This window comes from Pieris brassicae, chromosome 3 (assembly GCF_905147105.1).
Source record: "Pieris brassicae chromosome 3, ilPieBrab1.1, whole genome shotgun sequence".
NCBI lineage: Eukaryota > Metazoa > Arthropoda > Insecta > Lepidoptera > Pieridae > Pieris > Pieris brassicae.
Genome location: NC_059667.1, coordinates 17,493,256 through 17,637,434, shown reverse-complemented (window position 1 = coordinate 17,637,434; position 144,179 = coordinate 17,493,256). Strand labels below are relative to the sequence as shown.

General features: G+C 33.7%; 3 protein-coding genes across 5 annotated transcripts; 2 read left to right on the top strand and 1 right to left on the bottom strand.

Moving 5' to 3' along the window:
• Positions 1-18,837: 18,837 nt before the first annotated feature.
• Positions 18,838-20,376, bottom strand: LOC123707099. The gene is made up of 2 exons (XM_045656892.1): positions 20,075-20,376; positions 18,838-19,393 (listed from the first exon to the last, which is right to left on the bottom strand). Exons 1-2 carry the CDS (start codon positions 20,276-20,278, stop codon positions 19,253-19,255), a joined length of 345 nt encoding a protein of 114 aa, XP_045512848.1. The 5' UTR covers positions 20,279-20,376; the 3' UTR covers positions 18,838-19,252.
• Positions 20,377-27,582: 7,206 nt separating this feature from the next.
• LOC123706778 (TP53-binding protein 1-like) lies at positions 27,583-37,860 on the top strand. 2 transcript variants are annotated; one of them, XM_045656217.1, is made up of 12 exons: positions 27,583-27,859; positions 29,097-29,212; positions 29,634-29,670; positions 29,758-31,864; positions 31,970-32,123; positions 32,589-32,682; positions 33,667-33,831; positions 34,129-34,343; positions 35,107-35,261; positions 35,729-35,948; positions 36,468-36,665; positions 37,092-37,860. In XM_045656217.1, exons 1-12 carry the CDS (start codon positions 27,835-27,837, stop codon positions 37,224-37,226), a joined length of 3,621 nt encoding a protein of 1,206 aa, XP_045512173.1. In that variant the 5' UTR covers positions 27,583-27,834; the 3' UTR covers positions 37,227-37,860. The 2 variants fall into 2 exon arrangements, with proteins under 2 accessions (XP_045512173.1, XP_045512172.1); XM_045656216.1 differs by lacking the exon at positions 27,583-27,859 and adding an exon at positions 28,290-28,363.
• A 45,090-nt stretch (positions 37,861-82,950) lies between these two features.
• Positions 82,951-143,809, top strand: LOC123707231 (steroid receptor seven-up, isoforms B/C). Of its 2 annotated transcripts, none has more exons than XM_045657108.1 (4): positions 82,951-83,381; positions 93,110-93,259; positions 109,538-110,080; positions 141,985-143,809. In XM_045657108.1, the coding sequence occupies exons 1-4, from the start codon at positions 83,006-83,008 to the stop codon at positions 142,257-142,259; spliced, it is 1,344 nt and encodes a 447-aa protein (XP_045513064.1). In that variant the 5' UTR covers positions 82,951-83,005; the 3' UTR covers positions 142,260-143,809. The 2 variants fall into 2 exon arrangements, with proteins under 2 accessions (XP_045513064.1, XP_045513065.1); XM_045657109.1 differs by lacking the exon at positions 82,951-83,381 and adding an exon at positions 83,419-83,437.
• The last annotated feature ends 370 nt before the right edge of the window (positions 143,810-144,179 follow it).

Below are 144,179 nucleotides of genomic sequence, written 5' to 3'. Positions count from 1 at the left end.
ACTTTGAAAATTGAGGGTTTGTAAATAACTCATGTTTCTTCATCAGTTTATATTTATTAGTTAATAGGTTATGAGTCAGCGTCAGAATAAACTTTAAGGTTTATACATTGTACTGTTTAATGTATGCTTCGATCGACCATACGTTATAGTTCGATGTATCTAAATAACCTTAGAACCGATAATTTAAAATTAATTTAAGATAATTATAAAGCACATTTTCTCATTAAGAAAATAAGAATATAACTCCGAAAATCACTTCACGTGTTTCAGGTTACCCCCTAAGCCAAATCAGAACCTACAAAAATCGAATGTAACATCATCAAAAGCAGAACAATGCGCGTTGTGCCTGGCATGGGCAATCAATTTTGTGAATCACCTCACGTCCTGGCATTGTCCTGGCACGCCACTACAATGAGTCCTACTGCTTCACATTTACTGGAAAATAGTTCGAATAAACATTGTGTATGTACAATACTCTTTTGTCTATGCTGGTTTTTATTCGGAATAAACAAAAAGTGGAAACGTTTGGTTTTGTTTTAAATTCGACGTTTAAATCTGTAGAATAGGTGATTAATTTTTGTAAATAATGTTTTGGTTATAGACGTTATATATGTATAAAATACAAAGTACATTTATACCTATATAGATACTTTACGATACTCTATATTAGTTATGTGTTAGGAAATCACCTTTAAATAACTTGACAATTGCGAAACGGCTGAGCGTTATCTAAGGTAGTTTTTGCCGTACACCACCACTATGTCGACCAGCTGCCCACTGAAGTATTTCGGAACCAATTCGACTTAGGGTCCTTCAAGAAAAGAGCGTACTATTTCTTCAAAGGCCGGCAACGCACTTGCGAGCCTTTTGGCAATGTGAATGTCCATGGGCGGCGGTATTACTTAACATCAGGTGAGCCTCTTGCCCGTTTGCCTCCTATTACAAAAAAGAAAGTGTTTGTGTTGTGGTAGTGCAACGGCCTAGTTACTAATATACCCTAATTATATATTTTTAACTTAGATTGTTAACAGATATGTCAAATATATAAAACTATTACGCTTTTAATGTATTATTAGTGCTTCAACCAACCTATTAAACAAATATTCAAATCAATTATGAAGTGGAAAGCGTGGAAACAAATAAAAATATACTTACTTAATTTTAAAATAAATATGTTTAGCCCCATTTTAAATAGATTGTAAGAAATGGTAATTGCGCGTCCCTTATTTAAAGTTCCCGCCAAGAAAGTCAGATATCAGAAAAAGAGAACTCTTCCCGGCAACGCAGTTTTAAACTACTAAGTGACAGTTCAGGCGGCGACCAGTAAGATCACTTCTCCGCTACTCTGACAGATTGACAGCTATTTCACAAAACCAACGCGCTATAGATAGTTTACTCTATATTCTTTACACAGTATTTTGAAAGTGAAAAAAAAATCGACTCGAAAATTGTCTGTCATTATAGTGTTGATATTTATTTAATTAAATCGTGTTAATTAATTCAATTTGAAGGTGTCACTATTTTCTTAAAGAAAATTAATTACTAAATTATCAACGACGGTAAGATATATTTTCTGATGATCCTTAATTTTGGTGACTGATTACCAACGTTTGCAGTTTAGAAAATTAGATGCTCAGTAAATCCGACGCGACCTTTTTAATTTTTCAAAAGGTCCGAATTATGGCGCTAACTTTTGTTTTCATCTAACGAAGCCAATTTTCGCAGTAACTAAGTTTGTTCAGATTTATGGACTCCACGGTAATTATATTAACAGATAAAATGTTATTACTAGTTTTCGAATAAACAGAAGCCAAATATAAATAATATTGTACAGATTTGGTAATTGTTTATTTTTTTATTTTCTCGGTGTAAACTATTTTTTTTAAATTAAAATGTGTAACCTATAAAAAATATTCTTGTAATGGAATGGTTCTTAAAAAATAACGTTATATAAAATGTGAATATCTTTATGTCGCGTTAATAGCTACTGGTTCATAGAAAACTTGCATACAGAAATATGGTACAATTAAAATAATTAAATAACAAGGAAGCCAACTGGTTTTTGAGCGATCTCTTCCAGGCAACCATTGTGAGAAAAACATATTATATAAGGTCGCTCACCTTATATTATATATATATATATATATATATATATATATTTTAAGAAGTGTTAAACTACATCAGACATAAAATTATTTAGAGAAAACTAATGGAATAAAGCAAAGCAATTAAAATGTAAACAGTTAAAAGAACAATACAAAAAAGGTCACATGAATCACTATAAATGAATCACAAGTAATGCAGCGCTCAATTTACGAAGAACTCCTTTTGAGAATTCATAATTTATTTCGCACCTTAGCCTAAAATATTTTCTTTAAAAATTCAGCAACTTCGAAGTTGTCGCTTGTGCGTGAATTTAAGATGATGCATTACTTTTATAGCTGTTAAAAAGTACTTTAAACCTTTTAAATGCATAAAATAGACTATAAACAAAGTTATTGAGTCTAGACAAAAGAAATGTTGAAAATTATAGAACATCTCTTGATTAGATCAAATAAAATATATTTTATTGTTTGTGTCTGTTTCGCGGTTTTATTAATAGATAAAAATCTTCACAGACAAATTGAACTCAGATAATTCACAGCACCTCCTTAGAATTTCGGTCGGTCGCGCGTTCTAAGGCCGGTTTTAGTTAATTAAATTAAATTGTTTCGTATGCGTTAGACATTTACTCACAGTGTACACACAGTGAATGGAGCAGAAGAAGATCGTCGGAACATTTCAGGATTAAATAGCTCAGATTAGTTTAATTTAACACTTTTGATGGGCGTCCTTAGACGCATACATTTTTACGCAACAAGGGGCAAACGGACAGGAGGCTCACCTGATGTTAAGTGATACCGCTGCCCATAGACACTCACATTGTCAGAAGGCCTCCAAGTGCGTTGCCGGCCTTTTATTCGTTGAGCGAGGAAACCACCAGCTCTGGGTCACCGGTACTATCTACCAGGCGTTAACATAAATCTTTAAGAAACATGTATATATGCACTTGAACCCTACGGCCAAGAGTCTCTACTCCAAAGGGGTCAAAATCAAAGTCGGAGGAGAGAGCCGTTTATTGTTTTATAGGCAGACATATTCATTCATTTCATTTTATTAAAGATTAAATAAATAAGAATTTACAATTAGGTATGTAGGCTCCGTAGAATGTGTAGGCGAGCCTAAGTGCCGTATTGTAGAAATAGCAGAGATGGTTTGGGTATTGGTTACTCAGCTTTCTTTTTTTTTTTTTTTTTGAGAATGGAATCTCGCTGTTGGCCTTAAGGGCCTTTACAGCTCAGCTCGGGCTGTTTTGGCGAGCGTAGCTCGGCCAGAATGGCGTTTTATCCCGCGGCTAGCGCAAGGGCGTCTCCTGTGAGACTCGAACCTCGGCTTGGGCCGTCGCGGGGCGGTCAATCGCCTGAAGGGCAGGACGGAAGCTCACTGTAGTGAGCGAAGTGCAAAGTAAAGGTCCTCGCCTTCCCCGGTGAAGGCGGTTTTTTACCCTAATCTTTGATTGGCTATTTTTATTATTGGCCGCGCGGGCGGCATTTAATTTATTGTTTGCTACAGTAATTGGATCGTCCGGATCCGTTAGTATGTGTCGGGGCCTCCTACGAGCCTTTTTTGTCGGGAAGGGGTAATAGTCGATGCTATTACGCACCAGCGGATTGGGATGGTGTTTAGCCTTGTCAAAGTGGCGTGTGGACGCCAACTTCATCCATTGGGCTATGGTAGGGAGCTCCAGGTCGTGGTGGAGATCGACGTTTCTCACATAGAAGGGCGCACCGGTCGCGATTCTCATGAATCGCGACTGAAGCACCTGTAGCCGGTGTATATAGGAGGGGGCACAATGCGCAAAGACTACGCTAGCGTATGTCATGCACGGTCGGATGCAGGCCTTGTACAGGGTGACCTTGTGTCTGAGAGACATTTGACTCCTTTTATTTAGGAGGAAATGAAGGCGAGAGAGGACAAAATGGGCCTTCTTGCGAACGGCGGCTATGTGCTTTCGGAAAGACATGCCGCTATCGAGCGTGACTCCTAGATATTTAACGGACTTTTGCCATGGAATGGCTTGCCCGTATAGGGTTACCTCTGTCTTGAGGTGAAATTTATCCCTAGCGATAGCACCGGGGTTGCCCCTGGCAAAGAGAACTGCTACGCTTTTCTCGGGATTTATTTGGAAGCCCCATTTCCGAAACCATTCGCCTAACGACGTGGTAGCGGTCTGGAGTCTGTCCACAATGACACCTCTATCTTTATGGGTGGTATAGAGAGCGGTGTCATCGGCATAGAGGGCTAGCTCCACATTGGGAGCCCTAGGGATGTCGCCGGTATACAACGTGAACAGAAGGGGCGAGAGGACCGAGCCCTGAGGGACTCCGGCCATGATGGGGCGAGGAGACGATAACGTTCCTTCTACGCGATAGCGCATTGAGCGGTCGGACAAGAAGTCGTGTACGATACGCACGAGTCTTAGTGGCACATTAAGGTGGTAGAGCTTGTAAACCAAGCCGTTGTGCCAGACCTTGTCGAAAGCTTTCGCTATGTCGAAGAAGAGCGCACCCGTGGCTCTCGGTTTCAGGGAGCTATTCATCCCGGAAAGGATGTGCTCCGTGATTCGATGGACTTGATGAACGCACGAGTGGGCCGGCCTGAAGCCAAACTGCTCATCGGGAATGAGCCCCTTATCTAGGGCAAAGTACCTTCTCGTAAAGCTTGCTAAGCGTATTGAGAAGGCTGATAGGGCGGTAACTGGTGGGGTTGTTACGGGGTTTGCCTGGTTTGTGAATACCAATGACAATGGCCTCTTTCCACTGCGCCGGGAAGGTGCAGTTTTCAAGGAGGCAATTGAAAATGGACACTAGTAGGCATATCAGATGGGGCGGGAGGCACCGGAGGACCTTGTTCGAGATGGCGTCGAGACCTGGAGATTTACGAGGCAGTGAACTCTTTATTAGAGTTTTGACCTCGGCGATCGACGTAGGAGGGAGCGGCTCGGGAGGGAGGGGCAGTGCTACGATGCGTTCGACCTCGCGGTTCACGTGTTCGACGTGCGCCGGGTCGCTATGATCGAGATACGGGGTGCACTGCTCCACTAGGCTGACGGCTAAGCACTCGGCTTTTTCGTCGTCGTCGAATGCGTCAGGCAGATTTGGACGCTTGAGAGGGGGCATGGACGCCACCGTGTCGGTTTTAAGGGAACGCGCGAGAGACCAATAGGCCGTGTGCGAAGGTGACAATTCGCTGGTAAGACGGTCCCAGCGTTCGTTTCTAATTTCCCGCATGCGCTCTTTGACTCGGCGCTGCGAGGCGCGGAGTGCTCTGCGGTTTTCGTCGGTCGGTGCTCTGGCGAAGGCGCGAGTCGCCGCGTTCTTCTCGGTCAATAGACGCCTCGCGTCCGGGGGAAGCTCCCAGCGTTGAGCGAACTCATCTGGGACCTTCCGGGACGACTCGGCGACCTTGGTCTGAATGTGATTAGTGACCGAGGAGATCGCGTCTAACGCGTGAGCGGACGAGACTAAATTGTCGGGGACATTTGGGAGGGCAGAGGTGTCGGCGGGCTTGAGGGCCTCGTCTAACTTCTGCCAGTCGACAATGGACTTGAACCTCTTCTCTCGAGTGTTAGGAGGGCCGAATTCAAAGTGAACCGGGAAGTGGTCCGAGTCTAACTCGTGTAACGTCTCTACGCTTCGCGGCTGTAGTGCCACGTTACGTAAAACCGCTACGTCTATGACGTCCGTTGAGAGAAGGCCGTTGCCTGTTATGCCACGGCGAGTCGGTTGTATGGGGGCAATGACGTTGAAATTGAGCACGTCTATAAGCCTATTGAGGGCTAACCCATTAGGGTTTTGTTTTGAACTATTCCAGTCCCCGTGTTTGCTATTGAGATCCCCGACTAATAAGACCGAGGGGCCCATCGCAAACAGGGTTCTGAGATCGCTCTCTAGTATGTCCTTGGCGGGAGGGAGGTACACCGACGCGATAATAATCGGCTGATGGCCGGTCATGGCTACGCGCAACACAGAGCACTCTATGTTGGTAAGGGAGGGCGGGTCTAACGGCGAGCAGTGAAGCGCTCGTCTATAATAAATGAGCGTACCGCCTTTCGCCGTAGGTCGGTCGTTTCGCACTACGTTGTAATTTGCGAATCTGGGAGCGCGAACGCTGGGCTTGAGGAAAGATTCCTGTACTAGGAAAATATCTATTTGGTGGCGAACGAGGAAATCTCGAACCAAATCTGCCTGCGGCTTGAAACCGTTTGCATTGAAAGTCACCACGGACAGTGATCGAGCCTTGATCCTAGACGTGGTCGTAGCTATTGCGGTGTGGTGGAGTCTGCAAATTGTCGCACGGACTTAAGGAGCTGGACGTGCTCGATTACAAGTTGCTTCTTGTCTTCCGCGTTGTTGGCGGATTTGAAAGCCTCGGAGAAGGCGACAAGAGCGTCTATGTCTAGCGCGTCTACGATACTAAACGCGAGATTTAAGGCGTCGCGGACCTTTTCTGATTCCGCGGCGGCCTCCGCCGAGTGGCTGAGGGCTTTAGCCGGAGGGCTCACCTTGCGTGTGGGCCTCTCCGTTATGACGGGGGTCGGCGCCGGCGCCTGGGAAGGCTTTACGGCTGCCGATTTTGTTGGCAGAGGCGGGAAGGCCTCTGACGTGAGCTGGGGAGGGCCCTCCGTAACGGGGGGCTTGGTCCAGGCACTATTCCTAGGAGGTGGGGCCGGCGCGTACGTGGGCTTTGCTCCCGCGCCGCGACGGACCGCATCGCGCCCTGCCGTGCGCCCAGACGCCGGCTTATGCGCCTTGGGGGCACGAGGGCACCCGCGATAATTCGCTGGGTGGCCCTGTTGCCCGCAAAGCACGCACGCCGGTGGCTCAGCGCACGGAAGCGTTCTTTTGCAGTCCGCCGTGCCGTGGTCGCCTAGGCACTTTACGCACCGTGCCCTAGCGAAACAGTTACGGGCCGCATGCCCGTAGAGTTGACAGCGGTGACACTGTCGTGTGAAGGAGTGTTTGAGGGGGGTTTCAACCCTCAGCCCCGAGAGCTTGCAACACTCTCTCAGGCTAAATATCTTTTTCCCACTCGGGGTGGGATCGAGGACAACGAGTACCATGTCGTACTCTTCTTTGGTTGTTCTCTTGAGCATGCGGAATACATCCCTTACGGGGTATCCCTGCTCAGTGAGGTCCGATTGGACTATCCCGGAGTCTATCTCCTTTGGGATGCCCTTAATGACTACCCTTAGGACGCGCTCCTCGGGTAGGGGGAAGGTGTGGCCACCGATACCTTCAGAGCGAAGGTATGAAGTTAGAAAGCGGTGGTGATCAGATGAAAAGACCTGAACGCAAAGGTTATCCCTTAGCGTTCGGGCCTTGTAATTTATCGACTTTGTGTCGAGAATTTTTGATAGGGCCGGCCAGGCGCCCTTGTCCCTAACGTATACGGGCGGGGGGGTTTTAATGCGGTCCGCGGGGGCGGGGGGCGCAGGTTTTCCCGATAAGAGGGAACTAAGATCCCTCTTCGGAGGGTTGGCGGCTTGAGTGGGCCTTTTGGCGGGGGGACCGCCGTTGGCCGAACGCTTTTTCTTCCGGCCGACGGTTTGAAAGCCGTCGCTCTCGGAAGATGAATTTTGTGCGGCTTCGTCGGCCGCTAACGCCGGAGTGGATTGGGTCGACATGACCGATGACGGGCGTGAATTTAAACCCGTCTCCTCATCGCTGGCGCTTCCCACTTCAGGGAGTGGTGAGCGCGAGCGCGAGCGAGGGCGGGTAACGAGTTTTGATGCCTTCGCGGAGGCATTTTTCTTCGCCTTACGCGGCGACGGCGATGGGGAACGCGGCGAATCCGCGGTTTCGGACTCGTTAAAAAGCGTCGGGGAAGCGCTCTTGGAGAAAGAGCAGTATTTTTCTCAAGTCAGGGGGTGGATCCCCGGACACCATTCTGTTGGCGGGAAGCCAACAGTTTGACGGCGGGTGTGTACCTAGATGCCTAAGTGTGGTGAGTACCTAAGCTAATGGTTTGCCCTAATATGTGGTGTGTCTCCGCTGGTGATAGCGGAGGTGAGGTTTGTCACCGACCTAACCAGCCCGTAGGAGATTGGGTATAAGAGCCCCTACGGATGTGACAGGACCCGTCCAACAGTGGACCTGTGTTTAGCCGGTTGCTAGAGAGTAGTTGGCGTACCTACTCCCCAATACGTGCCTACTAGGAGGCCCGGCCGTGCACAGGACTTGGAGGAAGCGGAGGGGCTGTTACGCGCCTTGAAAAAGGCACGGTGTATGCACCCCGGACAAAAACACTCCCGCACAAGGCGTTAACCCACAGATAACCGTTTGGCACCGTTAGGTGGCTATCTGAGGGCCGCAGGTAAACCCGCGTTCATAAAATGCAGCCTTCAACCCGATGTCCAAACACCGAAGACGCGAAGCGACCAATGAGAGGGCGGCAGGCAGCAAGGCAGCGATCGGGCTGACCAATGAGAGGGCAGCAGGCAGCAAGCAGCAAGGCAGCGGTCGGACAGCGCGTGCGCACTGTACAGCGGCAAGCGGCGATGACTCACACGGAGCGAGCGAGATGGCACTACAGCACTGATGACTCACACGGAGAGAGCACTGGAGCAGACGTCTGCACGGGTCGGCGGTCGGAAGCGAAGTGACTCAGCTTTCTAAGAAGTAGGTGTACCTTTAAATGATCATCCCACTACTAGGACACGCTGTTCAGGGCGCTAGACAAGCGCGGGTTGGGCTTATTACGACATACCAGTTCCTACGCAACTTCGTACAAACAGGTTGCAAGAATTCAGCATGTGTTCATTAATGAAAAAAAACGTGTACAGTTGTTATTCTAACTCAAAAAGTCAGTGTTTAGAAGCTCTTATGCTTAAATTATATTTATTAATAATAATAACAATCGAATATACAGTATTTACAATTTACCTATATAGTAATAATTAAAATAATTAAAAAGAATATTAAAACGAATTTAAAAAGGTTGGTCCCTGTGGCAGTGTTCATCTAAAAGCTTTTATTGGTATTATTTTTTATAGACCTACTTTACTTTCCCAATAGCTACTATACTATAAAAACTATTACTTATTTCTGACGTCGTTTTGTGTCAAATAGATTTCATTAAAATTGTTTTTGTTAGTGTGAAAATTCATTTCAACATTTCTAACTTTTCTCCCATACGGTAAATGTAAAGCTTAGCCCGCATTAATATACATAAATATGTCACACAGGAATTTCATATTTGACAATTGTGTAAATATAAATATATCTTGGGAGCGATTCGATGAAATATGTATAAAGTCGAGTCGCTCTGGGAAGGATCAATGTTCAATACCTTTGTGGAATACACAATTTCTTACGGAGTTTTGCAATGACAATACAAAACTAAAACTGAATTGTTAATTTTGGTTAGTCCTTTTTATAACAATAATGGGTTAAGAAGAAACCACCTATATGTTTAAAAAAATCTGTGGTGTGATCAGCGAAACAGCTGTTCCGTGCAGTACAAATACTATAAGATAATACATGATCAGCTCATCCATCAGCGCTACAACCATTTTCGAGTCCTCTTCCACTTGTCAAAAGTGTTTATATTTAATAATTTTAATTGTTCAGATTTCATTTGAACATTGACCAACTGCTGTCACGCCTCACGTGTGTTCCAATTATTATTATTTGGAGAGTAATTTTGAATTTATTTTATTCCAATATTGATCAATTGCTGACACGACTCACGTGGGTTCCAAAATGTTAATAGCTGAAGGTGCGCAATACACCAACAGCTCAGTTAAATAATATTATGTATGTGTGAATAGGTGTAAGTAGTATTTAAGATATTATCTTTAAACAATAAATCAGATTTGTATATTGCTCTGTCGTATTCATTTCTCACTTCCCCTCAAAGTGGCGAAGACTACTTCAAGCCCTTAATTATAGTGGTGAGCCTGCTCGATAGCTTTGAGATAATCCCACCACCTGGAACCTTTGATCCTACCCGTAGGGCTCCGTCTGTTACCTTAGGTCTCATGGTGCAGACATCCCGTACTTATTTATATATTCACTATTTATGTGTTAAGGTACATCTGTAGGGATTAGGAATCCTTAGGGTTGTTAGGTTCTTACATCTCACCCTCTCTCATATTTAGTTATCTAGTGCAGCTTGCTCATAGATACATTACATATACAATACAGATACTCCTGACATTCAATATATATAAAGTTTAAACACACATTTCACAGTCCACTGGCTAGCAAGCTGTACATTAATTATAATGTGTAAAATTATGGGTAGATGGCCTCGTAATGTACGTGGACGAGTGTTTCGACTGCGGAGGTGTTGCTCCATCTGGCACAAGCCAATACACACTTCACGAGACTGACAGACTGACTGATTTAGCGTCTCAACAATAATGGAGAGTCACCCAGAAAAGAAGAATGTAATAAACTAACCTGCTACTCCCACTGTCAGGGACATAGATAGCAATCCTTTATATTTTATTATTCTAGTAAGATGGTTTAAGTTACAAAATTGTTCCCAAATTAACTAATATGACATGAAATTTCCCGTTACAGGAAGAATGTAGCCTACACTTTCCGTTATGTTAACCTGATTACGTTTGCTACGGAACTTTTCTCTTCCGATTAGAACTTATTACATTAATCCAGGAGGATTTGAAGATAATGTAGAAAATGCTTTTGTAAATGGGAAATCTATTTCATACAAGTCAAACTCATAATAATTTCATCTAAACAAAACTAGTGGCGCTACAAATTCTTAGGCTTCATTCTGTATCTGCTTCTGTGCCTGACACACGCCGTCTTCGAGCAAGTTAATGCGCACAAAGACAGAAAGCCCAGTAGTGCACAGTCGGAAATCAAAATGTCGTACCTCAGGGATGAGAGTCGCACGCCAAACTCACTAAACCGACTCTGCTCAACACACATGATATTAAACAAAGACGAAACAATTTCTTTAAATTGTTATTCGTCAAAAAGAATCATTAGACGCGCCGCGAGGAAATGAACTAGGTACTTGATCACTTATAGGTCTAGGTTCAAAAGTTACATATTATTCATTTAAAATGAAAAATTCACCCGTAGACTATATAGTTTCAAGCACAATATATTTTGATTGATAGACTTTTTAATATAAAAATATATTTGGCAGTGGTAGTATATATTTCAACTTTACCAAGCAATATACTATATCCGTTAAAGGCTTAGCACTTATTTACAATGTTACTACGCTAAGAAAAATGTTTACATTTTCTCCAAGTCTTACTAACTTATAAATAATAACAGGCTCTTTTAATGTAAACAAGAAAATTGATCCGCTTAGCTCATACTTTGGCTATTAAGTTGCCACAGGAATAAATTGTTAAAGGAATTTCCATCAAGAAACAATCAACATGGAAAAGTTTGAGTTATCTGGTATTAACAGACGTTCTAAAGCGTTCCGAAGTTAATCCAATCCAGTAAGTTGGCGAGTTGGCAACTAACACAATAGAAAGATTAGGGGGAACTCTTCAGAACCGGCAAATACATTGTCCAACTCAACAATTTTCAAAGTAGAAAAGTCAACTCTACGGATTATTACGGCAGATTTGCTTGTTTAGTCTATAATTTTGAGCTCTGTGGCCGATATTTTGATTTGTCAAATATGTATTTTCTTCTCCTTGTGTAGCCTTTTCGTGGACATGCTGCCTTCACACCGCTCTATCCTCAGCTTGTCCCAGGGCATTAGGGCAGGGCATCTTGAGACCCATAATTGCCTTAATTTTGGAGGTAATCGACCCCGGCTTCTCCTGCCTACTCCCTACTATTACCAGTTTGTCGAGACTTGTTCTTTCCTCGCGATAAGGCCAAAGAAGCTAAAAACATATAGTTTAGCATTTCGAAAAGTGACAAAGATGTTACACGGGTCTTAGACCTGTTGATATTTCACAAATATACTAGTTCGTTGTGGTACTGAACCAAGAGTAGAGCGTTTTCCCTCAAAAAAGCAATACACCGCCGCGTTACAGGTGTCTGTAAAGGCCGATTACGGGCACTTTATACAAATGCCGCCTGTTCGTTTGCCTCGTATCCTCTAAATTTTCGTTAAAAAATTAGATAATACCGAAAATAATTAAATTGTATTTGATAATATACATCTGTCATCACGGCTAGATAACAGAACATTTGCATTTGCTCGAATTTCGTACAAGAACATAACATATTCCTTGAGTAACATAACAGATATCCAAAATCTATGAAGAATGCTTTTTTAATTACACTACACGATTTATACCTAGGGTGCACTGACAATCTCTCAAATATATTTTATCTATCCATAAAAGGCCGGCGACGCACTCGCGAGTATCACTTAACAGCAGGCGAGCCTCCTGCTCGCGTTCCCGTTTCGTTGTTCTATAAAAATATCTTGAAATACTTACTACCAATTCTACATAAATGACATTACAACTTATTGTACAAATTAAAAATGACCGCAACATTTTAAGTGCGCAATAAATATCTCGAAGCAGACTTACGTTGCAGCAAATCTACAAGCCATTACTAGAAATTAAGTTAAAAGGGTGCAAGAAATTTGGCACGTTTCGCCTGATAGCCATCTAATGCGCTCTTGCGATGCACTGTAATTGTTTTTGTTAATGGCTTTGCGGTTTTTGCTTTTATATGAACTTTAATGCTTTTAATTAAATTGAGCCACAAATGTCCATCAAGTTTATTTTTTCGTAATTAATCTATTAATTATATTGTTTGTGTGTGTATTAATGTTTGTTTTTGTTTTTTTTTCTTGCAGGGCGTAGCATCTGTCATAAGTGTCCGGCAATGTATACCGAGATTTCTAATATCCTTAATAAAATGTAAAAAAAAGTAAGATTTGTATTCAACTGTATGTAACTGTATTATTTGTATTCATGTCTATGAAAATAAAAGCCTTTTGTTAAACTTTATCTTATTTAGCTTTATTTAACCAATTTCTGTAAAGTTGCATATAGTCGATCATTTTTCGAAATAAGGTCATAAAAAATTTCACTTCTTACGTGTACACTACTAGTAACCGCATGTTATTTTTTTTAATTATCATAATTAGGTTTCATTGTGAAGTGGAAATTGAAGCTTAGATTTTTAATATACTTTATAATAATAAATAATATATTCCTTGTTCCCACTTACCCTATGTTAAACAAACTGTATGAGCGAGAAGCAATTAGTGCCAATATCAGAGCGGTGTTTGTCTTGTATGAAACTTAGTACAAGTTAGCTTTAACTTGGCAATACGAGTTCAAAATCATATTCAATTTCACGTAACAATTATAAATATTGATATTACTCCGAGTAAATATTATTAATTTGTGAGGTGTTTTTTATTTAACATTCGCTCGAACGGTAAAGGTAAACGTCTTATTCTAAAAAAATCGACGTCGTTGATATTATTATTATCAGTGGCGCTACAATCTCTTTAGGTCTAGGCCTCAGATTTCTGTATCTGTTACATGATCATTTGTCAATCTGATAGGTAAGTAGGTGATCAGCGTTCTGTGCCTGACACACGCCGTCGACTTTCTGGGGCTAAAACATGTTCGTTTCCTCAGGATGTTTTCCTTCACCGTTCGAGCGAATATTAAATGCACACATAGAAAGATAGTCTATTGGTGCTCAGCCGCGAATAAAACCTACGTCCTCAGGGTTGAAAGTCGCACGCTGAAACCACTAGGACAACACAGCTCTATTCTTAGATTGTGAGGGGATATATATTCAAGATTACAACCAGCTTATTGTACAACATGGGACCCGTATAACACTGGAATTTTGAATATAACTTGTTTTAGTTTGTATAGTGGGACATACTCTATGTGTTCGTCCATTTGCAATGGCATCATCATAAATTAATTTTTGGGGTTGATGGATTATATTTTTACGAGCTAGGGGATCTAGAAACTCTAGAAACATTGCAGTCGACCCGTCTTCGTAACAATATTATAGGTGGTAGGTATATATAGGTGGGCCGCTATATTGATTATATACTGTAAGGTATTCTGAGTCGTCCATTATTATTGACATGACGTTTCAAAGTATTAATTTAATGTCTGATAAGTTAACGACGGATTAATATAAGTGTGGAGAACTTAATTGAGTCTAAAGTAAAATGTGTTAATAAAAGGTGATTTTTCTAAATTAATTTCTTAAATTCTTCGCTAAGTTGCTTAAATAATCATTATGTATTCCTTAAAGCGTACGGCAGTACCGTACTATATAATATAAACTACAATAAACTTGTATATTTCGTATAGAAAATGATAATGACATTGACAATTTCCATTTTAAAATGTAGTTAAGGTAGTTATGTAACCCAACTTTTGTTACTAATAAGAAGCGTAAACAAAAAGTTTACAAACATCACACTTGAAGCCAATATGAGCTCTTTAGTTTTTACCAAACTTATAAATTGTAATTTAATATTTTCGTTTCTGATAATGGTCCAATAACATAAATGTCATTTAGATTTATGAACCCTTAGATAAGCCAAGTTTTCGCTAGCGTCGCAACAAGCGCATTCAACTACTCCGCCAGCAGGGGCTCTGCCCGAACTGGCCGATGTCCGCCCTTGAAAGGAGCGGATAAACAAATGGAATGAATATTAAAATCAGTTGTAACCCAGCTCCAAACAAAGAGTTTTATTTAAAAACATCTCCATACAAAACTGAACTTAATTCGGTTAAGTAATAAAAACTAGTGGCGTCAAATTTTGGCCTCCGATTTCTGTACCAGTTTCGTGACCATTTGCTTTCACTAATAGGCAAGTATTTTGGACACTCACATTGCCAGAAGGCTCGTGAGTGCGTTGCCGGCCTTTCAACAATTGGTACGCTCTTTTCTTGAAGGACCATCAGTCGAATTGGTTCGGAAATACTTCAGTGGGCAGCTGGTTCCACATAGTGGTGGTGAGTTGCAAAAACTGCCTTAGAAAACGTTCAGCTGTGTGACGACGTCGGTACGGATGGTATTTTGTATTATGCCTTGACGTACGATAGTGAAACTCAGTTGCGGGTATTAGACCGAACAACTCTTCTGAACACTCCCCATGGTAAATGCGGTAGAAGATGCAGAGAGATCCAACATCTCTACTTAACGCCACGGAAAGTGATTGGGCGTCGACGATTCGAACGCCTCTTCGTTGATGTAGATGAATATTCCTTCTGTACGTAACATACACCGTTGACTTTTGCGTCTAAGTTCTGTTTCCTCACAATGTTTTCCTTCACCATACGATCGATTGTTAGATGCGTACACAGACAGTACATTGATGCAAAGCCGGGCTTCTAATATACGTCCTCTGAGATGAGATACCCCGGCCAGACGAAAATATTTAATTTAATATATTTTTCATACAAAACATATACGTAACAATTACTTTCTTTGATAATAAACAATATTTATAGGACAATTAAAACTGATAACATACTACGTGCGTGGTAAATCCGAAACAATGCTATGTAACGTAAGTACAGAACAATAACAATTCCTATTGAATGTATAAATAAGGTATGAGGTAACTATTTCTATAATATTAAAATGCACGGCTTGACTTACTAAAACTACTTCATCCAGCGCCGCTACAACCCATGATACGAATGTACTTAGATCATATTTATAGATAGTAGGTGATCAAGTCTCTGTTTTAAGTAATATATTTTAGGGTTTTTGCGACATGCGAGTTTCCTTACGATTCCTAAACCATGTGATCGATTAAATTTAAAAAAATGTGCTACAGCTTTTAAAGATATCTATATGTTTCGTGATCGTTTGTTTTTTCTAGTAGGCAAGTAGCTGTCTAAATAGCCTCTGTGCCTAACATGTACTCCATAGAACGCTTTGTCGTCATAGACAAGGTGAAGACTAGACCGCGCGGAATGTTACCTACGTGTTGGACTGAACAGGTCAAGTCTACTCACTAAGAGATTCACTCAATGTGTGCAGCAGAATGACCTCTAGGCAACGATTGCGAAACGTCGGGAAGCTTATCACGTCTGCCCCTTCTAATACTACTACTAATTATTATATCTATCGCTTTATACTACTATTACTGTAAAGCTAATATGTATGTATTTATCATTTTTAGCTGCTAAGTTCGTGACTACTTGCCCTGGAGATTCCTTGGGCTTTAGTTATCCTAAAGATTTAATATTAAGTGAAAGTTTATTAGACTATTATTAGTCATAGCGATCTGATAGATACATATACCTGTACCGTGTGGCTAAAGAACTGAACTCAATTTAAAGTTTGGGAGTTAATTTATGTTAGTTGCGATAGCGTTCACATGGTTTATATATGAACAAACATATTTTAGAAGTTTATATGCTATTGTAAATTTACCCCTATTGTAATTTAATAAGGGACTAAATTGCTTCAATATTTGCTAGCTCAGAGTATAAAGGATTGATTTCACGTTTCCAGATTTGAATGTTATTTCGAAATTGCATTCGTAAGATAATTTACACTGTGAAATACTACATATTGTGAAATCTTTCTTTAAAAAATGTTATACATTTTCGACTAACGGAAGTCATAACAAAGGGTAACTCGGAAACATGACTAATTCTTTATTATGGAGCGTTAAACTTAAATCTAGTTTAAAGAGGTGTTGTATGTTTTCTGTGAAGTTTGACATATTTCACAGTGTTTGTACAGTGTTCGTGTACAAAATGAAATTGTTATTTTTTAATTAATAAGAATTTGGCCTTTGCGATCACTTGACTCCCGTTATAAATGTCTGGTTTCTAAATACTACTTTCAGTCTCAACACTGAATCTCTACAGAAAATGCGCGGGAAATTCACTTATTTTTCTGTATGTTAATATCAAATAATATATATCAAAGACAATATATTTTTATTGCTTTGTTCCATAAGTTTTGTCTGAATAACTGACTTATGTAGTTCTTCACTTTCTGCGCTCATCTTATCTAATTCTTTTTTAAATAGTAATAAATAAATATACGGCATTAATATATAATAATCTATTCCTGAGTCAATTTATATGAACACGCAACTTAATTAAGCAAAATAAATCTCTATAACTTTATTCTCCATTACGAACTCCTGTGATATAATTATTTGTCTTGCAAAAACTAATTTAACCTATGACACAGAATTGCAGAGCAGCTTGCATTTTGATTAACGTTGGCCGCAGAATGTGAAATATTCTAAAAACCAACTTTTGGCTGGATTCTATTTCGGAAGCTCCTGCGGCGACGCAGCGTTCGCCTGCAAAATGACATGTTGGCTGCACTTACACCGAACATCCTCCAGAGACAATTAAATAAATAAATCAGTGGCGTGACGACCTTTTTAGATCTGGGCCTCAGATTTCTGTATCTGTTGCATGAACATTTTTCAATCTAATAAGAAAGTTATCAGCCAATGTGCCGGACACATGTTACGACTTTTTGGGTCTAAGGCAAACCGGTTTCCTCACGATTTTATTTTAGATTTTTACAATTGTTCTTTAATAGCCTAATAAGTGTTTATGGATCATTTTGTCGAATTGCACGAAGGAATCAAATTTAATTTTATCCGATTTTGAGAAGTGCACGCCTGACTACTAACCAAAGTTGCGACTATGTTGGAAAACATAACAATATTGCGATTTCGTGATGTCTGTTAGTCATAAACTAGGTATGTCAGTCTTTATGGCAACACTGTTTTGTTTTAAAAAATAATGAGCATTATAAGTTGTCTAGTTGTCACGCTTCTATCTTATCAGAGACAAAACATGTTTACCATTAATGCTTAGCTTGTTTTTACAATAAATTTTGTGGTGTACAAGGATAAATAATTTTGACGCTGTCAAGCCATAGCACTAGGTTTACTCCGATCTGTGGATAACCTGCAGAAAAAGAAACATTATATTGCGATAATCAAGTACAAAGGAAATAACATAATCGAATTGCCAGTCGAGTGGCCAGCGTAAAGAATGAACTAGGAAGAAAATATGGAATAACCTACAGGAAAAACGACCTGGAATTATTATTCACACCGTTGCTTGCAAACTATTGTCTATGGATAGTCGTTTTTAGTCGAATAATTATAAAATGGCATATACTTATCGTTTCAGTCTACTGTGTAACTAATTTTTTGAATATATTTCCTATTTAGGGTTTACCATTACAGCTTTTACATATACGCTACAATAAGCACGAGCACCTGGAGGATTAAGCTCACTCCAGGTATACTCACTGCTACTCAGCAGATGTGCACTAAAACCACCGTGGGTGTATACCGTACTGCCGCACTCAGAGGCTCTTGGGTTAGCTTTAGCATTCACCGGCCTGCATCTATATCTAGGATTGATAGCCTAGCAAGAGCGCATCTTCTTCGTCGCAATTCCCTTCTATCTCTCTATCTCTTTCTCTTTCGCACCGTACGAAGCTACGTTCTGAAGGGATTCACAGTAAAAGTAATTTTATCCTATACTAATGAATTGCTACGGTTCATTTTAAGAAATATTCTAATACAAATACGGTGTAAATTCGGAACGTTACGTCTGTCAGTCTGTCACATGCTATCTACGAAGTTGGTTTTTTGCTATTTGTTTATTGTAAGGATGGAGTTAGGAAAATATCAGACGTTTTTGTTCATCTACATATAGATTTACTATTTTTATACAAGAACTGAACTATTTATATACTTTAGTATATTTCGGACTAGGATGGCTACTATTTTAGGGACTAGGTTTAATTTCCGGCGAACGAGTGACTATAAAGAAAACAGCAAATAATTATTTTGATGAATGGTAAAATTTATATAAACATAATATTGACATTAATACACTTTATGGTATCTTTTGTATATATGTATCCTAATAACAAACAAAGATAAGAAATGATTACAAGGTTTAAGGACACACTATACGTTGGTAGATAAATAAAGCAGTACTGAGAATATAGAAAAAAACCTTCTCGGTCTGGGTCTCAAACTTCTGTATCTGTTTCGGGATCATTTGTTTTTAAAATAGGTTTTCAGCCTTCTTCGCGTAAATATCCTTTTAAGATAAATATTTAAAAACAAAAGATTCGACAAGATTTATTATTTTTCTAACTTTATACACTTAGGTAAATAAGTTTTTAATTTTGGATAAGAAATTGTGACTTGATTACAACCAGACATATATTTATAGTTTTTTATATTTACTTTAACCATAGATATAAATGTCATAATTAATTTCTCGGTTTTTATCACTCTTCATTCGCAGCGTCACATATTGAAACCCGATCCCGCCGTAAGTGACGTTTGCAGTTGCGCTGGTGTTGGTCAAATCATACGCCAATATCCCCTGAAAATTTAAGTATATCAAACAGTGAAGTATTTGAAATGTTTTAGCCTTTAGCATTTAAAAAAAACTAAAGCGATAATCTGTCATATGACGCAAATTTAAATTGTGTTGTTGTTATTTCTTGTATGTATTAAATAATCATAGATTTGCCGTTTTATAGAAAAAAAATAAGTTTAATTCTTAAAAATATGCCTTTTTTATATTAGAAGTTAGATTATTTAGTGTAACATTTTATTTTAATATTATAAAAAGGTTCTATAAATTTAAAACTAAAAGAAGTGTTCAGGGGACAAATGAGTCATCTTGCTGCCCGCATGTGCTTCAAGGTTTTATAAGAAATTAACAAATTTTTAGCAAAAGGAAATAACGATTTAATTAAAAAATATTATCGTTCACTGTTCATTATAAGTATTTGTTCAAATGTTTCGTTTTGTACCAATTGTATATTTGTCGTGTTATACGACTTTAGTTAGTTGTTTGTTGTATTATACGACTAAAAGTTGTTAAAATTATTGCAATAATTTTTTTTTGTAATCACAGCCGTAATAATTTTAAAAATCTGCTACTTTAAACAATAAAATTTTACCAATATTGGCCGAGCCTGAAAGGATCAGTTTATAAGTATGTATCTTCGTATTTTTATTTCTTTAAATAACAAAGTCAATTTAAAAATAAACTTACCTGGATGGTGGGTCTATAGTACGGGTATGAGCTAGAAGGTATTGTGTAAGTGAAATTTTCCACGCGTTTTCTCCACAAGTTCGAGGAATACCGAACATTCCGATGAAATAACAGAGGTCGAAACACATTCGAGCCCATAAATGTATGGTTACATTCCACAAACACAAAAACTGCAATTACAAATAAATACACTAAGACCTTCATGCTATAACAATTAAAAAACAATAAATTTAAATTTAGAATATGCAACTAAAACAGTCGCAATATGCCAGCACGATGAACGTCAATTAACTTTTTTAAATAGAAAACGACTTTATATAGTCTGTCGTTAGTTATAAAGGCGGGAAATTAGATATTTTTTTCACCAAGACGATGAAGTTGGTAATTAAATACTTTTTAATTGAACAAAGAATTTGTCTTCCGATAATAAGAAAAAGTACCGTAATACAAACTTGAAAATTAATTAAAATATTATCTTATCTTTATCAAAGTATTTTAATAGCTATGTAATTGCTACAATTAGGTTAAATGTATATGATCTTGATTACATACTACGTACACCAAATTTTCTTTAACTGCTACAAGATTATTAATTAATACATGATACCACTTTTAAGTCGAACTCAAAATTATTTAAAAAACATTCTGTAATTTATTCGCCACGCCTACTTGCTTAAATTGCTAAACCAATTTTAATAAACAGTGACAATCCAACAACATCGTAGAATAATTTGTGGGTACAAGTTAATATGACAAAAACCCACATTTTAAACGCAAATTTGTATAGAACTGTCCGCAATTTTCGTATCCTTAATATTCAAAAGGGACAATCGTTTTATTGCATTGAAAAATGTATTCTGTCCGTGTCAAAAAGGTTTTCATGTTTGCTAAAAAGCCAAGGGTGATTTTTCTTGCTTTTTTAGCAAAGAGGCATGTCTGGAGGGGTGTTTTTAACAAAAGGAAAGGTTTGACCGTTTCGTGTCTGTTGTAAGTAGTAGCTTAGCTAAGAATATTAAATAAACCATTTTATATAGTGGCTTTTTGAATGAAGGCATATCTTGTACATTTAAAGTACGATGTGGGAGCGATCATGAAGGCCACGGAACACAATGAAGATTTATGGTAACATTCAGTGACGAGATTGAGCCATATATGTGACTTAAAAACGTATTGGATAATGGATTTGGGTATTTCCCTTGACAACTGTTTTGTCCGCTGACATTATCCTAAAAATATTGTATTAATGAACTGTAGTTGGATCAAACTGTATAAATTGCTGTACTTTTTCAATATTTACAATTTTAATCCAGCAAATATTCTTAGCTTAGGTATAGTAGAACCAAAAGTATATTAAAATCGTCAAATAAAATAAGTTTGATGTAAAATGGCTTTTCTTAATATATTTAAAAATAGTATCTATAATATTATGGTTGAGAGTTAATAGAAATTTTACGCGCTTAATTGAGAGGATTGAAAAAAGGAAACCGCTATTTTGTACTAACGATCTCTTTTGTATTTACAATATATTTGTATGTACAATAACCTATGTAATCTGTCTATTAATTAGTAAATTTGACATATAAATAAGACTCGAAAATCTATAAACCTTATGTACTTTACGTAATAAATCGTCTGTAAAGGACATTTATATTCTCGCATTATGTGTTTTCCTTATCATTGTTTATCTGTGTCGCAATTTTTCAATTTTCGCGCCATATGCGTTGTGATACAAGACGTGCAAATCAAGATGGATGGACGTAGACGTTATGTATCACCGGAGATGGTTTTTGGTTGAATAGAACTGTGTATTTGTAAGACAGGGATTTAAAATACGACTGTAATATTTAGCTGGTAACATTATTTCTCAGAAGAGTAATAAATATTTTTTTACGTATGTTATTCTTACTTAGTTATGTCAATAATCTGTGAAATTACTGAAATTAAACAGATATATATGATATACTTATGGAAAAACATCGCCTACTTTCACTCAAACTACTTAAGCTTAACAGCTTTAAGAAACACTAATAACTGATTTTAAAAAATACATTTTAAACAATGATTTATATTAAACTAACATTAAACCGTACTATCAAGTAATTATTAGATAGAAGTAAATAAATATGTAATTAAATTATATATATTTTAAGGACATTATAATTAAGTTTGTTATGGCTCTTCCTTTCTCCCTGACAGGATTTTTTTTTTACTTAAAAGGATTCCCAAATATCACATATTATAATGAATAACAATATAGTCTGTATCATCCGCCTTTTAAGTACATCGATTGGACATAGGCCTACTCCATTATCTTCCAATTCGGTAATGCGCTTATTCAATCCATTTGCAGCCTGCATGCTTCATGATGTAATCAGTAACAAGCCATGCGATACTTAAATAACTAATTTAAAATATCGTTCATAAATCATGCATGCATGCTATTGTTTTAAGTTGATACTTAAAACAATAGTAAAGACAACGAAAATCGCAGAAACACGGAATTATTCTCTTCACTAAAATGTCTTGGTTTAATTAAATTAAGAGGATGTCATAGTACAGTTATTATTGAAAAGGTTTTCGCTTTAAAATACTTAATGAGGGGAGTGTAATTATTAAATTCCAATTATCTTAAAAGCCATCTGTTCGTAATAAGATTCTATAAAGGAATTATTTTGAGTTCATTGGCCACTTTAATTAAAGGGAAGGGAGTTATTAGACAAACTAATTTTTTCAACGAATTTTTTTATTATATATACTCGTATACTATGTCTGTAGTTATTTATACATAACTATTAATAACTTACTACTGAGGCTTGATCACTGTAATAGCCATATCGTTAAATACTTAAAACCTTTATATTATGTATTATTAATATTATGTATAATATTTGTAGTAGTTTCGGAAAATCCTATATTAAAATATAAAAGCATTGTCGGCCTAGTGGCTTCAACATGCGACTCTTATCCGTAGATGGTCGTAAGTTCGATCCCCGGTTGTACCTTCATTCTATGTGCGCATTTAACATTCGCTCGACCGGTGAAGGAAAACAACGTGAAGAAGCCCGTCTTAGACCCAAAAAGACATTGACCCAGCCTCAGATCAAGAGATATGAAGGCCCAGATCTTAAAAGGTTGTAGCTCAACTGTTTTTTTTTTAAATATAACGTGATTTGCATTTTTACTATCACTATTATCGTGTTTCATCATGGTATTACAGAATGAACGCCTACAAATGGATACCACCGAAGCGAGTAAGTAGTCTAACCTCAATACCTTTGTTAGAATAAAATCTACGAGGTCAAGGGTTATTGATCAAGGCTTTCGAGATAAGAGCCCGAAATTGTAGCATCCTCCTTTGAGCTGAGAGCCCTTGAACATCTGACACCAGTGCATCCTGTTTCCGGCGTCCAAAATGCTTTATCATTGTGATATTATATTTTAGACTGCTATACAAATAATAGCTCTGCCTTAACAGAAGCCTGGGAAAGAGAACTTTGTTAATTGTTTAGGGAATTACCGGAAAATTGATAAAATCTTTTCCAATAAAACTACATTTAACGCATTCATTGAAGAGTTGCATTTTTACTTTTATTCAACGTAGACATTAAAATAATCTGTACCGTTTGGTACAGACAAATAAGTCGTCACCACCTCGCTTTGATGATATCGTATACGATGTCGATGAGGTCACTGAAACAAAGTCATTGCTTTTTTACACCTCCTTAAGGTTATCAGTGTAACTAACATGTACTGTTATAAACTAAAGTGAAATTTTCTCTTGAAGTTGCATTTAGTTGTGGGTTAATGAATTATGTCCAGGAGTCTGGACAAATTCTAATTGATACCAAACACAACTCGAAATGAAATAAAAAACAGCTTGTTTACATACATACATCTGCTTATAAAAAAAACTTTGACCGTGTGACCTGTAACTAATTCTAGCATATAAAGTCCCTGTAATAAATACACACCTATACATTTATTCAGCTCAAGAAAATTTTTCTTCTTCGAAATTTTTCTATTCGCCTTGTAAAACTTCGCTCGCTTGTCGGAGCCAAACTTTATAGCTAATTCAAAATGATTTAAGCGTCTTCTTAAATTTTTATTCGCTAATATTATCCGCTCCCATACTTTACACGCTCGACAAACAATGCATAAACTTCGGTCATCTAAATAACTGAAAACGGAAACATTGTTTGATTAAATTCTAACATTAATTCTGGATTTAAAGATAAATCCATGGTATTACCACTTTACAGAAAACATTGTGCGGAAACCTTTGACCCAAAAAGTCGACATCGTGCGTCAGGCACAGAAGGCTGATCAGCTACAAATGATCATGAAGTTGATACAGAAATCTGAGGCCTAATAAGGTTGTAAAGCCATTGTTTTTTTTTACCACTACATTATATGAAGATTATTTTGTGAACTACAAACATTCTAAAACTAACTATAACGACGTTAAATAAAACATAGGTAACGTATAAATAGACATTTTTGCTAAAATATTTATATATTATAAAAATATTAAATAACTATATCGATCTCTACATTAGAGATTTTTTTTAAACTACACTAAAATTCAAGCGTAAGATATTTACAAAATCGATAAAAGTAATGTCTTACCAATGACAGCGACCCGTAACAAAAGTTGTTATACGTAATACCTACGTATCTAAATGACAGTACAAAAGAGTAAGAAACAAATACAAAACACTTACGAAAATATTTTCCAAGATAATTCCAGTGGCAAGGATGAAATAGCATCGCGTTTCGTCTCCGGAAATATTTTAGTGCCAAAAACAAAAACTGACTCGTACATTATTTCATAATATTTTACGTGATGTTATTCAAGTACCTTCGTAAGCGGGCGCACCATGAACTGTAAATAAAACATAAGCCTTCTTAGCTGACCTTTTAAACTATATATAATTTAATTTTGTTATTATTCTTGTATAGATAACCATTTTTCAGTATCAGGAAAAGTAGTATCGGTATTTAGAAATAACATTTCATTTTCATTATCGAATATGATAAAATTGTTAAAAATGCCCTCTAGTGGTGTATTACTTTAATATAACGTCCTTGATTAACATTAGTAATACTACCTGTTGGCAAATAATAATACACGTGGAGCCAATAACCTTTTCAGCATTTTGAATTTAGTTTTTTAATGAAACTATTAAAGTATAAAATATGATAGGCCTAAATATGATCAATATAATTTTATTTATATTACAGAATTGTAAATATTTATAAATCAATAAATTGTGGCAAAGTATTTGGTAAATTTAGCACAGATAGTTGCAATTTAAAAGAACTAAATGTTACTGTAATCAATAATGTAAAGCTTATTGTGAAGAAAAAAAACGGATAACGGTAGAATAGCTTTTATAGAAGTAAAATAACTTAGATTATAACTTCAAATTTCATATAAAATTACTTAACGCGCGCCATCTAGTTGTGTTTCACATTATTATTATGATGAGCAGTTTTTTACCATAGAGTATATTATATACCTATTGGATATACATTCAACATTCGATTGTAGCGCACTAGCGTAGAGATCGTTGTGCTAACTAATATACTACCAAATGGCTCGTATGCATAGAATAATTACCATCAACATTTAAATTGTGAACTCTAAAATAATCAAATTTCGTCAAAAGGGTGTTAAATGTAAGGGTGTAAAAAATATATTAAGAATTATATATTATTTAATTATAAATGTAAAATAATAATAATGGGGATAAATGTAACTAATAAAATATTATTTATTACTTTTTATTGTTTCTTCAAATATTCGAAAGCACACAAAAAAGAGTAAAACTTTTTGAAATTAGATTGTGCTATTAATTTACTTAAAGTCATTGAAGATGGTAAGAAAAAATTTTTTGGCCATCATTCCTTTTTTTGTATCTCTTACTGATTGTTTTTTAAATAAATTATTGGAAAATCTTAGATACCTTCCAAATAAGTATTTAAAAAACCTAAAATATGACAAATAGATATAAACAGTGTTTTTGATATGATACAGCATAAGATTCTTTCCTAATGAAGATTCTTCAGTTTATTTCTCTAGCCAGATATGCAAAAATATATATAAAATACAAAACACATATTTTGTTTTAATAAAATGGTCTTGAAATATTGAGAATATTCAAATCTCATTTAGAGTCATAGTCATCCTTTCCACCCTGGGTCTTAGCCAAGATACCTTAACACTAGTGTAGTACTACTGTGAAGGCATCTTGCCTAAACTCCTAGTTGATTATTTCTATATTATTGTTAAAAATTAAAATAAATTTATGAATTAATATTATATACAGTTTTAAAAAAACTTTATTTATTATAACATGAAAGTTATAGGAAGTTGAATTATCCAATAACATATTTTCTGGTATAAGTATAATATTCCTTATTGGAGCTTTACTATAAACAAATAGGAAGAATTATGAATAAAAATATGGAGAATTTTTAATGATTATGATGATGAGATAAGTAATGATTATTATCAGACTTGTGTTATTATAAAATCGAATTGTCTTACAAATGAAATTGCCAATATAGTAATTTTTAGCATAAATATTGAGGTATTACAAGTCTCTTGAAGTTCTATGTAGTGGAGGTTTTATTTTTATCGTAGCAGAAGTTTCAATTTTTTTCATATTATGTAGATTATTATTATTAATTAAAGTATTAAAACAACTATATTTCCTTACCTGGTAATTAAACTGTTGTTACAGTAATGGAACTTAATTTCTTTTGCCAATGGTTAATCTTTCGATTAAAAATGCAAATGCAAACTTTGCCATACTTGGAAACAACAACTAGTAACCAAGACTTAAAATGATTAATATTATTTTTAGTATTAGGATAAGTATGTAAGACTATACCACCATGTTCATTAACCACGGTAAAAATGAAACATATATCACAAAAGAAAAGAACAAAGAAGAATAAAATCTAAAGCCAAGAAAAAGGTGTTAAAAATTACAAGAAATTTCTGAAACGATAAGAAAACACGGTAATTAAACGTTCGCCAAGTACGAGCAAAAGATGTCATAGTAAATAACGTCATCGGGATGACATTTAAAACCACACAGTACATTGTTAAAATTAATCATTTCTTATTTAACTTGATATACGTGCCATCTACTGCAAACGGTGCTTAATAACGCTAGTAAAACTACACAAGTAATTATAAAGTGTGAAATATTAATGTGAACACTTAATTTTGATTACCTACAAACGTCGTGAAGTGTTATTAGTTAGAAACTTTAATCTCATAACAATTAAAGTAATACAAAATTAATAAAAATGTCATTTTGATAACCTTATCTTATGGTTTTTTTTGGAGTTGTTTAAAACGTTAAATACATCCAGGCTTCTAAAAAATAATTGTATTTCTTCGTTCATAGTAGTTGCTAGTAGAAAAAACTTGGCTGTCAAATATTTTTGACACTGACTTCATTATTTTCTTGCAACACTTCCTCAATCAACAAGCGGCGGAACGTTTGCATTATTGCAATTTTTGAAATTAAAAATACCTTAATATAATTTCTAAATTTACTTTCTTAAATCCATGTAGAAATGGAAATCGACAGTATTTATCATTTTCTTTTCTAATACAATCCTAAATGTACTTTTTAGATATCTTGTGGTAGTGACAGATGCTATAGTGATAATACGCGCCAGTTCAGCATATTCCGTCGAATATACTTGGATTTACAGAGAAATCAATCAAAAAACTCAGTGCAATGGCCTTTTCCCCTAATAAAGAAGGTAATGACAACCAGATATCAAAGCTACGTGTTAATCTGTTACGGCTCGAAGAAAACATGATAAAATTGGGATGGTTAATGGTTTCACGTTTTCTTGTTCTATTTTAAATTTGTATTATATGAATTCTAATGATTTTTCAATGTATTCAGTTTATTATTTAACGTTATTCATCAATAAACATAAAAATCTATCAATAGATCTTATTAGACGATAGTTTAATGCCCCAGAAACTGAAAACATTAATGTCGTTCAAATTGGTTGTGTGTACAAAACTAATATATAATTATTTGTTATATTGTGTTTCATGAAAATATGTATACTGATTCTATTAATATCTGTTTCTGTACAAGTATGATGAAAATGAGAAATTATGATATGATAAGAGCTGGAAGGGATGAACAACAAATATGTTCAATAATCAATGTCACAGTTTATTTATTTTGAGGTTATGCAATGTAATGACAGGAGAGCAGGTTTTTGTTGCTAACTTCAATACATTTACAGGTTAATCAATAACTTGCTAAACCATCTCTCACCTCATTTTTATTGTAATGATAAAATTTATTTATATAAGAATTCAATAATTTGCAGCTATATTTTTTTTAATTTCTAGCTCTTTTTATGTTCTACCCATGTTAAGCATTTAAACATTTTCACTATCATTGTTGACAATCCATAAAATCTCATAGTAACAGTAATTATGAATACCAACCCAAGATATATTGACATTGACTACATTAATTGGTTACTTTAATTTATATAAGAATAGAAGACTTTTTATCTTGATATAGTTAATAGCTCTATACTTACCGATATTTACTCTAAAAACAAGTAATAACTTAATATATTCTTATAAAAAGTAGGATCAATTGTAATTTAAAAAAAAATTAATTCTTGACATTTCTTATGAAACTTGTCATGATCTTATATGCTTGTTAGTATTTCTATTTAAAACTCGTGTTTCTTTAACTAAAACACATGATTGATTTTGCTATTATTATATAGGTAACAAATGTAATTCTTTTTCTTAAGCTATAAGTTTTAAATTGAAATCGTGTAATATGAACAAAATTTATGGAAGGAACAAACTTGGTTTCTATAATATTATGTTTACCAATATAATAATGACAAAAGATCTTTTAGGACTGTATTGTTAATTTTTCGTTATTTACAATAGAAAGATTTCTTTGACGGTGGAGAAATTGATTCAACTATATTTCTAATGAGATATCATTAGTTCTAGATGGGCAAGTGAATCAAGTTACTGCAGAGGCTGACACATCATTAAGTCTGTTCCCCGAGAGCCCAGTGTATGAGCCGGATGATGTTGTAGTTATTAATGATAGTGTTGAGGTGTGTTTTTTAATAATATTCTTTAAAAGTACTCATTTTATATAAGACTGCATGAGATGGAGTAGCCCTATACTTAATTAGGGCCTAATTTAAAGCTGCCAAATAAATGAAGAATAACAAATATTTATTAATAAAACCAAAGTATACTTATATATACTAAACATGTAAAAAATTTAAACTGTTTGAAATGTAACATATATAATATGGAACAGGAAAGTTTGTGTTATAATTTATGTAAAAGTGCTCAAACTTATTTTCTATGATCATAGTTAATTTGTTAATGTAATCTTTGTTATCTATAAGATCTTGCTAAGAAAGTAATATAAGGCCTCTATTAACCACATGAAATGAATAAGTGATTGAGTTGCTCAAAAGAAAAAACATTGAAAAAAATCTAAATTTAGAAAATTTAATTTTTCAGATTAAGGACTCGACTGTTCTTGAATCCAATATACAAGGTTTGTAATTTCCTGAGTTAAAATCTTTATTTTGCAAATGCATACAAGGGTCACCTGTTTTTTTTTATTTTTTAAATAAATTTGCAGATCCTACAATTGCTCCACCAAAAAGAAAACACTCTGAGGAAAACACTGACAATAGTGCAAAAGTACTAAAATTAGATCCAGATGTTATAGCACCTGAAACTGTAAATAATGCATCCCCTTGGTGTGATACCCAATCCTTGGATAATGAAGTGATGGAAATAACTAGTGTTGTAAAAAGAAATTTGGATGATGAATTACCATCCACTTCACGAGTCCGTACTCCTGTTCGATCAAGCCCCAGAAAAATTACTAAAAGGTGTAACAGTGCTGAGGTTACCACTCCAAAAACTACCAAAACGCCAAAGTCACGTTCCGCAAGTGTTGATTTAATCGATAACCTTAAAATAACGAAAAAACAAACAGACTTTAAAAAAATGGAATTTACAAAAGCAAGTCCAAGACCCAGTGTTGAGTTTGTTAAGGAAATACCACCTCCAGGGATTCCAGAGACGACTCCCGAAGAAAACAACCCAGATGTAATGAATGATTCGCAAAACATGCGTCTGATTCTAACGCCGTCACCAGAAAATGTTGAAGATGAAAAACTTACGTTAAACGTTAATTATAACAGTGAACCAACGTCTGTTAAGTATAGAGATGAAGTCCTTGCTCCTGGCGGAATTAAAAAGTCAAAAAGTGAAGGCTACGATTGTTCAGACACTTTATCTAATTCAATTAGTAAGGAAAACAACAAAGGCAAAACAACTGACCAAGAAAGCACAGACAGCTTGAGTTCGATAGGGCTAGATAGTCCTGAACAGCATCCAGCAAAATCAAAATTGATTTCAAAACTATCTAACGGGAATTCCTCAACTCCAAGTGATAATGTTGCAATTAAAAATACATCTTGCGATAACATCACTCCTGATAGTTCTAAACTTAATGGAAACAAGGGAACACGCGGGAAAATCGAGTCCTTCCGAGCTAGCAATACGACGACACCGTCAACTATATCGCCTTTACAAAATGGCCATTCCTTACCCATTAGTACACCTCAAATACCAGTCTTTGATATCCATGTGTCGCATAATGAAGATTGCGAATTTTTGTCTTTGTATGTCGTCAGAACTGACAATGATATAGGAATGGACATGTGCAAAGAGTATCAACGGATATCGAAACGGTTCTCGATCGATCCTTACTTGGGCGATATTTCAACAAGTACCTCACCGTCTAGTGTAACTAGTGGGGGAGTAATCAACCTGCCGAATAGATCATCGTTCGTTTCAACTGTTAGTTCAACATCTGCATCAAGCAATCGAACCAGCGACGGTGCGTTTGTTGTTCCCCAACCACCCAGGAAGTTTGTCTCCAACCCATCCACATCAGTCAAAGGATATGATGGTTTGATGAAAAAACTTAAAGAAATCTTTTCCCATATTAGAGACGCAAGCGACGATAGCAATCGCTCAATGCATGATGATAAAATTTCCATAGGAATACAAACGTCAGATCCTTTAAGCAATGGGAGTGCTAGCCCTGAAGAAATAGGGAAATTGGATAAAGCAACGCCAAAGAGCTCATTAAAGAAATCGAGAGTGCGTGGTCGAAGACCAATCGTGGGGAAAGCTAAACGGGCGTTATTGCCCACACAGCACGAAGAAGCTGAATTTGCCGAAATAAATTCGCCAGAGCCACCAACCAATGGCGATGGAAAGATGTCGCCAAAATCACCGAGGGACTCGAAAGATGAGAAACCACTGGCTAGTCTGGTTGGAACACCTAAGTCTGTTACAAAACTGAAGAAGCAACGCAGACCTACCTCACCGAGACCGGCTACGCCTGTGGAAAAAGTTGTTGCAAAGCCGGAATACCCAGGGTTTGCCCCTGACACGGTTGTCCTAGCCAAATGGGTGGATAAACGCTACTACTCCGGGAAAGTTCTGGAAATAACGGAACCGAATAAGTATCTTATCAAATTTGACGACGGTCAGAGCAAAGTTCTTTTGGATGACTTTATAATATTTGGTGACATGAAGAAGTTGCCATTGCAAGGACAGTCGGTGTATGCGTTAGTTGATGAAGAGCAAAATTATGAGCCCGGATTGGTTCTCGATGTTGAAGAAAACAGCAGTGGGACTGTTACGTACAGATGTACTACAGATGGGTAAGCAATTTTTTTCATAACGCCATAAACATATGGATAGTTAATTATCTTCAAAACTCGCTCAATAAAAGACTTAAATCAATAGAAGAATTTGTTTTCTTACAGCGACACTATAGTGATCGTAACGGCCAGTGAGCTCTACCTAACTGAGGACCAAGCTAAGTCTCTGAAGGAGTCGGGTCGGCCCCGCTCTCCATTCAGCCCTTCTACTCCAAGACGACGGCACAACCGGGAATTGGACTTGGACAATATTATACAGGTATTTCAGTAAACACTAATCAGAAGACTGATTACTTAAGCCTTGAATACAATTATTGCATTTAATTTCCTATCGTGATAATTTAATGGCCAACAAAACCATTGCAAGGTGCCGTTCAAGTATTACGTAAGCATATTCACTGTAATTTATCTCTATGAAGGGGGGGGGCCCTTCATCCAAAATAATGCATATCGTTTTTAAGCATAGACAATGTGTGGGTAATATGTTTGAAAAAAGAGTAAATAATTACTGTTAACGTTATCACCAAATAAGAAAATCATAGATTCCCCCCCCCCCCCCCATGTAATACTTGAACGGCCCCTAATACAAAGGAAACGTATCCCCAAAATTGTTGTTTTCAATATGTCTGAGACACTTATAGTCTATGACACATATACCATTTTACATAACTGAGACCGTTGTGTAAAAAATTCTATAAAAAAAACAAAATAACTTTATATTCAGGGTCCTCGCAGCGCGCGCAGTCGTGACAAAGCCGCTAACTCCAGTGCAAGGAAACGCGTCGCATCGCCTAAGAGCCCTAAAGCATCTACTTCAGGTAAATAAAGTAAAATATAGTATTGTCTTTTGTTAACATAGCTTTTACACATTGAAAGAAAACACTTTTTTACCGTATTTTATGTATTATTAATATAAGAAAAAAATCCGACGTTTCGGTTCGATTATAAGTTTATAATAATACATAGCTTCAATCCGGTAAAGTGTTTTCTTTCAAAAAAAATTGTTTATTATGGAATATAAGATACAAGTATCACTTATTCCACATCATTAATACACATCCCTACTCATCGGCAAAGAAGCCAAAGGGTACACGGCCTACAGGCCGATAGAAAAAGCCGGCGTAAAAAATTCTCGGTACTCTTTTAAAATAGCAAATCATCATACAAAATCACTATGGGAATATTTATTTTAAAACAAATATCGCAAATTAATTACAAATTGCTTGTCTAGCACTAGTCCCTGGCCCTTTTATCAACTAGATAATCGTTAACTTTATAGTAAGCCGTTTTACAAAGCTTTTATTTAATACATTTATTAGAAGGCAGAGAGCAGTAAGTAGGTACTTTTGCTTTTTTAAATATTGTGGTCAGTGAGTATGACATCTTAGCTAATATGAGTGTAAATGTTGATAAAACGCCATCTATTGGTATGTGCAATATTATTATTTTTTTAAATCAATTGTGCTACAACCTTTTTTAGGTCTGGGCCTCAGATTCTGTATCTGTTTCATGATCATTTGTTAATCTAATAGGCAAGTAGGTGATCAGCCTTCTGTGCCTGACGCTTGCCGTAGACTTTTTGGGCCTAAGGCAAGCCGGTTTCCTCACGATGTTTTCCTTCACCGTTCGAGCTAATGTTAAATGCGCATTTGGAAAGAAAATCCATTGGTGTACAGCCGGGGATTGAATCTAAGACCTCAGGGATGAGAGTCGCACGCTAAAGCCACTGCCCAACTGCCCACTGGCCAACACTGCTCACTTAATAATTTATTTTTTGATAAATATAATATTAAAATTTTCAGGCGTGAAACCAAAAAGCGCGCCAGCCCCCGGTCGGAAGCGTCTCGCGAGTGAGAGCAGCGAGATGAGTGAAAGCAGCAACTCGGCGCCACCCGTGAGGTTGGAGGAAGTGGCTGGTGTTGAACCTGAAGTACAGAAAACGCCAAGAAAGATTGATGGAGTCAAAGGTTTGTCGTTTAGGGCATAGATGGCAGTATATATATCTTTATGATCCCATTCGATAGGTGGCGCTTATAATATTTTTTGGATACTATTGCATATATCGTATAAAGAATGGTTTTGAATATCACGATACAGGTACTGGTCGCTCATTTCATTTAAAGAAATAATAAAATTAATAGGAAATATATTTATATTGAATTATATAAACGAGAGACTCTTGAGCCACTTATATATAACAGATTTGAAACCTCTAGTAGTATCTCTACTATGAAATACGTTTTAATATTAACATTCAAAACTAGCTGGACCCTTACAACTGAAAGGTGCGGCAAAGCAAAATATAGGCAAGAAGAATTCCAAGTTAACCAAGTTTGAGAACGACGAAGACACTGTATCTATGCTAGGGCCTATACCCACTGCGGGGAGCACTATTTTTGCGGGACTCCACTTCTTACTCACTTGCACTGATCAACCTCGACCTGTAAGAGGGAAACTTTCTGAAAAAGACGCCGAAAGGGTAAGGAAAAATTTATTCTTAGCAAATTTTTGACATCCTTTAATACAGAAAATGATTTCGCCTTATAATGTATCATCTATGCTTAGTATTAGCGTACTTTACTGAGCTTCGATAAAGCTTCGTTAAATATTTGATAATAAAATGTTAAATGTCCCAATTATAACTGTCTGAAGGTATTACAAAATTTTCTTACCACATCAATTCTTAACTCAACAAACTTAGGCGTTAATATAAACTTTACGATTGTTATACGTCAATGCGTTTTCTATTTTTGACTTTGAAGCTAAATTTCTTTTGTTTTTCAAATTGTCCCACATCACTGCATAATAGTTATTTTTATACTAGGATGTCTTTATGATATTAATAATAATGATTTAACAACTTTGTTCACTACAAAACAGGACAAAAAAGTTTAGAAAAAGAAGACAAAGTAAAATAATTAGTAGTTTATTTTTAATCATATTTTTGTTGCGTATTTATTATTTAATTTTTCTTTTATTTTTTGTATTATATAGGGTAACCGCTTTTAGAAACTTTTTTAGTTACTGTATGATGGTAAGTTAACTGTATTTAAATTATTTACAATGGGTATTGATATCTGTGCAAAATATTTATGAATCTATGTGTCAATGCAGACTTAGGCAAAAAAATGTGTCTGTGGAATTTATAATATTGAAAGATACTGAATGTTTGATTTATTTAATGGGATAATCTAATCCATCTTAAAATAATAACCATTATTAATTTTATATGGATATTTCAGAACCAAGAAACGCGTCACTATTCATCAGAGGAAGATGGTGAGACGTCATCTTCTATGGTTGGTACTGACACTGAGGATTTAGTCTTCTGTAACCGGCCTTTCAATAAGGAGCGATTAAAAGAGCAGTTGGAAGCTGGCGGTGGAACTGTCTATAGGTATTAAGAAAATCCATAAAAACTAGAAATATCTTCTATAGAAAAACTACTCAAATTAATATAATTAATTGATTAAACAAATTCTAGACAAATAGAAAATTTTCCCATTTTTATAAAGCTTCTGAACAAATAAATTAAATAATTTTACTATGGGGCGAATAAAAAATATTACAATGCTCAAGATATTAGCACTTGTGATATAAATAAAAATGTCTTATTAAAGCAAAATATATACATACTACTCAAAAATTGTACATATTAAAGCAAATTATAGTATATTTATTTACTGTGTATCATTTCATGTATTCACAAAAAATACTTAATTTTTTTTCATATTAATTATCAAGATGACTGTGCAACACTCAGCATAAAAGGTAGTTTAGCACTGTTACTCAAATCCTCTGACGGACCTCTTTTCTCACAGACTAAAGCACGTTTTATTACACATTCAATTTTAAATTTTTCAGTGACTTCGAAGACGTGCCCAAAAACAAATATTCCGTGTGCAAACTTATCGCACCCCGGCCTTGTCTAACAATGAAGTACATACTTTGCCTCGCGGCGGACATTCGCGCTGTCTCCCACGGATGGGTGATAATGAGCTGCAGTTCTGGGCGTTTGTTGGACATAGATGCCTACGCCCTTCCGACAGGCCTTGCGCTAAACACGAACGCTTTTGTCAACTGGGTAAGTCAAATGTGACAAAAAAGGGTGACGATCTACCCATGATCAATACAAGAAATATAAATCTATCAGGCTAGCAATTTAAAGAATTCATAACAATTATTATTTTATTGCTAAAACAGGTTGTATAACAAACACATATCGCAGGCTCTTGATGTAGTGGGAGATCCCATTAACATGTATAGTGAAGTAATATTTTATTCGCGATTTGAAAGTTTGTTAACGACGTTGATTGAACGTCTAATTTCAGTATCAGTATTATTTAAAAAGAGCAATATTGTGTTGCTTTCACTAACGCTGTAAGAAAGATCCAGAAACTCTCGAAAACCAACTGTATTTTATTTGTGGCTAGATTATTTATTGTAACTGTTTGGTATTGTGTGTGTATTATTTTTATCCTGAATTACCGAAGACTACAGGCTCAAGGCCTAAATTACACGACAGCAACAACCCTCGTTAACAAGTTATGAAAAAAATGATTAATACTTGTTACTTAAAAGTCTATTCTCATGGATTTTCCAGATCCCACCATCTGGTAAACGGAACACAACATTCTTCAAGGACAAAGTGATCCTGATATGTGGGGAACAGGATACATTTGTCAAGTTCTGGGACCGCGTTTGTAGCCTTGTTGGGGCAACCACCCGAGTTGTTAATGAAGAAGACTTGAACATGTCCGGAGCATATGCTTTGGTCACCGACTGGGATTGCCCACATGAGGTATAAATAATATTGTTGTTTAAAATAAAAATCTGAATGAAATTTTTAACGGTCACTTGTACCACTATGAACTTCAAAAACATGTGTCTCTAAATTTAATTTTACTGTGTGTTCTTAAACCAAGGTTATAAAATGGAGTTCTTGGAAGTCCCACACTATTGTTTTTACATTCTTTATTTATTTTATTGTAGGAAAACACGTTTTCATTAATAAGTTGAAATACAATATTCTTTTACTATAATAGTAAAAAACCCAACAGTTTTCTCAAATTACTATTTTTCATAATTGAAAAATTAAAAAAAAACAAGAAAGGCAAGACAGAAAACTACAAGAAAGGTTTTGGGGAAATTAAATTAATGCTATACAGGGAAATATTAAACATGATCTCTATTATGCATCAGTATCATAATTATTTTTATGTTCCAGGTCCAAAACAAGGCAAATCAAGATAACATCCCCCTGGTTTCCACGACGTGGGTGAAGCAGTGCCTGATAGAAGGCAAAGTTCTGCCCCCAACCAGCCACGATCGGTTCTCATTCATGTATACTGAGCCCGAATGATCCTGGGACTTTAAAAAGGTGCTCATTATACGTGAATTTTGACACTTGTGAGTGCTAGTGATATTGACACAGTGACAGTGATGGTGACATCTAGTGGTTAAAGGTGCAAGCGAAGATAGTGACTTTGGTCTTTACATCTAATATGATGAAATGGTTTAGTTGACTATGTGTATGCAGAGTGGTATTTTTAACACCACCTGGAGGTGAAGTATGTATTATATCAAACTTTACTCCTTTACTAAAGGAACAAAATTACATTGAAATGCCAAAAAATAACTAACTTTATATAGACATAAATTAAAAGCATTTTTCAAGAGATTCCTTCAACAAAAGTAAATTTAAAATCAACTCATTTAAATGCAACATAACAAGTGAAAATAAATTAAAACATTGTAACATTTGTGTTAACAGTACTTCCTGTCCATATGGTGTTAAAGTTCCTCTTTGTTTTATTAATCTTATGGAATTGTGGGTAGTTCTAGAAGATATGCTTTGGTAGGTTAAGATTACTAAATTGAGTTTGACAGAAAATATTTTCCTCTGGAAAATATGATACACAGAAATAATTAAGGTTGCCCCTATCCCAAACTGGGTAATGGAACAAGTATAGATCTCTTATTTTTGAAATTACATTCCGCAGGTCTACTCTAATGTAAATATACCAAGAATATTCGAAATTCAAAAAAACTTAAAATTTAACAAAATTTGGTGTAAAATAATGTACATTGTCACTTGTAAACTTATTCAATTATGATATAAAAACTTAATGTAAGATGTTAAGATTGTATAAGTAGTGTGAAAAAATAATTATGGAGATGATAGTTTGATGTTTTAAAAACTATGATGCATACTCTAACTTAAGGGATTTTTTTTTCTGGGATTTACATCAGAGAAATATAAAAACTTTATATTGTATTGCACTTTGACTAGAAGGAATACAAAACGTCTATTCAATTCCAGAATTTTTAATTAAAATTAATAACCCAGTTCAATAAGGCCATAAAGGCCGTTCAATATTACTTTGAGTGAACATTTAGATACTTTCAACTATTTGTTTATACAAATAGCGCATAGGATATCTTTGGTTGGACGACCGTTTTCCATACTTGAGATGTTGGTGTGTCTCCATTTATAGTTCCAAATTTGGGCATGGCCATGGTCTCATTACCAGAATTTGCTATTAAAATCCTTGTGTTGCGCAAACGTTTTTATATTATTGTCAGGAATGTCATTATTGTCATGTGACATTAATCCGATTGTCGATATAGGGTCACGGCTACACCTAAAGTGTCTAGGCATTCAAAGTTAATGCGGAAAATGGTGATTTTTGCTTTGTCAATACACCTGCTTTAGGAGTCATATATATTTCACACTTATTGTTTTTCTCAATAAGTTACCTAAGGGTGTTAATACAAAAACGAACTCCTCATGCATGGACACATATTTCAATATTTATAATCTAATTGATTGGCCCTCAAAACCGTAGTAATTTATATTACTCCATTAAATTAACCAACTTAAGAACTGGTCTCATACAAGTTCTGTTTTATAGAATGTATCGCTTTCAATTAATTCAAATATGAGGTTAAGTAAAAATGACAGAAATACCATTGATTATTTTTTATTGCATTTATTATTATTACTTTTATGTGAAATCAAGTTTTATTGTGTGCTTTTTAATTAGGCTTATTATTGGTACAATTTAACTTGTATTAATTAGGTACATGAGGCGCCTCAAGTGTACATTGACTATCTTGTAAAGATATTTGTAAGACATTTTGTGATTTATTTAGTATTGTTTTTTTCTCTAATTTATTGTATTTGCCGTCATGAAAAACTTTTACATGTCGAATTAAACTCTAAAAATACTTTTTTCTAATACAGTGTAAACTCTATATAGCGACGCTGAATATACTATTATTTATTTAATAATATGGACTCATATAAATATTACATATTAATAATCTTTCGATAGTCTAGAAAATGGCAAACAAAAGAACATACTCGCCACGAATCTTATCAATTTCGTCTTGAAAAGTTCCTATAAACGTTACGGGCTTAATATGTTGAAATTACATTGTCGTTATTTAGAATGGGTGTGATGTAATTTTTTTTATGTAATAAACGAGCCTGCAAGACGCCCAAAAAGGGCAGTCATCGCAGCCCATAGATACCCATTTATAGTGGGTGCGTTGCCGGCCTTTGAGGGAGGAGTACACTCGAATTTTTAATTAATATAGAATTTTATAGATTGCAAGCAAACGAAAATCTAGCAATTTCGACGTTTTAGGGAGTTCCTTAAAGTGACGTCACATGAAGTTTACACTGTATATCCGATTCATGTCTAATTTTGTTTAAATATTTTTGTACTGACTTCAACAAAATATCGTTTAAACGAATTGAAGGTTTTCATGGCGGAGTAAGTAATTTGTGTATTCAAAATTTGTTCTCAAAAGATTAAATCTTGAAATGATCTGACTGTAAATATCTATAGTACGTATATAAAATAAAGAATCTTGTTTATAAGAATATTTTTGTCAAAAATCTTTGAAGTTCACGTTGAACCATAGACCCACTTTAAGAGGTTGTTGAATAAAATTTTCAGATTCCTTTGACATCTTATTGTTGAGACTTTCTAACCTATTGAAATGGGGTATGTATTGGAAGGAATTTTCAAGACGTTGCCGCCTGCTTTTAGCGTGCTCAGACGTAATTAGATGTGACAAATGTTCATAACAAACAGGGTTCTTAACTAAGCTTCATCAATCGCTTAAATAGCGCGTATGAAAAACTTACGTCGGTCACGTGACCATTTTCATACAATTGCATGAGTGGGTCAACTCTATCGCAAGGTATACTCTAAGGCCCCAAGTATACTGTCATAAATGATTTTTTTCTTATATTAATTAATGTGCTTTTTATAACGTAGAAATAAATGTAGTAGTCCGGTGTATGTTGCAAGTGTTGCAATTTTTGTTGCATTTCATACTTTGTTAAGTATACTCATTGAGGGAATTCAGTGTAATGTCTAAACTATTAATAAATTATAAGAAATACGAATTTTTTTATTCCTCCCTTTGCTTAAAACAACTTAGTTGTTTTAAGGACTTTGTTAGTTAACTTGTTTGAGATTGCATCATAAGTAAATAAAAAAATATGGCTCACGTAATATACTAATTAACACATTTACAAAATCTATGAACTGTGATTCTTCTTCTCTTTCATCCACAATTTTCGTAACTTCGTAATTAAATAATCAAGATAATATGAGACAACTTTTAAATTTTTTCGTTTAGTTTTTGAAGGGAATAATATATGATAAAGCTCCCTCTAGGAAGAAGTTTTATACTGCTATTGTTCGCTGAAATGCGATGCGTGTTAATAATAATATTAATAGCTTCTAAGAGATGGCGCTTCATACTTCAAAATAAATAATACAATTTTATACTTGAAAATCATGCATTATTTTAATGTAATTTGTATTGTTAAGTTTTTAAAGTATAGAAAAATGATTTTGTTGTAGTAAACATGTTTAGAGTCAAGATTTTATTTTGCCCATTTCTTGCAGGCTCAAATTTCTTTTAATATAATAATTATATATTCTTTTCATATATTCATAAAAATAGGGAAATTTGGAAATAAGTTCACAAACATTTCTATACTTTGAGTGTGTGTCTCTATAATTATGAAGAATTCATAGAAACTTCACGCAACAATATAGTAAATAATATTCAAATTCAAACGATTTCGTAATTTCTCTAAATAGTATTTACGCGCACGGATTTACATACAATCGCCTTGAATATAAAAACACCTTCATAATTATTTATCGTAAGAACAATGCTGGTCGTTTTGACCCCTGGGGGTGATATGATGACTCCTCTAGAGTGTATCGTTTAACCCTAAATGCTTTTAGGGCCAAACTTAAGGTTACTCATATAAAAGCGACGGGTATGCCAGACTTAAAACAGTTCGGGGCTAGCTTCTGTAGAGTTTTTAATTTGACCTAGGTTTTATTTGGCATAAATGCGTTACTATGAGGACATTGCAGTGGTTATGGATGTACTCGTGTGTTGTGTATGTGTGAGAAGTATTTGTGATTGGTGCATGATTTCTTTTTTATCGTTGAATCCTAAAATCGTTGAACTGGAAATTTTAAATTGTCAAATGAAAGTTGAAGCTAGTTCTAATTTAGGTTAAAATCAACAAGATTCATGGGGAGATAGATCGCCTCAATTTCTGACCACTCAGCTTAAGCACGTGTCCTGTGCTATAAGTAAACTAGTGGTAAAATATATAGATTTTATGTGGAATAATATTAACAAAGAATGAGAGGCAACAGATATAACTATAGTAGTGAAAATATTTGTGTTTATAAATTATAATCAAGAACTACGCATTGTAGAATGTTTCTTTTTATTATTCTTTATTAACAGATTAATCTAAACATTTTAATTCTTATAACGTTACTTACATCGCGATTTAATACGTCAAGTTTATCAACTTGAACATGAACGTGATAACTATTTAAACAAAGATTAAATGTTGTACTTAAAGCATTCTTCATTAAAAAGTATCATGTATGTCTGTATGTGCTATATTAAGCAAGTTGAAAATTAGCTCTTTTAATTAATTATATTAAAATTAGAACATTCGTCAATGCATAATAATAATGTATAAAGTAGGTTTTCACATAAATACAAAAGTACGTTTAATGAACTAGAAATTCTAGTAATGGTCACTATTAAAAACCGACATACCAATGGCGCTACAATCTTTTAAGTCTGGGTTTCAGATTTCTATAACTGTTCCGTGATCATTTATAATAGGCAATTAGGCGCTCAACCTTCTGTGCCTAATACACACCGTCGACTTATTGACTAAGTACATAGATGCACAGCCGGGACTCAAACCACCAAACGGGACCAAACCATATCTTTGCATAATGCAGCCGTTGTATTAATACTATAAATACTTATTTATAATATTAATTACAGATAAAGTAATGTAATATTTATGTTGCGTTACCTTGGACTTCTGTGACGTCATACCATCGTCAGATAAATGAGTAGGTACCTAATTATCAACTAAAATATCAGAAGAAGATGATCGTTATACAATGCGCAGTTTCATGAAACATTACGTATTGATTTTGATACCAATTTTTTTTTTAAATATAGGTATATCCTTTCATTGTTATGCAATTTCAGGCTCCCTAGGCTCTCCTAGTTAGTAGTTTATTTAATAATAATTTATGCGCTAAGTGACTCTTTGATAAATAGGTATCTTCTGCAAAAATATTAATTACTCGGCCTTTTTGATAAGCTTTATGATTGCCAGTAATAAAATACGCCTTGTTTATTGTCCTCTTATCGGAGTGATAAATATTCTGAGATCATTCCTTTATATGACTTCTATTGAACAGTTTATGTGTGTTATAAGAACGACTATATTATATATTGTTTTTTTATGAATAAATATCAGACTAATTTTCTTTTTAAATTGAAGAATTTACATACATACATTATATATATACTGCAAAACTGTTTAAAACTGCGAACGGAATCCTTTTCAATTTGTTTAGAAAATCGCCTCGGCATCTTTATGTTTTTCCTAGCATTGAGTCCGATACATACCTAAGTTGTAAAAATAGGTAGTTTAAATTATCAAAATACTTATAATATCATAACACTAACATTTCTATAAATATTTGAGACTTTGAAATGTAAAAACAAACCAACGTCTATCATAAACAATAAATCTTAACCATAGATCTGTCAATAAACGATGTTTATCTATATATTTTTTCTGCCACAAAAACAAGGAAAGCTCTCTCAAGAGGCCACTTCTCGTTATCATTAAAGATAACGCGAATGTGTCAAGAAAAAATATTGTGGTTATGATAATAGCCCGTTTTTATAACTACTGATACGTTTAGTACCTATATAAAATATTATCGTATTTCTTATTATGCGGGCATTTTCGGAAAATATTGCTGGCTTACCTTCTTCTGGGGCTATCTTAATTGACGCTAAAGGCCTGCTTTAAGAAGACGAAATTAAGCAGTTATCTGTTATTTATGTTAGGAAAACTGTTACGAAGTCTCACGTCACTACATAGCTTGGCCTGGACCTTCTAGTTTGTTCCATGTTATGTATAGAAAATCTGCTTGATGGCCTCTATCTATCCAATCAGTGGTGGATTTACAAATTTTCAAGGTAGAAGCTGTGATATTTGTGCCGTCCTCGCCTATCCAATGTCATGTCTTAGATTATTCTCACCATTCATCAATTTCATTGAAATTGCATGAAAATAATCTTAGGGTTGGTTTTTTTAAGCACAAATTTATATACAAACAATCCAGTTCACACATCATCACACCCTTCAACTTCAAGTACAGTGAGACATCACCATCATCACATTTCCTGTAATTTCGCTCTTTTCACTTATACAAAGTGGGAGCTGAGGGCGCAGAGGTGGATATCTGGTTGGGGGCGGCGAACAAGCTGTTTATCTCTAGAATATTGAAGTTTGCTACGACGAATGTAATGACAAGTGGGAGTCACCAGCAAGGTTTGTTTCAGACCTATAAAACATCAGAAAACGTCAAATTAGGAAGCCAAAAAAAATCGCTCCTCAACTACTCAGCCGTTGGTTAATCCGCCACTGCATCCGATATATATCATAACTAGATCTTTTTAAATAATCAACTATTTGTTTCATACATCACAGGGTACCACGGCTTTCAAACTCGAAATCTTTGTCAGTAAATAATTTAATAACTAGTCATTTTCAAAGTAAAGAGAACTTATGCTATACCTAACTCTTTATAATATAATTACAAACATGATCACGTATAAACGTCGCTATAATTAAACTCAATACTAATAATTCAAAACTTTGAATTAGATTTATTTATTAGATTATATGACCGAATGACTAAACTGCTGTCAAACTATCATGTATATCAACTGCAGCGAATAAAGCTCTCATAATCAAAATGAGACTCAGTATATATCATATATAACCCACAGTTTTATCTTTATACGTGAACAGGAAGGCTTTAGAGTTCAATAAGATATAATAAGTGGGAGTGCCAACCAATAGGAGTACGTCGCGGGGTCACGACCTCACCAATCAGGCAGGGCGCCGCCCTACATAATTGTTCATATCACTGAAATACTCCTGTAAAATTGAAGGTTAGATTTACTTAGTAACTAAGCTTTGATTATATAAATGTCTAGTTGGAGCGTCAATGCCTGTAGACGGAAAATAAATTAGTGACATTGATGGATTTCGAACCCAACATATTCAGACTAAGACTTCAGATATTTTCTTTCTTTACGGTATTAATAACACTAGTTAAATTTTAGTAAAGGATCCGTGAAGATTCTAGTAATGCTTAAATCAAATGTGTGATGTTTTTAATGAAGTGGCTGTTTTGAACGTAGTACCTAGTACTAGTTTAGAAGATTAGGATTCATATAAAAGGAACAGTGACTCCGATGGTACACGAGCTGAATAGCAAGGGCGCGGTGAAGGGTGGGCGGTGAGTTATTGATTTTCAGCCGAGACGTTGCGAGCTTTCTTACAGTCCACAGTTCAGGGGTACTGAATCATGTTATACGGTATGCGGCTTCATTAAGCTACTTCATAATGCCATGTGGAATGTTTACCTAAGGAGCACCATATGTCAGAGAGAACGACTTTTATTTAATTTAACAAAATATAAGAACAAGTCTTTAACCTCAAATTACATAATGACCTTAATATATTTACTTACCAAATAAGCAAAAATAGATTTTGATTGAATTATCACTGCAATATATGATCTTCAGTCACACTCTTCATTTCTGAAGGCCGTTTTAGTGGCGCCGCACACTTCCTCCACTCTCCTCTATCTTCTGCAAACCTCTGCGCCTGGGTGATTGTTAGTCCTGTAAGGGCCTTTCCGTCACTTGATTAGTCGAGTAGGGGATTGGCCTCGAGGTCTGGTGCTCTCCACTCAGTCCCAATAGGTTTATATAAACTTTCTAGATATCTACGTGTTACAAGTCCTTACCAGGGAAGCCTAAGCCACGTTCAACCACCTCCAACGCCACATTTCCCTCAAATTTCCGTATGTACTTATATATGACAAAACACTTTCTACAATATCAGCCCGGAGAAAGAAAACCATTTACTCTAAATCCACAACAACAAATCAGAAATATTCAGAATTATACTGTAAACATTAATATTCCTGTTCTAAAATAACCGCAAGCTTTGTGTTAGATCAAACGAAACGAAACAAAACGACCAAACAGAGCAGGGTGAACAAAAACTAGCACCCTCATTACTGAAAAATTACTTTGATCATGCCGACTATAGGGTAGCTTTTGAAGCCTCAAATACATAAAACATATGACAAATATTTACCGTCAATTAAATAGCGAATCTGGTCGAACTGGTGCCCAAGGTACAGTAAACGCAAAACAGTAAGTAAATTCAGGTGGATAAACCAGATTAAGAAAACAGTAGGTTGTACATGGCAGAGAGTAGCACAGTGCACCAATGGCGGGAATTTGAAGAGGCCTTTGCCAAAAAGGGCTCACATCTTAGAACTAAAGAGATGTTAGGAATATACATGTATTTAAATGTAAAATATGTGAAACAAAAGACTTCCATTATTATTATGAATTATGGATACAGACGCATATAGCAAGCTTGCTGAAAACGAAAATATTCTAAATTTAAATATAGAAAATAAATATAAAGCATGACGTAATCGTCAGGCTTTCATATTGTATGGTAGGCTCTTTATAAGTTTCTTGTTAAGGTGAACAACCTTACAATACAATGATCTTATTACTTCGTAGGAACGAATCCAATTATAACGACTAATAAACCAAGCTTAGTCTTATCAATAAGTGGTCAATTCAGATTTTTTAATTTAAAAAGCACCGCACAATAATATATATTTGCACTCTTGCAATGATGTCTAAAACACGTATTTAAAAATCACGATATCTTCACAGGACTTACGACTATTGAAATAGTAACAAAAATCGTTATACAAACGCTCTACTCAATCACTAATTAATCCTCAATTAACTAAAACCAGTCTGTGTGCTAATCAATCCGTTAGGGCGGGGATCTAATCAACATAAACAGTAAACACGTCGTGTTCAATTAGCACCCCTCGATATCCAACAACTAAATAGCACTATAATCATAGTTCTCTATTTATCACGACAAAACTATCTAATATACGGTTTTTGATAGTTTTTCGAACTAAAATATCTTGCAAAGGAAAGGAGGATTTGTGGAATAATTGTACTAGTACTCGTTTTAATATTCTTCCGTTTAATAGGCCGTTCTTTAAAATTTCCTTGGAGTTCTTGCAATGTCAATTCAAAATTCAAATAATTTATCAATTTAGGTAATACCATATACATATAAAGTAATACATATTAAAAGCTTCTAATTTAAGATTTACTGCCAGTTCTCAAATCAAAGGCGTAGAACGGACGAGAAGAACTGTTCTGTCGCACACTCTACGCCATTTATTTGGTAGTAAAGAATGTAGGAAAGACCTTTAAATTTTTAATTTTGTTTCATTTACGTATGCATAGATAATTGTTAGTGGTTTGATTTCATCTCAGAATAGTTTTTACACACAGTGTACACATACGTCTTGTTCTATATTTAAAAATATTTTTATATTCATAATTGTTATGCATTTATCGCAATGAGCTGAAGATACAAATAATAAAATTTATATTGAAACATTGTGAACACATTTTATACGGGTTTAAATAACAAATGAACTCCGCTCTCAGGAAGATTCGCGCATAATACGGCTGGTAATCTTGGTGAATGTAATAATTACTTATGATAATAAGATGACGTGAGACTCTTAACTCTATGGGTTTCAATCTCGCTTATAGCCTGGTATATCATTGGATTTAACTAGGAGCGCTATTTCTGATTGCTTAGAAAGAAAGGCACGTCTGATAAGGAAAAATTTGTCGTTACCGAAGACTTACTCGAGAGATTACCTACTTGGCTGTAAATCAATAGAGTAGTAACAACACAGCGTTTATATAACGTTTATAAATTGGTCCCTAAGCCTGACGTTGATTTTATTAATATTAAATTTTTCTACAATTAAACCATGAAAATTTCTATACCCATACTAATATGTTTGCCTATTTAACATTGTCAACAGCTAGAGTGTCGTATAAGAAAACTCAAATCGCATCAGACTAATACGCTTATACGTGTGCAAACATTAAAAACCCGATCAGAACGGGGTGTGCTGTTATAATACGAAGTACACTCGACCAATTTATTTAGAACTCCGTAAAACAGATTTGAGCAAGGTTTTCCTAAGTTTTTGCTAACATTTTTATTCACCAGTGTACGCAGAACGAGGCAGACACATTGTTGACTTATAAAGATTTAATCGATTAAGATTTTTTTTCGTGAAATAAAGCTAATTTCTCTATCTAATTGAAGTAAACACTTGATACATCATTGAATACTATAACTAAGTATTTCAAAGCTGGATGTTAATGCTAACTAATATATATATATATATATATATATATTATATTAACTATTATATATATGGAATAAGAAAAAAGCAATCGTGGAATATACAAAAATAAATAATGGAGATATTTGTGAAGCACAATTTTACTGCTTTATAAAGTTAAAACCTTTACTTTAAAGCACAATTTATTTTAATTTTAAATGTTCACTATAGCTTTATTACGATTATGTATTTGCAACAATTTTCATACAAACATTATACGCTAAACGTCGCATGGATAAAGCTCGGTGAGGGGTCTTTCAGAACGGCTTTCGATTACGATACGAGCTTTCGACTCGTCAAGTGGTAGAAAATCGTATCTGGGAGGGTTTCAACTTGATAGGTTTAATGCTATGCTCGAATTAACTGTGTGGATTACTAAGGTTGTGCTTGCTTTTTATAATATGTATGGATATCCGAAATAATCATACACTATCACCATTATTCCCATAAAATTTGTTCTATAAAACAAGTAGCTACCTGTTTCACACACACCGTCGAATTTTTGGTCTAAGGCATGCCGGTTTCCTCACGATGTGTTCCTTCATAGAACGAGTGAGCATAAAATGTAGACAGTCCCTTCGTGCACAGCCGTGGTGTAAACGTATGAAATGAGATTTGTACATTCAAGCCGACATGCTTGCAATATGTATTCTGCATTCTTCTGCTGTAAGAGAACAGAATAATTGAGAACTAAGATTATTTTAGGTTATTATATGAGGGTAGGAATTTTAAAAGTATATAAAAGGGGAGGGCTGTCTCATAACCCGATTGCTTATTTATTACATTATGTAACTTCCAACAGAGCTACAGACAGATTTCAATCGCAATTATGAGATTTTGTTTCGCTGCCCCAAAGTAACATAGCGCTACAGGTGTTGTGAGAATTACATTGAAATTGCATACAGAAACGTCGGGCTTGGTACGGCTGTCACTATTGGAAATTATTTTATACAGAAGGTATTTTTATTAACTAATAAGTATAGATATTATAGATTATGTGCGCATTTAACATCCGCTCGTACGGTAAAGGAAACATCGCCTGAGCCGCAAAAAGTAGACGGCGTGCGTCAGGCACAGAAGGCTGATACCTTGCCTATTAGATTAACAAATTATCATGAAACTGGGAAAATGAGAAAATGAGAAGTCTAAGGGTCAGACCTGAAAAGGTTGTAGCGCCATTGATTTATTTTATTATGTCTTTTTATGACAGTGTAACTTAGACAAAAACTAAGAAACTAACTAACTAGAAAAACAAGAATTACTATTGAAATAGTATGTAGATAATATTTCGCCATGCTCATTTATTACCCGAATGTTAAAGACAACATTGAATAGCTATTTATGTCTTAAAGTATGGTTAAGGGGAATAAATACCATACCATAACTAAAATATAGGAATAGGAAATGAACCCATCACCTCTCAATGTGCGTGGATTGATCCCTATGGTATTTTACTTAGGAACGCACAAAAACCGCGGAATCCGTAGGGGCGGAACCACCTGTGAATTCCACATATTTCCAATCACGACACATTTCGTTGTATAGGGTGATCAGATAATAATACAATATCTAGATTATGTTTTTGATTAAATTAAACAAACAAATATTATAATGGTTTAAATATTTAAATTTTGCCAATTTTAACGGTATATACTGTATCTCTCTCTCCATCTAAAAAAATCTACTTAGTCGTATTTTTCTTGTTAGAAATTATAATACTGGAAACAATTTTCAATTTTATTAATAAACATATACTCGTTTGTAAATCGTCTGTACGTGAGCACCAAAACCACTAAACTTATTTAGATGAATATTTGTATCTGATATTTTTGTTCGATGTATGTTTTTCTTCAACGCGTCGTTTGTTTGTCGAATCGACGAGTATATACTTTAAGAATTCCTTAATATAATAAGAACATTAACAAATTCCTCACATAAATGATGCAATTAATCCCATTGGTTTAATACGTATATAAACCAAATTTAATATCAAACTGTAAAGTGAACACTATGTAGATATGACCCCGTGAGAATTCGCTTCGCCTAGCTTCTCCATAATACACAATTTTAACCAGGAAGCGTTTTTTGCTCACTGCATCTAAGTAAATATTACTTCTAAAAATCGTGTATTTGGCTATTCATTTTTGTATCATTACATTAGTAAAATAGTTGCAAGTTACCTAAGAGTCATATTATGATCGCAGCTTTAAAATAAAATCGTGAATTATATAGAGGTTAACTTTATTATAACTATTCCTTTTATCATATAAGATTACCAAATTCTACAAATAAGATTACCAAATTTGCTAATAAAACTCCATATAATAGTATTTTCAAGATATTAACGTGACAACGTACTTATAATTTAAAAATAAATTCCCATACGCCTTCTAGTTGGAATAACACGAATGGCGGGTATCAGCGCGGGATTTTTTATATCCTGTGGTGATTTGCCACCTGTTTGCGCGTTCCCACGCATGGCAACACGTGGGGTTATACTGTTAATTTTGGGAATTGTCAATGGACACCTGTATCGGGGCTGTGATTTTTAATCTGTTTTGATTTTTTTAACAGGTGCTTGAAACGACACACAGCTTGTATGCGTGCTAGATCATAGATAATATTATGTTGGTACTAAAAATACAAGATATAATACTGATATATCATCGAATACCAGTATTGTATTCTTACTAATTTTACTATATTGTTATATTTTTTTAGCCAGTCACATGATAAGATAAAACGTGACTCATATAACAATATACAAAAATCCTTTTCGTACTTAGACGCATTTTTTTTGTACTTAATTAATTAAATTATCATATGTTTAAATCTTATATACTGTTTATATTTAAGATCTTAATTGTTATGTCGATAAAAATCCCTTGTATTTGTTTTCAACAATTTAAAGAAACAAAATTCTCCATATTTCTATTATAAAATCTATAGTAGAATATATATTAATTGTATGTTAAAGTGACGTGATTAATTGCACCTGGCATTTCGGCGATTGGGGTTCAATTGCATGTGGGTGTTTGTGCCTTATAATTATTATTGAAAACCAATTGTAACATTATTACGGTAATTATTTCCTTACAGTAAACAATTAACACTATCCGGTTAGTCTAACAAGCGTTTACAAGGTATAAATCATATTTTTTAAACTAATGAAAAATATAGTGTTCGCGCTAATTCGGTGTCAATCAAAGAAGGATGACAATTGTCGATTTGACTTTGACACACGAACCGGAGATGGTAGGTGGTGTCCCGGTGTAATGGCGCAAGGGAGTTAAATTTTAAAGTTTTAAGTTTTAGTTAAACCGCTTGTTTTGTGTTTTTTAAGTTTTAGTTAAACCGTTGTCGTGTGAGTACTAAATATATACCGCATACCGTAAAGCATTTACTTTTTTTTGATTCATCATTGAAGGATCCAGTGTTTGGAGTGAGATACGCTACCGTTGATGGTAAGTGCTAGTTTTAGTCTCATCGATTATTGGATACCTTTTTTTATTATACTGACACGCGACAGCCGAACCAACGCAAACGGTCCACGGGAAGGGAGCATCCTGGATATAGCTTCCGGATACCCAGGTTCATATGACTTAATTAAAAAAGCAGTTAAACTATTATACTGTTTACGAAAATTATCGTCTTATGCCCCCATTACTTTTTTCCACGACAATTATTGACTAAACGAATATTAATTGACAATCTTACACCGTGTCGTTGGACATATTATTACCGTGAACACCGTTTAATAACCATTGTATGACCGTAATCGTTTACCAAAACCTTTTACGTCAATTATAAGGAAAATAAAACCCTATTACTATTGTGTTATGAACTTTACTCGGAACATTCGCCGACAATTTTGTTATTGTCAAAAATGACATCTCAATTGACAGCTGCGAGCGACCATATTGATTTGGCGGCAAATTTATGACGTCCACCCACGGCATGTTTGAGAATGGACATCCGAAAGTCATTAATAGGACATTTGCGTCATTTTGCGGTATGTCTCTTTTGAATCGATTAGCGTAAAGTTTTTGCATGCTTTTTGAAGAAAGCAATTAGCAGTACCGGTAAATTGTAGGCGGTTTGAATAAATGGCACGTGTCTTTTGACAAATACATTTTTGGCAGAGAACAATTTATTGAAATAAAGATATATTATTTCATCACCTTTCTGATCTTTTGTATGAAACTTAACATACAATATCCTAAATGGTTCGTTTAGGATTGATTTGATGCTGTGTTTTAAAATTATGTATATATTTATCTGTCTAGTTCTTCAAGAGTGAACAGTAACTGTCTCCATGGTGAATTTTGCTTCTATACTATATAAAAATACAAGGCTTAGCAAACGTAGCAAATTACATAGACACACAAAGGAATATAGACAACTGAAATAATATACATTAAATTATTCGTCATAAACCATAATCGGATTACAATGATAAGGTCAATTTAGTGAAATCTCGGAAACCCTACAAATGTACTGGGACGTATGTGGGTCGGTAAAGGAAAGAAATCGTTTTCCGTCTTTATTCCTAGACTTCCGTTTCCGTGTTGGCTTCGATAAGGGTGACCATGAATTAATTAATATTTAAGTTTGGAAAAAATGTCGAGACAACATTATGGCAACATCATATATTTTTCATATATTGCAGTTTTACCATTATGCGATATATAGCTTTGGAAGGAATATGGGATAAAAATAGGAGCCGAAAGACACTACGTCTTTTCATTGGGCAAACGTTCCAACCTCGGTGGATCGTCTTGTGTGTATGGACTAGAGATGCTTTAGAGCATTCGTTTTACATTTTCACGTAGTTATTATTCAGTAGAAGCATTTGCTAGTGAGAAAGAAATGTTTCGGGTAGTAGACCAAAATTGAGTTTATATTTGCAATTAGAACATGGAGTACCTACGAAGCGTGCCACAATAGCATTAGTAAGAAAGACAATCCTCTTTGTCCCGCGCTTTCTTACCGCCATCGGTATGGCTTCCCTCATTCAATTGCAGGATCCTTACATTCATATATTGAGTAGCCAATCTTAATATCTGTATTTAACATTAAATAAAAATCGTATATTTAAATAACAATAGTCTGTGGCTTGGAATATCTATGAATTTTTATTGTTTATTTGCGCGCGTAATTATACGATTAGCGGTAAATTGTCTATGAATGCATACACACAATAACAGACCAGTTCCAGGCCATAAAATTATTAAAAAAAAAAAAACACAATAACAGATCTATAAAACTCACGACGTTGACAGGTCGTACATATAACTTTACAGATCATAGACATTATCATTAGAATTACATAGAAAATGATGTGATTTCAATTTTAGTAATTTCTCGCCGATTATAATCTTCATTATTACAAATAGTATGTTTGTCGAAATAGTCTTTGACTAATTTAACTATAATTTCCTGTCTTAGTTTTTCTTTTATACGCCGTCACAAACATTGCTTGCAGCTCATTATGAAACTTTATCTGTCATTAAAGATGACTTCAACCCCCGGAATATTTTTCAAAATCCCCAAAACAAACAATTTTAATGGCGGAACTCACCTTCAACTTCCGTTTCCTATACATTACAGTTTCTATGATTTGAGGGTGTTCAAACCAATATTACAATGCACGTATTTCAGATATTCGTAACTTAAAAAGTTCGTAAATTTTACTGGAGCACAGGTTACATTACAAAAAGGTTACATTTTGTAACCACAAAAATTAAATTTAATAAATAATACTGTGTACCATTGTATAAATCAATCTCTATGTTGTCTATATATATATATATATATAATACAATAAGCATATCTATCTTTCGATATGTTAAGTTTTAAAATTGTAAACCAATGCTTTGTCAATGGTTATACAAATATTTTTGGATCACTTCGACCTGTCACACGTAACTTTACGTAACAAAAGTAATAGAAAGTATTTTCTTTGAGAAAAATTTGGAGCCAAAGACATTTTAACATTTTCCGGGCCATAACCTGTTTTAATGTAAACGTAAGCGTTTAATAATATCTAAATATAAGGTATTTGGACAGGAAATGGTTATTGGCTGAGTGACCACTGACTGAAAGGTGATATCAAAGGGGGAGGTCACACGTGCAACTTCCTTCCACCTTTGACAATTCATTTAATAATATTATGTTTCGAGACAATCATTACTGACTTAACGTAGACGTTAAAGAGCTCGTCAATAAATGTCGAAAACTGAAATAGAATTTTAATTTATCACTGAGATCTGTGGTCAGTTTAAATTCTGTTTGCGACCGGTATTTCTTTCTGCGGTAAACACCTAAAAATCCGAGTGTCAGACACAGAAATGTGATAAAGATCTCCGTCAGTGACTTGAAGTGGTTTAAAGAATATTAACGAAACGTGCAAAAATCTGTTAAGTTCCTTAAGTTTCTACTAAAATTATTCTTATAAAAAGATGTACTTTTAATAAAAGATATCCCGAAATAGTGAATGAGCAATGTTGGCTTAGTGGCTTCAGTGTGCGACTCTAATCACAGAGGTTGTAGGTTCGATCCCCGGCTGTACCAATGGACTTTCTTCCGGGGAAGAACAACATCGTGAGGAAACCGGCTTGCCTTAGAACGAGACAACGATACAAACGATAGTATACAACGATAGTACTTGAATATTAGATTGACAAATTATCGTGAAACTGATAGAGAAAATTTTAGGCCCAGACCTAAAATGGTTGTAGCGCCATTGTTGTTATAAAATAAAGAAATACCCAATTTAATCAAAAAAGAAATTACTTTATTTCTCATAAGTTTTCTTATCATCCAGAATCAGCGTTCAAAATTCAAGCATTATCTTGAATAGTTGCGGGTATTTTGAATTTTTTTATAATATACAGTTTAATTTTGTCACCAGCTTGACCATAAAACGCGCTGTTTAATTTTTAATATATAAAAGTCACATATTATTTATTAACAGTGTCATTGGAATCAAAGCTATAAAACCCGACTAAATTAAAAAGCTAATCTAAAAGGGAAACAATCACAATAAAATCCAATAATAGTACGATTAAAATTCATCGGTTATCAAAACATCTTTTCTTTGCCCACTTTTTAAAACGACAATTTCTAAGCAACTTCCCGCCGTAATATTTCCATATTTTAGGCTGGAACAAAGTTTATATACATTCAATATTTATTTTGATTCAATTTAGAACTCTAAGACATCGTAATAAAGTTAGTATTAAAGTGGTAATGACAAAATAAAGTTTGTCAAGGTGTACATCATATCGAGTATTCGCAAAACTATGGGGTTGTTGAAGAAATGTGTCAGCTTTATGCCCATAGGTTTGAATGATACGTTATTTTTATTCATTGCTTTAATATTGTTGTTCACTGAACCTTGTTTAGGGTGCATTGGTGGTCAAACAAAGCTAAGATATTCGTAGACAATGCATTGCGTCATATTCGAAATTTAAAGTAAAATAAGTGAGTATTGACACTTCTCACTGGCAGCTTACAATTTTTAATTAAATTATCAATTCTTTCTACTTATTTATGAAAACCCACCCACTCCTATAGTCTATAGTCGACTGCGCTGGTCTATCTCTCTTACACCCAAAACACACAACACGCCACTTAAAGAGGCGAAAGAGAAGAATGTACTGCTGAATTTGTCCTATTTTTAAGTAATTGAATTCTTGATTAGTTTAATATGAATATTGGCCAACCAAGCAGGTTTTACGATCCGTTTTTTAACTTTTATTTTACCTTTAAATATTTCATTGCATTAGTTTCATGCACAATATCGCCGAACACGCTCAATGTACTGGAACACATTGAATCCAGAACATTCATTCTTATGTTTTAAAAAAATATTCGCGATTTATTGTTATATCGAAAAATTGTCCCCATCCGTGACGAATTTGTTCAATTTTTATTTTACCCCAATTCACATAAATTGTACCAAAATGTTGTGTAATAAAATGCAGCTCACTGTACTGGACACAATACGTCAGAACTGAGCACAGATTAATAATAGAAATTTTAAAATTGTTTTGGACATATATTTATTAATAACATTACTATTTTTTCATTAAATAAAAAACACGCAATATGTGTGTTTTAAGACGAATAATGAGGAAGCTATTATATAATAAGCCACACTGCCACAGTCGCCAAACTTTGGAATTTGTTTTAATTTTATTTTTGTCAATTATTTTTTAGTTAAAAAATTGTAAACACTATATATTTAATTGTTATGTTTAGGTTTCAATAAACGATTCCCATTTTATATATTATATAAATAGTTTTACCTTTACATACTACTGAGGGATCGAAAATAATAACATATTGAAATTTCACTATGAAAACAGCATATAACTTTTCCAATACCATTAGTGTGTTATTCCAAGAGATAAGAACATTAACAGAGGAATGGGTACTATCTGAAACTGAAATGGATCTCTTTCAGTTTAATGGGTGATATTTTTTGGGCACGGTCAAAGGTTAAGAGCGACCAATCGTGGCCAAGTCTGAGATAAGTAGTGAGATGAAAGATTCTATTCTTGGTTTGTCTGGAGTTTTCGTATTCGGTAATGTAGCTCATATGGTGGTTTAATAACATAAAATATATTTTTTTTTTTGAAATTTGTCTAACTTTTATATAAAAAGCCTACGGCAAGCCATAAAACGCTGTTGTTGCAGCTCATAGACATAGCAGACTAGTAGGTAGGTGCACCGCCTGCTTGATATGGAGGAGTACGCTAATTTTTGAAAAAAATATCGTTCGATGTAAAATAATAATGACCAATGATTTGTATTAAAAGTGAAAAAAATAAAAGTTTATTTTTATATTTTGTCGCTCAACCAACCCTGTAGTATTCCTGGCTGAACGTGATAAATCCACATTGGAATTGCGCGCGCGCTTAGGATTATCCTTACTTTATTTTTATTTTAAGTAAACTCACGCGTAATAAATGTCTATGCCCATAACCATTAAATATGTTATGTGATTAAAAGATATGTATGACCTCTGTACAGGGTTTGACAAAAACACATATTAATTGAATTTATCGATGCTAATTTGTCATTTTGAATTAAATAAATAATTTTTGAGTATGTGAATGTATGGTAAATAATCAAGCAAACATTATAAATAGATAAAAATCTTAAACGCTTTATTACATACAGCTGACGTTTTGAGTCTTAACGGCAGTCGCATTGATCACAAAACATTATTAAAACATAGGTAAATTTATGTACTTCAAAATGGTCCCTGTGGTATATATACCCTATGCAGCATTTACTCTGTAAATTGTTAGCACGTTGTTTGGTGTAACCTTCTGTTTAGTATTGTCTACTGTATTTTTTTAATTATCCGGACTGGCTTACATATATTAGAACTTCATAGGCCATAGAAAGCAAAATTTAATTTTAACTTGAAATCAATAAAGCATAGCACCAGTATAACACAGTTATTTCCAATCTAAAGAAGTTTTTTATCCCTCAACAAACCATTCCATAAATCTAAAACTAGACAAAATAAATTTGACAAAAACTGTTCCCTTGCGTCACTAAAGTGAGCCGAAGTGATGTGTATACGACACTTCATTTGCTTCACATCAGCCGAACTAATATCGAACATCGCAACTCAACGGACCACGAAAATAAACAAATTCCACAAAAAACATTCCCCACAATTAAAAAAAGTCCAAAGTTATTTCGATTTCCATAAATACTCGAAGTGCCACCGTTTTTTGAGATATATCTTCCTGACTTTTTTCAAGATGTTAGTGATGTTGTATATATCGATACATAAATGCGTAAAGGTTTATTGTTACAAATACTTATTGAGTTACACTAAAATTATAATTTTAGTTAAGTAAAGATGTTGTTTACCTTCTAAATTGTTACTGTACAATACATGTATGAAATCCATTACCTTCTGGTGTGTGCGTTAAGTAAGAGATCTGTTTGACGCCACCAACTATACATTTTTTTTCAAACTGAACCTAAGGCGACCGAATTAAAGCACGGGCGTTTCGGCTGTTTACTGCCGTATAATTATTAAGTCATTAATTATGTATCTTAATATCGATATAACAACATCCCTATCAGAATGCTTTACAGCACACACATTGTATTTGGTTTTCAAATCCACACGCGCGTTACTGTCTACATAAATTGTAAACACTTCCGACCTAAATTATTGTTTTACTAATTATATTATGTTCATAGATGGGAAATTTAGTAATTCTTCATATACTTTACTTGTTTATTTATTTAAAAATGAAAGAGTGTGTACTTTAATTTATCTGTTGCTGGGAAGACGTTGGAACAGATGCGGCAATACTTTTGGATATTTGGGTTACAAGAGAGGGGAATGCTGATCAGGACATTAGGTCTCGAATTGAAATTGCCCAAGGATCTTTCAACAAAACGAAGAATTTTGTGTTGCTGTCGTCACTTCCTTTGTCACATGGCCCATTTTTCTGTACGGCTGTGAACCTTGGACAATTAAAGATACTCGCCGGCGGTTAGAAGCATTTGAGATGTGGTGCTATTGTCGCGTGCTGGGTATAAGCTGGATCCAGAAGGTCTCTAACGAAAAGGTTCTTAATCGAGTTGGAATATCTAAAAATCTTATTGAACATTGAACAACGGAAAGTTGCCACCTGCGCATCGTGTTTCGCGATGACCGCAACCACCTCCTTCAATAAATTATAGTGGGTCATTTCCAAGGTAAATGGCGTGCTAGTAGAAGGAAAAATCATGGCTTTGCAACGTTAGAGAGTGGACAGGTATTACAACGAAAGTGACTGCATATGGCACAGTACAAGACAAGCTTTAAGAGACTGAAGAACAACTTTTCGTAATGGAGATAAAAAGAAGACCAAGTATTTCTTATGAATTGCAATGTAGCCTATACAATAATTATGGTTATTAAGTAATGTTATACTGACTTAATTTCCGACAATACTATTTAATAACTTAATGTAAGATAATGTTTATTAACAGTCTTAGTGTTCCATAATGTTTTGACACTATGTTCGTGTGTCACACTTTCACTTGTTTTAAACTCAAAAGGGTTAGTTCACTTTTCGTCGTGATCCCGTTGTATCAAGAAATTGGATTGCTTCAGCGATCTCATGGTAATATTCTCTGTTTAAGTGAGCTAAGTGTTTCACCGTATTTAATAATGTATCCACATTAAGATCTTCGTGGATACTTTCAGTTTTAATATACCACGGTGCATTGACAATGTCTAGAAGCACTTTGTTCTGGAACATTTATAGTAAATTTAGACATTTTCTTTTAAATTTCATTAATTCATTTATTTAGCAAATTTCAGAAAAGGTGTTGTTTTCAGAAATTTCGTTTTGAAGTAACACTTAGATAATCAAAAAACTTCTTGACCCATCCATGCCTTCTCCTTCGCCCGTGCTTCTCCTACGACTTCCTTCCTCATTCTTCTTTATCTAAATATTTCAATTGTATTTAATGGTCCACGGCTGGGGTTCTGTCCCGCTTAAGGGTTGATCACCGCTCGCATAACATTAATATTTAAAAATGTATTTACATGTAGATGAAACAGGTTTCCATTTGGTGTGGTCATCTCAATAAGATTCACGGTGACTTTTGAATGAGGCACGTGGACAAAGTGTGTCGGATGCTGTTATGTTATTTTCATACCAAAATGGGTTAATGTATGTCGTCACTTATTTTGTAATTAATAAGTTAAAGTTCACATATGACAATGATGTATGTATGTGACAACAAAGGTCAAAGTCAAAGATAAATGACCTAGCAAGTGAGTTTGGTTCTCAAGCACCCCAACGGTCACCATTCATCAATATTCAAGAAATTCCACTTTCTTCGCAACTAGAACTATTCATACGCATAAATCGTGGCCAAAAATTTCGCGCTATTATCCGCGAATTCTCACAATGCACGGGATACAAGCATTAATTATAAATTCTGGTCGTATTGTCCGGCAAAGGTCAGCGCTTGACCCGTGAGAATAGAAAAAAGATTTAAAATCGCGACCCTTAAATTTGAATATCCCCTTGGTATCCGTTAAGAAAACAGTTTTATTGTTAGCGGTCCGGTCAGTCGGCTTTTGTGTGCAAATAATTTATTCTGTCGCATGTACAGTGCTGTGTCATCGTATTATTATTCAAATGGGGCAGGTGCTCGGACACAAACAGTACTGACCTTCGCCACCGTTTCTTAATTAGTTAATGATGATGCCGTGGAATCTTTTAGTATGGTGTGATTGGTTAAAGCTTTCGTATAAATAACGCGAATTGAGTCCATTAAAATGTACAATTACTAAAGTTTTAAAAGTACAGTTTTATTGCGAAGAGACAATATCGGGTAACACAGAAAAATGACCTATATGTAGTTACTAAAAAGGTATTTATTTTTTATTTATTTATTTACACTTCGTTACACTACAAAATAAAAATAAAAATTAACATAATTAAATCAAAAGGAGGGCAACTGGCGGCCTTATCGCTTACGAGCGATCTCTTCCAGGCAACCACTGTGAGTAAAGAAAAAAAATAAATGTATTAAATAAGATAGGCAAGTAGTGCAAAATACATGTAATACACAGTTATTAAAGGCTAAGTAAACAAATCATTTGATGGCGAAACGAAGTTCGCAGGATAAAAATGAAACAGTCTTGCAGTCTGCCACTCTAGTAGTTTCGGCATCCCATGTAATATAGTCCAAGCATATAACGAACATAAATATAGTTTAATAAAGTCCCTTCCGGGTTAAGAGGTATGTATAAGAAAAAAATATAAAAATCTATGAATAATTAAGGAGCCGTGTTAACTTAATAAATTTAATTCACAACTGTTACGTATATATAATTGTATTCACATGTATCAAGTATAGCGTATAAGTATTTATCAGTATAGGGTATGTACTCGTATAAGTATATATCAAGTATAGCAGAGAATCGATTTTAAAGATAAAAAGTATGCAGGTCTCAACCCACAAGACATCCCAAGGAAACCGTTTATATGAGGGCTCTATCAGCAAACACTTTTATATTCCTTTATTTAGGGTTTCCCTGAAAAAGGGCTTACTCAAAGGGCGGCCATCAATCAGTGCCGATTTCTAATCGCAACATTAGCATTTTCTTAACGGCTGATGTTTAAATAAAACTAACATAAGTCTATACTATTATAAGGTAAGATTTCTGTTTTATGTATCCCCTTAAACAATATTCAATTTATTATTATATAAAATACATTATCTTCATTTAGGTACTCATTTTACTGTATCTAATGAATGAACGTTTAAAAAATTAAGCAGTGCGAATCTGAGCCAGGCTGCCAGTAAGGTATTTTAGTCATAAAAATATAAGATGTCACAGTGCACCAAACGAACATTGTCCCAAATTAACTAAATCAATAGGAATTACAAATATTTTAATGTACATAAAGAACAGAAGAAATGCACATACATTTCTTTTTTTGACATGGACTAGTTTCGATTTCCTTCCAAGCAAAGGTAAAAGCCGAATAATTATTATTTGCCTTAAAAATGATAAAATACACAAAAATATTACTATATCTATCAGTCTTTTTGGACAGTTTCTATTGCGTAACTCGGTAATATTGGTAATATATTAATGAATTCAATGATATAAATAAGCTGTTAAATAAAATGACCAAGATTGAGGAACGATCTCTCGATAAAACTTTACGGGTTTCGGGTAAAGGGTGAAAATCTGTCTGCAGTACTCTGTTTCCACTGTATGACGTCATAATCTTATCTATCTATCCGTCGGGATATTTTTTAAAATATTGTAATTATATTTAAAAAATCTATCGAAAAATATTTTAATGAATTTATTGTTTGTTTAAATAAAGTATTTTTCGCATTATTTTTTAATAATTTTGAAAAATGCCAGCATTGCGTTATTGACAACAAATTTATTGGTCATATAACTCGCTTTCAGTAATACTTAATACGGATATTATATATTATTAACCGACTTTAAAAAAAGGAGGAGGTTTATGACTTCAAACTTCAAGTCTATCGACTTAGAAAGTTTTTAATACTAAGAAAATTTTTTCTACTTCTTTAATATATACTATTTATGTTTTTGTTTATAATCTATATCCGGTAGGCCGTGATAAAATGGACACGTACTTCAAATGAAATGTGTAAAGGGTTGGTCTGATCCGCATAAGCTCGCTCTAAACCACGCCACATCCACGCCCAAGGCTTTACTAACCCTGGATTATGGTGATTTCCATCCATACGGAGACGCTCGTTTGTTTTTATGGCTAGATTAGACTGAATATTGTTATCAATTTTCACACTTTTTCTTTTCTGAACATGATAAAAAATATGATTTCCATTCACAAGACAGACAAAGAGAATCGAAATGAAGATTACTAACGATACTACCGTATTTGTCACTATGGTTACAAAGTCCAGTAACCCTAATAACAAGCATGAAAGTCTCACGTTTTAAATTTCGAATGAATTTGTTTTAAGTTATTATTTTTCCGAAAACTCTTTGGTTATTTTAATTTCAAGCAGGCCTTAAAATCTTTAAGAAAATATAATTCGAAATTTAAAATTTACGTTACTCTGATATTTTATGTATGTGTCTTACGAAATCGAGTCGATTATTATATCTCTATATCAATATGTTGCTATAGTATATTTAGTTCAAGGAATTTATTTCCAACCAAAGATTTGTAGACAATCATTTAGTAATATTTATATTTGGCATTAAACAGTTAAGCAGTGTTGGCCTAGAGGCTTCAGCGTGCGAATACCATCCCTAAGATCGTGGGTTCGCTACCCGGCTGTGCACCAAAGGACATTCATTCTATGAGTGCATTTATAACAATCGATCGAATGGTGAAGGAAAACATCGTGAGCAAAACCGGCTTGCTTTAGACCCAATAAGTCGACGGCGTGCGTCAGGCACAGGTGGCCTATAAGATTAAGAAATGATCATGTAAAATATACAGAAATCTGAGGCCAAGACCTATAAATATATCGGGCCACTGGTATATATATTTTTTAAATTTAATAAACACTTAACACGTAGTTATTTTCGAGGTCTTAAACTATAACAATCTAATGATACTCTTCATAAGCTGTTGCTATAAACAACACATAAAGAAGATAAATTACTTAAAAATGTTGGAATAACTCCACCACAGTATATAAGATACATAAATAGGTAGAACACAGTATCCAAAACAAACACTGGTCATATTAAATCTATTCCGTTTGATAAAATGCAGTTTGATACGAGTGCTTGTTATTTATAGCGAAATTATACAGTGCGCGTGAGAATAGCATTTTGCTAAGGGACGCTGGACTTTCCGGGTTTATATAGTAACCATTATATTTAAATGCCACAACAATCCCTTTTCACAGAAAAAGATTTTAGTGAGAGTGATTTTTTTGTAAGATTTTATATATAGTATTGTCTATGGTTAACATAGCTTTTACACATTGAAAGAAAACAATTTTTAAACCGGATTAAAGCTATTTGTATTATTATAAACTTATAATTATTTACATAATTTTAAATTTTAATTTTTCCGTCGTCTCGCGTGCTTTACAGTGTGCGTCGTCACGGTGACTATATACCTTAGATATAAGTGATAATTGATATTGTATGTTGAGAATGATGATTTGAAGAAACTTTCCAAAAGGTTTTAGGTAGGTTATTTATCTTTCAATTTCAACATAAAATATATATTAATAAATGTTAATTTTAATATGAATTTAAAAAATTGAGGGGTTTCGCTACATACAACGCAATATTTTAATTTTTTAATGAATTTGTTCTAAGTAATAACTTAATAACTTGCCTGTATGAACGTCAATCTCAATCTCTTTATTTAAAACATAACATTGATAACAAGTGACCATCATTATACGATGTTAGGTGAGTTAAGTACATAATAAGTCAAGACAGAAGATCCCTTAAGAATGACAGCTCACAAGTTTTTACGGTAGAAGAACTGAGTTGTGAGACTTGGTTTTTTCCAGCCAGTATACTTCAGGAATTATATTATGCCAGAAAAAACTGGCATAATATAATTCCTGAAGTGTTTATCAATGTTTTATGTTTGTTGACAATTTTTTACGCAAAAAAATTAGCCAAACTACAAAGAATCAATCCAAGTGTAGCTGTGGATGAAAGCTAGTGTGAACCATAAAACGAACTTTGTAACAAAAGTTTGGTTAAAGTTATTGGGGGCTTTGTAAATATTAATCTCGTAAATTTTTGTCAACATCCCTCAGACCCGAGGAGGGCAAACTTTGATGGATGGCTGCAATATTTACGTAATAACTTACGTTATTCTACTATAGGTTTCTTCTTCTTGTTTATTATTTTACGAAAATCTATATAATATAAAAGTATCAAAATCTTCTCTAAGCCATGAATGTTTTACTTTTGTTTTTACATTAAGTTTTTATATATTTAAAATTAATTCATTATTCCATATGTACATTATATATATAATTTCTATCCTCGTGTAAGTTTAATAGTTATTTTGATTTATCACATTCATAAAATTAGAAAATCAGCAAATCAGTAACACTATATTCATTGTTTTATGTGTGCTTAAAAGCGGTATTAAGTTATCCTTGTCAGCCAGTTTTATACGTGTATGTTATAAAATTCAAAATTCGAATTCAAAGTCATTTATTCATATAGGTAGACAATAAACACTTATGAACGTAAAAAAAATACATGAAATAATCTAATTTTACATTTACTGCCAGTTCTCAAATCAAGGGCGTAGAACGGAAGAGAAGAACTGGCAATAAACTCTCCGCCACTCTTTTTAATCGCCAAGTTTTTGTTTTACACAAAGTTTGTAAGGAGCTGCAACCATTGTACCACGTTCCACATGACATCTTAAGTAAATTATAATAATAAAATAAATTAAAAAACAAAGATCTGTCCTCTATCAGGTGAAATAGGAGCACTCACTTACATTCTCGTATGTGTATGCACCTACACTAGTTGGTTCAAAACCTCTCTAGAAGACATACTAAACATGTAATAATGCATGATACATGCCCCACCGTATAGGAGACTTATATAACGGCCGAGTTCTTAATTTAAAATTACATATCAATTCATATAGAAGTGGACAGATGTAGCTAAAAAAAGTTCTATTTACGTAAAAGGCGTGAGAGTTGCCCGTTACAAAAATAGAGCTTGTTAGTGGTCATTCGGTTTTTTTTCTTTTTAACAATGGCTCAGCAAATTTGTATAACACTCCGCGAGTGGTTGAGAAAACAGTTTTTTGCTTTTTACAAGATTAAATATTTATGGCAAGACACAATATGTTCTGACAATGATGTCACTTTTAAGGGTGGTTTGGGTATCGGATAGTGGATTATAAAATTAGTTTGGTATTGGGTGTTGTATATAAATGAATGTTCGTTTGCTCGAGACTGAATCTATTTGGCTAATGTTTAGCTTGTACTAGTGGAAGTTCAGGGATGTTTAGACGATATATATTAAGAGAAACATAAGCATTAATAATTTATATTTCAATATATTTCAAATACAATTCGTTTCTAGTTTTGTGTTTGTAATTTATCTCCTAAAACTCGATTTTAATGAGTGTTCAAATAGATTCGGTTTAGATTATTTACAATTAGATATTTGTTTGTATTTAAGACGTGTGTACAGTTGTGTATGTGTACCTGTTTGCGCTAGTAATATAATAAAATAATTTTAACGTAAAATATTAGTTCCTGCATTAACAATAGTAATCCTAAATGAGCATTATAGCATCGTACAAGAGTTAAAGAGATATTCCCACTACAACCACAATAACTTTTAAATAAATAATAATTCTTACTTCAATGCCTCTAGAAATATTTTTACTCTGAATAAGATGCAACCATGCAAAATGCATTTTAAACATAGACATTCCCTAATGTCCAACAAAAGCTACAGATAGGATCGAATTTTCTAAGCAAACGCACACGACCGGCCAAGGTGCGCCAATCTATTGTCCAACCTCCTTGCTTATAAACTTCTTTCACCGGCTCAAAACATAATTGCCCCTCGTTTTAAAAAAAAAAAACTTATTCGGTATTCAAAACACATGTCACTTATCGATTTATCGCGTCACGAATCGGAGTGTCCTTTTTGGACGAATTTTGTTTAACCGTGAAGATGGTGACAGTTCCCATGACGGGTGAATTAAATTTTTCGAAATTTAAAAGGTTCTTGGACATTTTACTGTCGCGATTTCGGAAGTAATACGGATTAGTTCCGTTCATGTTCCGTTATGTCTGGACATTTTATTACGATTTACATAATAGCTTTTTTTTCTAGACCCAGAGACGCTTTAGTTAGTTCGTTATAAGAGTAAAATGTAGATAATATGTGTATTCCAGTTATTGAATTTTTCTACGTTCTAATCAAATACGAATATATATAAATATATAGTTCGATTAATATTATTATTATTTTGTTCCTTATAGAGTAGAGACTCTTGAACCGTGAAGTTCAAGTTCAGGTGCTAATTAAAGATTTAAGTTGGCGCGTGGTACAGTGGCAGTACTGGTGAACCCAGAGCTGGTGCTTCGCCCAACGCATAAACGTCGCAATAGAGCGAGAAATTGCTTGTATTCCAAGATCCAAGAGTCACTACTCCAAAAGTACACTACCACAGGAACCAAGCTTTTAACATTTCTTTTAATTTTTTTATTAATAAATTTTTAATTATTATTATTAGTATGTAGGTTACGAGTATTGTAAATACTCCATATTTAAGTGTTGACTGTATATAGTTTTTTTTAAATTATATTTCTAGATAATTTCCCGACTATGTAGTCGTCGGAGGTATTTAATAGCTTACGTATGGAATTCCTAACCCGGATGATTAAACACTACTATCTATTTCTATTAACAACTTTTTGTATAACTTTTACAGCAAATCCCAGAAAGATGCCTCTTAACCTAATGTTGAACATTATTTCCCTCATACTCGCCTCCGTCACCTCCATGCCCATAGCTTGTTCAGTGTTATACCTGTCGTATCCATACATTGGACAGTCCGTCAGAACATGTAACATGGTCTCTTCAGCTGTAATGCTGTAAGGACAGGCAGCATTTTGTCTAACCCTGAACCTGCAAAAACGAGACTGTATATGGATTGTAACATATTGTATTAGGAAATGATGAGAGACAATACAAAAAGATAATAAACACGTGAACTATACTTAATATGAAATAATATTGTTGTCGTCCGATATGGAGATTAGTTCACATTGGGTGAAATGGACCCCATTAATACCGGATGGGGTGCTCTCTGATTACGATGGTAACAAAAGTCTAGATGTGATGATAACCTAGCCACAATGCATTTGTGCTTTACACCCCCTGGCGGTTTTAGGGTTGCCAAAAACATTTCAGTCCAATGCATGAAGCGTTCATACTAAATATTGAGGTCAAAGAAAAAGGTGATAAAGTCTTCATTTTCATTTTGTCACACGGCTGCACACCGTAACACGACTAGCATTAACTTAGGTGAGATTAATTGTATTTTAACATTTAATTAAAATTTTAAAATAAGTTGTAGAATGGACTTTCAACTAAATTAATATAAATAACAATAAGCAAACATCATTTTAAAAATAAATATATCTTTACAAATTATGTACCTAACATTATTTTGGAATCCACAACTGAGCGTTTTATAAGGCAGATTTCGCCTAACATCATGCGCTTGCGAGTTGCCCCTATTCTATAAACATACTGTGTTTACTAAGAATGAATTTTGCTATTGCAAAGTGTTCCCATAAGTAAAAATTAAATACTCATTTGTCTATGCTTTAATTTTGTATAAATATAAGTTATAAATAACAATTTCACCTCAAATAATTTTCTTAAAATCTTTGGTATTATATTCGAGTATAAAAGTTCGTATTTTCATTCAAACGGTTACTATGGCAACCCTATTTCAATTCAACAGAGGCCCACGCAATGATTGGCATAATAACGGACGACCTGATCATAGATAAACTATTAATTTCACTCAAGTATGGCGAACCAAAAGTTCAAAATACCCTGTGATTACTCTATGGTTTTTGTATAAGGAATCCGTACCAGGACGACTTTAACAGACATACGGCTTCTAGAGCAGTAACTTAGTTGTTAAAGAATATCAAAACCTTATAAATTAAGAAAATGACAAAATCTATTTCACAATTAATAATTAATAAAAGTTAATAAACGCATACTTTTCCTATATATTTAATAATAGACAACTGACAAGATGACACAAGCAAGAGCAAGAGAACTTTTCTTAAGCAGCGGATTCTTATTCAAACCTTCACTGGTTTTTATACCAGAAAAACAAAGTTCTCAGGTCCAAAATGTCATCTTTAGTTACTACAAGAAGTACTTTATACTAGAATAGTAATTTACAATGACTAATTATATATCCTTTTGGTTCTCTGTAACGAAATGGCCAAACAGAAAATTTTAAGCTTGAAACCTTTTAATCATTTTGAAAAGCTTCGCTCTGAAGTTTTAATAATGACAGTGTGTCTCATTTCCCTAGTGTAGCAATTATATGCGATTTCGGTTTATCAGTCGATCGTTTATAACCAACCTACTACAAATATTGTTTTGTATTTAATTGTATGCCATTGATTGGGGTGGAGTGCCCTTGAGGTTTGGCTTGATTGATTAATATTCAAATCTGCCCGACTTCATTTCAAATTTATATTCCCATATAGTAAAAATTATTAGCATTAATTAGTCTTGGAGTTTCTTTATATTACATTTGTTAAAGAAAATACGATGTGATATTCCGTTGATGAAACTCAGCTGCAGGTATCCGAGCAGCTCCTCTGTACAATCTTCGTGGTAAATGCGGTAGAAGATGCCGAGTGACCCCACATCTCTACGCAACGCCAAGGGATCAAGTCGAGAATTTGAACTGCTCTTCGTTGAATACGCTCATGGGGAAGAAGCTGGTAGTGGGGAGCTTCCGCCCAGAGGAGTTGAAATACGGCCCGGAGTGAAGTACCGTCTTGCTCTGCTATGCACATCAAGCTTCTCGGAGGCTAATGTAGCCTTTCCCTCGAAATTACCGCGAAACAGCACGTCGTTCTATATGTCAAAGCCAAGTATTCCGATTTCAGCTGTGGCTTATACAGAGTGTCTTCAAAAAGAGCAGCGCGTTATTATAGCGGAAAAATAAATAAATAAAAACGTGTTTATTCATTTTAAGTACATATGCATTACAATTTGTAAGATTTGGGAACCCTTTTAAGTAAAAAATACCTGTCAGGGTTCCCAGCTCTTCCATAACAAACTTGTGTTTTTGCAAACTTGCGATTGTACCCAATCTTTCTAGACTTTTTAAACTTTTCTAGTTTATGTGAAGCCGTTACCTAATAGGCCAATGGACAGACACATTGCCGTTATAATAATACTAATTTGTATCTATGCCTCTCAGTAGGTTAACAATTAACTTATTACAATACTCACTTGTCACCTAGGTCAGCTGATTGCAAGCAAATTATTTCGAGTAATGACGGGTCAGGATCTCTGATACGATACATACGCGCTCCACATACTAATATGTGAGTACTTTTATACTATATCTAAGGAAGAATTTAGGTCACTGTAATTTAACACGAAAATCGCTTAATTGTGGCTTTATTACCACTTCATTACCACAATATAGGAATTTAATATTGAGCGTGACTATGTCAAGAGAAAAAGACGATTATGTAGACTCCTAGGTCCGTATTCTAGAACGTCTATCGAACTTTAATTCAATTCCAAAGCTGTCAAACCATTTTCTGTATCAAGTTTGACATCGTGTTAATAATAAAATGTTTATAAAACCTTTTTGGATATACTTAGTAATCGTGAGTGGTGGTCAGAGACAATCGTTAAATAAGTTTTAATTGAATGTGTTCATTTAATTAAAAACAAAATTATATAAAATAATTGGAGTGTCCATACTTTTAGACGGCCGCGTCGCCTCTAAAAGCAAAGAAATATTCACTCAAAAGACTTTGATTTCTACAGATATTGTTGGAAGGTCGTCGTGCTGTCCACATACAATTGTCTATGATGCACTGCATTTGAATTTGGATTATGTTTTACTTTACTTTTGATGTGCGGTGTCATTTATAGATTGATTATATATTTTCTCTTATACACGTAAACACAATATTTTCAAGTATTATTTACGTTTTATTTAATTGCTATATACCCACCTTATCAGATATCTGTATACGTTTTCATATATTATCAAAATGAAGAGAGGCATCATTGTTTTCTGTATAGATATTTCAAATTAACTTTGTATTTATTAATATAATAATACCTGTAAGCGATTCCATATATGTATATATATACCTAGTCTTACCTCGACTTGGTTGTCCATGTAGTTTCTATAGAATTAATATTTATCTTGGATTCATGTCGCTCTGTGAACCACAATAAAAACAAACCTTTAATTAATCTATACCAGATGTCATTTGTCAAATTGACTTAACACCTTACACGATAAAATGTCGTTCACAGAAAACAAAAAAATGCTTGCGAGAAGTGTGAATAAGAAGTAGTGCAAAAACGGTGATAAATTTGTCAAGACGATACCGCCTTCGTACCAAAGTTTTTACGTCAGTTATAGGCCTATGTTTTTTTCTTAGGATTATCCAAATTTCGTTCCACTCAAATATAAAAACGTATCGTTACGATGTCCTTGTTCAATAGTTGTAAAATGATTTAACAAATCAACGGTATGATGAGGAGGAGGAATGACGAGGAGTTACACGAATTAAGCATTTTCATGAACATATTTCTCATAATTACGTTATACTTGGCCAACCTCAAGGCAGGGTTAAAGTATTACCAGCAATTGAAGATAACACATAATGTTTCTGAGAAATACCTTAGTGGAGTACCATATGTATGTTTTTTATCATTACCGTAAGGCTTAATTTCAAAAGCTAGACTTAAAAGTCCCGTACATTAAAAATGTAACATTAACGGAGTTAGGCATACAGTGCCACATACTTTTCTTGGTCGACGGCTGAAACTGGTACTACCGTCGCCATTTTAAAATGTCGGATTGATATTTTCTGTAATTTCTTGGTGCGTATAAAACATTATTTACCCTCTACCAGCATCTAATAAAAAACCAACAAAATTTTTCTTATTTCTATTCCTAGCATTATTAATTACAATGGCAAAGTTTTAATTATCGAACGGTTATGATTGCTAGGTATCTTAAAAGATGTTACATTAATAGTACAGGTAACAAAATGTATCATATCAGTTGTTCCTATGTTTATGTCACATTTATTTAAGTCTAAAACTGTTTTTTCTAGATACTATTGTGGACATTGTTTTATTAAGACATTACAATAAATTATTAAAATAGCCTGCATGACTTCAAATTACTCCCCTTATAATGGTTAATTTTTATTTACTGGCAATATCTACTAATATCCATGACAGTGACGATCTTACCGACCAAGAAAAGTATGTGGCACTGTACAAGATATAATTATATTTGATTTTAATAATTATTATTGTTCCAATTTTTTGGGGAGTAAGGCACCTATATTAATTTAATTTATGAAGATTATAACGAAACTTTAAAATCGACTTGCCCACTTATTTATACCGAAACTAACATCATTTGCATACAATCGTTTTAAATTATGTAAATTACTTTGCATTAATTAATTAGGTATACATTCGTGTTATATTGTAAGTAAATACAAAGCAATACTTTAGCAAATTTCATGTTATTGTCCCATATATTTTAAATGTCAGCCTCGGACTTTCCAGACCTTTCAGGACTCGTGATTACTCCTCCCTATATTCTTAAGTTTTAATTTTTTTATTATTTTGTATTTTGTTGTACATCTGTTCTTTGATGACGTTAGGCAATAAAGGCTTAATAATGATGAACTCCCTGAGGTAATAGACTAGAAACATCACAGAACAATACAAATCGAGTAAAGACTAAAGAATCCAAAAGGTTTTTACTAAAATATCTGGACGGTTTATTAAAGAAATAGTAGCTGGATGGAAATAAATATACCTACATAACACGGAACTCATAGTAAAATATTGAAACATGTAACAAGAAAAAACATTATATAATTCCATTTTAATCCAGGACAATTTTATAAGCCTTTTATCACGCTTACAAGCGTTGACATATTAAATCTTTAAAAGCTGTAAATAGACCGTCGCGTGCCTACGCGCAGCATCCAACCCTAATCTTAACCCTTAAACGTGTGCCGGGATCACCTACCTTCGATCCCTCGTTTATCTCAATCCCTTTATCCCTTTACTAAAGGGTACATAGGCAAGGATTCTGTAACCACGTGCCTTTTGTTAAGATAAAGTTCTTTAGACCCCTCTACCTATGTTTTATAAGAATAGGATACATGTAGATACTATTTATACGCTTAGTATATAACCTTCAAATGTTTATGAAACGTTTTGTCCTTTTCACATTCGAATTGAAAAACGCAACAAAATATCCTTGAACGCCTAGCAATAATCTACAAAATTTAGATATATATATATATATATAGTCGAAAAGGGTCGAAATTATATTATATTTGATGCCAAGCCAGTACCTTGTAACACGTAAAAACCGTGAGACCACACATGCTTTGAATGTAACTTATAACTATATAGATTCCAAAAACCAGATTTCTTTCTTCATCAATATTCACAATATTAGACGAAGCCCCTTATTCGGAACGCTTTTTTGTACAGGTTTAACGACTTTTTTTCTTTAGTAAAAGACGCTGGTGACCTCTGACCTAAGAAGGGTCTTCATTGAACGAATCTAGTTTGTATGAAAAAAGTATGTATAACGGTTTGGCTGAAATTGTATGTGGTTTGGGCAGTTTGAAACGGATTTATCCGTCTTAAAAGTCTTGACAATGTTCAAAGCAAACACTAACAAAGGTGGCGATTAACAGTTAGTTTAAAATACACTCAAAGTATTAGATATTTTCTCATATATCATTATGATAGCAAAAATTATTATTAATGTAATTAAACATTACCAATACAAATGAAAACTTACAAGTCTTTAATTTATAAAGTTTGATTTGATTAATTTTTCGTCGAATTACAAAACATCTTCCACGTTATCAAATCTATCAAACTAAATATTATAATTACGTCCTTGTACTAACAAGAATAACATTATTATTATCTATTGTATTATGATTGGATGTTACAAAGTAAAATGTTTTCATTCATTTCATAACTTCAATAATTAGTTTTGAGAATTAATCATTAATAACTAACACTTATGTATTCATCAATATCCGTTAATCTGTGTACAGTATACACCTTTGCATTTTTTATTACAAAATCTCACAATACAGAACGCGCCCGTTAAGTAACCCAATTTTTACACCATAAATAATAGAAAAAAGGTAACAATAGCACGTTCTTACGTAAAAATGTCCGAATTAATTTGTATAACGCCCCGATGCTTACACACAACGTGTATTGAGATCGAAAATTAGTCTACATTCATGTTTTTTATATGTTTTTTATTCTTATACTTTGACATTGACAGCTCGAGATAGGAATCGTGGATAAATAATCTCATTGAAAATTAATACTATTCTGAAGTTTTGCGTCGCCTGATTGGGTTTATTGTTAAAGTTTTTTAGAAATTCGGAGCTTCTGTAAACATAAACGCGAAATGAATAATAAATATTTTAAGTTCACGTCTTACGTTTAAGACAAAAGTTAGTTAATATATTCTACAGGCGGACCCGACGTTCTGTTGTTAAAAAAAAAATAATCTAATTGGAAATCTGAACGCTCCACTTACAAAAAGAAAATCATCAAAATCGGTTTATGAATTACAAATTAAAGAGGTACTCATACAGTAACAGTCAATAAAAACCTCAGCGACATTTACAAATCAATATTCTATCTATAATATATTTGACAGGAAAACATTATGTTAATATGTTTTTGTATTTTTCATATTATACATGTCTTCCTTTTATCCTGAACACAAATATTTCAAGATTACAATTAGCATAATCGATCCAGCCATTCTCGAGGTTTAGTTTATTTTTAAATATATATATATATATATCTCTCTCTCTATACTCATACATAGACATTGAATGAACACTATCAGGTTAACAAGTTGGAAAACAACGGTTTTTTTTTCTTGTGTGATAAATTGGTAAAATCGTGAAGAAAACGCTATAAGACCAAAATGTTAATATAATAGATATTAAGTAGTATTATATTAGTAAATAAAATGTAATTAAAAGCAGTGTTGGCTTGTAGCTTCAGCGTGCGACACTCATCACTGAGGTCGTAGGTTTGATCCCCGGCTGTGCACCAATGAACTATTTTTCTATATGCGCTTTTAACATTCACTCAAACGGTGAAAACATCGTGAGAAAGCCGGCTTGCCTTAGACCCAAAAAGTCTACTTGTGTGTCAGGCACAGGGGTCTCATCACCTCCTTGCCCATTAGATTGACTAATAATCGTGAAACATGAGGCCCAGACCTAAATTGCTGTAGCATCTTTATAAGGGAAGTCGGTTGGTAGTCATACCATAAAGCGGACCTTCAGATAACAGCTTTGAGTTATTCTGTAGAGTATATAGATGAGCTGATATTATAAGTTACCACTGTGTGGAATCAGTTGCCCATATTTCCGAACCAATTCCACTTAGGGTCCTTCAAGAAAAGAGCGTACTAATTCTCAAATGGCTGGCAGCACGCTTGCGAGCCTTCTACCAGTGTGAGAAAAAACAATGGTTTTGATCAACGAAATAAACGTAAGATTTAAAAAATAAATTGTCTTTATAATGTATACAATAGCAACATTATTTATCTTAAACTACTTTAAAGATGTCTGAAGCTTATTAAAGGTAATTAAAATTTTGTGAACTTAATAAAAAAATGGTGAAATGTCACCTATTCTAAGTCAATTTGTATAGTTTATTGTACGGTTACAATACCCTTTATAAGATCAGTTAACATCGTCACAGCATCACCAGGGTTAACAACTAACCCCTTAACACGTGCCACTTTGGGGTTAAATCTCAAGAAAATCGTTATTGTAAAATATTAAAAACTTCCTTTTTGAGAGAGATTTTTGAAAAATTATTAAGATTATTAGATAACATAGTTTACAATATTTTTTATAGACTATTTAAAATATTATTATATGTAGAACAATGTTTTTAACCAAAATAAAGAATTACATTTTCCATTCTACCTACTAGAATCACTTTTGTAATCCTATATGTACTATTACTTACTTCGTTGGCTAAGACCCAAAGTAAGTCTTGGGAAGCAAGAGAACTTTCGGCGTTCTCGGAGCTCGCGAAAGTCTTTAGAGTCTCGCGGCGTTTTTCCAGCGATATTTGGCTGATTGGCCGACAGCATGCTGTTACACCCAGATATAATATCTTGACACTCTGATCCTCTCCTGTTCTACCTACATGTCTCAAGTGGAGTTTATTCGCCTTGGTTTCCTCCTTCACACTGGGTTGGGGTACCATCATTTCTTCTAACTCTCCTACCTCCATCTTCCTGTTTAATTAGCCCAAGAATTGTCTTCATTATTTCTCATTAGGCGACCAATAATTTCTCTTCTTTATCCCTCAACGTCCATGTCTTTTATAACAAGATAGGTATTATACTTGTTTGGTAGATCCAGTGTTTGGTAATCTAAAATATACGCATGGAAAATATTTGACACACCTTATCTCAGTTCATGAAGCAAAAATTAAGCCTTCAAATAACGTTATTCAATAATATTTATACATTATTTAATCCATAAAACAATTGGTTAGTTTACATTTCTTAGTATTAGAATTAGTTGTGTTAATATAATTTTAAAAAAAATTTAGTTACAGTTTTTTTCTTTTTAGTGGTCTAGTTATTGTATGGGTATAAAGTGCTTCTGGTGTCTATAGTTTTAGGGTAAAAAGCCTTCTCCATATTTTTCCATACATATTGAATTATTACTTACATAAATCACAACATATTATATCACACATTTGTTTGAATATGCTATTAAAGTTATACATAGTTACTTTATTAATAAGACGTTATAAAGAAATATATTATGTTAAAGAATGCGTCTGCAAATTTATTTACGACAATTTGTGTTTTTGGGTACTATCCTCTAAGCAATAGAGAAATTAACGTTCTTCTTCTTGGAAGTCACCTAACAGTGTATTGCCGATTACGAAAATTCTTCTCTTTAGTTGTTCAATAAATACAGACTACGTATAATAGCTATTAAATAGGTCTGACCGGGTCGGTGGGGTCCAGTGATTAAATATTGATCACATCTCCTTAGGGAAATACCAGGGACGATCGCTCATCGATTCCAGCTTATCTTTTTCCAATTCTTTCTATACAAAATATATTTATTTAGTCCTTTAATGAAGACTACTCACAACTATGAAATTATATCATTCCTTTTGACGTTGAGTTCAAGCAATGTTCCTCTGACAAATGATTTGAATTTGGAACAAAATGCCACTAAAATGCATTAAATTTTTTGAGCCCTACAGCAATCTTATCCGAGAGTTGAGTCATTTTAGTTTAACTCTCCAAAAACAATTGATAAATTCCTGAACTTTCTGAAAACGCTGATAAAAGCCTGCTTTATTGGAACCGTTATTAGTATCGTCAAAGGGAAGCTTTAATCCCATAACACCCACTCTTTGTGATGAAACCACGCGTGACGCAACCTTGCGCTTCCCTCGCTTAATCGCTCCGACTAAGTAGCATTAAACGCTGCCATACAATCCCATCACTTGCCAACAAATCTGATTTTCACTGCACTTTAATCCGATATCAACGGATCTCTTTTATTACCTCCGGTCCGCAAATTTTCCTCCTACGTGACATACATCGCGGCGTTCGTTTTGCTACGTGTCGGGTGACGCATATAAAACCGTCGACGGTTGCGGAATGGGGAGAATATTCGCGACATACATGATGATTTCCCAAAAGCTCTCACCGTGTAGTCAATTAAGTGATCAGCCAGGGGTTCTGTACAAATGGTCGCCTCCGCACAAAGAGCGAGTACGCGATATTGCGAACGATGTTTTATTAGACAGATTAGGGTAGATTTTAATAAAGTCTTTATAACGGAAATGTTTGAGAGTAAAAAAATGTTAAGAAAGAAAAAACTTTATTACAAATAATACAGAAGGATGTATAAGTACGCATTTAGAAGCCCATTTGGTCCGTTATGCGTAATGTTCTGGCTAATTAAGCTCCTTCCAGAAGCTCAGAAGTTTCCTGGGCACTTCTAAAGCGTCGGCGTGACCTCACTGCTCCGAGGATTTCTGTTCGTTGGAAAGCCAAAGCCACGCATTCCAGGACTACGTGGTTGACTGTTTCATCAGCGCTGAAGCAGCATCAAGGGACTTTCTGTCGCGCCTAAAACAATGATATGTTTATTGAGTCTCCTCAATAGTGGCCTCTAATTATTACCTATGATATCTCAATGATTTGAGGTAGGTACTGAAATTAATAAATGTCATAATTTAATGTTAGAATAATATAAATATATTGCTAGTCAGAAATATGAATAAAAGTATGAATGTTTTATAGAGGAACGCTTCCAAGCGTATTTGGTCAATCAATGAAATTCGGTGGCGAAATCGGCGGCGGCGTTGAAGCGTGAAATCGTATCAGAGTTTATTCAAGCGCGACCATTGCTCCGCCTCTGACCGTGTTGAGGGCCAGTTTTGATCTGATTTTAACATATTTCTCTTTTCGGGTATTTTTAGAATCTGTTTACACTAAAATACTTTTAATATCGAATATAATAGCTGACTTTTATAACTAGCTTATTAAAAATAGATATTTTTGTTGTATGGAGATGTTTAAATAAAACTGTTTGTTTGAAGCTGTGTAACAACTGACTTTAATGGTTTACAACATCAGCTTATAACTAACACAAAATTAGGGGCAGAGGTGTTGCGACACTAACAAAAACAAACATGGCTTATGTAAGGGTTTATAAATCTAAATGACACTTATGTTTTTGGACATTATCGGAAACGCGAATGAAATACATTTTATGAGTGTTGTAAAAACTAAAGGGTTCATATTGGCCTCAAGTTTCAGTACAATACTAATTACGTTATAATTACGACACATATGACATTAACATACATTAGAATAAATCTAAGATACATTTATACACAATGTCTTATTTCTAGTGCGAGTCTCGTGCTAGTTTGCCTCTTATTGCATTAAAAAAATATATATTAAACTTTGATACATTTATTTTTATTAAGTCTCGACAAATTTTGAGTTGTGTTATATTCAGTATAAATTATAATAGATAAACGCGTTGTAATTTGATATCGTGATAGAAAAATGTTTATACTTATCTAAATATTCTTTTAAGTTATATAATATATCCTATAATCTAAGTAATTTATTAAATATGGTAGTTATTCAGAATTTGTGTAATGAAGACATCGGGAAGCCAAAGATATCACATATAGAGCACGAAGTTGATAACCCGTAACCCCCTTATCTTGAGGAAAAATAGGTTATTACTGCAATGATGCTCTTTGAACGACGCATTTTGTCTTTAGTACAGTAAAAGCAATTAAATAGGACTTTTTCAAAATCGTATTAAAATTTTTGAATTCATAATAGCATTAAAAAATCGTAGATTTTTACTGTTTTTTCTCCAGATTAAAATCTCTTTTTTAATAAACATAGAAAAGTGATATAGAGAATTTATAGCTTTTACAATAGTTTTAGGTTTGATTCTGTTGTTACTGTCTGAGTCGTATATGAATACGTATCAATCACGAATTGCGTTTAAAGAGAGAAACGAAAATATTAAACGGAGAAACGGGCCCCATGTAATAACGGAAAAAAGTACTTTTAAGACGTAAAAGTTGCAATCATGTAAAGTCTGTCAACCTCCATAATGGGGCTCTGCTAAACGCCGGCCAGAACTGTCCGATCTGTAGCCATAACCTTAGTTTTACGTGGTGCGAATAACTCAATCTTGTAATCAGATTTTTTATAGAAAAGGTGGCAAATGGGCGGGATGCTCAACTGATGTTAAGTGAAATCGCTGCCCATGTACTCACTCATTCCCAGCGGACTCGCGATTGCATTGCCCTTTTAAAGTTTGGTACGCACTTTTCTTGAAGGACCCTATGTCGAATTGGTTCGGAAATACTTGAGTAGGCATCTGGATCCACATAGTGGTGGTGCAGTGGACGTCAAACGGATACGGGTGGAATTTCATGTTTAGCCTGGACGTCCGGTGATGAAACTCAGCTGCTCGGTATTAATGCGAACGACACCTCCTCCTTCAAATTTAACCATTTATCCATGGTATAAGATAGGTATATACATTTTAGTAACTTCAAAAGTCCATTTCAGTACCGAATGCCTCGCGTCGAAATAAATCAATCAGTTCGAATTAAAACAAATGCAATCGATCTTAATAAGAACAAGTACATGTCGGGTTTAAATCACTCGTTTGTTTCGTTGTGCCTTTCTGTTTGTTTCAGGATAATTTAGGAACACAATGCGATCCAAAAAGATAACTGATGTTTAAATTGTTGTTAATCTTATAGTAATGGATTAGATTAAATTTTTAAGAGCATTATAGAGTTATTGAAAATGAAACATTAAAACTTTAGGGTACAATATTTTCTAAGCTGTTTTAAATGACAGTACGTAGTGAATAGTTCAGATTATAGTATGAACAGACTAAAGGCAAGGACCTTTACTGCGTACTTCGCTCACTCCAGTGAGCTTCCGTCCTGGCCTTCAGGCGATTGACCACCCCGCGACGGCCCAAGCCGAGGTTCGAGTCTCACAGGAGACGCCCTTGCGCTAGCCGCGGGATAAAACGCCAAAACAGCCCGAGCTGAGCTGTTAAGGCGATCAGATTCCTTACTTAAAAAAAGCACAGCCTATTGTGGTGGGCCAACAGTATACAGCTGGGCTCAACAGTATAGCCTTGCTTTATACTGTTGTATAATGTAAAATCGATATGGTAAAGTATTTTTTATTCGTATCACAACGAGTGAATGAGGTCATACATCTTCTTCAGTCGCGCTCCTCATCGTGTTAGTGACGTCGCACAACCTCCTCCTCTCTCTTCTGTCTTGTCAGGCCTCTGCGCGTGGGTGATGGTACGTAAGGGCCTTTACTTGATCGGTCGAGGGAGTAGCTCAGAGAGCACTTTCCCAGACTCGATAAGGTTTTCGAAATTTTCTGCATCTGCGTGTTACATGTTCTACCTCGCGACGATTTTTTATCTGTAACCTTTTTAGTATGGACACGTTTGTTTCTTTATCTGTCCAGGTAATCCTAAGCATACGTCTCAAACGCCACATTTCCACCACAGTAAAAGGACAATCAAGCTTTAACTTTTTTTATTTTTTTAATGTACACATACATTATTCCTACCAAAATATGGCTGAAACCAAATTTATCCAACGCTAGTCCACACACTAACCCCTGTCTTGTGGGTGACTACAGTTTTTCCTTGGTAAATGGTGCATATTTAAAACAAAAGGAATATAAACAGAAATTTCCTCATAATAATTTATAAGAAAAAATAATAAATATAATGTACCAAAAAATCGTAACATTTGCGGAATGTTCAAGTATTAACACACATATAATGTTATAGGTCACCCGTACTTCAGCTACCTGCACCCAATTACTCAGCCCACATCCAGACGTGGGAGGGGGTTGTCACGATCAATGATATGCACATCTTGTTACTTTAGAGGCTAAAACATAACTAAAAAAAAATAAAAATGCGTTTCTTCATTTGAAACAATTCATTAAAATGAGTAAGATTTGCAAAGGATTTTAGGTAATAAACCAGCATCAGGGTTTTATAACATGCTTTATAGTAAACTGCATATATTTTATGTAACTGAGTAAGTGTGTGGGTGCATGGGAGTGAGTGTAATGTGTAACTACATATAAGATCTCAGGGGCATGTCCAACTCTGCGTGTATTGTGTGTTGCATTGTAAAAATACAATAGTTTGAAGCTACACTTATCGAATGTACGACTCTTTACTTGTACTGGGAATACCTTAACAATATTCTCCTTATTGTAAGAAGTCCTTTGTCTTAAATAGATAAGACATTTTTAAAGGATTAATCACAAGAGTCGTCTTTACAATATCATAAAGAGGTAAAATTGTGTGCCGATCCCCAAAACTACAATTCGAATTTCAAAATGTTTCAGTTTAGTTCCAATTTTAAAAATTACTTGACCTACTAGTCAGCTATTATTCCCGAGAGACTCAGTTGCGTATAGGTCACTAGTTGTTCATTTAACACATAAGTGTCTCCACAAAGCATTATAATGTCCAAAGTATTACACATACATTTTGTAGTACAAAAAACCTCTGAAAAGCTGAAAACTTCCTGTATATAAAATGATGGAGCACTTCTTGGAGTTTTCCCTACAATATATATTTATAAGGGTGGTGGGCGGGTCGACCTTTGACCCGCCTCACCGCCCTTTCAACCTCATTCCTTATTAAAACTCCAACAGTATGCCTCAAGATACCTAGCATTTGTATTTAGGAAGTAAAATAATAATTAACATGGCCTTGAGGTACCAAGTAGCGACGGCAACCAATCTTCCCCAAATTATGTTTCTATTTATCTATACCAAGATTTATAATAATCAGTTTAACTGTTTTGGTAACCGTACATACCTACTAGATTAGAATCTGTAGAGAATTATTTCCTAGGGATATCTTTAAATAATCAATCAGGCTGAAAATTTTACTTAATGTGATGAATTTGGATACAGTAGTAGAAGAGATTGAGTAAAGTGATGTCTACAAAATATTGGTTATTTAAGTAGCTTCCGTTCAAAGATTACCGATACACGAAAATTATACATTTTATCGTAACGAAAAAATGTAAAAAAATACAGTATGAGTAATTATAAACTCATTAAAAGTACTTATTTTGTTTATCATAGGAATTTAATACACGTTTATGACACTTAGTTATCTCTACTGTTACGCCAACAAAATAAAACATTTTGTCCAAAAAACATTGTAATGTTAACCTGACAATAAAAAGTTTTAAAAGCATAAAAAGAAATACATTCCGTTAGACAATAGTACTAAAAAAAGCAAAATTCACTGACATTGACGGACGTGATGCGCACGCGACGAGCGCTTGACGAGTGCGCAGGAGTGGCGCTGTACGCCCCGCCCACTGACGCCCCGTGATCTAGATCGATCTAGATCACTGCGGATCGATCATTATTATAGATCACGCGAGTTTAATTGCTCACTTGCATAACTTTGTACAAAAGTCTTCTATTTAAATGAATTTCCAAATTTAAATATTCCTATTCCAGTTTAACGAATCTGTGGTATGTATAATATGAAGTTACAAGCTCTAAGTTTTATATTTTAGAAAAATATTTAACTAGAAGTACACAATACTTTACCCTAGTCTTATCTATGTAAAAATATTCAGCGTAGTAATTCACGTTGCGAGGCGAATGCAAAAACTAGTTGAGTGAAACATCTGTCTGAAGGCTGAAGGAACTAGGTATAATAGGGAGCTATAGGTACTCCCGCAGAAATATGGACGTCGGAAAGTTGATACAAAGTAGGATTTTCATGTACGGTCTGCATATAAACCTATTCAACATGATCATTTTTCTATTCGATTTCGTCGTAATAGCTACCCCAGTTTCTTGGTCTTAAAAGTTATAGATATCAGATATCTATTATTAGATATTTATAACGTTCAGTATGTATTTCAATACAAGATACGACGAATAGACAACTAGAATAGAATTGATAGAAATACATTATAGATTTAAATAATAAAAAAAATATTCTCTAAGTAATACTTTTAAAAAAATTTAGCAATAAATAAATATTGAGAAAATATAAAAAAATCCTGTACATGACAAAACATGTAAATGTTGTCTAAAAGCCTAGTGCTTTGTGTTGGTGCGTAGAAGTAAAAGAACACTATCCTTTTAATGTCTAAATAAAGGTAAATATTAAAATGTTCCTTTGTATTTCCGACCGTACCGGCTGAAAGATTTTCCCCCCGAGTGGGGGTTCGGAGGTGGCGGGGCCTTCGCTCTGCCCCCGGGCCACCGGGCCAATGGCGGAGCGGCGCGGCCTGCACCGTGCCACGACCCGACTCAGTCGCGACTCAGCCGCGACCCTTGACACACGTTTGACGCGCGCGGCCGCGTCCTACCCGTCGCCCGCTACCGGCATCATCACGCACGGAGCGCTAGTATACGGCGGGGTCGGTGGCCCGGGCCTTTGCCCTCCGAGAGCCTCCGACCACCCGCCTCTCGAACTCGGTTTCCGCGGCAGCTGGCGCGATGATGAACTGCTGCCCTCGACGCCCGCCAGCCAGGCTGCGTCGACGCAGAGCGGCTCCTCTGTCACGGATAAAGGCCAAAACGTGGAGTGCGTCGTTTGCGGAGACAAGTCGTCGGGAAAGCACTATGGCCAGTTCACTTGTGAGGGTATGTAGGCAGTGAGTGATGTGTTAAAGTGCTGTGACGTGACGTGCTTTTAACCTGTCGGTAACGCTTTGAACTTTGACCCCAAATTCGCGCAGTCATACTAAGTTTAAGGTTTTTCATTGTCTAGGTTTTTGGTAATTTCTGTAAGATATAGAGGCGTTGCATTAATCGGAATAAAATTTAACCTTTAAACAACCACGCGAAATAATCTACTAGTTGTAACTTCAAAAAAAGTAATATGTAAATAGCACCATGTCTTATGAGAGTGATAACTCAAATAGACCTCGCGGCTAAATCAATAAATATGATTTACGTACAATTATAAAATAATCGCGGTATATGATTGGACCTTAAAATTGACGTGCGCATTGACAGTGATTAACAATGAAATGTTTTTTCATTTCTTTATGTAAATATAAGTTTTTTTATTCGATTATGTACTTCCTAATTTTAGTTCCTGTTTGCATAATTATATTTATGATATTTCCGTATTCTACTACATCAAATAGAATAAAACAAGATTATAAATTACAAAATAATTAACGCCCAACTCACAAATACCAATTAATTAGGGGCTAATTAAAAACAAAGTTTTCAAAGACTGCTGTTTAAGATAAGGGGCGCTTAACTTTTATGCAAATCAGTCAATTGAGGAATTTGTTGATAAATCAAGAATTTATCCTATTTTACATATAAATTATTAGCTTATACCACCATGTCTAATGTACCGTAAATCAAGATTTGCAAATATATTTTAAGTGTTAGAAATCGTGGTGATAGATTGTTTTCTCTGTGATTTATGTGTATATAATTTATTATAATAATGGGGAGCTTTCAGTGGCAATTTATACTCTATATACGCGGCTTCTAGAATACACCCTTTTCAAAAACCTGTAAGTTACTCAGAAATAATTATTGTCTATGCTTGGACTTTGACATTACTTACCTTTAATTGCGAATTCAATTAAGTGTAAGCGCGTAAATTCGCCATTTATTTAACGTGGGTAAATAACTGTCGTCCATTTAAATAAATAAATATTTTATTGTGATGAAAAACCAGTCTCAATTTATTAAATATTAAAGGACAATTTTTGTTGCTGGTATGCTAATTTTAAGCATGGCTTCTATATTAAGTCTATGAGATTTATGAGATATTGATAAGCTTTCAAAGCATGCACCCATTTAATACATATCTCAAATAAGAATATACCTTATATTATTTTAAAAAAATCTAATCGAATTTATTTTCCAACATGACTCGAGCTTTCACAATCAATTATTTCTGGAAAGTATGAATATCTAAATTTCTCATGACATTTTGTTCTATTAAGTATCGCTAAAATAATTCCTTCCTGCTGTTTGTTTTATGTTCCTTAATACGTGATTAATAACAATAATTTTTAATACACAGAAGGAGGACGTAATTTCTCAAAATTTATTTGTAATAATAACGAGCGTGTATGTTATTTGGCGTATAGGGATTATTTTTTTATACACGCGAATGTTGTGTTACAAATATAAATCTTCTATAACTTTAAGTCATATAAGGGTATAAATTAAATTGACCTAAATACTCAGAATAAAAGCCTTTTAACGGCAAATGCACAAAATTACAGTAATACTAACTAATAACTGTCACGCGAGGTACATTTTAATAATAGTGTTGCCAACTTATTATTCAAGGTATAAAATCTCTCAATATCTTATGTATGGCCAATCTTTATAATGTCCATTTCATTGTGTATCTTTATTAGTTACGTACTAGAATATTTTCTTGTTTGTTGTTACATACATACATACATATGACTCTTTAATTTTATTTAATAGGTTTTCGTTTAAAAGTTAATTTTGGTTGTTGCGCAAATAACTATAGAAAATAAAACTACAAAGACGCGCAAAACTGATAACAGATCATTGATCAGTTGACATCAATTTACATTCACTCTTTTGATTTATAATCTACTCTCATGTGTAATCGAATACCGGTAGTGAATGTTTGCAATCCCAATTAACTGATCAGAAATATACATAGAAATTGCCTGATTCATTAGGAGACAAAGGACTATTGAGATTGCCCGTTAGAATGATGCAGGTAATCACCGGTTAGGTTTCAAACATAATTATCTAAGTGACTGAGATAGCCTTACAGATAAAAAATTGAATGAATCTTGGGAACCTCTTTCACTCGCCACTAACTATTATGTACATCTAATGACAGTTGCTTATAACTATACATCTTATTATAGATATTCATATTTTTAATGACAGGATATGCCTTAGTTTACTCTGTAGTGCCATCTATTACTATACGCTTTTGAAAATAGAAGGAATTAAGAAAAAAATATTTATTGAAACTTTTCCCGCTTTTTCCGTCATCCTTTCTGCGTTAAGCTGCGTGTTAGACATTTGTATTATTTTAAAAGTACAATGTTGTTATATAGGTATTGTAATTATTTCAATAAGGATAGTTTTCTATTGAATAATCACGAGGGGCTCTCTAAATTAAGCTTTCTTCGTTTTCAGTTAAGATAACATTACTTATAAGATATCATAAGTGCCTCATATGTTTCATAATTACATTTAAAAGTAGAATTAACCTCATATGCACGAGATAATTCGCTTATTATAGTGCATCGGGCCCAAAGACCAGCCTTGACCCGTACTGAACTCCATGACCCTATCGACTTAAAAAGTTACAAATATGCTTTTGTGTTCATCTGCTTAAATTTTCTCGTAAACACAGTTGGATGGCTAATTTAACTCTTGAAAAGCTGTCTCAATATCCTTTTGTCAATTTTTCTCCTTGCTTTAGTCCATTTGAAATAACGTACTATTTTAAGATTTTAAGTTAAGATTTTTACATTAACTAAGATTTTTTTCTAGTTTTTAATAGCCAATTAAGTTATTTATAAATAAAATTATTTTTCCAATAGAATTATTCGGTGAGCATTGAAATTTAATTTTCGATCGTATTTTTCTCAATAAATATAAATGTCAACACTATTTTATAGGTTGTAAAACCCAAACAATATGATTATAATTTTAATATTTAATTCGACTGAATCGACTATAAAACATAATGTTTGAGTTGGGCCATGTTGCGTATCTTCTCCAACCATGTCTGGAGACTCGGTTTATCGGTGAAAAAGGTGTAAAATGTTCCTAGAATACAAAAAAAATCATTCTGAAGACGGAGAACAATGTGGCAAAGAAGTAGGAAGTATGCCACCTCATGTAAAATCTTATTTGAATCAGGTATTAGAAAATATGAATAATAGGTACTTTCCTGTAAATAAGTTAGCGCTGAAGCCGCTTCAAGCTATTGCCACGTCCAGCGCTGATTTTTGTTTAATTTAAACCATTTTAATGACCGTATGAACCAGCTCTATTTGTTGTAACTGACGTACCAAAAACAACATATCATAACATTATGTTGGAATGTGTGGAATTCCCACTTTCACAGATAAGAAAACAATTTGGCATTAGCAATATCGTTTTTAAATTTCGTAACACAAAACCAGACGCCTCTTTATCTAAAATGGCGGCAAGTTCTTAAGCTGGCGAATAAAATCGTTTGTATTAATAATTTAGAGTGAATTTTACATTCTTATCACGCATGGCACCGTACGGGTCGTGAACTTCGCTATCTTTTCAGTAATATCGGAACACATTTGATATTTTTGAATAAATTTGTTAGATTCGGTCAATTTAATTCCATTGTAATTTATTATTGGAAAGTTTATTGTAATTTGAATAATGCGTAGTTTAAGTGGTTTTGGTACACACGAGACAAGTATTAGTTTCTTATACTAGGTATATGATGTGTTATCTTTTAGAAAATTCCGTTCCTAATTTTACAATAAATTCAAAATTCACCTTATAAAGGGCGACCATTAGTGCTGGCCGTAAATTGCTATTTTGATGTCGACAAATCCACTTTATTAACAGGTGGACCTCCCGCTGTTAAACTTGGAACCTTGTCAATGTAAATGCCTATGAATCATTACGAGAAATGCCCTATTACCTTTATGGTGTTGCTTCGACAAAGTTCTTTAAGCGCGCTCCTTTTGACTTAAATGCTCGCGTCCGTGAGCGACATTACATATTTGACACCTAAGTTTAGTGATGTATTATATCGATATTTTTTAAGTTGAAAATCACATTTTATAATCAACTGAGGTAGAAAATATTAAAAATGTATGTCATCAAGTTCCAGCTAAGATATTAATTAACATACTATAGATTTTTTTATGTGTGGTATTGCCTAACGAACTTTCTATATGTTCTATAACTTGATCTGTATCAGTGTTCTAAATTGCTGTTCCACCACGTTTACATGTTATAAAACATTTTAAATTATGCAAGATAAGGATCAAAAATTAAGCGAAACATTTCCAATGTTCTATATGTTATGTGACATGTATGTTATACTCACATAATACATAGAATTTGAAATGTAAAACAAAGTTTTTTGAATGCGTCCATTTAAGACAATGGTGGTAAATACAATACAATATGAATACTTTTACTAACAAAATCCAAATTTACGACCGAAGCGAAAATCGAAAACTATAAAAATTTCACACTATCGATACTCAGCACAACACTATAACCGGTCACTTTATGGTATGTTTTGTCCCGCAATACCGTGGCAGTTAACCCTATCTTTACGAGCGACTCTAAACATAAGTGTCTTCCTCGACTTATTTATTTTTATCTCATTTGACTTTTTAAATTGAATCCACTATCGGCCCGTGTGTGGCGCTCTCTCCGGCCACTAAACCTGTCAATAAACTTAAATTGTATGAATTAGTGACTTCTTTTAATGAAATCGATACTTTTATATGTTATTTATGTACAACACTAGGTTTCTAACATATAGTTTTGTCACATAGTTGGGGCATCTGAAAATATTGCTTATTCGTTGTAGTTTCGATTAAATGAGATTACGGTAATGCAATTTTCGTATGAAATTCTTAGTAATCTTTTTATTAATATATATTAAATCAGGCACATGTCTGTGGGATTTTTTATTTAAGTGAATCTTCTTTATCGGCGTTGGAAACAAATTACCGGGTTTTTTCGGTTACGCGTCACATTTTTCCGTTACACGTTTTGTCCCTACCACGATTGATTCGAAGCTATTAATAACAAAAATATATAATAACGATAACAATGATAGTAACAATTCTCTTACAATTAATGAAATTCTGTAATAATTTTGTAGTAATAAGGAAAAATGAAAAAAAAATGTGTATTCTTGTCTATGATAATAAAAGCCTTTTTGTTAAACTTTATCTTATTTAACTTTATTTAACCAATTTCTGTAAAGTTGCATATAGTAGATCATTTAAAAAAATAAATAAATAAATAAGGTCATAAAGCAGTTTCACTTCTTACGTGTGTACACTAGTGCACTCACACATTTTTTTTCTGTTGGCTGTGCACCAATTGACTGTCCATGCACATTTAAAACTTGCTCAGACTATCGACGTCTTAGGCTCAGAGGGCGGAACTTGCCTATTAGAAATCAATAAATGATACACATAGACAAAAAGCTTTTAACGCCACTTGTGTAAGAAATTTGACGATGAAATGGATTTGAAATTCTTCAACGACTTGTTTTGCCTATCATTTTTTTATTATTACGATTATGTAAGGAAACTGGTCATAACCAAACGATTACCACGATAAACAACATAACTATAAAACTACCCTTACAGCTAAGCTAATGCAATAATCGTGTAAATTAAAAATAGATTATGTATATGGAATTTGTAAAAGAATGGTTTTTGTCATAGTTTTTAGTTAAAAATCCATTAAAAATGGTAACATATATTTGACGTGTACAATTCGAGCTACCAATACTATATGTATTTGAATTCAGTATAGAGTTAGGAGAAATGCATAATAAATGAATCAAAGGTCAACGTTCGATACATATACCAGAGCATTATTAGAAATGAAATTTTAAATTGAATTAGATTGGAATCAATTGAGTGAGATTATTACAGCACTCATCAATCATTTCACTGAAAATCATTAGGCTCCGAGATCATAAAGGCTGTAATTAGTACGGTTAAGATTCTAAGCCATGAATAATGATATTAGTCTTGATTGTACGTCTTTATTTTCCAGAATTTATAGATTAAAATACCCAAAAAATTCGCCATGACTCAAAACTGGGTATTTCCCAAAGCGAATTTTAATTTTTTTGTCTAATTCCTGTTATGGTCTATTTACATAATCATATAAAATTAAAATAAATTTCAGATATTTTAAGGAGATAATGAGTGTAGAGAAAAATATTTATTTATTTTATATTTTTATTTATTAGTTATTAATTTATATATAAAACAGCGTATATTCTAGCTCTATAACATCAGAACTTCCACACACAGCTATTGATTTTTTATTGGCCATATTATTTTGTCGCCGTGCGGGCCTTAAAACTCACAGAGAATAACAATTTAGTTTTTTATATAATTATACCTAATCTATGTACAAAACAAACATTTACAGTATTCATAACCCACATAGTAATAAAAATAATTAAAAATTAATAAATAATATACGAATTTATATAGTTTGGTCTCTGTACAACTTATTCGTAGAGCGAGGAAAGCATCTTTTTAGACATTAAATAAAATGAAAACTGCATGTTCTTAAGCTTGTTTCCACAAATCGCAATGTCAATGCACTGGCTATCATGCAATTTGTGAGATATTTCCCAACGATAGTGGTAATTGGAGGCATGTGCACACCGCGTCTTATACAGAACATGTAGCATATACAAATCCATTGGGACTTTTGCCTTTGGTGAATTCTGATTCTTTAAAAGGGTTAACTTATTAATAGACAGTAAAAACAAGCTTAAAGTTAGTTTAACTGATTAGATAATATTTGAGTGTAATATTTGGCTTCAAAGCTTAAAAAATCTCACCTCTTAAACCTCTTAAATCTGTTTGTGATGATGTTTTTTTTTTGCAAGGTGATCAGGAGTTCCTGAGACACGCCATCGACGTTTTGGGTCTAAGGCATGCCGGTTTCGTTACGATGATTTTCTTAACACGGTTGCAACCTTGGACCTCAGGGTTAAGAGTCGCATGTAGTAACCCAGTAGTAGCACTGCTATTTTGTATGTTAGTCCAAAGCTATAGTTTCATTAAGTCCAAGGCACAGAATAAAGTAGTTAATTATTTTTAGTATTAAATATCTACTTAAAATAAAACAATGCGATGTCGATTTTTAACATAATTAAAAAAACACGATATTAGGTAGAAACTTCGTTAAAATATAAATATATACATTATATGCCTATATGAGTTAAAGCCAGGGAAGCTGTCTTATCACTTATCAGTAGTGAACGTGCGCGTCGCCTAACGGTGTATTGCATCCGAAATGTGGAACCAGCTATTCACAGCTTCTTAGAATTATACAGAATACGCTATCTATTTCCAGTATTCTTAGTGGCTGTGAGAAACGCTTTATGCGCTTTTACTAGTTTAAAAATCAAGCGCTTACATTAATTGTAGGGTCACAAAGGTTTTGTTATATTTCGTTTAAATTCAAATTTGGAATTAAATTTTTCGTCATCCAACAAGTTTCAACACTTAAATGTTTATTACTAATTCCGTACCAAAAGACTATAACTTCAAAACTTTGTGATTATTACATGTCATATACAAATCTAATATGGATTATAATGTAATTTGAATATTTTAATAAGAAAGTCTCGTGTTCACACTTGCGTGCCATAATGTCATTAATCGTAGTCTTATTAAGTGTAATAGCTTTATTTGAAATATTATTAAAATATTTGATATCGTGTTAATCGGATCGTTTAACGAAACGATTAATCCTACAATAAGTTGTTGACTTCTTGAATTTTAAATTTAGAATTTGAATGAAGTTTGAATGTTCCAATTTTAATTGATTAAGGAAGTAGATAAAGTCAAAAAGCCTTGGCTACTGTAGTCAATAAGAATAGAAAAAGGTTTTATTACTAAAGCTCATTTGACAAATAAATTTGCATAGTTATTTTTATTAACAATTAACTGCCCCTGCGAGCTTTGTTTCGCCTTTTTTAAACTTAGTCTACAATTTCAGTAGCTGTATACCATATGAAACAGTTTGTTAAGTCATCCCAGACTGTTAGTTGTATGTGTGTATATTTTATTAGACATTGCATACAATAAAAACCGCTTATCTATCAAATGTTCAAAGTTCTACTCTCTATTTAAATATGAGTTTAATAGCAGACCAGAGACCATACTAACCTACTCCCATAAATTATTAATTTGGATTCTCCAAAATATATAATAATTAATTTACACGCTGTTTATGAGAGACGCTTAAATAAATATCGACTACATTATATATATTCATAATTTAAAAAAAAATTAATCACTTCGATTTCATTCAACGGTTTGGTTTATTTGACAGATCTCTTTGTTAAAGGATATATAAATAACAGTGTTATCTATATTTTAATAGGATCAAACTAATGATTTAGAAAGTTAAAATCACGATATGTCAAAACTTCGACCGCGCATAAATTTCGTAAAATAAATAATGTCAGATTTAATTTTTTGAAATATATCAAATTAATAGAAAGATATTGATAGTAAATTAAAATGTTGATATATGATATAACCGACTTTAAAACGCAAAACGAGGTTTCTCAATTTTTTTAAAGATAATGACGAGATAACGTTAGGTGAGGATATTCGCGAGGTCTGGTGAGTCCAGCACCGGGATTCTGTAACTTTCAATAGCAATCGCAATTCCGACTTAAATGTTGTGTTCTTCTACTTGCGAACCAAGGTTGCGTCATCGCTACAAATGTTGAGGGAACTATCAAAACTGTATACAAAAACATACCAACTCTATCCGAGTATCCGGTTATAAGGTATTATCTCCTACAAAAAAGACAACTATTTTCTTATATTTTACCGTGAATTACATTTAAAGCAAAATATTATTTTTAACTTACCAAAAATAGCAAAAACATTGTAAAACTAAAAGATCACAGCACAATTCTTCTAGACTAAGCAAATTAGCATCAGAATATATTCAAATTTAAATGAAACTATCAATGGCAATAAAAAATCAATTAATTCTGCATTTGTATCATTAAAGATAATTTAGCTCATTTCACTATCTCTTACATACATTCCACTGGCGCCATAGTGATTTGTAATTCCACGATATATCTAAAAACCCAATAATATATTCATGAGAGGCCAAAACTATATATTTAAATAGGAATATTGACGGTCTCCAATCGTTAGCATGGTATACCTCCATATAAATGGACGAATTATCGATTTTGGGTAGCCATGATTTATAGAATTATGTAAATATAATTCAATAGCTAAAGATATGAGCGCATGCTATCATGGTGGAACTACTGATTTTTGAACGCCTACGACATTTACTTTTCGCGGTACTGTGTGACAGTTGACAATGTCTATAGATTGTCATGCTAAACGTCAAATAAATGAAGTGTTGGTTGATGACATGATGATGCGTGTCTATACTTTTACATAAATGTTTTTTTCCTTATTTATGGGGCAATGGCGAATTTAATGTAACTACTTAAAGACTGAACAAAAATTTGACAATTCGCAACAAAACCCTTTCCGATTTAATCGTCACAACTGGTACTGGTACTGTCAGTTGCATTATTTTGAAATTGTTTTTAATTGTAATTTTCTCAATTTCAGGTTGTAAATCATTCTTCAAACGGTCAGTTCGAAGAAATCTAACGTACTCGTGTAGAGGAAATAGAAACTGCCCCATCGACCAACACCATAGAAATCAGTGCCAGTACTGCCGGTTAAGAAAATGTCTCAAAATGGGCATGAGGAGAGAAGGTTAGTAATTTTCAAGCTTACGTAGTTACTAAATATAGTCTGTGTTCTCTTTACTGATTCATAATTTGTGTCGAAAAGTTTGAAAAAAAAATACCCACTGATTGTAATGCTACAAGATTCGATTTTTGAAATTTTGTAACGTAGTAATTTGTTGGCTCTGACTAGACTATTATGATTTCATAATCTATCTTTAAAGTTATTGTAAAACTAACAAAGCTACTAACATCACTCACTATTAAGACATTTATGTTATTAAAGTTTTTCTCTTTGTCCCCCGGTACATAACGTTACTATGTAAGTACTATGTAATAAGTTATTATGGTCTTACTCAGTAAATAAAGCGGCTTTAATTGCGTCTTGAAAATTTAAGTGTCCATGACAATCTTTATTGCGCTCTGAATTATATAGAACGACAGTTTTAATGTACAACTGTTCAGTCTAGTTAAATACACTTTTATGTAATTATATACTACATGTATATATTTACTGGCGTTATTTACGGCTAATTGTACAATTATCTGAGTATACAGATTTTTTATTGGTCTTTGGGCCTTTTTGTGTTGTTTAATACAAAGTAGCATCCTGCCCGTTTGCTTTATTGCCTGCCCTGTGCCATTGTGAGAGATATATTATAATGAAAGGTTGACAACTCCTGACTTTAACGTTATTAAAGCAGATTATTGTTCATACTTTAATTAATACACAACCTTCTTTGATCAATTTCAAATTATTTAACACATTAGATTCCTTTATACTTAACAAAAACCTGTTGATTGTCACAAGTGTAATTAGTAAAATCATTAATCTTACCTGGCTATTAGTCGGACAAGAGCCCAAGGGCACTCTCAATACTTGGTACGATAAAGCTCACCTAACACACGGTAAATTTTTGTGAACAGAGGGTAAGTCTCGAATTAGAATACGTTCTTGTATAAACTATGTTCTAAATTCATTCTATACTTATATATAAAAATAAAGTTTTCTTTCTAAAAATATATATAAGGACTTCAATGTAGCATTGCAGTGTAGTTTATCGTAGTCGTGGCATACAATATGTAAGACACGAAAATATTATATAATCTAATTATTTTGTTAATGTCAAAATAGAGATTCAGCAGTTTGCAGTTTTGCACAAATGTTTCAAAACCTTATTTGTGTCATGTGTGCGGTGAACCATACGATGTTATGTACCATAATAGGTTATTAGTGTGGAATTAATATGGATGGTTATTGTTTTAAAGACAGGACCTTGATTAATGATATTAATAATAGGTAATCAATGTTTTCAAATTGTTTTACGTTTAATTGAATTTCTTACTGTGAGTATATTTGTTATGAAAAGTTTATATATTTGCGAATATATAAAGTATATACAAAATATTATTAAAAATATATCGGATTAAAGTTTACATTCATATGACGTAACCCAAGGAAATGTTAGCTAGTAAAATATTTCTTCTTCTGGTACCATAGGTCAAAAAAGGATGTTTTCAAACTTTTTTGACCCATGCCCCACCTTAGCCTTACTAAAATTGATATATGACATAAATAATTTTTACTTAAGAAAAAATTAATTGTTAATTTAAGTTAATTACATTATTGGTTTGAGGAAGAAATGACTAGGAAATTGTTAACGAAACACAGTAAGTAAATTTTCATATTAGCCCTCCGTAACAATCAGATTGCCCTACTGTGAAGCATGGGCCCCACGTTGGGAAACACTGTGTAAAGGTTGACTGTTAACAGAACGTTCTGCAACCACAACTTTTCCTTCTACCTGTCCGTCTCTTGTCTTGAATTTTGCCCATCAGCCATCCAAGCTGCAGTCGTATTGATGCTGCAAAACGTGTCCGAGATACTCGTCTTTCCGTATTTTAACAGTTTGCATAATCTTTCGTGTCCACCATATCTCAAAAGTTTCGAAACGTCTTGTGTGTTCTTTAATAGTCCATGTCTCACAACCAACAGTACTATTAAAAAAATAACATTATTAAACCGCGACTTGACATTTTTTCGCACTCATCATCGTCATTATAAGGATTTAACTCTTAACTATTTAGATATAACCCGAACTAAACTTATATAATTGTATTAACAAAACAATTGTGTGTCAAAAATTTATTGGATATCAGTCAACAACAACAATATATAAATAATTACTTTAGTTGTAGTTAGCATCGGGATTAGTAAAACTCTTTAAAAAAGTTTTATTAGTAGTACTAAAGAATACCTAAATATTTTAATAAGCCTCGGAGCCAATCGTCACATCGAAATTATCGTCTATACCAGTATTTTTATGATCCACCCACGCGTGCTACCGAAGCTACCATTTTGTCAAAACATTTGTACCTTTGACATTACCGCACTTATCTAAAATGTTTCCATCCTAAAAAAATACTACGACTTTACATTTGATTCAAAGGAAAAAGATAAATTTCAAAATTTCATTTGACTCTCATAAGTATTTGCACATAAAACAGTCAAAAAAATTTAATGAATTGACGCGCAAGTGTGTGTATAAATAAAATATTATATATTTTATTATAAACATGTAACAACAAGAATGTTAAAGTTTCAAATTATGTCGATAATTCTGTTGATAAACCGATGTTTAAAAAACCACTGAAGTAAGTATCTACTCGTGTCTTTTATAGACAACAATTACAAAATATACAAGGCTCTTAAACATAGGCATAATTTATATAAAATATTAGAGCATAAATTATATCAATAAAAAGGACGTAAATTAAAACACTACAACACACCTAACAGCCTTTTCACATTTATGCTGTCTTAAACAGACCACTAACGCCGTATAAAGTTGTATGGTATTTGAGCAATTAGCTTTAAAATTAAATTACTGATGTGCGTATAAAAATAATATTAAACATATTATAATAGAATGATTATATGACTAACTAGCTTTTAGAGACTTAAAGTTTGTAGATTTATAATTTTAGTTAAAAGTAAGTGTTAAATTCAATTTTTCAATAAACATTTTGTTTTTTAAATTATAAAGATACTAAACTAGTATCCCATGTCCACTCTAAACGGCCGTTACTTCACACCTCACCAAGATAAGAGCACAGGAAAGTGGGTCCCACTGTTCAACCCTTAAGCACCCCATTAACCCACCGGCCCCTATATCGTCCAACAAACAATTTGTTTATGTCACCGAACAATACAAAGGTGCAAACGTAAGATTAAAAAAGTAAAAAAGCGTGCTGCTTTGTCGCCTGATCGTATTAGATCTCGATTTTTTTGGATGCGGTCAAAAGGTCTCATTCAGGAAGTGTCGATAAAACACGATTTGTTAATGATATGGGTGCGATAAGATAATATCAGATTTATATCGTAGTGTGATTTATTTGAAACGTTAAGATACGTAGTAATGAGATTGGACAAGTTATTTGCGATGTAGATTTGAATACACTTACAGTATCTATTTCTCGTTGGTTAACTTTATTTTGATGAAAAACCTTTCAAGAATTGTTGTTGTACTTCTAGTATTAAAATTGGGTTTGAGCCTCCAAAATATCTAGAGCTAGTATATAACTATTGTATTGTATATGAAGGGGTTTTAAATACATTACAGTAACCATTAGATTGATTATAAAACATTAAAAACCAGTTCATTAAAAGTGCATATCGTTGCTATACAATAGACCGCGGGTACGCCCGTCATTTTAACGGACGCCTTTTGTTTAAGCGCATCAATCAAACACATTGTTTGTGATATCTTAATAAGTTTTGTACCGGACCGGTCATTTAGAAAAATTTTCTTTTAACGAGGGTTCGCAGTGAATTTTAATAACAATTGATTTTATGGTAATTAAACTAGAAATGGCATTAAAAAATCATCAACATATTTTTTTATATTAGATTTTAAACCCCTTACATTTAATATTAATCCAATTCGGTAGAACCTCAAATCAGTTTAAGCATTTGTGTCAAATCCGTCGCGACATATAACGTCTTCCTTTTAATTAAACAGTTCTTGCGCAAAAATTCTTTATTCAAAATCAAGGACAAAGGCTTCCCTTTATGCCCACAGAACATGTCAAAAACATCATTCTATTCCCAGGGGCAAATTATGGCAATGTTTGCTTCAACTATTATTTTTTTCAAAAATACGCCTCGCTTACGCCTATTTGTACAAAGGGTATGTCAAAAGAATCGAAGTCGGGTCTTAAAGAGGGTGTAAATTTGCGTCTTCAACCAGGTGCGGTCATTGTTGGCCAACTGACCGTAAGAATGCATGTTTGGATTAGTCCAGTCCATACCGTGAGAACAGTGACCACTACGTGACCTAATGAGACTAGAAATTCCAACACAATTGTTTGGCGATTACGGTGAACGTCCAGTAAAAAATATCAGAATACCTCGAGGCATCGCGTCACAGTCAAAAAGATATTATCTTATAATAACTGTGACATGTCTCGTATGACGCTCTGGCTCGGTAATGGTCCAAATTCTGGGAAACCATCTCTCACTACCTAACATAAAGATGTAATCGCGGTACGTGCCGACTCGTTCCCACGATTGCGAAAACCCTATCCAACCCCTGCACTGGTCAGTACCGAAAACATTAATTAAATGCAAGACAACATAGACCGGTTGGCCATGGTCAAGGTGGCCGACCCTACCTGTTCCTTACTGGTTCCGGGCGTGATTCCGTTTTGCATTTGAATTTGGAAACTTCTAATCCAAGCACGTTGATTGAAACCTGATAACTTTAAAATTAGCCTTACTCTATACAATGGTAGATAAATATTGAATTTCACATGATGAAAGGTGATTGTATCGTATGCGGTGCGAGTCGTATAATTACGATTCAACTACATAATATCTCGAAGGCAATTAAATGCTGTTGCGTCAAACTAAAAGCTCTTTCCGTGTTTATTATCTATGGTATAGTGCAATGAAATAGATAAACGTTAAAATAATCTTGGTATTTGATAATAATTGGCTTCGGTTTATATACTATTAAATGTTGTATTAAACTCTAAACAAAATAACTATTATACCGTTAAGGTTCTTAAGAGTTAATTTATCAATAAAAAACAATGCATGCGAAAGAAATATAAACAAATGAGCATCAATAAAAAAATTGGATATACAATTCAATAGTAAAACTAATTTGAAATAATTGAATCATTGATTAGAAAGTACTTTTTAAATACAAAATAATGCTATTGAACAATAACACAACGAATAAATCCAATTTGAACATAAAGTCCGAGGCGAAATGGACGAAGGCGAAGTGTAAAATCATTTGTGTTCGGATTAAAAAAGGATCTAGCGTGAGATATAGCCAACTATCAATCACCTCGTGATTTATCTCCTGTATGATGTATCGTTGGACCCCGACTGGTAAAAGTATTCGATAATTAACTTTTAAAAATTTGACAGACACCTTCATTTGAGGTTTGGTCCTAATTGATATTGTGGTTCAAATATATAAATATAATATAGACTATGAGCAAGTTAATTTGCTATAATTATTATGGGGTTTGGTGCGCGAAAAATTTCGTGTTTTTTTTCATTTTCATATAATTCATTTTATTCAATAATTTTAGATATACATATATCTATATACTAAAGTACTATCTCTATATTCGGTAGTGATCTATCTTATGGAAAACATTGTTAAGTGCCTATCTCACATGTAAGCCGCAGTTTTTGTAATATTTTTTTTGCTTAGTAACAAGAATAAATCACAGATTTTTATTAAAAACAATTTTACTAATATTGTCATATATTTTAGAAAAATCAGATTGTAACATTTACTGCACATACAGTATTATGTATGATGTGGTAAACTTCTATAAATAAAGTAGAAAAACTCATACAGAACTATTTATATAGCATGTTACAGACATTTCAAAATATTAAGTACAACAAAGAACTGAATAACTTGTGTTACGTACATTTATTGGTGAAATACTTTTCATTGATCGGAATTCCGCTTTCTAATACCGCAAACATCAATGAACACCATTCATCACGGGAAACACGACGTGCGAGCATATAGCACGTCAAAATATTCACCTACAGGGGGTTACCTCAATGATGTTCCACTTGCCACGCCGGGAATCGAAGGTGCACCCCCGCTGGGAGGCCGGCGTACGCCTAACGAACTAAGGATTTGATTTATTAGAGTGGTCTCGATTAACGCCGGTATATTTTCTAATTTTTATCATAAGTGCAACGTTATTTCATTGAATTAAGTAATTAGTTCTTTTTTTTAAATTTGTTTGATATTACAGATAATCATGAAATAGTAAAGGACTTATAGAGTATACGATGTCTGAACATATAATAATTTTGCAAAAGTTACTTAACATATAATAAACGTAGAGACTAATTTGATTGTTAAGTTGCGAACATTTATTTATAAATTATTATTTGCAAAAGCTTGCCAATGCTCGGCACTGATACTTTGGTACATAAAGACAGAAAAAATACAAGTGACAGTGACTTATAGGCGAACAAACACAAAAAAAAATTGGCTCATAATTTAATAATATAAGAGAAATTCATTTCAAAGCAACTATGGATTTCCAAATCTAGTTCGATACAAAATGTAATGTTTTTTGAGTCAAATAAAGTAATTATTAACTTTTAATTTAATACTCAGAATTCTGAACGTTTCTGAATGAGTTACTAATTAACAATCAATATTAAAAATAACTTAAATGCATTATTAGTATTGCATCGATTTCTTAATTAAACATAATATTTTAATTATATTGTAATAAATAATTTAACTATTTATGTTATAATTAACACCATGGGGGATTCCCCACTAATGAGATATCGTTGTATCTTGTTAGTTGAATATATTACATGAATACACGCCTTTGTTTAATATGAGTTAATTACACCTCTATAATTATTTTAATTATATATTTTATTAAGTGTATATTTAGATGATCTTTTAAGTTTAAGTCCCAAAAACAACACAGTAAGCCTTAACAAAAAATCCATAATCTCCTACTTACGAACTATGTCTCTAATTTATATTCTAATTTTAAATCGTTAATGCTAATTACTAGTAAAACTAAGATTACCTTTTGCTCATACGCATTTATGATAGTTTCCTGTTGGTGAAATTTTCTCAGGCTCCGCCGTATAATCGAGCAAGTAATGCACTGTATATTGGTTACTACGCTAGTAGAGAACCGGTTAGGATCGTGCACTTTGCTGACTCGAAATTATATTTGTATTCGAATTTAGAAACATTGGAACTGCGAGCTTTTAAAGCTTACAAGTCATGTGGAGCGTTATTTTATGGCATCTGCACACATTATTACATTTGTTTATATGCCTCAATGTTTTATGTGTCCCAAAATTAAGTAGGTCATTTAAAATTACATTTAAACCAACTTTTTAGATGTCAAGTAACGACATTATTTGTGTTTTTGGCGAATTTCCACTGTTGTACCTAAACTATAAAAAAATTAGATTGTTATTTAACATTGAATTTAGGCTCAATATTGTTTTAAATTAAAATGAGCTTATCCCATAAGAATACTTATTGATTGGTTTGACACGTGTAACATAAATCAGTGTTTGTTTTTTTAATTTTAATTACTTTTCGTTTAAATTATTTAAATATAATCTCGTGTAACTAATTAAATCCAACTTATTGATTTATAAACAACAACGATGAATAATCTCAAGCTAAATCGCGTTGGCCGTGCATTCATTGCCTGTGGTTGAAAAGCTAGACTCGCCAATTTCTTCCCTTTAAGACATTGAGACATGAGAATTTGAAGGATATTGTATGTAAAGTTTAATTGTCAAAATAATATTGTTTTATTGTCGAAAGTTATTTCAATGCTACGAGGAAAGCACGCGGCCGCTTAGGATTCATCTAACGTCCGCATCTATATGTCAGTCTGTCTGTCCGTCATTAAATGTGAATCATAGCTGGTATCGTGCAAGAGAATTTCGTGAGGTCACAGTTTAGTATAGCGGTTTAGGCGCCCTGCGGTCGTTCGGAAGAGGAGCTTTTATTAGATAATTCTCAAGTGCAAGGAGTGTAGCGGGTGCCCTCTCACTCTAGCACCGACCGTTCCGTGACCCCAGAGCTAATCACATATCTGCAAGCGTATTATGATTATCACAAGCCTGCTTGTACGCTATTGTGGTCAACTGCACGTTCTCGCCGGTGTATGGTTTATATGAATCGTTGCTCTTTAAGGACCTTGTTAGCGCTATCTAGGGCAGTGTCTATATCATTTACATCATCATCGTTAATCATTGTAAAAACTATACCCGTTACCGGCCGTGACATAAATCTTGAGCCGCTTAATAAGCCGATAATTACCAAAGCTCCGTCGCCAGCGAGGAATGCGCCGCACGCGCTCGATCACTTCATTATTCAGATGTTTAGCATATTTTCTAAGAATTTTATCGTCATCGATATATTTAATTAGGATCTGGTACTGTTTTGATGTCTTCCGTATCCGGTTTCGTAAATCGAATATTCCACGTGGGCGGCGCTTAGAGCTTTCTTTCGGATTGTTTGGCCGTTTTGAATTAACGAATCACGCGTCGTTGGAATTCGGTAATGCGTCGAGTGTCGATTGTTCTATCATTTATCAAGACATCGAATTTCTAAAACTTTCTACGTAAAACACGGTACTAATCTGTGTATTGGAGGCGATATTTCAGCCTGTCGTAAAGCGAGAATTTTTTAATGATATCACAACACAACCGTTAGATCAACAAAAGAAACGCTGTCCGTTTTGTGGGCGACACGTAGTCGCGTGCTAGTCTCTTTTGACAAATTATAAACATAAATAAGGGATTATCGAGGTGTATCGAACCGACTAACGAGATAGTACAACAGAACTAGCCAGTAAATTAAGATGTGACGTACTAAGGAAGATTTTGAATTAAGATGCACTGCGCCCGGCAGTGATAAAATAACATTATATTTCATAATTCCCTACGTCACGTAGTCACATTGGTAATTACTTGGTTATATTCACGATTTACTGTGTTTGTATTACCGTTTTTAATACTTTAAGTTAAAATTTTGGGTTTTTATGATTAGTTGGAATGGAAGGTTTTTAAAGTACCTACTAGATTGGACTTTTATTTAGACGCACTACATTGTTAAAAGCGATGGCCAAAAACAACCAATAACGATTACCACTGTTACTAGATGGCGCTGCAAATAGAAGTACAGAATTTTTCTCAATAATAAGAATTAATTAATTTTAATTAACAAAGAGATTGACACACGTTAAATCAATTAAAGCTATCTAGTATTTATAAAGCTTCCGGCTGCTCGTTAAAGTATTTTCGAATCCATTCGACTTAGGGTCCTTCAAGAAAATAGACAAAATAAACAAATGTCGTACCAATTCTTAAAAGGCCGGCATCAAACTTGCGAGCCCTATGAAATTGAGAGTATCAATCAGTCTGTTACATATTGAAATACTTCCTTAATGCTAGATTTGTTTATTTCGTTCATTTGTATCATATCGTCGCACGTGTCCCAGTTCTCAGTAAGAAATTAATCAAATTGTCGTACTTTACTGACTAATTACCCTAACAATTTGCATTTAAACATACATATCAAAAGAATTCAACGCATTTATCGTAAATATATTTTATGGTCAACTAGCGAGATGCTACGACATTTCATTGGCGCTTAATAGTGTCATTCATAACTATATCTACAGTGGTAGGACATACGAGTTTAACTCGTAAAAACCTTATTCGTAACTTAAAGCAATTTTCCCCATCAAAACTAACATTAATTCGATCCAGCTCCCAAAACACCAACAACACCAACTCAAAAAACGCTACTAAAATCGAAAATACTTCGAAGACGAGGGAAAGAAGCACACAGACAGGTCTAGTCTGAGGTGGGAGAAACTGTTAGTGTAGCGGTGTAGTGTGCGATTCCTCGTATCACAAACCTTGCTCTCATCTCAAATCAAATCATTGCTCGCTCGTTTCCTCGTGCCTAAAACACTCGTTTATTAGGACACTTGTATATTGAGGTGTCTTAGAAATGATTCCCGTACTTTTCATTGTACGACAAACACACCAAGTCAAACTCAAAATAACTTTATTCACATAGGAAAACAAGTATACTTATGAACGTCAGAAAATAAGTTGAATTAATTCTAAATTTACTTTTACTAGTTCGCACATCAAGGGCGTAGAGCGGGCAAAAACTGGAAACTCTCCGCCACTCTTTTTAATCCCTAGGTTTTAAATATTTTTTTTTGATCTGGAGCAAATATATCAACACGTGTTATGTATCGCTAGAATTGATTTCAACCGTAAGGCTCAAGTAATCTTCAACATACAGAAAATACGGTTCGTTACATTATATGTTAGATCTATTTTTATGGTCGATTCTAAGAACGAAATCATATCTTTTAGTTACGGAAAACCAGTACTTATAAATATAAAATTAATTGCACAAATTAAAACTTACTAGAAAAATTGCATAATGTTTTGTATTAAAAGCTTTTACGTTACACGTGTAGTTAAGCAACGAACGTTATGCAATGTGAACACTTTTTGATACGATAAAAAATAAATGCAGGCGTAAATGGTGTAAATAATTTATTAGTTACTAAACAAACTTTAGTCAATGTAAGCAAACCCTTTTTATTAGCGATTTTGGTATGATTATAAAAAATGTTTTTTTTTAAAGTTTCGATACATCTCGACAAGGAAACTACATTTATGTCTTGAAAAGGTATTTCAACTTCGCTTTCTACACCCCAAAATATGATTGATTTAGTAAATCATTTCATTACGAAACAATTTTTTTTACATTATAATTAATATATTTAATTTGTGTCAAACTATTACATTACATACAGTCGCAGATTACTGACAGTTAGGTTAGTTATATTAGGTTTCTAGTACATCAAAATTATCACAATTTGAAAGTCTTAAAATTGCAATTTTGTAAAATCATTAAAAATATTAATTATATCTCCTATATCTCATGAAAGACGGTTATAAAACCCTTACAAAATAGCGATTGCTTCGTTTAATTGGCCTCTAAGTATTTACGACCGACATTTTATTAGTGTATAATAACAGAAATATAAAATTAGCATACGCATACATAATCCTAATATTGAAATTGCAAGGAGTGACGGTGCATAAATCTCTGTCGATGTAATTAGTAACTCAAGGATAGACTATTTAATGTCTGTGTGACAATTATTATAACCGGAGATCGATAGGCAATGATTTATTGCAATATTTTGTAGTCTAACAACATTATTAAGAAAACTATACGCTTTAATTTGTCTTTAAATAATTGTTTATTTTTTCGTTGCCTTGGTACAAATCAATCCCGTAAAAATATTATAGAACTTGTTCCTCTTTTACAGAAAATTATAAATTCTTGGCTAATTTAAAAAAAAAGTGCGTGTGTAGTACACACGTAAGAAGTGAAACTTCTTTATGACCTTATTTTTCGAATAATGATCTACTATAAGAAATTGGTTAAATAAAGTTAAATTAGATAAAGTTTAACAAAAGGCCTTTATTATCATAGACATGAACACAAATAATACAATTATTTCATTTTACCTTATTACAACTAAGATTATAACACAATTTCATTAGTTGTAGAAGAATTATTACTGTCACTGTTATCGTTATTATATATTTTTGTTATAAATGGCTTCGAATCAGCCGTGGTAGGGACAAGAAAAAGATGGCGCGTAACAGAGAAATGTGACAGTATTTTTTTTTTCAACGCCGATAAAGAAATTTCACTTCAAAAATGTTTGTTAGTTAAGTGTCATCTATTTTTACAAGGTTCGTAATCTCAGAAAAAATGTCAAGTGTATATATCTATAGAACACGAATGTCTAAGGATCTTATCGAATTATTATAATATTTTATTAAATGTTATTTATTTCGCGTATAAGTTATATTCAAACCAAAAAAAATTACAAAATATTATCTAACTGATTGAGGCTTAGATTTTTAAATAATACGTTTGCCTCTATCAAGAATTGTTATAACACAAAGAATTCGTGGGTCATAATTCCGTTGGTCCGTCTTAGAAATGACAATACAAAATGTATGTCAAGAACGCCTGATGTTAAACAAAAATAAATCATACACCAACGTTTTATAACTCAAATTGCAATGATAATTTTGTACGTGTGTGGAATTAAACACATCTCACGTATATAGGCTAAGCGTGGTTAGATTCTGAATAACATTTGGCAATTTAATAGAAATTACTTGTTATCTGTGTCCATATTTTATAGTGGAATAAAATAATGGTCACTGTTGTGAAGCCTTTAACTAAATTTTACATAAACAGCGCGCGCGACGTTCTCGTATGATCGTCATTCGTTTTACGGTATTTTCGCTCTCGCCTTTTTTTGACGCTGTAATAAAATAGTATGGGCGGACTCCATTTCAGTACAGACGTTGTTTAATTTTTTAATTCATTGAAATACATATTTAGAAACTTTTTTGGAAACTTGTAATTAGATTATTTGTCAGTTCAACCGGCAAATGCAATATATTATTAAACGTAAGTTGATGACATACTAAGGAGGTTTAATATATAATTTATGTGTCGAGAATGCAAAACATATTTATTAGTTAAGGTACAAAACAAATTGCTTATCGCTGTTTAATTGCCAACCTCCGTCTGAGATTCTTAAAGCACGAACTATTATTTATAAAAATGTCTATATTATCCTTACAACTGCTAAATTTATTTAAAAAGTTGTCTAATTAATGCAGAAAGCTGTATAAATATATTAAGTCACAACAGAAATACGTGTTTCCTCCCTATTCCAACAAAATATCTATATACAAGTGATACATCTATATATAGAGAAGCATTCCAAAAAACTTTCATTAATTGATAGTCGAAATTTTATTGGTTTAAAATGTATATTCAAATTTCTATTAATAAACCTATAACCAATATTTAACGACGAATACCGTATCCAATCATAAAATCAACAAATACGTCCAATCAACATAAATACCGACATAATTATAATAAAGAGCTAATTTTCACTTAATCCGTAAAAGAATGCGCTTCAAAGTTAGAGAAATTTTTTATTTGACATATGCTAATTATATAGGATAGTTATTAGTTATACAATATTGCACAAATTTACTAAAGCTATACCGACGTTCCACAATTCAGCGTTTTTAAGGCAGTTTTGGTCGCATACCACCACTATGTGGAACCAGCTGCCCACTGCGAAAAGAGCGTATCAATTCTTAAAAGGCCGAGCGAGCCCTCTGGAATTTAGTGTCAATGGTCGGCGGTGGTATCACTTAACATTACAACAAGAGTTAACCTAGAGACTTCAGCGTGACTCTCGTCCCTGAGATCGTAGGTTCGACTGTGCTTCAATGAACTTACTGTCTAGGTGCGCGTTTCACATTCGCGCGCGTGAATGAAAAATATCGTGAGGAAACCGGACATGCTTTAAACCCAAAAAGTCGACGCCGTGTGTATGTACAGAAGGCTGATCACCCACTTGTTATTAGAAAAAACATCAGGTACATGAATCTGAGGCGAATTATTGTATATAAATTAGAATGTGTTCAAACTGCAATGGTAATTTCTATCTATGTACAAATAACACTCGCTCGTACTTAGAGTGTAATCTTTATAAGGAAAGTGACATGTCGCATTTAAAATGCGAGGACATGTGTTAGACAAAAGATTGGTCAAATTTTAAAGACGCAATTTGCTGGCGACCCAATATAGATTTTTACAGACAATGCAACTAAACTCAAAACAAAATCGTCATTGATTTTTAGTTTCATATATCCGTGTTATAATTAACTTAGATATTTTATAATTCAATATCTCAAACACACGTAATACTTCATATATGAAATTCAATTTGCATACTAAAAATATTCATAATTAATCTTTATCGGAAATAGTACTTAGTTAATATAACACGCGAATTTACATTACTGCAGATGTAATTAAAGGTTGTTATATACAAGAAAGCTTTAACATAAAAGCTCTAGAAATATCGCGGCATAAGTGTGTCATTACCCTTATATTATAATCTTTTAAGCTTACCGAAGCATTGATTTCAATGATTTATATTAAATCATTCATATTTTATCACAATACAAAATTGATTCGGCCGCTATAAAACCAACGGTAAACATAGAAATGGTCATTTAAAGATGATTATGGATATTTTTATTTAAGTTTCTTACTTACGACAATTTGATACGATTTTGTTCTATAAATTTATACGCCTTTTTCCACAGGTAGGTAGATCCCACGAATTTCCTTGTTACAGTCCTGACATACCTCTTTAGCTTCATCCAATTGTATGATATACGTGCTCGTTATGTTATAGTTACTTTTAACCCGTGCCTTCTCAGGTACCTACCGGATTTGTACGACAAGGTCTAGGATCTCATCATCCACGGCTGCCTTGTATATCCTACCTGGCAATTTTGTATCCTTGTCATTACGTTCTTCTTTAACTACTAATAAATAGATTTGGTATTTCTATAGTATAATTTCTAATATTATTCAAAAAAAGAAAAAAAATATCCTCAATACAAACTGTACACAACATTTGTGAGATACCATCGTAATATCTTTTGAATCTCCGCTATCACAAAACTAAAAGTATAATTAGTCAAGCTTGCTAAGCAATCCATCGATTAGATAGTGATGTTCCGATGTATCGACAGATAATAATGACGTGCTATTAGACTAGGTGTCGACGCAGCGTGGGAGAATCGACCATAGATTATACTCAGCCTACATTCGAAACCGGATAATCGCACCAGCAATTACTCTAATTCAGCGGAATTACATCCACTCTTTAATTGAATTGTTTATGTAACACTTAAAATTGTATTCGATTGTGCGTTATGAATCGTGTGAACAAATTAAAATGGGTATATTTTCTTTCCTATTTTTATTTGTTTAGATGGTTTTAGTTATATATATGCAATACCCCACAACGTAAAGAATTACGATACAACTAATGTATGTAAATCTTTTTCTTATATCGTGGTTCGTAAACAGGTACCTATTACAATGTATTTTTTATGGTATCTGTTTGTTACACTTTTCACATCATTAAATGTTTCTAATAAAACTAATATTTACCAAAATATTACTAAATAATAGTAGATATAAAAGCCTTCAACCCAATTTAAAACTTCAAAAAAGCGCGCACGCGCGCGTTACCATTATTCGAGATTCAAAAAAAGACGCGCACCGCATTCCAAGCGCACTTGACATTTCGAATCGATATTTTAACGCCGTATTTCGGAACTAATGCTCAATCGAGCGACGGTTTCCACGACTAATCGTCTCAGAAGTAGCAATCACGATTACCTTTTTTTACGATCTAATTCTACGAAATATTTTAAGTTGGAAAAGTTGGCCCCAAAACATCTACGCTGCGGAATTCCTCGCATACTTGTAGAGTAGGCTGATGATATTTCCTTGTCTATAAGGAAGAAATTGATAATACTACATCATTATACCATAACAGGGTGTTATGGTCATTAGAACATTTTAGATTTCATCTTGTATTGCCTAACATGGCATTAATACTAACACTTAGAGTTTATTTAAATAAACTTGTATTTGTCATCGCGGGTTAAACTTTAAGTAATTTACCACAGGCTATACCATAATTAAATACAATTAAAACAAATATTTGTACCAATTGCGACGTAATTGATTATCTAAGGTTAAATTGAGATGTAATATTGAGCTCATAAAATTGCATTTAAAACAGAAAGTAATACAACCTGTGGCGAGGTCAGAGGGTCGGATATTGCTTCACTACAATTTAAAACGCATTACTCGGTTACATATAACCCGTAACAAGTATCATCACGACATTTTGACGCAAGATCTATTTTACCAAATTTGGTTTAAATGTTCCCAGAAACTTGATATTTGACACTCTTTAAATTTACCAGAACCTATTTTAATATCGTATCGCAAATGTTATACGCGTTCTACGTAAGTTGGTATTCTGAGTATTAATATGAAGAAATATAAATTTATGCGCCAAACTCAGATAGTTGTTAGTGGAGCCATAAACTAAGCTGTTACGGCCACATCATGTGGTAACATGCTAATTGCCATCTACTGTTAAATAGCTGTCTTTATATCTGTTTTATTTCAAAATTATATTGCTATATTAATGTTTTTGCATTTACACGCGCTTTATGTAATCCGTAAGTTTGTCATTAAGTTTCGTAATTTTAACGTGCTCATTTCTTTTGTTACAGCTGTCCAAAGAGGGAGAGTGCCACCGACGCAGCCTGCGGGTTTATCTTTACCTGGTCAATTCGCTTTAACGAATGGCGACCCAGCAGCTGGGCTCAACCATCCCTACCTCTCCTCATACATATCTTTACTCCTCAGAGCAGAACCCTACCCAACCTCAAGATATGGACAATGCGTTCAAACCACCAACGTCATGGGAATAGATAACATCTGCGAATTAGCAGCAAGGTTACTCTTCTCGGCCGTAGAGTGGGCGAGGAATATCCCCTTCTTCCCTGAACTCCAAGTGACAGATCAAGTGGCGTTATTGAGGCTTGTCTGGTCGGAGTTATTCGTCCTTAATGCATCACAGTGTTCAATGCCCCTCCATGTAGCTCCCTTACTCGCCGCCGCCGGTCTCCATGCGTCACCAATGGCAGCTGACCGTGTGGTGGCGTTTATGGACCACATCCGAATCTTCCAAGAGCAAGTGGAGAAGCTGAAAGCGCTCCACGTTGACTCAGCGGAGTACTCCTGTCTGAAGGCCATCGTCCTCTTCACGACAGGTAAAATTTTGGACAGTTTATTTGGAGAAGCGAGGTTGCTGCTGTATAGAGTGGCGGGGGCTGGAACAGCCGTAACTAATTATGGAGAGCTCGTTACTCTAGTAAGAACACATTTGGACGCGTACGCTGAAGCGAGTAGAGTTCAGCAGCCAGCCCCGCCACCGTCAGCAGCTTCCTCTGGGTATTATTCTACACTCGATACATCTCTTGGCGTCAACTCTTCGTTATCGTACGGCAGTTTTTTGTCACCATCGAGATTACAGCCGAATTACACAAGTAGTCCTCGCGCTCCCGAGCAGAGCACTTCATTTAAAGTATGGGATGGAAAGACCTACAAAAATCAAGGGAGTTGACGCCAACTGACGAGCGAGTGTTTTTGGGACGCAATTTGAGGTGTCGGGTGGCTTTGTCACTTGGCATTGGGATGGTTACTGTGTTAATGCCGCGATGCGTATATTATGTTTATTGTATTATGAGGATAATAACTCACGCTCTTCGGACCCGTGTGCATGGGGAGACGGCGACTTATTGTTCTCGATGTCCGATACGTTGTGATATGTATATTGAATTCCAAAGTATTACCAAATTAAGATTGTTAGGCGGTCGTTAAACCGTTTTAGTTAAGTTATTTATTTCGTGTAAATAGTTAATTTATTATGAATACACGCGCGATGTTCTTAAAAATTATGTTTTGTTTCATTTTTAATTCATTTAAACAATTAAGTTTATGTTATTCTTTCAATATTTCAAAGATATAGCATCTAGAACGGGTGTGCCTTATAGTAAAGTTACCTTCACTTTGATTAGATTTAATAGAAACTGGATTTCGCTCTCACGGTTTAATATTAAGACTGCAATATTAGCTCGGTACTCTTATATACTGGTTTAAACTTTACATAAGAATTACCGTACCTTTACCATAAAGCAATTAGCTTTTTTTAATTTCATCACTTTCCTATTTCATATCTATCAAAATAAAGATTGTTAATAAAACAAAATGTAGTACACAGTAAGCTAGAAACGGCAAATATTAGCAAAAATAAACTCACTATTGCATCGCCAAAGGAGTAGTCAACTATTTTATAAAGAGCTTTCATCGCTTACATGCTTAGCGCATTGCGCAGCCATGTAAATGTTAGGCGGGGTTCATGTTAAACTGGTCACTAGTGCCTTAGGGGACTATGAATATGCAATAGTAATAAATGTTTTATCCGTCGGCTAACTTTCTCTAACTGCGACTACATGGATCGATTGCTATGTGTTAGGCATTTAACGGGAAGTGTTGAGTCTATGTGGCACAGCCTTACTCCTTAAATCACAGGCTTGGTTCAATACAATCTACATCTATCTTAATCATGCGCATGATTTTTTCTTCTAATTAGTCACATCTTTATTCAGCCTTCATGATTTAGTGTTATATTAAAATACAGTTTATCCTGGATCGATATCCGGTAAATAATAACGGTTTTGCGTTGGTAGTTACAGGTCGATTTCATACTTGCCTTAAAGTGATCAAAACGGACGCAGAAATTCTGCTCCCATACCCCCGTGGCTGGACAAAGTGGTATTTGTAATATTTCTTTGTTGTCTTAATATATTTTTTTAATGTCTTTAAAATGCTTTGGTAAGTTTGTACGTTATTAATCATAATAAATTTAAATTAAACAATTATATATTAAAATATGTAGATAATAATACAGTATGCATATCTTATAATGTATCTGTGGCGTACATACTCGGCACCCATAGATCTTAAGCACGTGCCAAATCATAGGCATCAGAGCGTCTTCAGAGATGTCAGTTTTCAAACTAAGATTTTGCTATGTCATCATGACTATTTTTTATCTTTGTAATAATTAAATACGTGTATTGTTACGACACGAAAGCGACTTAAATTATTAGAAAAATTAGATTTTTATATAGGAAAATGTATGTCCAATTTAATTTTGTTATATCTACAGCAAAGTTAGACAGGTATTGTGCTAGCGTTCGCTATTTAACAAATAATTCGAAATTAATAGCAAAAGCCATAAACAATAGAATTCCGTTAGTGGCATTTATCTCAATTGTTAATTTTCAGCATGTAATTCTAATAGGTAATAGAAATTAAATCACGAATAATATATCTCTTTTATACAAACCGCTAAGGAAGCAGAGCGAGCGGGATGCACATATGTTCATAACGGAACCACTTCGTGACTCTGTGGTCACGATTTTGAAAAAGTGTTGGGTTGAACCTTCCCTTGCATTCTGGACGCCTGGTGTTTGGGACAAAATTCTTGCTTGGGAATTTGTTTGGTATTTTATCGCCGAACGATTTCACGTTGAAACTTAATAAATACTGCCGTCAAATAAACTTTAATACAATTATAAAACTTTGTTTTAAAAAATAGAATCTGAAACCTCCATTAAAAATGGGAACATTATGACCGATGAAAGCACAGTATAATAATGAGTGAATTTAAAACATTTGTTTTAACATTTTTTTAGAGTAAAATCAAATAGTTAACCTGTTTTTATACCTTTTCGTATAAAAGCACTGTGCAACGCTCTATGCACTGGTGATTTTGTAACTCTCAAAATCTCTCTATAATTTGATCTTATAATGACATATAGGAATACTTGACGAAGAGATCGTAAATTTCGTGCTAAGACAATTCCATATTGCAATTGCTTATAACTTACACCGTTACAAAATACCTCACAATGTTGTTCATGTAACGAAACTTTATTTCAAAGGAAGTGCATTGTTCTCATCTTTGCATAAACCTATAAAACTAATATAAATCAGTTACAAAATCAATTTCAGTATACTTGTGTTTATTTATAATAAATCTTGAATTCAATACATAACCACATTATTAATCAATGTAAGCTCCGATATAAAACACCTTTGTATGACAACATATAAAAGCTGTCCAACGCTCGGCACATTTTTAAATATAACACATAAGAATAGAAGAAAATGCAAGATTCATTGTGACAATATAGGCAAACATAACAAACGGGGAGAGAGAAAAATACGATTTATAAATTATACAAATTAACCTAAATTGATTTTCAGACCTAGCTCGGTTAATCTATGAGTTTTGGATAAAACGCCTTCTTCAAATGGGACAAATGGGGCCCAAAAGTCTTTTTAAATAAATAGAACTAAATAATGAAATTCAATAGATTATCACAAGAAATCTAAATACAGAAAGCTACGTGTTTGATTAAAAAATTTATATATGAAACAAACGTCTTCGTTTTGTCCTGTTTGCCGCATTGACGGTTTTTGTGACTTCATAGATCCGGCAAACGTTGCACTTATTATTAATAGTTATAAATTTATTATTGGTTTGTAATTTCTACAATACATTCAGTATTTGCGACTTGAATATTACAAAATATCTTAATTCGCATTATTGTAACTTAACACCCGCCTCCAACCATAATCATGACACCATTGTGCTTACGTTACTTGCAAATTTAATAGAAGACACACAAGATACACCTATTTGTAACTCTGCTCGAGGTTTGAATCCAAAACACAAGTCAAAATCGTCTTTAATTTTCCTTTGAAAGAGAACAGCTGTCGAATGATATATAGAAAACAATTAGAACTAATAACTCGTTGCAATTACTACTGATACCGTATATAGTTCTCCTTAAAGTGATGTCATATGATTTTACACAGCAATGCGCTACGCAATGCAAAACAATATCATTAAACTTGCAATCGTTTCGTCTTTTGTTTTACATCCACTCCACGAACACAAATAAATTACTCCAAAATATAACATATTAGTTAATAAAAGAACGATCTAACACAAAAAATGGATTCTGCTATTGATACAGTAACCACAGAGCTCCGTAGGATGAAATTTTTGTATAGAACATTTTTATTCACATTTTATTATATCAAATACTTACAATAAAGCAAGAAATATTTGGCAATAGTTGAGTTTCAAACTGATTGAAATGTCCGTTACACTGCCTTTATGATTTACAAATAGTTTTTCTCATACCCTTTGTAAATTCGATTATTTTCGATTTTACGCCTACCCGCCAAATCTAACAATGACTTTACAATCTTTATGATAAACGATACAAATAATTTTAAATGTTTCGTAACTGATTCCGGTGTTTAAGGCCCTTTCAGCCTCTTAGGAAATAATAGGCGTACATTGCAAAATATATTTTAAGTACGAAGTGTGATGCTTTGATACTCAGCGCTCATCCTTTTTTTAATATAGTATATAGGGGTAGGTATAATAGGGGGGGGCAAACGAGCCTACGGGACGCCCAAAAAGGCAGTCATTGTAGCCCATAGACACCCATTTTTAGTGGGTACGTTGAAATCCTATCATAACTTTAAATTTTATTATATTCAGACACAAGGAAATTAAAATATCCCATAACGTTTCGTAGAATCCAAAATTACGCAAAAACTGCCCCAAAAATTGCAATAAACAACACAGATGCGTAGCAAATCCCCTTTGAGGTCACACTTTGACATAATATTAATAAAAAAACAAATGTGGCGAAAATTGAAACCACCCTCGTCTACTACACAGACAATAAACAAACCACTGCTCTATTACAATTGACCTAAAACTTATTTTCCTTTCTAAAAGTATAAAGCCCTTAAAATTATTAATTAAGAATATTAAACTTTAGGATCCAAGTATTAAAGTTTATTTTGTATTGAAATGTAATTATCTGAGGGTTTATTTGCCTTCCTTATCAACCATCAATGAAGGGTTAAAGAATGGCACTCATGATAACACGGTTGATTTAAAATAAGCAGATTAGTGTTAACTTTCAGTAGGAGTATCTGTTTGAGAGAATGTCACGGAATTGGGTATTTATATATTAATACGGGGCGAGCAATCACACCATTTTTAATGAATTATGCAAAGGAGTAAAGATCATTTGGAAAAGTGGATGACGCATTTATATAAAACGCGTTAGATGTACCTTAAATTAATTGAAATAAACATTACACGCTACATCTTGAATGACACACAGTCACTTTCACAATTCATATCTAATCGTCTTTAATTATATTTTGACAAAAGAAATTGTGGTCGAACCTCGAGCCTCGACCACGACGAGTAAAAAATTTCACATAACGCTATTAACGAAACGTATATTCGTAAAGATAAGAAAAGACTTCCTTAACTAATGTAAATTAAAAGAAAGACGAGGACTGGACATTTATAATTTGACCTATACAAGCCCATAATAAGTTTACATTACGTCGAATTCAATTCGATACAGCAGGCAAGCGTAAAATAAGTATAATGCACGTATTATTGGACATTGTTTTACTTTCTTGTTATGGCAATAATATTCGAGCTTTCGGTACGATAACACTTTGCCTTCACATATTATATAAAGAAATAACTGTACAAAAACATCAAGTAATTTGTTTTTGCAACGAACGCCAGTTAATTTAAATATATCACGGCAGTAGTCATTCATGTGTCAACCTGAGTTGCCAGATACACAAGTGATATCAAAGTCGGTATTGCCTAGTCATTTTTCTTCAGAGGTCACAATTTCCTCCTCTCGGTCTCACCGATGCATGATGGTAAGACCTGTAAGAGCCTTACTTGATCGGTCCAGTGAGTAGGTCTACTAGTAAGCAATTGAAACTAGTACAAAAAATTCAATATTAAAGACAGTTATAAAAATATATTTTAATTTTTATTACGTTTTTACTTAAACACATTCACCGAAAGTATTTCCTAAATTAACTGCCAAGGAATACCATTGAAGTGCTATCAGTATTCCATCCCTTGTCACGAGGAGTGAAATAAAAAAGTAAGGGTGTACCCGGATCGGATAGACCGAACAATGGAGGGTTGAGGTTGAGGTCTGGGCTGTGGCCACAGATGTTGTTAGTCGCTTCCTAATCTTTAACCCTCCTCACCCTATTTTACCGCGATACCGTTTATCGAGGGCCTAAATAACCATGACTATAATTAAAACAATTATTTAATTTTCTTATAGCGTAGACAAAGTGAGCATAAGTTATTGTGGTAGCTATATAGGTACATCACTTATAGATTATACATAATCAAAAATAATTGTAGAGAATTTTATTTAAAATATTTGAATGCAGTTTGTTAGTCTGTGGGTGGACCGAGTTCTATTTTTAAAAACAGAAAACTTTTACTCTCGAAATATATATTAAGCTAACAGTGTCCCTAACTGACTTTAATAATATAATCATGACAAACATAATGTTGGACTTCGCCTGTCAGCCTGAGAAAAATTATATTATTTAAAGACAAAGTAAACTCATTTATATTATACTAAACATTTATTGAGTTAGAACAATACGGGTCAAAGGCGGCTAAATTATGTTCTATCATAAAATGTTATATGTCATATTTGCTTAAACGTCAATTACTCTGCTTTTAACGTTTATACTTTATTTCTAGTGTCGTAGTACCTGTCAAATGTGTAATTAAATTTTTAAAAGACAATAATTATCTCTTTTAAAATTGTTTTAATGGTAACAGTTCCTTAATGATCTCGTAAGACAGTGTGAACTCCCTTCGGAATAATCCCTTTCACAATATTCCAACGTTATTGTCACAGATTAAATATCTTCTTGATTTGTGTGTTTTCTTGGTGAGTTTCGTGTTTGGCTTGTTGATCTTAATCTTGTTGAGAGCCAGTGTCCGGTTAGTGAATTTGTAACTGAATGGTCATTGATATTTAAGTTTACAATCTAGTTTTATAAACTATTTGTCGCATTACGTTATTGAATTTAATACTTGCGATTTCATTAAATTCGAATTTTAAAATATGACGTTGAGCACAGACTACTGGAAGATTAAACCTCTATTATCTGTGGACCATCATGAAGCCTATGCTCAGACTCTCGACTAAGCACATGTCATATTTCGTTCGAGTTCAAAACAGCCTGTCAGTTGGATTGAGAATGGCTATTCTTCAAAGTTCGCGATAAGGCACAATGGCCAGAAGTTTGTGTCATCTGAAAGGCGGCAGGGCGGAACTAAGACTATGCATCTGGGTACAAATATCTCGTTATCTGTCCTACTATTCCTCTTAATGATAAAACAAGTCTATACATAATCTTTTTCCAATATTTGCCTCGGATTAAAGAGAATTTTCAAATAATAGAGGCTATAAATATTCAAAAGTTTGTAGATTTTTGTAAAAATTAATTAATAAAAATAAATTTCTTAATAATTAATTTCCCTATTTATGTCATTTTGATTGTCAACACCTCATGAGCCTTAAAGGTGTCATATTAAATGGGTAACAAGTATGATGACAACGCTGTAGGGGGCTCGTGTTATCTCGTAAAGTATTATTGCTACACTGTGAATAATACAGTACAATTTTCGAACCGAAACATTGAACTATTCGGACCTTGATCAAATACTACGATAATAAGATTATTTGCAATTAGATTAAATATATGAATTATTTCTTTAAGTTAACAAAAACTATGGTTTCCTGACATATTTTTTGTAAACAAATGAAGCTAGTTTTCTCTGTCTAGTTTAGTCTTTTCATAAGTATATGAATTTAATACTAACGTTTCGATGTACAAAATAGACCTCCATGTGTTTACATAGACATTAAACAAACCCGACAATATTAGACAAAACGACCAATTTATTGTGACCTACACTCCGATTATAATATCCTTCAAATATAACGCTCACTTAAGGGTTCACGGTTCAAACTGTGCCGGTTAATTATTGTACACGTAAGCACTATTGTTTATTGTTTACGGAGGTCGGTAGTGCTGACCCTTTGCCTTAAAACTATTATAATAATGAAATAATGCCAAATCAGGTGAAAACGCTTATACCTCGTAACTATTTGAACACATTGCAAGCGGTTTTGTGCAAATTGTCAAATGCTTTGACGGATTAGTGGTTACTATGGCAACGACAAAAAGCGACCTTCTTGAATAGGCAAAGGTATGTTAAAAAAACTCACAGGCCTAAATTGTTTTTTTTCTACAAATATTTTCTATATTGAGCTTTCAGATTATCTCATCTTGAAGCCAATTGTTATTTATTACCTACAGATAAGTTTAATCTATAAAAATAAAAATAAACATATATCAGCTTTAATTAATTTGATATTTATTTCATTATTTCCATCACCAAACGTGATCATTCGTTTATTAGTTCGAAACTACTAGAAGTTACAGTTCCCAAACTTATGATCCAACTTTTAAACATACTAGAGTTTCGCCTAGAGTTACTAAGTGTTTTGTCCGTATCATAATAGTCACTTTAAAATTAAAGAGAATACAAAAGATTCGTCGTTAGCTAGAGGAATAAGACCTATATTATGGTAGATCGGTTTAAACATTAGCATTATTTACCATGTAAGTTGTGAAAACTAAACACGGGTAGCATCTTATCTGGTAAGCGATACGGAAGGGATAGGTGAAGGGTTCCTCGCAAATTAAGGGACTAATGGTTATCGTTGGACGATGTTAACCCTGCGACGGATGAATTTTAATGTGTACTTAGTGAAACGATTGGGAATACGTGAGTGCAGGACCGGGAGCATATAACTAAAGCTTCTTTCTTTTTGACTTAAAGGAAGTTATATACGGCCGTGGTTTCTCTTAGTTTAATATCAATTATATTGTATTTTTTTTCCTTTTTACCTTAAAGATAAGTTGTTCATAATAAATCAGTTAATAGACACGTTATAAATATCCTTTATTGCAAAATTTTGTTTTCATAACTAGTGTAACTCAACCTGGAAATCCAATTATAATTGTTACAATTTTCTCAAATAGCTACTAGAAGCTACTTTACATTACATTAATTGTGTAAATAGGCTATTGATTTGAAGTTTAAATTTGAGATAAATCAACCTTTCTCGTGGTCGTCTAGTACTTCCCTGCCTCATCAATATGCTATCAACTAGGCAGTACTAACAAATTACAGCCTTTGACCCTATAGTTATAAGTCACATTCAGAAGCCGAGATATCGATCTAATCCATCGATCCACGTTTATCGATTCGTGTATCGGTATTAGCTTATCTATATTCCATTTGTCACGAATACAACACGGGTTGTCTGCTTTTTTTGATCTTAAAACTTTGTCGGAACAATATCTTTCGCGTTCATAATAAACACACGCTTAAACAATTGAACAATTACTATGAATTGTAATTAAAGCGCTCAGAACTCTGGCGTTTTAATGTTTTTCTTAATAAGCCGGCTCGTTTTCGATTATCGCAGATATTTGATGTTCGTCATGCAAGCCACTTAACTGTATGTCAATAAATGGTCTATAACTACGAAACATTGTTATATAAAGCTTTGAAAAATATAAATAACTAAAACATCTTAGCTATTAAATTAAAATTGCTCGTAACTTTCAAGAAATATGTCTGTTTACTGTTCGTTATCATTGAATTAACATTTTAAGTTGCGACAAACATGATAATTTTATTTTTTAATGAGATATCGTAATAAAGGACAATTTCACGTTACTTAGAATGCTTATTTATGCTTCTGCCTGTAATTAACAGTTATTGGTTTTCTATAAGATATTTTTCTTTTTATCGAATAAATTTTGATTGGAATTTAATCTTATAAAGTTATAAATAGTATATTTATAAATTAAATCAAATAATTTTCATAACTGGTTACTTAGATTTTGTTTTTTTATTTACATTTTTTTTAATGAACTCGGACATTTTCTAATTTTAATTATATTTAAACTCAATATGATATAAACAACGTATAAATTAGTTAAAAGGAGGGGTCGTAAGAAACTGTTTGGCTGTGATAAGAAAGTAATTTGAATAATTACTGCAGAGTAAGACGTGGTAAGATGAATGTCTCTCTCCGCAGAAAAACAAAACATAATTAAAGAAAAACATGCATTTGTTTCAATTATGGGTATAATTTTGACTATGAATTTTAATATTAATTATCATTATACAGAGTTCTATAAGTCAACAAACTTGCTTGCACCAATTTGCCAAATAATATAATGTATTGACTACAATGGTCAATCAATCTGAATTATAGTGACCAGAGCTTAAGGAACATAAAAATAGTTCGCATGGAAAATACGATAAAGTTACCTCACATTTCACCGTTCGCATAAAGACAAACAAACGATTCCAACTCGTGTATCGAGATATGAAATCGATTTCTATTGTTCCATACAATCGATTTATACGGCTAGATCTTAGATTAATAACGCGTGAGGATATCTATACGATATAATGTATCTGATTTCGAAACTTCTGAAATTGTTCTGTGTGGACCTTCTAGAAGTTAGGCTTTGATCCGCTTTATAATAGTAATGCTTCTTTAAATAAAGTATAGTTGAAATTTGTTCTAATAAATCTTTAAAGCAGTTCGAATTTTTTAATGAAAACTCATTAGTTTATGTAGTATTTTTAAAATTAAACTAAAAATAAAATCGATTTAAATAATATAAAAAACATTTTAATAAATATGTCTATACTTGTGACTCATGTTATGCTTTTATTAAATAATAAAAACAAAAGTACAAATAGACACTCACGTCTGCAAATCGACGTTGATATTGGTGGACTCAGTTTCCGCAGTTTGACTCGTACTCAGTCCGTTGTGCGTAAAAAAAATTTAAACGACCTTTATTTCTAATAATCAGTGTACCAATATTTAAAAACTTATCCAGCATGCCTATAACCCAATTCACATTGAAAAAAACGAGCGATGACATCGTACATAATAGATTTTCGATATTAAAATACTGCTATATGGCATGCGCTGTCAGTGCGACGTTGACAGGTGTTAAATCGAAGGAGAAATGAGCGCAGGCCCAGCGCAATTAGTTGAGTCATGCCTATTAAGTAATGTCCAAACTGACCGTTTCTTATGTTTGATCAGATAAGATATCAAACACGATTGTAAATTGTCATCACTATTCTCATCACTTATGTAATTATTGTTGTTTTCGATGAAATAGGTACCATAGTACATATAGGATCTGTATGTGATCAATAGTGTGAGCAGTATATTAAAAAGAAAGAACGAAAAAGAATGGTAATGAGATGTGTAAATGCAATGGCATAGTGTTGTTAGTAATTTTTGCTTGGTTGGCAATAATTAGGTTGGACGACAAAAATGTCCACAATTTTTTTTAAATCGTAGTTTTATATTTTTTGTATAATCTGTAATAGAATATATAGCCGATGAAAATCTTGTAATCTATAGTACTAATCTAAATAAAAAATAAGTAAGTTCATGTGCGTGTGAAATCAGATATTACTTCTAATCAATTAAATTTATGGAAGGTTCTATTGCCTATGGCCCAACCCTTTCACTAACGGTTCAAAGCATCTTTACATGGCGCATTCACGGTGATTCCCGTAAATCACTGTCTACCATATAAGTGGTTAGCAGTGACAGTCCTGTACCATTTGGTACCAATTGTCATTAAGTAAATTCAATATTACAAATAGATTAGGGACTAGTTAATAGTGAGTGAATTGTATAGCTTCGTGAAGAATATTACAACTTTAAGATCAGAATGGACTATAATCGATACAGCTGACAATCAACTATCTTATTTATAAGTAATATTTACGACTATTAGCTTGCTACGCTTAACTAATAGCTAAAGAACAATAATAAAGAACGTTAATGTTCAATCACGTTTATCATCCATGCATATTACAAAATCCTAACACTAAACAATAAGCTATAAATGCATCAATAAAGCTTTTTATTTTATTTGATTAGCGCACTAATAATAGCCAAGACTTAGAACAAAAGGCGTGACCCGATGCCATAAATTCACATAAAAGTATTAGATACCGCACGCCCCACAACTTCATCATAACATTATTATACAACCAATTAAAAAAGCCTTTGATTGAACTCTTTAAATACACCTGACGCGACATTTCTATATAGCAGGTTAATCTAAGTTCACACGTGAACTAAGGTGAGAGCGATCCACCGGCGGCAAGGCCGAAAATGTCTTTTGTACCAAAATGATATTTATTTTAAATAACATAAGGCTTATTATCGCAACTACGAGTAGTTATACAATTAAGAAAGTATCCGATAATGCTTAGCGTATAGTTTTTGAATAAGGACCATAATAGAAAGGATTAGAGACGTTTTTGTTGTGGGCGGTTCGTGATAACCGGTTCGGCGAACTTTTACCTATAAATTTGTGTCGGCAAGCGTGCTGTCTAGAAGCGGCAACGCAAATACCTTTGCGATGCCATAATATATCCTAGTATGCTAATAGCTTTATGTTTACAACTGAGGTCATTGGATACAAATATTTTAAGCATTAAAGAGATTGTCTCTGATTAACTTTTAACTATAGTAAAAGAAAAACCTTCCCTATCTTAAGTATTAGAATCACTCGTGAAACTGTTAATAAAATGTTTCTTGGAATCAATGTCCATAGCAAATAGTGATTTATGTTTGTATTTTTTATGTACGAAGTGTGAAAACGCACTTCTCTAAGAGCTTATTTTTTATGCACCCTCATACACGTGAAGTGTGGTATTGCTAATATACGCGAACAGCCTTGTCGTGTCCCAAATAAAATATATTAAGTCATACCTTTACACTTGCTAGATAAATATCGAACTTGCTTACCGAATTGTATTAGTAGCATTTGAGTTGTTCAAGTGAAGTAAAAATACGTATTTATTCTAGAACCTTGTAGAACCCACTTCAAGAAACAATAGGAAGGGACTATTAGTTCTAAGTATTTTTAAATAAATTACTTAATTTCGACTTAAAGTAGAAATTTTCCAAACCAATGAATTCTAGTTATTCTTAAAATAATAACAAGCCTCTTGTAAAACGCTACTGCCTATGACCTGCGTTATTCACATAAAATCAAGACACGTTTTACTTATTCGAAGTGCAGCCAATATTTCCTGAACAATTTATAAAAGTATATTTCGTAGTATTACTTAGGGATACAGGGAGAGATTCGGAAACGAAAGTTAGCTGGAACTATGGACTCCTGTATATCCAAAAATCTGTTCGATTTTAGTCACTTTTAGCACGTCTCGTTAATGGAAGGTATGCCTGCCTAAAATTGTCCATTTGCTCTTTTATCAGAGTCATAGATTATGTTAAGTTTCGTCTATGAATTAGTGACATTTCAAAATGTCACAAATGTCAAATTCAAAAATCTTGAACTACATATAATATATTTTAACAATTAATATTTAATCAATTAAATCTGAATAATAAAATAAACAAATATGAATTAATTTAAATTAATCATGTTTAAGCATCTGTCAATTACCGTTATGATTAATATTATGTTTTTAATAATTTATGTAAAAGAAAGGTGTTTAATGATAGTTTTAACACCTCGGAATCAAATTTCATTTAAATGTACTGATTAATTACCCCATTAATTCGAATGTTTAGTTTATGAGGTGTAATTATATGTAATTAATCTATTTAATTATTTGTTTCTGAAATAGTCGTTAACAAAAATTCTTTAATAATTCTTTTACAAAATTATTCTATTTTCTTTCATTAGAGTTAGTTAACCTACACTACATTCTAACATAAATGAAACTATACAATTTTTATATATGATATTTAATTTATTTATTATATTACAAACGATTGACAAAATATAAAATACCAATAATAAAAAACATTACAATCGCACGATTCGACACTGTTCGCGATTTAACCTCTAAAGACTTTATGTATGAAATTGTAAATTAAAATTACGTGTTGTGGCATCTATTCTATGCTTTATTATATAGCTGATGCTTTGTTCTTTATCTGTAGAGTTTTGAGTAAGTTACAAATTAAATATTTTAATTAAAACTAGTTAAATTTGAAAGAATGGATTTGCTATGACACTTGCCTTTGCGGCCAAGTTTATCTGCTTAGTGCAGGATATATAGGACTCGCTATCGTGCATACCCACTAAAACCCCAAGGCGCCATCAACAATGGCCCAAGGCGGGATGTGGTAACAGCAAAGCCTTATACGCTATACGGTTATAGTTTGCGCTGGGACTTGCGACTGAGGAAAAAATTGCGACAAATGACAGGCATAGAAGGCTTCTAAGCTTATTAAAGGAATATCAAAGAAACGGATAAATCTGATACCAAAGTCTTATATATATTTATAGAAATATTTATAGATTATAAATATAAAGGCCCTACCAAAGTAAAATCCATTACAATGCACCATTAAAACATAAATATCCCTTACATACCGATATATCCCGCGAGGAAACTATTTCCGTCTTACAAAAAAACGTTTCCGCCACAAGATTTATTGAGTGCCTCTCAGGGCCCTTCGAATAAAATGCGTGAAATGAGGTGTTGCCATCGTCCCTTTTCTTTATAATGCTCTGATTTTTTATTGCTCAATTAGGCCAATGAATTGTGACGAATTTGTGGTTGCCACCTGCGAAAAGTATTATCACAAACTTAACTGTTATAGATCTTGCTTCTAGCCTGGCAAATTTGATGATTTAAAAAAATTGAATTATATAAGTTTAAAAATAGCATATGAATAAGACAAAATTACTCAATAAAAATCTTGGTAAAAAATAAATAAACCTAGGAATTAATTTATTTAACTATCTGTAAATGTAGTAAGCCGTAGGGTTCAAAGTAATGCAGTCGATGGCTACTCAATAATAATAAAAAAGACCAATACATTCACAACACGTACGCCACGATGTCGCCGCGGCCATTCTGAAATTGATACGCATTACATATTTACAATCACCCACATACACCCTACGTAATCTTTATTGCAATGTAATAAGGTTTAAAATCCCGTTACGTAACCAAATTCAGAAAATTCTGTAGGTAACGGACGACCAGTGTAAAATGAGCCCTACTTTAACAAATAAAGAATACTTTCTAGTGTAAGATCAGCGTAACTTTGAGGGGTGAGAAGGTCTTGATAGAGTGGTAATTTAAAAGCTTTTTGCTTCTTGACCATTGAGCTTCTGAAGGTTTCTGATGTCCTGGTACCAATTGCTTGAAATATTGAGTGTGATATGGGCGGGGAGAAGGTTTTTGTTTACTGCGATTTAAACCTTGGCGAAAATATACAGATATGGAATTTTTTACACTTTATGTAAAATAAAGTATTACATAGTAAGTATTCCTTTCTACATTCGTTAACTTAAATGATAAACTTTAAGCCCTTTACTATTTGGCATGTGCTTTACAAAGCTTTTGTTACGCTTGGTTACGGAGCTGAAAATTCCATTTAGAAATAAATGGTTACACAGTTTTCGATTTGGTGATGGTAACACAATTTTTAAATAGATGGAATAATTTATATATAAACATATTATTATTGTATTTTGCATTACTGGGCAACGCTTGGTGGTAAGGGATTTTCGGTGGTGGTAACATATCACTAACCACATTTTCTTTAAGCACATAGTCAGGTCACTTAACAACTAACTCCGGTGGACTGTCCTTCAACTCACTAACAAGTAACCATGTAAGTATGTCACTAGAACACTTTTTATTAGCTTATGACTTGAGTAGTTTTAAATGCCTATTTTTATTTCTAACAATGTATAGCAAAATGGAGGTAAATTAGACTTTACTGACTATTACTAATTCCATAGTCGGCATTTAAAATTACCCAATACAGTTGAGATATTCACCAAATATTCATGATAACAACAATTATAACGAACCATTTAGTTTGGTAGCAGCATACATACATAGTGATATGTATATTAAATTCATAACACTATTTCTTTAGTGGTATCAATTTTTTGATAATTCTACAAGCATCAAATTGTAACCCTGTCATGACGTACGGGGTGACCCGGGCAGGGGAAAAGCGGCTAATAAGTGAAACAGAGATTTATGAGTGCACAGATATGCAAATAGAAATTTGCGGTCCCTCGCCGATAAAAAGACGTCGGTCCCCGCGGGCCTGTGTTTGTCCAACTGTCGAGGGATCACGGCTCATAATTATTTTGTATATAAGACCGTTATATAGGAAATAGTTTGTATACGATGTCCAACTAGGGTTGATTTAGGAGAAAACATTTTAAAACCTGACACATATTTTCATTTACTTCACATAAATACTACATAACCTAAATTCCTATGGATTCCCAACAAAATCAAAACTTGTTTCGCTATGGAAGCTAAAGAAAGCCATAATTAAATATACAGATTAATAATAATTCATGTCAATAGACTATTTGACAGTAATTTGTGTAAAACATATCTTTAAACTAAGCTATGCAGTAAAACTTGTACATAATCATTAATTTATCAATGCAAAATTTAAGATATTAAAATTTACGTCAATCTTATGACGCAAAACGGTCACAGAGTTGTCGAATCGACGATGACGAAAATAATGTCTGACAATTAACGCAATAAAAACTTGACATTTGTTTACGTGTGTGCTAGCAGACGTCATGGTGCGACGCCATCTTGCTTATAACGTCTTGGCGGTTAATAAAAATATGAATTTTTAAAGCCAGAACAGAATTAAAAAACATATAATAGTAGAGGCCAATATCAGTGATGAATATTCTGAAATAGCAAGACCATTCCCATTGATTACATTAAAAACAAAACAAAGACGGGTAAAATATTGAAATTCAAATTACGACAGATTTTATCTATCCTTTATAGCGACGGCTATGTTCTAATTCATAAAACTTGTTAAACAGATTCAGTTATCTCGTTTTACGCTTTCGCCGGATTTATAAGGGATTCGCTAATTATTCGCACCGGTGTAGGGGAGGTGACGGTATGTTCGAATGTAAGTAATTTTACATCAATAAAACTAAGAAATGAGTTCTTGAAAAAGGAAATTAAGTGATTAAAGTATATATAGAAGATATTTGTAAAACATCTTAATATCTTAATAAAGTCTCGTTATATCAAAGTGACAAACAAACAGAGCGTGAACACGGGCGTGTGTGTTTAAATTGTTTGCTCATTATTTACTTGTCGAGGGAGCGTTAGCTTTGATTTTATTAATTATTTCATTACGTTATAAATCTATAGACTTTATACATGCCTTCATTTGTTTTATCATTAGTATTATAATTAAAGGGTGGCGCTACAACCTCTAGGTATTACATTTAAATAAATCTTTTTAGGTTAGCAGGTAATCCTTACTGTTCACAGACCGTCTATTTTTACATCCAAGACATGCCTCGCTATATTTCCTTCGCCGTACGAACGAGTGTTCATTGCGTACATAGGAAGTCTATTAGTGCATAGCCGTGATTTGGACGCACAATCTCAGTGTTGAGGCGCTCAGTTAAGCAAATGTTAATTACATATACCAAAACGTTAAAGCTATGGTGAGAAAATGTCTATTAAAATTCAACCTCATTTAACTGTCATGTCATTTTACTCTATAGGGCAACTTCAATATAGCATCAGCTATTGACGAGCAGCGGTCTCTGATTTCAACCCTTCACCGACAGATTGTTAATACTGACCGCCGACGACCTAACGAGCTGTGACCACATGAATATTCACGTGTCCCCTGCACTGTGATACAAGGAATTAATTAATATCTGTCACTGCTACTGCTACATTTAGATCAAAAGTTTTAGACGATTAAAATAATTTTATTCAATTTTAAAAATCGAACTTAGACATCAACGTGATGAAACCGGCATGGCTTAGACCCAAATTTTCGACTATGTTAGGCACAAAAGGTTGATGACCTATTAGAATAAAACACTCGTGAAATCTGAGGCCCAGACCTAAGGTTATACCGCTACAACGCCGCCGCTTTGTTTGTATAACATCAAAGTGCAAACATATTCCCTAAGTATTTTTTAAATCTTTATTCAGTTGAAAACAGATGTGTATGGGTGGATGTACGATATTATTACAATTTCTATGCCAGCCTCTTTGTGCGTTTAATATAATTATTGGGAAATAGTTATAATTTTCATGGCGCGTGGCGTGTAGGATTACCGTTGAATACTTTTTGTTATGACTATATATTTCATTGTTGCAATTTCTTTTTTAATACTATATTGGGAAGGTATAATTACGTCGTGGATGTGGTCAGAGTGCAGGGGTGTACGCGAGTGACGTATGATATGATTATTTACGCATACGGGGGTTGACAAGTATGGATTCGTTAGAACGAACTGCATAAATGTATAATTTAATTTATAAAACAGTGTTTATTATAATACTAGTATTTAGTAGAAAAAGAAGCTCTATATTTAAGTGACTAAGGCCTTTTTACCTATTGAAGGGAGAAATAAAATAACAAAAGCGAAGAACTTCACTTAAATTAATAGATAAATAGACTTGTGATAATAAACGATCACTTTTGACATATCTTTGAGTGAACAATCAATTAATAAAAAGCGTCAGAGGGCTTTATCGAGGTTGACGCTATAAGAGATTGCGGCCTAAAAGACCGGGTGTAGGCCGCGGGGGTCGAACCCCGAATTTGAGGGTTAACACAAACCGCTAGTTAGGGGTTGTTTTGCTGTGGTTTACTGTGATCTGGTGATCTGTAAACGTTCTCAATTTTCTAATACCACATCGCTTTTGGTTTTTTTAAAAATCGAATTTTAAAATATGCTTGTTATAATGGTAACATTCTTGGTATTTTTATTCTTAAATAAACGTTTGTAATAGTCTAATACCATGTTATTGCTTAATGATTCTTTTTTTTAAATGTGGTCATTGCTGTGGTTTTATCTCTATAGTAATATTCAAATTAAAAAATACTAAAATAACGTTCATTTGTTTTAAAAAGATTCCAATTTCAAAAATTGATACATTCATATTTTAATTCCTGCGCAATAAATTTTTGTTAGTAAACGAATTAGTACCGGGAGTAAAATTAAAATTGCCCATATAAAAGGACAGTTGTGTTTTAAAGCTCATTAAAAACTTGTTGGAATCGTTAATTTCAACGAGTCGTGATTTCCCGTTGGCTCGGGAACAAAGTTTTTCTTTTGTGCCTGTTTAATTGAGGATCTCTGTGGTACAGAGGCTGAATTAACCAAATGAGGGCGACACACCTTGTCTCCCTATACCTTAGTACACTCACATGCAAATTAACTTTAATATTCTATAGAAAACGGGAAGATTTTAATGTTTTACGACAATTGTATATAAATATATTTTTATATGCTTTATTTTCAACACATATGCTGTACTCTTAAGAAATCAATCGAATGTTAAGCTTCAAATTCTGATCTTAAAATAATAAAAAAATACGAAACGCTACAAAAAATTCTCGTCTAAAATTAAAGATATATATTAAGTCACACACCAAAACCATGTATATTCAAATCTAAATTATGATTAACATTTAACCCCGAATGTCTCCAGTTATCAAACGTAATTGCAAAATACGGTTAAATAGGTTTACCTAATAAGTGTACGAAGAACAATCCGGGAACGCACGACGCCATTAGCGGGACGTGGGCGTAATTAAAGAGCTTACAGTACACTCTTGCTGAATTAAAAACAATTAACCGGCCGAAATGAGCACAATGGACGCTGGCTCACGATTCGCGCAGACAAGCCACTGATCTTGTTAGTCTAAGTTTATTATATTGAAACTAGCTGACCCGGCAAACGTTTTGCCATAAGATTATTACTGAACAAATAAACAGCATTCCATTTCCAGTGGCGCTACAACTTTTTAGACAAACATATCTGTTTCGTGTTCATTTGTTTTTTCTATCCGTCAACAAAAAAGCCGTTATGGGGGCAAAGAATACACACATTTCTGCGTTAATTACATTACAGAAGCCAGCCTTACTGTCACTCATTTTGCGCTTATAATTATTTAGAAATTATTATTTTTTCGCGTGGAAACGATCGCGTATCCCAATAGGACACTGTTGTGTTAACAGCCGAATCAAGAACTAACCCCCGCGAATTTCGTTTCGTCTTAATAAACTCAAACCCAAAATAACTTTATTCATATTGGTAAATAAGTACACTTATGAACATCAAAAAAGAAGTTAAAATGATTGTAAATTTACAACTAGTTCGCAAGTCAAGGCCGTAGAGCGGGCAAGAAGAACTGGCAAGAAACTTTCCGCTACTCTTTTTCCTTTTAATCTCTTAGATTTGAGTCATACAAATTGTTTGAACTGGAGCAAATCAATCCCAACGATTAGGATCATTTAAATATTCGTCACATTTATAAAAAGCTTTATTGATTAATTTACATTTAACGAGGGCTTTGAATTTTTTATTTATAATTCTCTAATTTCACTTGGGAGTTTGTTGTAAAAACGCATACAATTTCCATATACGGAGTGGTTTATCTTCTTAAATTAGTTCTGTTTCAGGTTTTTTGAAATCACACAACAAGGCTCCAAGAATATATTGACTAGATAGTGTCATAATATGTAATTCCTTAAACTTATTCCGTACCGACTCCTTGGGAAATCACAACAAATAACCCGAACAGCCATATAACATATGGCTCTTAACCTACCTTTTTAGTAGCTATATACCAAATCATGGAACATTTTGCTATGCTACTCCATGGAGAACATTCTCATTTTTGAATAAAAACCTTATTACTAAATTTAAAAAAAAAACAGTTTTCTCTGCATAATTTTACAAGTTCAAGGAATTATCAAAAAAAAATTGAATGGATCCAGCCTTCTTCGGTTTTGTGCGTTTTGTTTTACATAAATAATTCCTTTTTTGTATTTCTCGAGTAGGTGTTGCCATTTTCAAAATCAATCACCGTCAAGCTAGCGTGTTAATCGGTCCGTCAAATTAGGTTTACATCGAGTATCAAAACTGCTGAGCTGGCGCCCACACCGAGGGTGTAACGCCATTTACGTTTTTTTACATTTTTTCACGCTCCGCGATTTCTATTCTCGATTAATGCGTTTATATTAGCATTTTGGAATTCAAATTCGCTCATTGACAAAAAATACACTTAATAATATCAGCGAATTTATAACGGTAAAATTAAAATATAAGAGTTATCTTAAGCAAACCGGTGCCTGTATCAGAATTATTTATATAAAAATCTTAAAAATGAACAAGTTTTATAATAATCAAAATTATTGTCGAATTTCAAACATTGTAGTAGAATATTTTTGTGCAACTGCTTTTTTGTAACATAATTCTAACATAAATTCGTATCGGATGAAATAAAAGGTGAGCTACATAAATAAAGGACCAATCACAGACCACATTGATTTAATAAATTTAATAAAAAAATCTTTTCAACAATAGGGGTTAGATAATTACATGAGTGTTAGATTACGCCACGCGTCACATAAAGGGACTTTTGTGTCCCTTACAATTATTGATCATTATCGATTTACACAGGATTATCAGCTTAACAGATTATTAAAAAATAGTAGACTGTTAACATAAGTTTGAAATGTCATAGAAAAAATCAACAGCTTATACGACCTTTTTGCAGTTGTCTTGACATTGTTAACATATTTGCCGACGATCCGAGTGTTTACTGGTTATAGAATGGCTTCCGCAAGTGACGCCCATCCCTGAGGTTGTAGGTTCGAACATCGGCTGTGCACTGATGTACTTTCTGTGTGCCCATTTATCAAGTGTCAAGCAAACGTCAAAAACTGACATTGTTTGACACAAAAAGTCGACAGTGTTAGGCACAGAAGGCTGATTACCTATATAATACAAATCAAATAATCACATAACAGATACAGAACCTTACAAAGTTGTAGATCGACTGCTTTTTTTTTAAAAATATAATAGATACATCCTAATACGAGTATATTATTAATTTCTTCGAGGTTCTTAAAATGATGCGTAGATCCTTTGATATCAATTTCTAATTTAATCTTTACATAAAAATAATTAACTTTTATTTTAAACTCCCTATTGAATTACTAAAACAGTCCTTAAGCTTAAGTAACCTATTTGACTGTCTTTTAATTGTTAATTAATGACACTTAGCGCCTTGGCTTTACAATTCCTATTTAGTATATAAAAAATTCTACCATATATTAAACCCCGACTAGGAGTCATGTTTAAAACAAAGAACAAAAACCCTTTCAAATCTGTAAGTACACAACAATGAAAGGACGTATACACGATCCATGGCTTTTGATCTAGAAATTTTCACTCCATCCGCCCGCACTGGCCATTATTTTACCCCGTCAACGTTTTAGGGTTGATGGACGTCGATTTTTGTTTTTCCTGGACTGAAGGGTTGAAAAAAACATAATCCTTATATTCGCTAATATAAACATAACTAAAACCACACCAATACGACTTCAGGTACTTTAAGAAAATACTGTACCAATTCTTAAAAGGACGGCTACGCACTCGCGATGCAATACACTCCGATATTGAGAGTGAGCAGATGAGCATGTTTGTCCCCTGTTACTTAAGAGAATAAAAAAAACACTACACAAATTGCACTAAAATAAAGTTAAATAAATGTGTCAAGTTACTTAAAAAAGCCGAAACCTAAATGATGTAAAAGTATTTATCAAATTCGAATTTTAAATCGTAACCTCTCACTGTGCAAATATACTTGACCGATCAGATCTTTAAAACCTTGCCATCAGCAGATCAAGACAATACATTGTCAAGTGTCATCAGTGTCAAGTTGGCAGTGATCTGGCCTGACGCCACGGCTTTATGACGCGATTAGCCTGTCATGTCAAAGTGCAAAGTGTCTATTGTCTTGTGCTCCATATTCTAAGGGCCTGTAAGAGCTTAAGTATCGGTTTTTTTTATAGTAACCTTATTAAAAGGCTTGCGTTTTAATTGGTAAGGGACTTTAGAGATATCTACGATATAATTTTTTATCAGATTTCTGTATCTGTTTTATGATCATTTGTGAATCTAATAGGCAAAAGGGATCAGACTTGACGCCTGACGCACACCGTCGACTTTTTGGGTCTAAGGCAAGCCGGTTTCCGCACGGTGCTTTACCATTCGAGCGAATATTGAATGCGCAGATAGAAAGGAAGTCCATTGGTGCACAGCCAGGGATCGAACCTACGACTTCAGAGATTAGAGTCGCATGCATTTAATGTTTTTTTTTAGTTAACTTCCTGCTGTTAACTTTAAGGGCCACAAAGTTTGCCGAAAACTCTTAAATCAGTTTGAGATTTGATTTGTTATTTTTGTTTTATAGTCTGTAGCTAACGCCAGCAATGATTTTATCACCTGTGCAAGAATCGACCCCTGAACTTTAAATGCTAAAAGTGCTCGGAGCGCAGTCTGTCATCGCTCAATGCTCTTTGCGGAGATATGTTCATTCATCAAAAACTTGCTGAAGGCGTTTGTCGTGAAATTAAAACTAAAATCTTGTATTGTTTTATGTTTTCTTTTATACTCTTTGACGTTACGTATGTATAGTCTGAAACATATGATTGCTTGCGGAAAAATGGCGGATTGGAATTTAGTTCATTCATTCAACGTTCTTTGTCCAATTATGTACGTATATATAAAATTATTACGTGTTTTTCGTTCGTAAATAAATGTTAGATTTATAACACCGACGTGCAAATATTACACAATCGATTTTGAACTTTCTGATATCGAAACAAGAACTATTTTAAATTAATTCTCTTTCCATTAAGATATAAATGATATCGACTCGCGTTAAAACCCTTTTTGTTTATGAGATTGCTATTTCTAAAGCTGTACACATACTTCTTATCCCTATAAGGTTTTTATATCACCCAAACTCGAGTATTTATATTATTATATCAAGACCATCGCCTTGATAGTTCTCAATGAATTGAATTTGTCATACGCAAGATTTTATGAAGACTCCTTAGTAGTAGCCATTCTATTGACTATATACAGTAGCAAACACAATAAATATTAATATTTAAGTCACACCGAATTTAATAACGATTTAGTTGAATATGTGAATATTTAAATCAAGCATGTAGGCAGCTTTATAAGGTTTCTGAACGCTATAACATTTCGATTAAGTTTTACTTAGTGTCTGATAGGGCTTGGTGTGAGATTAGACGCGTCTAAGTGCTAAGTGCTTGTTTATGTACTAGATTATTTTGTTCTTATTCATTATGATTATGAGATGATACGCGATGTACAAGCGCTTTAGAGTTTTATAAACAAATTAAATTTAACTTTATCGAAATAGAATTTGAAATAGTTATCGTACAATACTCTCACAATACACAACAGAAGCCGTCGTTACTGAACTTTGAACACTATCTATGACACAGATGACACACCGGCTGACACCGGTCGACATCGTTGACACTACACTGACATCGAGGACTGCGTGACCTATATCTAACTTGTGTTTGATAATCCGTCATGGTATTATGAATGTGGTTTGATTGCGATATTTGAATATGAAGAAATAGGATCAGTTTGTATAAGGTTTTGTAATTTTTTTGTGGTAATCAAGATTCTGATAATAATACCATTTTTCTTCCATTAAACTCATTGTATCAGACACATATTATAAAATGAAGTCCATCTCTGTATCTGTATATCGGGATTTACTCAAAAAAATCGTATTCATGTACAACTAGTGATTCCTGAGGAATTAAATTGACTGAAACATAACGATGTTTCTTAAAGAGGTTGCAATTATACACCTCCCGTTCCGGCCTTTTAAATCTTTTTGGCTATAGTTATGTGTTGTTTAAATTATTCTATGAATAAATATCTTGTACGTTATTGCGAATTTGTGGATTTTGGATTAAGATGTAAAGTCGGTAGCCACAGGTGACGTCGTAAACCAGACAGTATCGCCACCCGCCGCGTTGTTTATGCCACAGTGTCGCGTCTGATCGCACGATAGTGTGCTTTCGCCTTTACTTATGTGTCGATGGTAAATGTGTTGGAATTATTGTTTTTCGTTACAGAGCTTTTAGTGAAATATTTAGGGCATTTACGGCACGTATATTAATTGAGGTAAAAATGCCATTCAATGAAACGCAAAATTTAATTCAATAAAATTTGCACATGGCAAGAATGAAAAAAGTCAAAGGCACGTGTCAATTTTGACGTTAACACCCCGAAGAGACCCGCGGTCAGATCACAAAAAACCATTGTGATAACAAAACCCTATTTACAAATACTCGCCAGCCCGCCCACTCAAAAGGTGTTTATTTAAAATTTTCGCAACACAATACAGATGCCATATTTTTTTCTTTTCGCGCCATTTAATGCTATTTGGAACCATTAGAATGTAATGCTTTCTTTGCAACTGTCAGTGTCAAAACTGACAAAAGTAAACTCTGTGTCTATGGTGATAATGTGCGGCATTCTTGTATCCGATTTTTTATTACACTTTTTTCACAACACGTGTTTATGGATTGCAATTTGAGGCTATTCATTATTTTTTTGAATTTTATACAGTTTATTGCTTTTCAATATTGTCACTATAACTAATAATTTTAACTGTGTTTTATGATCTATGTCGAATACAAGTAAGTTGTTCAATGGGGAATTAGTTTTAATATAAATAAACATGGCAAAGTCATTACTGACTGAGAGGATGGCTTTTAGAAAACTTTAGTAATTTATTAAATTCTGTATGTATTATATACTTATGTCTGTGTATATTATATACATGTCAACGGCTCTAAAAAATATTAGGAACTTTTTTACTCTCCACGATGTCTGTCTGTCTGTCTGTCTAATATGAGTTATTATATTTGTTTACGGTTTCAACAAACAGAAGTGAACTGTGAACATCTCAGATCTCGATAACGAAGGGTGCTGATTGGAATCGCGGTGACAAACACCCAGAGCATTGTGGGTGCTAAATTTGTTTCTCCATTTCCGATCTGCTCACAAGATTATTTTACAGAAAAGGCGTATTGTTAGAAACCGGGACTGTTTATTGTGTCCTAAATTCATTGTTAAGTAATTTTGCCTAACGTCTAAAATAATGTAATGTTATGGGTACAGACTAAGATAATGCTATTATTTATTATCTAAGTTATCATTGTATTAGTTATAATATTGTACATTATTTATTTTAAATGAATACGTCATTAGAAGTTCCATTTTTAAATTTTAAAAATCAAATTCCATTTTTAAATCGTAAAAATCAAATTCCATTTTTAAATCTTAAAAATATAAGCTCATAAGTTTAATAAGATCGAATCCAAAATGGTCCATTATGTCCACAGACTATTGTTCGATAATGTTCTATTCTCTATTATCCGACTACGCAAACATCTGCTCTACGCCTACGATGCTTTTGAAAAACCTCTGTAAACTTTTGTTTACGCTATTTGTTGTTATCTATGTTCAGATTGATGATTTATTATCTATGGAACAGTGGAATCATATCGTTCGTATTCATACTTTATAGAGCAGAAATTACTGGATTTGCCTAGAAATAAGTGCATGTAAAAATGTATTATCATTTTGTTCTTTATATTTATTATTTATATGTATGTATTTATATATTTATTTATTTTTATGTATATTTTTTACAAAATAATTTATTAAAATCATGAAATATGATATATAAGAAAATCACTATGGTTTCTATCAATGTAACCGTATTAGTCTTGTTTAGGAGCGCGACAAATGCATATATAAGTAGTTTTTAAACGAACTTTTTATGTTAGTTAACGTTAGGCTAACTTATAACTGACTGGGTAGTCCATTTATGAGCCGCAGAAGCAAATACCTCAACGTTATCTCGCCGTTGACATTATTTGTTCTCGATGTACAGAGCGGAACTGCGTTACCGCTTGGGTCATGACCAAGAAACACTACATTTTTAATATATCTAATTCCAATTGCATACTTCTATACTTAACTCTAACTTACCCGCATGTACCGTTTAATAAACGTATTTTATTTTTATATAAATTAAATGAACATTAAACGAATGCGGGCAGCAAATGATCTCGATCATCACCCTTTCGATAATATTTAATGACTTATACGACACGATTAATCTCTGGGAAGAGGCATTTTATATGAAAGTTGTAACAAAAAAAATAATCAGTGCTTCAACCTTTTTAGTTCAGATTTCTGTATCTGTTACATGATCATTTGTCGATCTCATAGGCAAGTAGATGATCAGCCTCCTGTGCCTGACTCACACTGTCGACTTTTTGGTCTAAGGCAAGCCGGTTTCTTGACGATGTTTTCCTTCACCTTTCCAGCGAATGTTAAATGCGCACACAGAAAGGATGCCCATTACTGTGTAGAGCTGGAATCGAACCTTCGACCTCAGGGATGAGAGTAGCACGCTAAAGCCACAGACGTTAAAATAAATAATTGTCGAAAATCACTCAATAGTAAGGTACTAATTTATTTGAATTAAGAATGTGAACGTTCTTAGTAACGGTCGTATTGGCGCCCAGCGCGCGCGCATCATGAGCGTTTATTACTGCAATGGAACATTGATTTACCGGGTCAAATCTGTTGACATTACCATCAATACTATTTAAGCCACTAAAATGTTACCCCAACCTAACTGATTCATTATCAAACTATGTATCAGACCTTCGAAATCAACTAATAACTTGTAATAACCACGCCCCTTACGCGGGTTTTTTTAAATTAACTTATATTTAATATAAAATAAATATAATTATAAATATTACTTCTAAAACAAAATGCCCAGCAGTAGGGTAGTATACCCCTAACGTATAATAATTTTAATTATTCTCAATATATACTAACAAAAAATCATATTGGAAATTCTTGAATCTTATGCAACGTTTTCAATCATTGAATGAAATAAATTCCATTCAATCGGTCTTACTCATTACGGGTCATAGAGTCCCGTGTTTACTGAGCAACCGCTGGGTCGTATCAATTAAACTATATTACATTGTTACAATGACGAACGCTGGGTTAATTGCTATTGGTATGTCTCCTTGTGATCTTTGAGACCAAAGATCAGGATTATTTATCGTACACCTTTTCATTCCTTTCTTAAATGATAATTACTGGGTTAGAAATGCAATGCAAATTGTCAAGTGACAGCCAATACTCAACTGTCAAATACATTTTTCTGTTCTCAATTTCAGTGCGTAAAGTTGTTTGTTACTTTACTTTAACATTGCGTTACATTAATTAGAGTTACTTACGATCTTTTAACTCTAATATTTTTCTCGTATTAAAAGGTAATCACTAGGTATCATGCATATTGTATTCTTAATGTAGTATTTCCTGGCCGGGTTGTGTAAGTTCAAACTGCGTAATACGCATCAATTACAACATTTTATCACGGACATCTGTCGCTGAGAACGAACAATTAGTGGAAGTTAGTACAATTGGCCTTACGTCACCCACCAAGGAGGCGGGACAGGAATTAAAATTGATAGCGGTCATCTAGTTATAAAAATCTAGGACACCTTAATTGTGACGTGACGTTTTTAATTATGAATTAAACTACAAGGCTGAGATGAAACTCGTATAAATTCTTAGTTGCCATAAAAAATAATCAATACTATCTGCTCCTCTTAGGAATTTAATACTGGAAAATAGAATCAGTAAACAAAGAGGAACAATATTGATTCATACTTATAGAGAGTGTTCTGGAAAGTTACGTAGGAAAGGCCGTATTAACGGAAAACGCTGGAAGTCTGGAACCAACGAATTTTAGAATCGACTCCCGGTGGAGGTCCTCCTCTCCGGGAGAGACAATCTTCGATTGTTTAAAAAAAGAGCATATTCCTTCCCCAAAGGCCGGCAACGTACCCAAAATGGATGTCCATGCGCTGCTATGCCTGCTCTTTTGGGTGTCTCGTACGTTCGTTTGCTCCCCTACCCTATAAAATACACAGGATTTCTTTCATTCAATTATGTTAATTTTATATATAAGAAATCCTATCACTAAATTACCTACGTATTATGTGAATGTACCTGTTGTCGACAAAATCGTAACTAGTAATATCTAACTGTACAATCTCCTGGATATTAAGAAGCTAGTTGTTCTAGTACCGCAATTCATACTTGTGTCGAAAACGCTTGTCTACAAGTGGATTAATTTTTTAATTACACCTCCGTCACTAAACCGTCAGTTATAATTTTTAAAGTGGTCACTTTGTTACGCGTGCATGCACGAACAACATTAATTTTAATTCTCAAATAGCAATTATTCAACAAACGCTATCACGTTTAATCAAGTTTGATGAAATCTATTACTTTTTGTTTTGGGTCTAACAGCTTTGTTTTGTTTAAATAATCGATAAATCCTTCATCATCCGTTAATTCGTTCTTCATTACTTCATTATTTTCTTCCATTTCCCTTCCACTTGTTATAAGCCTTACCGTCTGTGTAATACTAAGGCATATCTTCTTCTTCAGTCGCACTCTTATTTCTGAAGGTCGTGTTAGTGGCGCCGCACAACTTTCTCCACTCTCCCTTGTCTTTGGCAAGTCTCTGCGCCTGAGTGATGTTAAGACCCGTAGAGAATCGGCCTTGAGGTTTAGTACCCTGGACTTTATGGATCTCTGCGTGTTACTTGACAAAATAGCTCAGGATGCGTTGGTAACAATGTGTCGATAGAACTTTTTATACGACTAAGGCCTATAAGGACTTTAAATTGTAGTTGTTGTTAATACTTTTGAAAATCTTTTCTAATCCTTCATGTCAATAATAGACAAAAATAATTGGAAATCAGCCAAAACAATGTGTGAAGTCCCGTAACTGTTTGGCAGGGAATTTCAAAACAACTTTAATAATTTTCTCTAGAGTCAAATTGAAAATCAACTAAAACGTAGAGAATCGAGCAATCTAAGACCTGGACAAACTTTGCCAAAGTAGGACGTTTAAAGCGGCCGCATATCACAATCACATTCCACGCAATACTCATCAACTTCAGCAGACATCTGCTCGGTATCATAATGACCCTTTTGTTTACCGCGTCATTTCTTCCTTCTGTATAACAATAAAAAATATTAATGTACAGTACTGTCGGCCAAATGTACCGCGCTGGGGTCCTAATCGCATTAAGACGGCCTGCGACCGTTCACGGGTTATTATCTTTATACGTTTTTATTTCGGGGGCTGAATAACGGAAAGGATTAATGTTGAATAACATTACCTTGAGATATTGGATAGTTGAATGCATTAATGTTATTGCCATTTTGTTTTTTAAATAACAAAAAAACACTAACGTTGTGACATATCGTATAGTTATGATCGTAAGTAAATTAAAATATTATAATAGCCTAGTTTAGCTTGGAAATTCCTATTATATACATAAACTAGTGAGAATTTTCTATTACTTCTTCTTTAGTGCCTCTTCATTACTGGAGGTTGGCCGTCAGTCTCTTGAAGTGTGTCTTGTCCTGTGCCAGATGAACTCTTTCGCAGTCGCAACACCTGTCTACTCCCTAACGTTGCGAAGTCATGTTTTTTTCCTCTACCAACACGCCGCTTACTCTGGATTTTACCCATTATAAGTAATTGAAGGATATGGTAGCAGTTTCTATTACTAAAACCTATCAAAATAAATGTATGACAATGACAAAATAAAGATTATTATGAATTCACATACCCACAAAGTCAATCAACATCTTACTAAAGACACTGAAGGTGCCTATAATAAACCACTAGCAAATTTATGTGAATTACATACGTTACATTATTTACGATGTTGGAGGCGTTATTGGTACACGTTATTTACTTAGCACATGGCCGCTAATTACTCATTAAACTAACGCTACAACAACTAACACATTTCTATACTTTATGACCCATTACATTGTCTATGACATAATAATGAAGTAGGCTGTTCTGGTTATTTGTTGTGTTTCCCCAAGGGAGTTGGTACGGAATAAGTTTAAGGAATTAAATATTATGACACTATCTCTTCAATATATTCTTGAAGCCTTGTTGTATGTACAATAAAATATAAACGGTGTTAAAACAAATGGTGACTGTCATCACTATAATACTCGGAACAGAACTAATTTAAGCGTACGACCAACCAGGCTCAAGAAGATAAACCTCTCCTTATATATGGAAATTGTATACGTTTTTACAACAAACTTCCAAGCGACATTAGAGAATTATCTCTAAATAAATTCAAAGCTCTCGTTAAACGTAACTTAATCAATAAAGGTTTTTAAAAATTTGGTGAATATTTATTCTAATCGTTGGGATTGATTTGCTCCAGTTTGTTTGTTTGAAACAAATTGTTTGAACTTAGCGATTAAAGCCACTTCGTTTCCATAGTTAAAAAAATACACATTTATTTATTTATGTATAAAATGTAGACTCCATGTAACGTCAATCCATTTAACTTCGTACCACCTAAAGCGTCCAAATCAATTGGCTTTGGTTGGCTTAGCTTGTCTTCCATACAACAATACACACATAGCATTACACCCAGACTCAATAACGACAATTGAGTAAAAAAGTACTTTTTTAGTTTGTTAAATTAGTAAAAACTGCGCAGTTGTGGACGTACTTCGCTTTATTATCCCAGCCCGAAATAAACTCTAAATAATCTTTCTAAGAAATTCGTTAATTAGGATTCTTGCCCGTGACGACTGCTGTTGACGTTATACGTTTTGCTGCTCTCCATTAAACGACAACTCTCTATAACACCATAAAATGCACAGTTCCTACAGTGTCTTTATATAGATTTTACACATTTAAAAAAAAATTTGAAAGATCCGCTATGCAAGCCTTCGTCTTTATTAAAAGTATAATTTTAAAATGGTTTAATTACGACAAATTAATATAATATAAAAGCGATTATTACACATAAATATACCTCGTTTCATGCCTTTCTATATTATTCCCATTTCTACGACCATAACGTTTTAAAGTACAAATAAACAGTACTTAATGTACTGTAAATTGTTATCTACCTTCCTTTATGATTCTGAAATGTTATTCTTAATGTTATGCAAAAAACAGGTTTCTTAGGGAGTATTTTATATGAAGTGACTTCGTCCCATTTTCTTAAATTGATAAATTAAACAATAGCCACTTTTATTTCTTTCCAGATGCCTGCGGACTCTCAGATGTTCCACACATAGAGAGCTTACAAGAAAAGTCCCAGTGCGCGCTCGAAGAGTACTGTAGGAGTCAGTACCCAAACCAGCCCACGAGATTCGGGAAACTACTACTAAGACTGCCTTCCCTTCGAACTGTCAGTTCTCAAGTAATAGAACAGCTATTCTTCGTAAGGCTAGTTGGAAAAACGCCAATAGAAACTCTCATTCGGGATATGCTACTCTCAGGCAGCTCTTTCTCGTGGCCGTACATGGCGACCATGTGACATACAATGTGGCGCCAGCTAGCGGCGGCATGATCCACGCCTTACGGCTTCCCGCCGTATCTGCCCAGCCAGCGACTCGACTTTCGGTATCGCGACGCGTCCGAAGACGCCGTGACGTCATCCAGCGAGGTGCCAGAAGAGCCGAACGCGGCCGAAGACTACTTCGGGAGGAGCAGAGACAGCGACAGAGCCGATCCTTGTCCCACATTCGATCCTTCAGCGTTCTATGCGCCGAAACTTGACGAAGCCAGTGATACGCAAAAAGCTCAAAAGACTCTAATGATTGACAATTTGTTAAATATTCGAAGCGACTCGTGTTCCCAAACCGATTTGAAGTAGATTCCGGGGTCAGTAGTGTCTTAGTTGGAGTTTTGTTCCTCTGTATTATATTTAGGCTAGATATTTAATGTAAATAAAATTCTATTATTGTAAATGTATGTATATTTAAGATAAATGAGGCGTTTTCTACGGTGTTCACTGATTTATAAATCAAAGAAATTAAGTCGGAAATTGTTTATGGTTAGGTGTGATGAAAGGCAATATTTGTGCAATGTGAGAATGTGTATAGTGAATAGAAAAATGGGTGGACCTTAATATAATTGTCTTTATTACTGTATATGTTTTTCTACTTTAATACATCACTATTGTTTAACATACAGCCTTAAATATTTATTTTTTCTTGTATGTAGCTTTTATAGATTGTTTATTGGTGCTGTCTTTAATTTACGAAAATGTATAATTCCGATTTGCATTTATAAAATTTCTATAACAGATTACGTTTAGCAAATTCCTGAGATATCTTCTCATTAACCAAACAACATTTATTAAGATGGAAGACGAAAAGTTGTCATATTTTTAGTTTCCAAATGCATGCATGTTTAAAATATTACGCGAAATCTGACTTAGCAGATGCGTAGTCCAATTAGTTATGTCAAAAGGTCACACTAAAAACTATTATTCTCAAACATGCCGTATTGGTTACCATAGCTACCATTTCTTTCATGGACGAAAAATCGTAACCATGGTAATGAGATTCTCTGATAAGTACGACTAATTCAATTTTATTTTAAATTGAAATTTTCGTAATTGTCATATCTAGTGCAAGAGTCTGAAGTTAGAAGATATCATGGGGGTTTACTTAAAAAAATGCGACGTAGATATCAAATTTAATATTATTTTATATTTTTGTACGTTTGGTAGTTAGAATTTGATTGATAATAAACAATAGAAACGCGCACATATACTCAAAATACTGTCCTTACATCTGAGACAAAAAAATGTGTATTAAAATCGCGTGTTTATCAGATATCTTTAGTTTTCCGAATTTTTAATAAAAACACATTCTATAAACTTTTGCATTTGACTAAAATAAATTGTTTCCAGCATGTAATAAATTTTGATATTCTATTATTTAAATATTCTATATATCTATCCTGCCAAACTAAAATAAATGAAAAGCAATGTAATTAATGCAATAATAAATGTACAGTCATTGTAATGTATGTGTGAGTCTCTGGAGTTGTAAAGACATACTGAGATATTAAAGAATGTCTTTCTGAAGTATTTTGTTTCTATCTCCTTACATTTTCTCAAATCGTATATTATAAGTTACGAATATCAAAACGATTCTAAATAAATACCATTACTAAAGATGCAAACAAAGTCGCTAGTTTTCATTCAGCAATGCCGTAATATCCAAAAGAGATTACGATTGATATAAAAAAGTCAATGTCGCTACAACCTCTTTAGGTCTGGGCCTTAGATTTTTGTATCTGTTTCATGATCATTTGTTAATCAAATAGGCAAAACAAAAATAGGTGATCAGCCTTCTGTGCCTGACGCACGCCGTCGATCCAATCAATTGGTGCACAGCCGGGGATCGAAGTTACGACCCCAGAGATGAGAGTCACACGCTGAAGC

What these genes read in the sequence shown, in the direction of transcription:
- LOC123707099 (XM_045656892.1), bottom strand. Translation starts at nt 20,278, where the DNA reads ATGAAGGTCTTAGTGTATTTATTTGTAATTGCAGTTTTTGTGTTTGTG. An exon ending in ACTATAGACCCACCATCCAG is followed by an intron (nt 19,394 to 20,074) that starts GTAAGTTTATTT and finishes TTAAATTTTCAG; the next exon opens with GGGATATTGGCGTATGATTT.
- LOC123706778 (XM_045656216.1), top strand. Translation starts at nt 28,318, where the DNA reads ATGACAGGAGAGCAGGTTTTTGTTGCTAACTTCAATACATTTACAG. An exon ending in TAACTTCAATACATTTACAG is followed by an intron (nt 28,364 to 29,096) that starts GTTAATCAATAA and finishes AGATATCATTAG; the next exon opens with TTCTAGATGGGCAAGTGAAT. An exon ending in CCCTAAAGCATCTACTTCAG is followed by an intron (nt 32,683 to 33,666) that starts GTAAATAAAGTA and finishes TAAAATTTTCAG; the next exon opens with GCGTGAAACCAAAAAGCGCG.
- LOC123707231 (XM_045657108.1), top strand. Translation starts at nt 83,006, where the DNA reads ATGGCGGAGCGGCGCGGCCTGCACCGTGCCACGACCCGACTCAGTCGC. An exon ending in TGGCCAGTTCACTTGTGAGG is followed by an intron (nt 83,382 to 93,109) that starts GTATGTAGGCAG and finishes TCTCAATTTCAG; the next exon opens with GTTGTAAATCATTCTTCAAA. An exon ending in AATGGGCATGAGGAGAGAAG is followed by an intron (nt 93,260 to 109,537) that starts GTTAGTAATTTT and finishes CTTTTGTTACAG; the next exon opens with CTGTCCAAAGAGGGAGAGTG.